The following is a 141,610-nucleotide window of genomic DNA, read 5'->3' on the forward strand; positions in this document are numbered from 1 at the left end:
TTGGAAGGACATTTACGAATTAGTGGATGAAATAGTGGAGAAGTACACAAAGTACGGCTAGTGTTTTCTTCTGCCGGGCAGGGTACATAGCTCTTTAGACTCGGTGGTCACAGAAGTCCCTTTGGTCAGGAGCACAGAGTCCAGGGGGGTGTTCTGAAGCAGAAAGGACAGATCACGCTGGTTCCATCAGGTCTCAGCAGCTTTCTTGGCTCCTGCCTGAGGTCAGGCCACATTGTAGGGACACAGTCTGCCCTTGAGGACTGCACAGATTAATAAACAGGCAAACCAGTAACCAAACACCGAGTTAAACTGTGCCAAGGGCTAAAAGAAAAGTGAAAAGGAATTTCTTGTAACTTTAAGGGAAAAGCAAGTATTCTTATCTTTTTAAAGTCAAGTATGACTTTCTAGGGGATGTGGAATTTTGAACTAGATCCTAAAGAATGGGGAAAACAGGGTAGAAGAACGATCAAGGAGATTTCTTGTGGAGTCAGTGATCTATTTGACTGGAGCATAGCGTTAACTCAGGGAAGCCTGAGAGATGAGTCTAGACAGGGTAGTGTGGAGCCAAAACCATTGAGGCTCATAATGTCAGGCCAAGGGGCTTAGAATTCCGCTGTGAGTAATTGGGAGCTATAGATGATTCCTGAGCAAGTGTCTAATATGATACATGAGGTCCTCCAGGTAGAAAAGTCTGATAATAGTGGTTAAAATGATTTGTAACAAGAGCCAAGAGCAGTAGAGAGCACAGCTAGGGACCTATGGTAGCAATTAAGAGAAAAAATAATGAGGGTCAATGGAGCAGAAGACAGTAGAGGGAGAGAACAGGGAGGGATGTGTGAAAGGCTGAAAAGAGGTACAATAATTTCTTTGAGATGGGCAGGACATGGGGAGGTGGGCAAGGAGAGAAAAGGGGTGAGTCTCAAAGAATTTTACAGTAGAAAAGAGGCCAGTTGGGAGGCTCATGCAGAAGTGCATGAGTATCTACCTTCTTGTGCATGCCTCTGTGTGTGTGTGTGTGTGTGAGAGAGAGAGAGAGAGAGAGAGAGATTTTGGGGGGTTGGGAGTATAGGGAGGGAGCAGGAAGGCCCCACACCTCCACAGGCCTCAGAATCCTTTACTAAGTTATAGGAACTTCCAGGGTTCAGGAAACGGGTCCCCAAAGCAAAACACTTGGAATGGGAGCAGGGAAATTGACATGCACCCCTTTCCTGGTTGCTTGTTGACTTCGTCTTCATACTTCTCCAGCCCTAACCTGCGGATGTCCTTCATCACCTACTCCACACTGGGTCACACCCTCATGAAGCTCACCTCAGACAGGTAGGTACTGCTTTAATCCCCCAAGGCAGGCCTGGTGGGAGTGGTCACAGGGAAAAACAGGGAACTGAGGGGTTCCCTGAGACCTCATGCGGACCCACTGGGAGCAGGCTGGGCCGTCCCGGGCTCCCCTCAGTGTCCACTCTGACCCCCAACCCCGGCTCCATGGCTCCCACTGACCCCTGACTGCACTGGCCCTGGCAGACCCCGTGCTGCTAGACCATCTCTGCGCCCTCTAAGCCCTGCCCTCCGCCTGTCCTGTGTCCTCTCAGCACTCTTCCCTTTTCTGAGAACTGGCTCACTGCAAGGACTCCTGGGATCTGGTAGAGCAGATGTGTGGGCCCTTTGTGAACACTGGCGTGTGTTGGGCACCTGCTCTGTGTGTCACTCTCTGCTCTGGGCCAGTGGGGGAAGAGGGGAGGCACAGTCAGAACCAGGAGGCAGGGACGAGCAGTGCTGAAGTGCTGGAGCTTCAGTGGAGGGGAGCTTGGTCCCTTGGTGGGTCTGAGACAAGGGAGCCCATGAGTGTGGGCTGGGGTGCAGGAGGGAAGCATGACACACCAGATCCTAGATGGACCATTAGGTGGGCCCAGCAATGTGCCCAAAGCCCTGGAGGTGGGAAGATATGGAGCTCCTGAGTAGCCGGGAGGTTAAGATGCCCATGACGCAAATGATCGGAACCCAGGGAGTGTGTTGGTGCCAGTGAGTGGACACAGCACTCCCCATGCCTGGCTCCCAGGAGAAGCAGGGGCTGTGCTTCTTGTTAGGTGAGCTAGGGGAAGGCGTGGTTTTGGGTGTCCCTGTCTTCTGCATTTCAGAGAGAGAGACCTGAGTGGGGTTGAGGTGGAAGACAGCAGGTCAGTGGGGGGCTGTCAGGCAGGTGGCAGAAAGAGAGGCGGGGGCTGGGTGGGGGCCTCGGGGGGAGGAGCTGCCCGTGGGGGAGAGGAGGACCACTGCCTCCTCCAAGGCAGGGGTTCAGAGCCTGAATCAAGGGAGCTGTGGGGAGGCTCTTGAGGGTCTCTGGGGCCCTCTCTGGAAACTGGAGGTGACGATGTCTTCCTCAAGGGAAGGTGTCAGAAGTGGGAGTGGGCTCAGGGGAGTGAAAAATGGGGTGGAATCTTAAGAAGTGAAGGTCCTGATGAGGGCATAAGCAGCCTAGTGCACAGAGCTGGGAGTAGGGATGGGGGAGGCAGCCCAAGAAAAAGGCCCGCTCAGGCAGGAGTGAAGCCTGGCCAAGCTCAGTCCCGGGCCGAAGGCTGGGGAGAGATGAGAGCTCCAGCATATTGAGGGTGCTGTCAACAAAACAGAAATCTTCCCAAAAGTGTCAGGAAGAGGGGAGGGTGTTTGTGCTGGGGTGGGCAGGGCCTGGTTTGGCCTCCACTGGCCCGGGGTCACAGCCTCCTCAGCTCCTGGGCTGGGTCAGGCAGGGCAGGACCTGGGGCTCTCAGATCGCACCTCAGGGCAGAATCCCTTCTGCGCAAAGTGAGAGCCAGCCTTCAGGGACCACGTTCTCCTTAGAGTTGCTGTGACTGCTCAGCCCATCACCCTGGATTAGCCTGAACCTATGCCCCAGCCCTGGTGTGTCCCAGTCCCATCCCCTGCTATCTGCTTTAACAGAGGCCGACTGCCCATCCCCATGGCATCCTGGGGTCACTGCTCTTCCTCCCACATGGATGGGCCTCAGGCCTCTTTTCCAGCTTGTGGTCTCTTTCTTCAGGAGCACATGAAGCCCAGGAGCCCTAGACTCTAACGGAGCAGCTTGACGGCTTCCTTTAGCACCAATCCAAAGGAGGAAGTGGCTTGGAGGGTCCAAGTCCACCTCAGGAGTCTGTGGCAGGGGAAGAGGGGACAGGGCAGGGGTATCAGCAGAGTGACCTTTCCAAACTCAGCCTTGCCTGTTGGAAGGTGACGTGCCCTCACCAGGGACCCCTTAGGTGCCAGCAGTACCGCCAGTCACATTGGGGGTGCTGGATTCACAGGTGCACATCCATGGGTGCTCCCCCCTCACCAGGGAAGGTCAAGGCAGGGCCCTTGCTGAGTCCCCTGAGGTCTGCCTGCCTGAGACAGGGATGAGCACATTGAAAGCCAGGCCCCACCCATGGGACCAGCAAAGCAGCATCCTCCACACCCACTGAATGAGAGACAGAGAAGCGTTGACCAAGGCCTGTCACTGTCAAAGACACAGGCAGAGAGGCCACCACAGGGCCACTTGTGTCCTCTCTGGTCCAGGCAGGTCTCCACAGGGCAGAATGGCACCAGGACAAGTGGTCTGTTTTGTAACAGTCAACCCTCATTCCTCCTCAACCCCCTTTACTGATTTTTTTTTCAGGAATGAAATTCGTGATGGTCTTAGCAGACTTCAGAATATAGTACCTAGTGGAGCCACACACATGCAGGAAGGATTTAAAAAGGTACAGATCCTAGAGCTCTGAGACTTTATTCTGCTTTATCAAGTTCTTAGAGTATTATTGGGTCATCTCACTGCCCTCCCCCAATTTCCTTCATTTTGTTGCAGGCAAATGAGCAGATTGAAGGAGTTTACTCCAAAAGTAAGCTGCCTGCTAACGTCACTGTGCTCAGGTGGGACAGAGCCAGGCGCGGGACTCAGCGAGGGCTGGTGCAGACCCCCTCGGCCAATTCCTAGCACTGACCCTCGGAGCGAGTCCCTTGCCCTCTCTGTGCTGCAGGTTCCTCCTCTGCGCAGTGAGGATGAAAACCACCCCCAGGGGTGCTTCCGAGAACCACATGGCATCATGCATTACGTTCCTGGTTCTTACTAGATAGCAAGTGCTTGACCTATGGTTGGGCTGCATGAAAAAGAAAAGAGAACTTCCAGGGATGGCGAGCAGACGGGGTTCAGTTTAGGGAACAGAGACCTTGGCGTCCCCCTGGCTGCCCACACTTTGTCCACCACAGTTCTGGCTCTGCCTCCTTTCCCTTGAGCCTCTTCCCTCTGGTTGACTCTCATCCTGTGACTGTGCCTCCGACTGTGGAAATGGCTGTACTTGGCCCAGACCACCTGCATCTAGACTGTAGGGTTGCAGCCCTTGTCAGGAAAGATGCATGGGCTGCTGGGGAAAGGCGGGGAGCTGGGCGGGGGCTGCTGCCCAAGCACCTTGACAGTCATTCTGGCTGCTCCTCCCAGTGCTCACCTGAGAGGCTTGTCCTCGTCCAGTGAAGTAGCTGCAGTTGCCTTTCAGGGCAAAGGCTGTGCCACCTGCCCATAGTGAGGGTCCACTAGGAAGGGCTCTGATCCAGTCTCAGGCTCCTCGTCTGTCAAGTGGGTCCTGGGCTGCGGCCTTCCCAGGAGCTCTGGGTGGTGGGTACTCCAGTCAAGGTGGCCTCTCCCCAGGAGGAGGAGGTGTGGGAGCAGTGCTGTGGGCCCGGCAGCCTGAGGCAGGTCACTCCAGGTGCCTTGCTGACCAGGCCACTCCCTGCTTCTTCTGCAGACAGCACTGCTTCCAGCCTGGTTATCACTCTGACCACTGGACCACTGCTACCAACGACATTACGGGAAACTAAGAGTGAAGTGAGTCCTGTCCATCATTACCAGCTTTGTGCTCCATGTATTGGGGTATTTTTACTCAAACCTTTTTTTTCCCTCTTAGGCTGACAAAGCTCGGGATATGGGGGCCAAAGTTTACTGCCTGGGTGTAAAAGATTATAAGAAAGACCAGGTAATTCAGAACAGCTAACCAGGTGTTCAGCTAACCAGGTGCCACTCTTGAGCCCAACTGGGGAAAGCTTTCAAAGGCAGCTGTCCCAGGGACCCCCAGAGGATGGCCCTCTACCCACCCCAACTGTTTGGAGAACAGATTGCCACGGCCAATGAATAGCAAGTGTTGTGTAAACCTACACACCAGAGGTGTGGAAGGCAGAGCTTTCCAGTCCCTAAGGGTGGGCTGCTGGCAGACACCAGGATGTGGCCCTTGGAGTCCAACACGGCAGAAGGCAAGAGCCTATCTCCTGGGACGGGATCTGCTGTGTCCTCAAGCCCTGGCTGGGTGCCTACCATCTCCTCTTCCCTTGTAGCTGCATGATATTGTAGAAAGAAAAGACCAAATGTATGGGATAGACGAATTCAAGTCCCTGGAAAAGCTTGTTACCTCGGTGAGTGTGGGCTAAGCATGAGACGGGAGATGGGGTGTCTTCTCCCTATGCCTCTGCCATCAGTCGCCCTGACCCTGCCACCCCACTGTCTGTTCCAGCTGGTGGAAAATTCCTGTATGGAAGTGATGGCTGGGGACACTTACTTTGTCTGTTTAGGAGGTAAGAGCCAGAGTCACATATCTATACAGAAGTGTATGTCTGTGTGTGTGCGGGGGGGGGGGTGACACATTTGGGTGGTGTGTGGGTGTTGTGACTGTGGGGTGTGTGAACATGGTGTGTTTCTGTATGTGGTGTGATAGTGTGTGTGGTGTATGCATGGTTTGAGTGCAGTGAGTGTGTATGGTATGTGTGTGTGGTGTCTATGAGTGTGATGTCTGTGTGTGATGTGTGTGTGTATGAGGTGATTGTATGGAAATCTGTCCAACGTATGAGTGTGCAGATATATAAGTCAGTGTGTGATTGTATGACGTGTGTATGTTGGGAGTTGTGTGTGGATATGCATGTGTAATTACTTTTATGATCCAGCTTTATTGACATGTAATTGAAATATAGCTCTGGATAAATTTAAGGTATACCACATAATGGTATAGACTTGAATACATATATTGCAAAAAGGTGACCAAAATGAATTTAGTTTATAAAACTAAAACCAAAAGTTCTTTTAAAAATTAAATATATACTTTAAAACCCTCAACAATACTTAGCAAATGAAATCCAACAACACATAAAAAATATAATACATCAAAACTAATTAGGAATCAGGCCAGAAATGCAAGTCTGATTCTGTATATGAAATATACATTTATGTATATATGTAATTTACCACATCAGGAAGATGGAGAAGGAAAACATGATTATCTCAATGGATGAAAAAAAAAGTTGGACACAGTTCAGGTCTGACAAACACATCCAACAAGTACTCACAACCAACACTACATCCACTGGTTCAACGGGATCGGCCTCTCCCTGATATCTGGAACCTGACAAGGATGCCCTCTCTCCCCCGGAAGGGTCCCTGCATCAGTGTGGGGAGGATCCTGTGCAGTTGCTTTTCTGGTAGAAGCCCTCTCTCTCAGTGAGCTCTGTGCGTACCGGCTCCTGAGTCCATATCACTGGGATTTGTGGAGCTGAGGTGGGTGGATAAGCACACGCTCCCACTGGTAACAGCACACAGCTGGATGCAGCTGGACGCAGACCCAGGAAGCTGGGCCTGGCCGTGGTGCTCTGAACTGCAAGGTTACAGTGCAGTAGGCCATGGGGTCACACAGAGCAGTGTTTATGTTCGAGCTCTGCTGCCCACGGGCACGAAACCAGCGCAAAATGCTGAGTATCTGCGAGCTCCACTTTTGTCGCCAAGAAGTAGAAACAGCAACACCCACTATCAGGTCTGCAGTGAGACGTAGATGCAGTGGAGCTCACAGTGACTGGCACAGGATCTAGGAGCCGGCGGCCCTCACCAACAGGAGCTGGCACTAACACTTCCATCACTGACCCCTGGTGCTGCCCCCACCCCCGGGCTGAGCCCAAGGTGGGGAGGGAAGTGGTTAAAGAACATCCAGGATGAAAGCATCTCCCGCTGAGCCCGCTGTGGGTGGCAGCTGTGTGACTCCTCCTGAATCCCACACTGTGACCTGCAGTGCGAGGTGTGGACATCAGCCACAGACCCCATACACGTGCAGGGTCCTTTCCTGCTTCTCTGGTATCATGTCTGAGCCGTGCAGCACCCTGACAGCTTCAATTCTCTGATTATGTCCCTGGGGCATACACAGGCCTGTCAAACCATAGAGGAAGATGCCCGTTATCATTCATGCCCTGTGGTGGCCCAGCTGAGGTGACAGGTGCCCACTGCACACCCTCTGCAAGCGTGGCCCAGCACTGCTGCTCTGACCTTTACAGCTGCTGTCATCTTGTCAAAAGCTGCCACACAGCATGACTGTCACTTGGAGCGAAAGCTCAAGGCAGGAACCTGGACCCCAAATAAAGTAGAAGAAGCTGTTCATCAGGCTGTCGTTCTGAATAAGTCAGTGGGCTGGGTGTGAGGAAGCCGGGAGTGGGGAGGCCCTCTTCAGTCTCTCGGCCTCCCTCCAGGACTAGGCAGAGGCCTCTGCTGGCCTCCCTGCCTCCAGGCCTGTGCTCCAGCCCATCCTCTTCACAGGGCCTGAGGGGCAGAGAAGGCCACTTCCCTACCCCAGCCTGACCATGGAGGCTGAGGCCCCCGAGCCAGACAACCAGACCCTCCAAGGTCCAGCCTCTGCTCTAAGCCCACCTGCTGCAGAGGCTGGGGGCTGGCGGGACTGGGCTCCCTGCAAAACCTTCCTCAGCTTCACAGGGTCCAGCCCACCCAGCCTTTGAGACTTCACTCTCAGAGCGCCTCAACCCCGAAGTCTTTCCTGGTCAGCTTGCCCCATGGCTTCCCACAGCCTTGGCTCTGTTCCTGTCATTAGTCACTTGTCACCCAGTAGGAACCATGACTTCTGCCTCACTGTGTCCATGGCTTTATTTTTTAATTTTTATCATTCACCTCATATTTTTCTTCCTACCTTTTATTATGGAAATTTTCAAAACTACAGCAAAGTGGAAACAATTGTACAATGGACACCCCTCTCTCCATTACCTGGATTTACAATTTATATCTGACAACATTTCTCTTATCATTTATTACAGGGCTACCTCACCTCCAAACCCTTCATTGTGCATATCTTTACCTGGTAACAATTTTTGTTGAGTTCTCTTTTTGAAATGCAGCAAACAAGTGTATCATTTGCCGAGTTCTGACAAATGCACACACCTGTGTAATCCCCAACCCTATGAAGACTCAGATACTACATCTGCCCCCAGAAAGTCCCCTCAGCTCCCAGGCAATCCCTGCCCCACCCCCTGGAGGCTTCTAGGGGGCCACCTGCTTCATGCTTTCACCTTCACAGGGAGGTGGCCTATGGGCTGTCCTGGCCCCTGGGGCAAAAGGACCCCAGACCTCCTGAGACCAGGGCTGCCCCACAGCAGTCAGGCTTCTGAAGGACTCAGGTAGACCAAGGCCCCAGGAATCTCCACTGTTGGGGGACAAAGAGGAGTCTGCAAGGGCACTGATGGCCCAAAGGGAGAAGGATGCTGACCGGGAGGATGCTAACCCCGGGGGCAGCTGTGCCTTTGAAAGCAGCATGGATCCCTGTCCATCTCTGGTGCCTTCCGTCATTCCGTCGTCAGTCACCACTAAGTCACCAGGATGTGCAGGGCCCCGTGCTGGGCACAGAGGGGCAGAAATGAAGCAGCCACTACCCTTGCCCACAGGAGCTCACCATCTGGTGTCTGGTCTGGTATTGGTTCCTGGGGAGCATTGAGGGTAAATGTCACCTTCAGAGGGTGTGGCAGGTGTCCTTATAACGAAAAGGACAGAGACTGGCCCTGGGTGGGAGGGAAGGGGAGGGGAGGAGGGGGGTGGGGAGTGTTCTCTTGTCTTCATATGATGTCAGGGCTGCTGCTGAAAACTCCCAGGTGGGACCTCTACCAGGGACCAGGGGCCTTAGTCTGCCTGTCTCCCTGTTGACCCTACATTGAGGTATCGATTACCCTTTGAAAACTGAGGAAACTGAGGCCCAGAGAGGTGGAACCTGTTGCCCACAGACCCCCAGGTTTCAGGGACCTGGTCCCCCTTCCCGGGCTCTGATGTATGTTGGGCTCCACTTCCTTGGTCTTCATCCCTGTGTCATGTCAAGGAGAGGGTCTTGGCAGGGTTGGCCTTTAGGGACTGGGGAGCTGAGGAGGGTGGAGGGACTCTTACCGGTCATTGAGCTTTGAGGGAGGCACAGCCCAGGTGAGCACAGGTACCAAGGGTCAGGTGAGGAGGCTGGGGCTGACCCGGGGTGGGGCCCAACTCAGGGCCCATAAGAAGTAGTTAGAGCAGGGGTGCCGTGTCCCGAGGCAGGGGGACCTGGGCCTGAGATCTGGTGGGAAACAGGGTCACTGCCCGGGCTGACGTCTACACTGGCTGCAGTGTGGCCTGGGGAAGCTGGATCTGCCAGAGTCGGGTGAATACAGCGCTGTCACCTGCTAATGCCCACACCCTTGCCAGCCTCCATCACATGGCACAGCCTCACGCCCAGCTTCTCCTACAAGGGTGGCTTCCAGGAACCAAGGGGACAGGATAGAGTCTGTTGATATTTGGAGAAGAGCCATCTTTGTAAACCAAAAGGAGTTGGTGTGTTTTTCACATGGAGGCCACTCTCTTACTGTGCCGGGTGCTGCTCATTTGTCCTTGATTCTCCAACAAACATTTGCTAAGTGGTCAGTACTTGACAGGTGCCGGGGCAACAGTTATCATATGTCTGCACCCAGGAGCTGCCAGACAAGGACTCAGACAATAATTTTCTCTCTAGCAGCCATGCCCCGTGCAGGGATATACCGCAGTGATTATCCCTTGCTGTGGGTGCCAAGAAGACAGGATAAGACTGCGGGAGGTGAGAAGTGCCCTTAGGAAGGGAGACAGAATGCCCTCCAAGCTGGGGGGTGGGAGGAAGCCTGCAGGCCTCCTGCAGCAGAGGCCCAGACTTCAAAGTCCTGGCTGGGTGGAGATGAGTTTATGGGTGCTAGACTTCGACCATGTGGGTCCCAGCACCAGGGTCTCCCCCTTGGAATGGGCCCAGGATTCTTGATGTTGGTGGCTGGCTCACAGCCGGCCAATCACTAGTTCTCACAGAGGCTGTCATCACCTTCAGCAGTGGCCTGGATTTCACTGGCCAGTGACTGGATGAGTGAAAACAAACCAAATTACAAACAACCTCATGCAGGTCAGTAACAAATATTTCTGAGCCAAGATCTTACCAGCATTAAACTGCCCGAAAGTGCCTATGGCTCCTGTGTGCTCAGTGAGGGACGGAGAGAGCTCACTGCATTGTCCTTGAGGTCCCTGAGATGGGGTGACAAGGGCCACATGAAGGAGGGGGCCTGAGGACACTTCCCTCCCCCAGGTGACTGAGACCACAGCTGGCAGGGGGCTGAGAGATGACAGGGACAAAGAGGGCCGCAGGTGGCAGGTGTGAGGAAGAAAGACCCCACCATCTCTGGGTTCAGCTTTGCCCTCCTCCCCTTAGTCCTGCCTCTGTCGCTGTGGGATCCATTAGTACTCCTGGGAGCTTCAAGTGGCAGTCGGAGGGCCGGCCCCGCATCTCCCCTGACAGTCAGTGTGAGGGCACGGAGAAGCCAGAGCTCACCTTCCAGAGAGGGAGGAAGCACCTGCCAGGGGCTCGTTCCTGCCGCAGGCCCGGCCCCACCTTCCGCCCACACCACGTCCACGTTTTCACCTGTTCTTTGGTTTCCTCATCTCTCTCTTTCCCCCCCCGTTTCAGGACCCTTCACCCTGAGCAAGGACTGGGTCTCTTCCCTGCCTTCTCCCTCTGAGCCCCGCAAAGTCAGGCCCTCTTCCCTCTTCTTCAAGCCCCTGCCCAGTCCCCGTGCCCCCCTCACCTTTATCCTTGAGGACCTCTCCTTGGCTACTGCATACCTCCTCCAAACTTTCACACTTCTTTCAAAAGTAGCCCCGACTTCTCCTCCTACACCAAAAGTACTGATTTGTTCCAGAATCCATAACAATCTGTGACCCACAGTGACGAACTCCCAACAAACACAGAAGGCTTTTAAGCCCCCTGCCCCAGGTGATGGCTGCAGTGCTGTCTCAGCCAGTGTGTGGGGACACAGCCCTGGGGAGCCATGGGAGACAGAGGGGACACCACCCATCTGGAGGCAGCGTCTGTGCCTGTAGCTTCCTCACAACCACATCTGCTTTTCAGGGAAAACTGGATACTTTTTATGACTTTGTCCAGCACTGCAGCCAGGTGCCATTGATGTGGTGTCCGCCCAGGGACATGGTAAGCAGGGCACAGGGATGCTCCCCGTGGGCTGGGGTCTTGCTTTTGCCCTTGACAGTTGCCCCCGGGACTGTGGGTCAGAGAGCCCTCTCCGGGCATCTGCCGAGAGGAACGCCCAAGGCATGGAGACCTGGAGCTCATGAGCCTCCAGACGATTCTCAACATGGCGCCCGTGCGTTTCCCCTGCGTCCTCGTCTCAAGGATGTCAGGACCTTTCTTCTCCAGAGCAATGCCCAGCAATTCCAATCTTAAGCGAAAAGGGCTGGAGAGGCCTATTGGATTCCCGTCCATCGTCCCTCCCCACTGCCCACCCGACCCTGTGTGACTGCTGGCTGCACCCCATCCATGAGATCCTCCCAGGCTGGTCACTCAGCTGCAGGAGTGGTGGAGGACATGGTGACACCCCCTCCCCAATGTTGTCTGGTCAACACTGACTGGTTTTACCAGGTAGTAAAGATGCCCTCCTTGTGTCAGTGCCTGTGACAATGTGGAGAAGCCCAATTTCTCCACTTGTCATCCTTGTTATTTAATAATAACAATGATAGATAATTTTACTGTGTCCTTTCTGTGGGTCAGTTGCTAGACTAAGAACTTTACATGTTTTCACTGTTTTAATCCTCCCAGTAACTGTATTTTTAGGTGCTCTTATTATCCCATCTTTACCAAGGGGCGTCTGACCCACAGAAATGCTGAGTGACTTGTCCCAGGTCACAAAGGCCAGGAGGGACAGAGGTGGACTTGAATTCTGAGCCTGGCTCCACCCTTCTCACTGCTCTGTCCCCCTTTCGGTTCAGCACTCATGGTCTCATGATGGTTACCCCGAAACCACCAGAGTTGGCCCTACTCAGGCCCCAAGCCCATAGAGAATGGTGCTCCTGATTTCCCTTATAATCATCTGCCTGGGCATCATATTCCTGGGTGTCCCCATGCTCAGACATTTTGTACAGACTGGGCCAGGGACCTAGAGGACGTTGTGGTCTCAGGGTCTGTACTGAGGGCTGCACTGACCACATTCACTGAATCAGGAAAACACTGGCTCTTGGTAGCTGGGCAGGTGGGCGTTTGGAAACTCTAGACAGGCCTGAAAGCCTCTGGACACTGCTGGTGACATACCTGAGGCATGCTCACACCCGGCAGAGACATTGTCTGGTGACAGTGGTGTCAGGGCTCCTTTGGCAGCTGGGCTCCAAGTTCTGGGTCTGAATCGAGCTCTGAGTCCCAGCCTTGATTGCACAGAAGCCCTATTTTCCACCTGATTCTCCTGGAGCCTCTCCCAGAACCAGCTCCTTTATAGTCATAAGAGCCCCACCCCAGCCTTATGCCCTGAACAGTGGACACACCCACCCAGAGATGCTCACTCAGGATCAGGAGGGACAGAGCAAGACAGAGGGCTGAAGCGGAGGGAGGCAAGAGACAAGAGGGTGGACAAAGGGAAGATGCCAGGTATGGCCTTCCTGCCCAGCGAGGTAAGGGCAGGGGCGCTGAGCACCTCTCTGAAATGGTCCCATTCCCAGGGCCACTCTTCAAAGCTCAGGTTGGGGAAGTGGCAGAGTGATGGATTAGGGGGCCTTATAGCTGCCCAGGGCTCTGCCAGGCCCCTGCAATGCCAGCTCTCGAGTCCGTCCAGCAGTCTGTGGCTCACAGTGACCTGTGTGCTCGCTGGAGGCAAAACTGAGGCCTGACACGTCAAGGGAGTTGACAGGACCACCCAGAGAGTAAGTGGCAGCAGCCAGAGCTGCCTGAAATCAACCCTGCTCATCCTGAGAGGGGCTGGGAGCCCGTAACTGTGCCTGGTGGATGTGACCCCCTCCCACTCCTCTGCCCCCATCCCATTTGACCTTGTCCCGCCCAACCTTAGTCCTGGAGACCCTAGTGTTGTAGGATTTCTGTGGATACCCCAGTATTCCAGTAGGTGCAGGAGTGAGTCCTGATTCCTTTCTTGAAGCCCTCAGTGCTCTGGTCCCAGGCTTAAAGTTAATCTTGGTCTAAGTGACGAGGTGTCAGCTGGGACCTACAGTCTCTGCAGAACAGAGTCGGCCCCCAACCCCAGCCCTGAATGTGCAGCAGGAGACACCCAGACAGGCTATGGGGACACAGCACCCAGGAGTGTCCTTATGACAGTCCACGCACTATGGCAGTCGGTCTTGTTTACTGTTACCTTCTGTGAAATGACAGTGTCTCTCTGCTCCACCACCTTCTAATCCCCAGAGGAATTTTTCTAATATTGGCCCTTCCAGAACACACTCCTTCCTGAGGTTCCAGGAGAGAACGCTTTTCCTGTCTTTTCAGCTTCTAGAGCTATATTCCCTGTGTTCCTTGGCTCCTGGCCCTTCTCCATCTACAAGGCAGCAGGGCAGCACCTAAATCTGCTCTGCTTGCACAGTCACATTGCCTTGTTTTTTGGGCAAATCTCCCTCTGCTTCCCTGTTACAGGACCCTTTGATCAAGTGTAGGAGCCCCCCCCCAGGTAACCTAGAATAGTCTCCCCATCTCAAGATCCTTAATCACACCTGCAAAGGCCCTTTTGCAATATGACCTACAACATCCACAGGTGCCAAGGATTAGGACTGGGATATATTCGGGGCCATTATTCAAGCGACCACAGCAAACCACTGAACTAGAAGCTTCCTTGAGAGCAGGGACTGTTCTATTGGGCACCTTGCATACTATGCTTCATGTAAAGAACAGAGGGACACAAAGGCACGAAGGTGTGAGTGTACATGGTGTGGGGATGCACAGATCAGGCTAAGAAGCGTCCACACTCAGGGGCCATGGCTCAAACTGTGCTCCTAAGTTCTGACTGCCTTGGTTGCCAATGAGATTTTGGGGGGTAAAGGTAGACCCTGTGGTCCTTGAGGACCTGCCCACTGGAAGTGAACTGGGAGTCTGGGAAAGACCAAGGTGTTCTCCCTCTTCTCCCTTATGCTGCCTCAGAGCATGGAGACCCTTTCTTATTCACTGTCTGCATCTCTTGGAGCTGAGTGCTCAGAGTTGTTGCCAGCTTCCCGAGTGCTTAGAGCACCCTGTCTGGCAATCTGGGCTCTTCAGCTGGGAGTCCTCAGCTGAGCAGGAGCTGGGGACAAGGAGGAAATGACAGAAAAGCCAGGGGCAGTTTTTGCTACAGATGGATTACACTGTCCCAAAGGATCTGCATCAATCTTTACTCAAACCTAGGGGCCCATGTGCCTCCATAGCCCATCACCCATCTGAGGGTGCCCCCACCTGCCCTTGCCCTGTGGGCCCAGAGCCCAGCCTGAGGGTTGTGGTGGGGACTCATCCCTTCGGCACACACTCAGCAAGAGAGCCTGGGCAATGCTGTGGCTACAGTGGCAATCAGCCCTTGTCCTTGCTCCACAGGCTCCCAGTCCAGAAGGAAGCAGACAAGTTCAACACCAGAGCAAAGGCAGGCCAGAGTCAGAACAACAGGGTTCCCTGGGGAAGGGAGGGCAGATGTCCAATGCCTGAACTGAGTCTAGAAATAGGAGCACAGGCTGGAGGCCAGCACCCAGGGAGAGGAAGGGCATCAACAAGGGCTCACCCTGGGGATCCTAACAGGTCCTGAGCCTGCTCCCCTTGAGCCAAGGAAACCACAGCCTTCTGCTCCCAATTCTGGTGGCTTCTCAGTGACCTCTCTCTTCTCTTCCTTACAGGGGAGGTGTGTCAACTTTGCCTTAATGTATCCCCACTATGCACAAATGCTCTGCAGACCAAAGATGTGCCTTTGACCCAGCCAGGAGTGCCTCCCCCTCGATAGCTGTTGCTCGCATTGTCAGCATCCCCCACCCATATGCTCTCAGCCACCCTCCAGGCTGCTGCCGCTGATCCTCCCCCTGCCTGGAGTGCTGCAGAAGTGCTTTGTCACTCCCACCCCCATAGCCCAACATCTAAAGCACCAAAAACCCAACATTGTTAAGAGTACTTTGTGTACTGAATTGGACATATATATTGTGTTTTGGTTTACAGTCAAAAGGAGTTAGAATTTATTGCTGATCAGCAAGATAGTTTACTTGGTGAGTACTGCTCCACTGTATGAGAAGTATCTATACTGGTCTTGCCAAGACAAAGCACCCTGGTGTCCTCTGGATATAGACATGATGAGTCCCATTCCCCATAGTTGGCTCTTCATCTGTTACCAAGGGCTGGGATGCATGCGGTTTTAGTCAAATTCTGCTCTTTGAAAATAGCCCAAAATATCTTTGAAATATGAATACAATCCTGCCTCCACCACTCACTGGCTGCAAATTAATCTCTTTGCCAAGTTACTTAATCTCCTTGCGCTTCAAATTCTTCATTGAAAAGGTGGGGATAATCATGTCTCCTCTACAGGGTGCCATGAGGGAGACAGTAACTGCTGCAATGTATTCAGCAAAGGGCCAGGTCCCTGGTAAAGACTCAGGTGCTCAACAGTTAATGTCTTCCCTTTGTGCCCTGAGAGAGGAGAGGATGATGACTCAGAGATATAAGAAGTGTCTTGTGAAGTCAGGGGAGTCAGAGAGGAGAAGATGATGACTCAGAGATATAAGAAGTGTCTTGTGAAGTCAGGGGAGTCAGAGAGGAGTACATGACTGGTTTTTTCAGCTCCAGACACCAAGATGTGGGGTTGACACACATAATCATTCTCTGAGGAGGCTGCTGACCACACATGGGTTCACATTCCAGGCCCATCACCCATACAGCCTCCCAGATATGCCATTGGAAAAGGTCTTGGCACCTACTAACTCCTGCAGAAATGTCAGTTCCCTTCCCATACCCTTAATATTTCTCATAATATAAAGGAAACCCATGGTTCCCACATTCCCAATTGTTCAAATCTACTCCTCTGCTGATAGAGCCAGACCTCACAATCTTTCAGGTCCGTTTCCCTCTAGACTTTGAATACCCAATCAAGTTTTCCTTTGACACTAATGTGCTTGAGGACTATCCATAGGCAAGACTCCATTGTGAAAATCCCAGAACATAAGGTGAGGCTGAAGCATCAATCTGAATCACAGAGTTTGAGCAGGTAAGAGGAGATTGTTAACTCAAATATGCACATACCAACAGAACAAATCAGGGATCATGGAGATCAGGTAAACATGACATGACACAAGGAAATGAATAACGCTCTCATAACTGACCCTAAAGAAATAGGGATCTATGAACTGTCTGATAATCCCACAGCTACCATCATACTCAATAGTGAAAAGCTGAAAGAATTTCCTCTAAGATCAGGAACAAGACAAGAATGTCCACTCTAACCACTTTTATTCAACATATTATTGGAAATCCTAGCCACAGCAATCAGACAAGAAAAAGAAATAAAAGGAATCCAAATTGGAAAGGAAGAAGTAAAACTGTCACTGTTTGCAGATGACATGATGCTATATATAGAAATCCTAAAGGTGCCACCAAACACTACTAGAGTGCATCACTAATGAATTCAGTAAAATTTGTACACAAAATTAATATACAGTAATCTGTTGCATTTCTACACACTAACAACAGGCTACAAGAGAAATTAAGGAAATAATCCCATTTACAATTGCATCAAAAAGAAAAAAATACCTAGAAATAAACCTGCCTAAGGAGGTAAAAGACCTGTACTCAGAAAACTGTAAGACACTGATGAAAGAAACTGAAGACAACACAAATAGATGGAAAGATACACCATGTTCATGGATTAGAAAAATTAATACTGTGAAAATTACCATATTGCCCAAAGAAATCTACAGATTCAGTGCAATCCTTACCAAATACCAATGGCTTTTTTCAAAGAACTAAAACAAGTAATTTTAAAAATTTATATGGAAACATAAAAGACCCCAACTAGCCAAAACAACCTTGAGAAAGAAGAATAGAGCTGAAGCAATCATGTTCTCTGACTTCAGACTATACTACAAAGCTATAATAATCAAAACAGTATGGTATTTGCACAAAAACAGACAAATAGCTCAATGGAACAGAATAAAGACTTCAGAAATAAACCCATCCACTTACAGTCAATAAATCTACAACAAAGGATGCAAGGATATACAATGGAGAAAAGACAGTCTATTCAATAAGTGGTGCTGGGAAAACTGGACAGCTACATGTAAAAGAATGAAATGAGAACATTTTCTCACACCAAGTACAAACATAAACTCAAAATGGATTAAAGACCTAAGTGTAAGACCAGAAACCATAAAACTCATAGAAGAGAGCATAGGCAGAACACTCTTTGACGTAAATCACAGCAATTTTGGGTGGTCTGTCTACTGAGGCAAAGGAAACAAAAGCAAAAATAAATAAATGAGACCTCGTTAAACGTCAAAGCTTTTCCACAGCAAAGGAAACCATCGACAAAATGAAAACACAACTTATTGAATGGGAGAAGATATTTGTGAATGATATGACTGTTAAACGGTTAATATTCAACATACATAAACAGCTCAAACAGCTCAACAATAAAAAAAGAACCCAATTAAAAACTGGGCAGAAGACCTGAACAGACATTTCTCCACAGAAAATATACAGACACGTGTAAAGATGCTCAACATTGCTAATCATCAGAGAAGTGCAAATCAAACCACAGTGAGATATCATCTCACACTATCAGAATGGTTATCATCAAAAAGACCACAAATAACAAATGTTGACCAGGATGTGGAGAAAAGGGAACCTTTGTACACTGTTAGTGGGAATGTAAATTGGTGCAGCCACTGTGGAAAACAGTGTGGAGGCTCCTCCAAAACTAAAAATAGAACTACCATATGATCCAGCAATTCCACTCCTGGGTATGTATCTGAAGAAGATGAAAACACTAACTAGAAAAGACACATGCACCCCAATATTCATAGCAGCATTATTTACAATAGCCAAGATATGGAAGCAACCTAAGTGTCCATCAACAGACGAAATGATGAAGAAGATGTGAGACACACACACACACACACACACACACACACACACACACAATGGAATACTATTCAGCCCTAAAAAAGAATGAAATTTTGCAATTTGCCACAACATGGATCGACCTGGAGAGTACCACGCTCAGTAAAATAAGTCAGAGAAAAACAAATACTGTATGTTATCACTTATATGTGGAATCTAGAAAATGAAACAAACTAGTGAATATAACAAAAAAGAAACAGATTCACAGATATAGAGAACAAACTAGTGGTTACCAGCAAGGAGGTGGAAGTGGGGAGGGGCAAGATGAGGGTAGGGAATTAAGAGGTACAAACTACTATGTATGAAATAAATAAGCTACAAGGAAATATTCTGCAGCACAGGCAATATAACAAATATTTTATAATAATATAAATGGAGTATAATCTCTAAAAATTTTGTACACCTAAAACTAATATAATATTGTAAATAAAGTATATCTCACTAAAATTTTTTTGAATAAAAAAGTTGTGGTATATATATACATATATATATATGTATATATATACACAATGGAATTTTATTTGGCCATAAAAAGGAAGGAAATCCTGCCATTGTGACAACATGGATAGAACTTGATAGCATTTTACTAAGTGAAATAAGTCAGAGAAAGATAAATACCGTGTGATCTCACTTATATGTGGAAACTTAAAAAAAAATAAAACCTCATAGAAAAAGAGATCATATTTGTGGTTACCAGAGGTTGGGAGTTGGGGGAGGAGGAATTGAATGAAGCTGTTCAAAAGGTGCAAACTTTCAGTTATAAGATAAAATAGTACTTGGGATGTAATTTATAACATGATAACTACAGTTAACACTGCTATATGGTATATTTGAAATTTGTTAAGACAATAGATCTTAAGAATTCTCTTCATAGGAAAAAACATTTTTTCTTTTTCTTTTCCTTTTTTTGTATCTAGATGAGATGATATAAGTTAACTAACCTTACTGTGGTAACCATTTCACAGTATATGTAAGTCAAATTATTATGCTGCATACATTAAACTTACACAATGTTATGTTAATTATATCTCAATCAAATGGGGAAAAAAAGAACCTCAGCTAATAAATACAGAAGAAATAATAGAATTAGAAGTCACCATTTTACCTGCTGTATAGCACAGGGAACTCTACTCAATACTCTGTAATGGCCTATATGGGAAAAGAATCCAAAAAAAAAAAGAGTGGATATATGTATATGTATAGCTCATTCACTTTGCTGTACACCTGAAACTAACACAACATTGTGAATCAACTACACTCCAATAAAAAAATTTTTTTAAAAGTCACCATTTTGCAACACTTAATGAAATAATATAGACATTTATCATTAATAGATGCTTAAGCCATTAGTTGGAATGTTGCTGGGGGATTTAACCATGAGTCAAAACATTGCTGGAGAAATTTAATGGTGAGAACAGACTGACAAACTTGATCCCATTTACCAATCTTATCATCAGTAAAAATACAACTATCAAGTATCATGTGTCTCCTGATGTAATACAAGAAGAATAAAATCAACAACAACAACAAAACAATTAACCTTGAATCTCACCAAGTTTCTAGCTCTAACCAGCTTATAGGAAATTTATGATACAATAAAAAGTTATATGAGACTATAAGGAAACAACCAAATTTAAAATATGGGAAATTATACAAAAATGACTCTGTTTTTTAACATAAATGGGATGAAATAAAAGGTCAAACTAAAAAAAAATTGTTTAATGTAATATCACAGAGAAACTATATATCTCTTTATGACTGTGCTTCCTACTTAAAAAGATTCTTAACTAATTTTCAACCTCTTGGAGGCAATATCCTCCTTGTTGTGAATCCATAAAATAAGAAAAGACACAAGTAGGGCTTCCCTGGTGGCACAGTGGTTGGGAATCTGCCTGCTAATGCAGGGGACATGGGTTCGAGCCCTGGTCTGGGAAAATCCCACATGCTTCGGAGCAACTAGGCCCGTGAGCCACAACTACTGAGCCTGTGCGTCTGGAGCCTGTGCTCCGCAACAAGAGAGCCTGCGATAGTGAGAGGCCTGCGCACCGCAATGAAGAGTGGCCCCCGCTTGCCACAACTAGGGAGAGCCCTCGCACATAAACGAAGACCCAACACAGCCAAAAATAAATAATTAAAAAAAAAAAAAAAGAAAGAAAAGACACAAGTAATAATAGGAATTAAAAAGAAGATAGAGCAGAAATATAAAAATCAAACATATTCTGAACAACTTTATACCAATATAGGGGAAAAGTTCAAATTCCTAGAAAAATATATCTGAAATGACTGATAAAAGAAATGGAAGCACTAAACAGTCCAATGTGGTAGCCTGCTCAGGCTGCCTTAATAAAGTACCACAGGCTGGGTGGCTTAAAAACAGAAATTTATTTTCTCACCGTCTGGAGGCAGGAAGTCCAAGACCAAAGTGCCAACAGGGTTGGTTTCTGATGTGGTTTCTCTTCCTGGATTTCAAATGACCACCTTCTCGCTGTGTCCTCACATGGCCTTTCCTCTGTGCCTGTGTAGGAAGAGAGTTCTGGTGTCTCTTTCTCTTCTTATGAGGATATCTGTCTTCTGGGATTAGGACTCCACTTTATAACCTCATTTAACCTCAGTCACCTCCCTAAAGGCCCTAATCTCCAAATACAGTCACATTAGAGGTTAGGGTTCAAAATCTAAATTGGTGGGTAAACAATTCAGTCCATAACATTCAGTAAATATTGAGTAAATTTTATCAGTAGTTTAAAAAGTTCCCACAAGGAAAACACCAGGCATAGATTATATCATATCAAATATTCAAGGAGGAGATTATTGTGATCATGTTCAAAGTCTCTCCAAAAGAAGGTGAAAACATTCCCAAGCACATTTTATGAGGCTAGTATACCTAATATCAAAACCAGATAAGAATAGCACAAAAACAGGAATTAAAGGGCAGCCTCTCTCATGATCATAGGTTAAAAAATTCTAAACTAATGGTAAACGCAATCCAGCAGTGTTTTAAAAAATTATCATGATCAATTTGGGTTTAGTTATAAAATATTAAAATTAGTTTTACATGCACCAATGTAATTAGTCACACTAACAGATTATTGGTGAAATGCACATATTCATCAAAAGAATATACAGAAAGAGAATTTAGATAAAATTCAACACTCCTTCACGATTTGTATCAAACCTAGAATAACAAGGAAACTCCCTAATGTGATAAAAGATATCCAACAGAAGCCTTCAATAAATACCATTCTTAAACGTGATGTGTTAGAATTATTCTCTTTAAAATCAAGAATGCCTCCATCACAACTTCGAGTCAACATTTCATTGGAGAACTAGTCAGCGTAATGTTTTGGGGTTTTGTTCATTTTTTATAGAAATGCAAACAATTCTACAGATAAATTTTTATAATAACAGAGTTTAGCAAGTTGGGTGAGTATATCAATAAATACGTAAATTTCTTCAGGATAGCAATCGTTTAAAAACTCTGTATTAAAAATGCCATTCCAATAGCATCAAAAATACAGAGTATATAGGGAAGGCACTTGACAAAAGAAGTCAAGATATTCATAGGGAAATTTATAGGAAAGGCATTGAAAACAACTCAGATAAATAAAGACATTGCCGTGTTCACTGATAGGAGGAGTCCAGATCACAGATTCAAATCCCTCCAAATATTTACAGTTATTGTAGTCGAATATTAGAAGGTTTGGCGGGGGGTAGGAGTGAAAACAGTGTGCTACTTCTAAAATTTACATGAAAGAGCGAATGGATTTGTTACCCAAACGCAAGTCCGTGTGCCCCACGCACTGTGAGGCCAAATACCGGAACGTCAGAGTTTGGAGTAGAGAAAGGTTTATTTCAGGGCCACGCAAGAAGACAATGGCTCATGCCTTAAAAACACCAAACTCCCCGAAAGCTTTCAGCAAAACCCTTTTATAGAAAAGGTGAGGGAGGGGCGTGGTTAGTTGTTGCAGACATCTTGGTGTCAGATCCTTCGTTCTTGAGGTCAGGTCACAGTCAGGTCAAGATATTATTAACATTCGTTAATAACAAATGTTATTCTCTGTTCTGACAAGAAAGGGAAGGGGAGGCATTTAATTGTCTCCACGCCTCCTTCCGACTTTCAACGCTTAACCAATCCCATAAGCAAAGCGGCATCATTACCCCTCACTTTACTTGTTCAAGGTCCCAAGGCTGGACTTTTCGTCCTCCGAGGTCCAGGCGCCGAGCTAAGCGACGGGGTCCCTGAGCAGGCCGGTCACCCTGCCCGGGAGCGTTCGTCCCGCACCCAGTCTGGGTCCTCCCTCCAGTGCCCAGGTCCAGCTGAAGAGGCAGAGCTCAGCTGGCGGCGCCCTCAGGGCCAGGTCTCCACACCCTGGAGCCAGGCGCCCAGGACCAGCCCTCAGGCTCCTCAAGCCGCCTAAATGGGGGCCGGGTCCCACGGACTGTGACCCATGGAGACCGCCGCCGCCATTAGGTCCCGGAGGTGGGTTTTGGGGAGAGGTTCGGCTACTGCTTCAAGGCCTGGGCCCGGTCCGTGGACGGCCATGGCCAGGGCTCCACAGCCCTCAGCCTGTCCCCGGACCCCCAGCTCACCTGGCAGCCTGAGGCCGGACAGCCTGGAGGACCCCGGAGAGAACGCCGCAATCCACCCCTCACCGCACTCTCTGCCGCGGGGGCCGCTGGGAGGATGACTAAGGGTCACGCCCTAACGGTCTCGAGCTAATGGTCGCAAGTTAACAGCTGTGAGCCCACCACGCCCCCTCCCCCCACACCCATTAAGTTTTTGCATATTTTTCCATGGAGCAGAGACAAGCCATCATCACTCAGCCCTGAATTTCTGGTCCACAGACCCTGTGAGCATAACAAAATAGTTTTTGTTTTGTCACTCAGCTTGTGATGGCTTTTACAAAAAGTAGATAACTGGCATGCCCTTCATTCACAAGGGACTTTGACATCCTTGCAGGACCTTCTTCCCCTTCTAGATCCTTCCATCCACTGGGTCACACGATGACCACTACAACACTCTACACTTCCAGTTCCTGGACCTCCTCCCCCACAGCGATGTCCTCGTCTAAGCCACCTCAGCTGCCCTCTTTCAGCTGACAAAAAGGCAGGATTTCTCCAGGATTTTAATGGCCACCTGAGAGGGTTTGGGATGAGGAACAAACGGAGGCCTCATCTTACTGCCCCTCCAAAGAGCCCCTGACTCCCCCCTGGGATTGTCAACAGGCAGGACACTGAGCAGAGCTGCAGGTCACAAAGTCACCATGCCAACCTTCCTGTCCATCATAAGGGACATCACAGGGGATTCTGCCCCTTGGGGCGGGGGGAGGGCCATCCCCCAAGGCCAGCCATATTTGCGTCTTCCGCCCTCAGGGCAGGTACCGGGGGAGGCTCACAGCTTTGGGGAAAGGGCTAGAGGGGCCGAGGACCCTGGAACGCGCAGACACGGCGGAGGCCGGCGCCTGAGGTGGCCTGAGTGGCCGGCGTCCAGTGGCGCCGCAGGGGCAGCCAAAAAAAAATGGGAAGCCGCGGGTCTGGCGTGCCGGGGCCCACGCTCTTCCTGCTGCTGGTGCTGCCGCCGCCGCTGCTGAGCGCGGGGAGCTTCCAGCACGACGGTCCAGGCTGGAAGGACCTCCACCACCTCAGTCTGGACTGGGGGAACCTCTACCGCCACCTCAGCCAGGACGCGGGAAACTTCCACCACCTCCGCGGCCCCAGCACCTGGACCCGGAAGAGCCGGGCAGAAGACAAGAATTCCTGCCAGAGCTCTTTTGACCTCTACTTCATCTTGGATATGTGAGTGGCCCTCCTGCCCTTGATGGCGCCATTGGTAGTAGTAGTGCTGTCTCTGATGTCAGTGTGGGCAAGACTTGGCTTAAACAGATGCCAGCTTCTGTGAGGGGAGAGGGTGGAGTAGTCTTGGTCAGACCTCTGTGGCCTCCCTCCTTGTCCTGAGGCAGAGGGAGTGACCCGGGCATTTGTTTCCTGGGACTTTTTCTTTTGGAAAGGAAAAAAGGCCACCATAGGTTTCTGGATGGCTCTCAGCTTGACTAGGACCTGTGGCCTGCATGCCCCTTAAACAGCTGGAGGGGCAGGTGATTGCTAGGAGCTATCTTCTCAGTACTTGGGAGAAGCTCACTTTGGGTTTGGGGTTGTGTTTTTCGTTTTGTTTTTAACCAAATGACCTCTATTTTTACTGGGCCCCAGAGAGATTGCCGTGTCATCTGTTAGGCATTCTCCTAGTGTCACTGCTTAGAAAGTCCTTTGTGTTGCTGGTTCTAAATGTTTCGCTTCTTTCTTTGACAATTTAGAGATCCACATTACAGTTTGTGTGCACTTTCTGAACACTTTGGTCTTTCTGCATGTGGCCTTGGGAAGCCTGGGCTGTGCATTAGGTACCTTCTGGCCCTCAAGGAAGGAAAGGGATGGACAGGTCTTCAGACTGGAGAGATTGCCTTGGTTCCATTTTCAACTCCTCTGTGGGACTGAGGATAAATTTTACTTATTCAGTAATAACAGTGATATGACTCCCAATATCACTGAAGCACTTTATGGTCCCCAAAGCCCTTTACTGCACATCTGCCATCCTCAAAACAATACTGGGATATAAAGCAGGGAAAGTATTTGCATATGCAATCTCCTGGAAAGGGGAGCAGGCTCCCAGAGTTTGGGTGAAGTAGCCCAGAGGCTGGTGGGGGTGACAGAACCCAGGCTTCCTGTGTTTCCCTAATTCCCGCATCCCAGGTTGTACTTCCTCTGATTCCTCTTATTCTCCGTGGAGACTGATGATTGGGGGGGATGTGTGCCCCAGCCCACTAGCTTCTAAGCAGAGGCAGTAGAGGTGGGAGCACCGTGCTTGCTAGAAGAGAAATTCCCTCCTAACGGTCCAGTGGCAGGAATTCTGAGATGCCCTGGGCACATCTTGTCTGGTTGCCCAGGGTGGTAGTGATTCCCCTCTTGGGCATTGGGGTTGGGGATGGATGGACATTGTAGGGGGTTGACAGCCTCTTTGGATCAGTCTTTCCAGAGAGTGGCAGTGAGTCCAAAGGGTCCTCTCAGCTGCCATCCTGTTACAGTGCCACTGCCCACACCCCTGCTGTCTGTAGTCAAGCCCAGTATGGGCACAGCACAGCCCCAGGATGGATGGGGAAGGGCTCTGGGCACAGGTGGGCCACTTATTATGTTCCAGGGATGTGCTGAACACTAAGAACAACCAAGAGCTTGAGGAAGTACGTTCTATATCCCTACTTTAAGGTGATGAAACTGAGGCTGGGAGTACTGAATGATTTGCTCAATGTCAGTCAAAGTTAGTTTGCTGCAAAACATTAAATAGTGGAAGGATGCTCCCCTTTCCTCTCCTCCAAGAAGGGTGTGAGGTAGGGGGACTAGAAAGGCACCAGAGAAATGGCTTCCTGAGCCAGGTCGTCCCCACTTCCCACCCCTCTCACCCACCCCTCTCCCCCACCTCTTGCCTCCTTTGGCTTCTTAAGTGCTGGGAGGCAGCACTGATCCCTCTGACCATAGCTGGTGTAGCTGTAGTTCAACGTGAAGGGTGTGGGTCTTCCCATGAAGGCTGGGAGGGCAGGAGAGAAAGGGGAGCAACTCAAGCTCAGTCCTAGTCAGGCTCCAGGACTGAAGCTGCTCCACAGACCCCGCCCCTTACTGTCAGTAACGACACTTGCCTTTCAGGCTGGCCAGGTCTGAATCCTGCTGGATTCTGCAAATGAGAAGGGGAGCTGGGGATGTCCAAAAGAAGGCCCTGCACACCCATTTCTCAGCACCAGGCCATCAGGGAGGAGCAGGCCTACAGCCCGGCCACAGTGGGCCAGGCCAGGCTTGTCTGAAAGCACAGCTCGCTCCTCAGCCCCAGGGAAGGAACACCACTCCCTGGGAACTATGCTCTTTGAGTCTAGTTGAAGAAAACCAGCTTGACAAGATTTTCCCAGAATGTGAGGACAGCCTTCCTCCTGATGTCCCCTGCTACTCTTGCAGAGAGGGGACTAATGACCACTGAGGAGGCAGCCCCAGCTTTGCAGTCAGGCAGACTCCACTCATCAGTCATGCGGCCTAGGGCAAGTCGCCTCACCTCTCTCTGCCTCAGTGTCCCCATCTGTACAATGGGGCCTTCATACCCACCTCACCAGGTTGTGACGGGGATGAAGGGGAGTTTATATGGTTTGCCCAGCATGTGTCAGATGCAGTCGTGGAGGATGAGCATAAAATAAAATGCCAGGGAAGGCAGAGTCACACACCCTGGGAACTCCCCGGCACTGCAGGGGCCCCTGATCCAGCCCTGACTCCGTGGCTCACTCTCTCCACATGTGCCCTTTGTGGGGAGGTGGGGTGTGGGTCAGACACCTCTGCTGGTGGCACTCCCAAGGTTCTCTGGATCTTTCATCCATTAATGAACAGTCTTATTCATTCTCTCATTCCCTTGTTCATCCACTCACTGAAATAATTACTGGAAAACTGCTATACTCCAGTCACTGTTTTGGGCAGTGGGGATAAGGCAGCAAACAAAACTTGAAAAAGTCCTCATCCTCTTAGAGCTTTCATATTAGGATACAAGAAATAAATAAATCAAAGAGGAAATATTGTGTTAGATGGGGATAAACACCAGGGGGAAAATCAGGACAGGAGGATGGGAAGTGCTGAGGGAGGGGCTGTCCTAGAGATGTGCTCAGGAAAGGCTATGCTGACAGACTGGAAGGTGAGGAGGTGGGAGAGGGTAGGTGTCCTTTGAGCAGAGGAGGTGTGTGATTGCACTGTTTCTAAAAGGGTCACAGTTAAAGGGCACAAGGGCAGAGCCTGGCAGGAGACCACTGAGGGGCCTCATGCAGGGATCCAGGGAGGAGATGATGGTGGTGTGGACCAGTAGGTCCAGGTGGTGATGATGGAGCTCTTTTGAAGGTAGAGGCCACAGGATTCCAGACAGAATGGATGGAGGGAGACCAGGTGTGTCCCTAGACTCAGGGTAAGGGTAGAGTAGGAAATCAGCCTCATCACTGCGTCTTCTTAACAACTATGTGTAAATGCTATTACCACTATTTTACAGATGAGGAAAGGAAGCTGCTCAGGGCCTGGGAATAACCACCAAAATCCTCAGATAGGAAAACATGGAGCTGGAATTAAAACTCTAAAGTATCTGATTCCAAAGCCATTCCAAAGACTCCAAGACTGGATGGGTCCCTGAGAATCCCTCCGGTGGTTAGAAGCAAAACCAATGTCTCACCTGCAGGAAGGTCTTGAGTGGTTCACTCCCAGCTCCTTCATTAGATTCCTTATTCATTGTTTCCTTCGTTAGGCTGAACTGGATGAAAATGACAGACCGTCCCATGTGCCCACAGTACTGGCCAGTGGCCTATGAAGGCCAGGGAGCTGCAGGCTAAGGGAGTGGCCTGTGCAAAGGCCTGAGGAATGAGGCCCTCAGGTGATCCCAGAGGATCCAGGTGTGTAGAAGTTGGGCGTGGGGGAGAAGGAGAAAGGAGGGGCACAGGCCAATGATGTGGCCCTGGGCCCATGTAGGAGGTGTGTTCTTCACATTTTATCAGAGGAGAAATGGATCAGATCTGCATTTTCAGAAGAACCCTTTGGCTGCCTTGGGGAGGATGGGTAGGAAAAGGAAAGACTGGAGGCAGCAGCTGGAGTAAAAAGGAGAAGGGTCCAAGGAGGTCCCAGGCAGCTGGAGAAAGGCAGGTAGGAGCCCAGGGTGGGTGTGCCCAATGAGAGGAGAATGAGGAGACAGAACCCAGAGGAGCACCCACATGTGGGGCAGAGTGGAAGAAGAGGGGCTGGCCAAAGAGGAGAGAAGCAGAGCGCCAGGGACAGAACGATGCAGGATGTTCATTAGGAAGTGCCTTGGCATCAACACCTGTGCAAGGGGACTGACAGAAGGAGGATTAAGTGGAGCTTCAGTGCAGGCCTGACAGGCTCGGCTGACCTGCGAGGAGCTTTGGAGCTGAAAGGCACCCTCAAGGTTGTCCCAAGTTGGGCCAAATGATTAGTCCGTCAGTCACTGCAGGTGGCTACCTGAGGAAGGGAGTGACCTTGGGCAAGGAAACTCTGCACATGAGGGGTTCCTAGAGCTGATGATATCTGATGATATTGCTCAGAGCAATATCCAGACTCAGCATATCTGTGTCCTTCACAGCTCCTCCCACAGCTTGGATGAATGGAAGAATAGGGCTATGCAGGCCAGACCATTGACCTGTGTTCTCCTGTTTGTGGGTCATCTCATGTCGTGTTTTCTCCTTCTTAGGACCCCTCACAGTCCCTCGTGGAGCTAGACATGGCTTATGTGCTTTGGTCAGCAGAGGACATTGAAACCTGTACCTATTAAACAATAACTCCCATTTATCTCTCCCCAACCTGTGGTAACCTCTATCCTATTTTCTGTATCTGTGAATTTGCCTATTCTAGGTACCTCATACAAGTAGAATCATACACTAGTTGGCCTTTTGTGTCTGACTTATTTCACTTAACAAAATGTTTTCAAGGTCCATCCATGTTGTAGCATGTATCAAATTTTCATTCTTTTTATGGCTGAATAATATTCCATTTAATGTATATACCATTTCCTTTATCCTTTTATCTGTTGATAAGCACTTGGATTGTTTCCTCATTGGAGCTATTGTGAATAGTGCTGCTGCAAACACTGGTGTACATGTAACTATTCGAGTCCCTGCTTTCACTCCTTTTGGGCATATGCCTAGGAGTGGAACTGCTGGATCATTCTGTGCTTTTAATTCTGTGTTTAACTATGTTAACTATGCCATACTATTTTCCACAGTGGCTGCACTATTTTACAGTCACACAAGCAGTGTACAAGAGTTTCAGTTTCTCCACATTCTGACACTTATTATTTTCCAAGTTTTGTTTTGTTTTATTTTATTTTGTTTTGTTTTTGATAATAACCATCATGAAGTGGTATCTCATTGTGGTTTTGGTTTACATTTCCCTAATGACTAGTGATGTTGAGCATCTTTTTATGTGCTTAATGGCCATTTGTATATCTTCTTTGTAGAAATGTCTATTTAAGTCCTTTGCCCATTTTTGAATTGGGTTGTTTGGTTTTGGTTGTTCAGTTGTAGGAGTTCTTATGTATTCTGGATATCAATTTCTTATCAGATATATGATTTGCAATTGTTCTTTCATTCTGTAGGTTATCTTTTCATTTTTTTAAATATTTATTTATTTATTTATCTGCATCGGGTCTTAGTTGCAGCACGCGGGCTCTTCGTTGCGGTGCACAGGCTTCTCTAGTTGTGGCACACAGGCTTCTCTCTAGTTGTGGCTCGTGGGCTCCAGAGTGCACAGGCTCAGTAGTTGCGGCATTTGGGCTCTCTAGTTGTGGCACGCGGACTCTAGAGTGCACGGGCTCAGTAGTTGCGGCTCACGGTCTTTGTTGCCCCATGGCATGTGGGATCTTAGTTCCCCAACCAGGGATCAAACCTGTGTCCCCTGCTTTGGAAGGCGGATTCTTAACCATTGGACCACCAGGGAAGTCTCTATCTTTTCATTTTTTTTCATGGTATCCTTTGTACAAAAGTTTTTACTTTTGATGAAGTTTGGTTTATCTCTTTTTTCTTTATTGTCTGTGCTTTTGGTGTCATATCTGAAAACCATTACAAAATCCAATGTCATAAAGCTTTTCCCCTATGTTTTCTTATAAGTTTATTAGTTTTAGCTTTTACATTTAGGTCTTTGATCCATTTTGAGTTAATTTTTCTATATACTATGTAGGTGTAAGATAAGAATCTAACTGCATTCTTTTGCATGTAGACATCCAATTTTCCTAGAATCATTTGTTGAAAATACTGTCATGTCCCACATTGGATAGTCTTGGTGGTACCCTTGTCAAAAACCAATTGAATACATATATGAGGGTTTATTTCTGGGCTCTCTATTTTATTCCATTGTTCTATATGGCTGTCCTTATGCCAGTACCACACTGTTTTGGTCATTGTAGCTTTGTATTAAATTTTGAAACCAGAAAATATGAATCTGCCAACTTTGTTCTTATTCAAGATTTGCTTATAGCTATTTGAATCCCCTGAGATTCCATATGAATTTTAGGGTGGATCGTTCAATTTCTACAAAAAAAATTGCTGTTGAGATTTTGATAGAGATTGCATTGAATCTGTAGATAGCCTTAGCTAGTATTGCCAATTTAACAATATTAAGTCTGCTAATCCATAAATATGTAATGTTTGCTGATGAAAATTCAATTAACAATCAGGCAAAGAAGAAAAATTAGAGAATTTTATTTGAGCCAAACTGAGGATTATAACCTTGGAGACAGATTCTCAGAAGCTCTGAGAACTGTTCCACTTGCCAGGAGCTAGAGATGCAGTTTTATATATTTTTGAGACAAAGAATTATGTGTCACACTGACAGGTTAACATGATACATAAAGTTCATCAGAGATGTTTTGGCCAGATATGCATATACAGAGTGAGCCTTTAGGTCAATTTGATCCAATGTCAAGATGACAAAAAATATTGATCTTAAAAATTACAGTGCTGGCATCAGAAGAAAGGGACCATTATCCTCAAAGGTTGATTATATCCTCCTGCCTTGAGGAGGTCTGGTTAATGCATAATGCAGAAGCACAATGAATATTTGGGAGAGGTCCATCACAAATGGGGGCATGTCATGCATGTTTCAATTCTGACTTAGTCTGATTGTCTTGCCATAGAAAACTTTATGATCTTCCTTATCATGTTTTTCCAATGATTTACATATTTTAAAATTTCTTACAGCAATGTATTCTAGTTTTCAATGTACTGGTCTTTTGCCTCATTGGTTAAATTAATTCTTAAGTATTTTATTCTGTTTGATGATATTGTAAATGGAATTGTTTTCTTAATTTCCTTCTTGGAATGTTCATTATTAGTATATAGAAATATAACTGATTTTTATACATTGATTTTGTATCCTATAACTTTGCTGAATTTCCTTATTAACTCAAACATTTTTTGTGAAATCTTTGGAGTTTTTTACATGTAAGATTATATTATCCAAGAACAGAGATGTTACATCTTTTTTTCTTTTTTTTCAATTTGGATGCCTTTCTTTCTCTTTCTTGACTAGTTGCTCTGGCTATAACTTCCAGTGCTATGTTGAACAGAAGTGATGAAAGCCGGCATCCTTGTACTACTCTTGATCTTTGGGGAAAAGCTTTTAGTCTTTCACCATTGATATGTTAGCTGTAGATTTTTCATATATTAGCCTTTATCATGTTTTTCATAGAATTTTTCTCTATTCCCAATTTGAGTGTTTTTATGAAGAAGGGATTTTAGATTTTATCAAGTGATTCTACATCAGTTGAAATGATCACATAGTTTGGTTTCTCTGATATATTAATTTTATTAATTACATTGTTTGATTTTTATATGTTGAACCATCTTTGTATTGTGGAAATAAATCCTACCTTTTCAGATGCTGCTAGATTTTTTTGTTGAGGATTTTTGAATTTATATCCATATGAAATATTAGTCTGTACTCTTCTTGAAGTGTTTGTCTGGCTTTGGTATCAGGGTAATGCAGGCCTCATAAAATAAGTTTGACAGTGTTCCCTCCACTTCAATGTTTTGGAAGATTTGGAGAAGGATTAGTGTTAATTCCTCTTTAAATGATTAGTAGAATTAATCTGTGAAACCATCTGGTCCTGGACTTTTCTCTGTTGGGAGATTATTGATTACTGATTCAATCTCTTTACTAGTTATAGGTCTATTCAGCTTTTGTTTCTTCATGATTCAGTTTGGGCAGGTAAGTGTATTTCTTGGAATTTGCTAATTTCATCTAGGTTATCTATTTTGCTGGCTTACAAATTCCAGTGTTCTCTTATAATCCTTTTTATTTGTATAAAATCAGTAGTAGTGTCCCACTTCATTTTCTGATTTCATTAATTTGAGTCATCCCTCTTTTATTTAAATCAATGGATATAAAGATTTGTCAATTTTGTTTATCTTTTCAACATACCAATTTTTTATTTCACTGGTATTTCTCTATTTTTCTATTCTATACTTTATTTATCTCTGTTATAATCTTTATTATTTCTTCCCTTCTGCTAGTTTGGGTTAGTTTTCATTTCTTTTTCCAGTTCCATAAGCTGTAAAGTTAGTGTACAGATTTGAGATTTTTCTTCCTTTTTAATGTATTTGTTTACAGCTACAAATTTCCCTCTCAATTCTACTTTCACTGTATGTTTTGGTATGTTGTGTTTTCATTTTCATTTGTCTCCTGGTATTTTCTAATTTCTTTTGTGATTTCCTCTTTGACCAATTTGCTGATTAAAAGGGTATTGTTTAATTTCCACATATTTGTGAATTTCCAGATTATTTTCTGCTATTGACTTATAGCTTTATTTCATTGGGGTTGGAAATGATTTTAAGCTTTGGGGTGATTTCCATCATTTAAAAATTTTAAAGAAATGCTTTGTGGTCTAACATGTACTCTATCCTGGAGAACATTTCACATGCACTTGAGAAAAATGTGTATTCTACTGTTTGGGAGAAGAGTGTTCTGTACATATCTGTTAGGTACAGTTGGCTTATAATGATGTTCACATCCTCTATTCCCTTATTTCTCTATTTTCTTATATTCTGTCTGATTGTTCTATTACTGAAAGTGGGATTTTGAAGTTTCTAACTATTATTGTAGAACTGTCTATTTCTCCCTTAAGTCTGTCAATGTTTGCTTCCTAAATTTTGCTTCTCTGATATTTGGTTCTTATCTGTTTATAATTGTTTTGTCTTCTCAGTGAAATGACCCTCCTGTAATTATATAATGTCTTTCTTTGTCTTTTGTAACAGTTTTATATGTAAAGTCTAGTTTGTTAATTATAGTCATCCCAGCTCTCTTTAGGTTTCTCTTTACTTGGAATATCTCTTTTCATCCTTTCATTTTCAACCTCCTGGTGTCTTAACATTGAAAGTGAGTCTCTTGTAGACATCATGTGGTTGCATCTTTTTTGATCCATTCTATCAATCTGTACCTTTTGATTGGAGAGTTTAATCCATGTACATTTAAAGTAATTACTGATAGGGAAGGACTTACATCGGACACTTTGCTATTTGTTTTCTGCTTCTAGCTTTTTTCTCCCTAATTTTCTCCACTTCTACCTTCCTTTGTGTTTAGTTGATTTTTTTTTTTTTTTGTAGTGACAGGTTTTGGTTCCCTTTTCACTTCCTTTGTGTGAAGATATTTTCAATATCTATTATAGATATTTTCTTTACAGTTACCTGGGCATTAATGGTTACAAGTTAATATTCTCATATATAATATATATATTATATATATATGTAATTTTCCTGATTTTCTTTTTCTTTCTTTTTAAAAATCATTATTTGTATTCAAATATATTTGACATTTATCAAATAAATTTAGATAGCACCTCTATCACATCACATAATTATTATTTCTTTTTTTGTGGTTGGAATAATTAAGATCTAGTCTCTTAGAAAATTTGATGATTAAAATAAAATATTGCTGTCTATGTTCACTAAACTGTGCATTAGATATCCAAGATTTATTTGTCAACTAGTTGCAAGTTTGTACCCTTAAACAACACCTCTTATTCCCCCAAGCCCCTGGTAACCACTGTTTTACTCTGTTTTGACGAGTTGGGTTTTTTAGATTCACGTATAAGTGATATCATAGAGTATTTGTCTTTCTCTGTCTGACTTATCTTACTTAGTGAAAGGTCCATCAGTGTTGCCACAAATGGCAGGATGGCCTTCTTTCTTATGGCTGAATTATATTCCATTGTATATACATACAACATCTTCTTTATCTACTCATCTGTTGATGAGCGCTTAGGTTGTGTCTATATCTTGGCTATTGTGAATAATGCTGCAATAAACATGGAAGTGCATATATCTCTTCAATATCCTGTTTTCATTCCCTTTAGATATATACCCAGAAGTGGGATTGCTGGGTCATGTGGAAGTTCTATATTTAATTTTCTCAGGAACCTCCATACTGTTTTCCATAGTGGCTAAAGCAATTTACATTCCCATCAACAGTGTAAAAGTTTCCTTTTTCTGTATGTCCTCACCAGTGCTTGTTATCTCTTGTCTTCTTAATTATAGCCATTCTAACAGGTGTGAGATGTATCTCATTGTGTTTTTTTTTTCACATCTTTATTGGAGTGCAAATGCTTTACAATGTTGTGTTAGTTTCTACTGTACAACAAAGTGAATCAGCTATATGTATACATATATCCCCATATCCCCTCCCTCTTGAGCTTCCCTCCCACCCTCCCTACCCCATCCCTCTAGGTCATCACAAAGCACCAAGCTGATCTCCCTGTGCTATGCAGAAGCTTCCCATTAGCCATCCATTTTACATTTAGTAGTGTATATACGTCAGTGCTACTCTCACACTTCATCCCCGGTTCCCCTTCCCACCCCCATGCCCTCAAGTCCGTTCTCTACGTCTGCGTCTTTATTCCTGTCCTGCCACTAGGTTCATCAGTACCACTTTTTTAAATCTCGTATATATGCGTTAGCATACAGTATTTGTTTTTCTCTTTCTCACTTACTTCACTCTGTATGACAGATTCTAGGTCCATCTGCCTCACTACAAATAACTCAATTTCGTTCCTTTTTATGGCTGAGTAATATTCCATTGTATATATGTGCCATATCTTTTTATCCATTCATCTGTTGATGGACATTTAGGGTGCTTCTGTGTCCTGGCTATTGTAAATAGTGCTGCAATGAACATTGTGGTACATGTATCTTTTTGAATTATGGTTTTCTCAGGGTATGTGCCCAGTAGTGGGATTGCTGGGTCATATGGTAGTTCTATTTTTAGTTTTTTAAGGAACCTCCATACTGTATCAATTTACATTCCCACCAACAGTGCAGGAGGGTTCCCTTTTCTCCATACCTTCTCCAGCACTTATTGTAGATTTTTTGATGATGGCCATTCTGAGCAGTGTGAGGTGATACTTCATTGTGGTTTTGATTTGCATTTCCCTATTGATTAGTGATGTTGAGCATCTTTTCATATATCTGTTGGCCATCTGTATGTCTTCTTTGGAGAAATGTTTATTTAGGTCTTCCGCCCATTTTTGGATTGGGTTGTTTGTTTTTGTGATATTGAGCTGCAATGGCAAATGAGATTGTTTCCTTAATTTCTCTTTCTGATCTTTTGTTGTTAGTGTACAGGAATGCAAGAGATTTCTGTGCATTAATTTTGTATCCTGCAACCTTACCAAATTCATTGATTAGTTCTAGTAGTTTTGTGGTGGCATCTTTAGGATTTTCTATGTATAGTATCATGTCGTCTGCAGTGACAGTTTTACTTCTTCTTTTCCAGTTTGTATTCCTTTTATTTCTTTTTCTTCTCTGATTGCCGTGGCTAGGACTTCCAGTACTATGTTGAATAATAGTGGCGAGAGTGGACATCCTTGTCTTGTTCCTGATCTTAGAGGAAATGGTTTCAGTTTTTTACCATTGAGAGTGATGTTTGCTGTGGGTTTGTTGTATACAGCTTTTATTATGTTGAAGTAGGCTCCCTCTATGCCCACTTTTTGGAGAGTTTTTATCATAAATGGGTGTTGAATTTTGTCAGATGCTTTTTCTGCATCTATTGAGAAGATCATATGGTTTTTATTCCTTAATTTGTTAATATGGTGTATCACATTGATTGTTTTGCGTATATTGAAGAATCCTTGCATCCCAGGGATAATCTTGATCATGGTTTATGATCCTTTAAGTGTGTTGCTGGATTCTGTTTGCTAGTATTTTGTTGAGGATTTTTGCATCTATGTTCATCAGTGATATTGGTCTATAATTTTCTTTTTTTGTGATATCTTTGTCTGGTTTTGGTATCAGGGTGATGGTGGCCTCGTAGAATGAGTTTGGGAGTGTTCCTCCCTCTGAATTTTTTGGAAGAGTTTGAGGATAGGTGTTAACTCTTCTCTAAATCTTTGATAGAATTTGCCTGTGAAGCCATCTGGTCCTGGACTTTTGTTTGTTGGAAGATTTTTAATTACAGTTTCAACTTCATTACTTGTGATTGGTCTGTATTTTCTAATTCTTCCTGGTTCAGTCTTGGAAGGTTGTACTTTTCCAAGAATTTGTCCATTTCTTAGGTTGTCCATTTTATTGGCATATATTTATTTATAGTAGTCTCTTATGACCTTTTGTATTTCTGCGGTGTCAGTTGTAATCTCTCCTTTTTCATTTCTAATTTTGATTTGAGTCCTCTCCCTTTTTTTCTTGATGAGTCTGGCTACTGGTTTATCAATTTTGTTTATCTTCTCAGAGAACCAGCCTTTAGTTTTATTGATCTTTGCTATTGTTTTCTTTGTTTCTATTTCATTTATTTCTGCCCTGATCTTTATGATTTCTTTCCTTCTGCTAACTTTGGGTTTTCTTTGTTCTTCTTTTTCTAGTTGCTTTAGATGTAAGGTTAGATTGTTTATTTGAGATTTTTCTTGTTTCTTGAGGTGAGCTTGAATTGCTGTGAACTTCCCTCCTAGAACTGCTTTTACTTCGTCCCATAGGTTTGGATTGTCGTGTTTTCATTGTCATTTGTTTCTAGGTATTTTTTTGATTTTCTCTTTGATTTCTTCAGTGATCTCTTGATTATTTAGCAGTGCACTGTTTAGTCTCCAAGTATTTGTGTTTTTTACTGTTTTTTTTTCCTGTAATTGATTTCTAATCTCATAGTGTTGTGGTCAGAAAAGATGCTTGATACAATTTCAATTTTCTTAAATTTTCCAAGGCTTGATTTGTTACCCAGGATGTGATCTATTCTGGAGAACGTTCTGTGTCCACTTGAGAAGAAAGTGTATTCTTCTGCTTTCAGGTGGAATGTCCTAAAAATATCAATTAAGTCTATCTGGTCTATTGTGTCATTTAAAGCTTGTGTTTCCTTATTTACTTTCTGTCTGGATAATCTGTCTATTAGTGTAAGTGGGGAGTTAAAGTCCCCCACTATTAATGTGTTACTGTCGATTTCTCCTTTTATGGCTGTTAGCATTTGCCTTATGTATTGAGGTGCTCCTATGTTGGGTGCATAAATACTTATAATTGTTATGTTTTCTTCTTGGATTGATCCCTTGATCATTATGTAGTGTCCTTCCTTATCTCTTGTAACTGTCTTTATTTTCAAGTCTATTTTATCTGATATGAGGATTGCTACTCCAGCTTTCTTTTGATTTCCATTTGCATGGAATATCTTTTTCCATCCCCTCACTTTCAGTCTGAATGTGTCCCTAGGTCTGAAGTGGGTCTCTTGTAGACAGCATATAGATGGGTCTTGTTATTGTATCCATTCAGCGAGCCTGTGTCTTTTGGTTGGAGCATTTAATCCATTTACATTCAAGGTGATTATTGATATGTATGTTCCTATTACCATTTTCTTAATTGATTTGGGTTTGTTTTTGTGTGTCTTTTTCTTCTCTTGTGTTTCCCACTTAGAGAACTTCCCTTAGCATTTGTTGTAAAGCTGGTTTGGTGGTGCTGAATTCTTGTAGCTTTTGCTTGTCTGTAAAGCTTTTGATTTCTCCATCTAATCTGAATGAGATCCTTGCCGGGTAGAGTAATCTTGGTTGTAGGTTTTTCCCTTTCATCATTTTAAATATGTCCTGCCACTCCCTTCTGGCTTGCAGAGTTTCTGCTGAAAGATCAGCTGTTAACCTTATGGGGATTCCCTTGTATGTTATTTTTTGCTTTTCCCTTGCTGCTTTTAACATTTTTTCTTTGCATTTAATTTTTGATAGCTTGATTATATGTGTCTTGGCATGTTTCCCCTTGGATTTATCCTGTCTGGGACTCTCTGCACTTCCTGGACTTGATTGACTATTTCCTTTCCCATGTTAGGCAAATTTTTGACTATAATCTCTTCAAATATTTTCTCAGACCCTTTCTATTTCTCTTCTTTTTCTGGGACCCCCATAATTCGAATGCTGGTACAGTTAATGTTGTCCCAGAGGTCTCTGAGACTGTCCTCAATTCTTTTCATTCTTTTTTCTTTATTCTGCTCCCTGGCAGTTTTTTCCACCATTTTATCTTCCAGCTCTCTTATCCGTTCTTCTGCCTCAGTTATTGTGCTATTGATTCCTTCTAGAGTATTTTTAATTTCAGTTATTGTGTTGTTCATCACTGTTTGTTTGCTCTTTAGTTCTTCTAGATCCTTGTTAAATGTTTCTTGTATTTTCTCCACTCTGTTTCTGAGATTTGAGATCATATTTCTATCATTACTTTGAATTCTTTTTCAGGTAGGTTGCCTATTTCATCTTCATTTATTTGGTCTTACAGGTTTTTACCTTGCTCCTTCATCTGTAACATATTTTTTTTATCATTTCATTTTTTTTTGATGGGTGGGGCTGTGGACAGGAGTCTTACTGGTTGTTTGGCTTGAGGCGTCCAGCACTGGAGTTTGCAGACAGCTGGATAGAGCCTGGTCTTGATGTGGAGATGAGGACCTCCAGAAGGCCTCACTCTGTTCAATATTCCCTGGGGTCTAGGTTCTCTGCTAGTCCAGTGGTTTGAACTCAGAGCTCTCACCACAGGAGCTTGGGCCCTACCTCTGGCCTGGGAACGAAGATCCCACAAGCTGCGTGGTGAGGGAAAAAAGAAAAGAAAAGAAAAGAAAAATAGGAGCAGTACAATAACAAAGAAGAAAAAACAAAAGAAAATTAGAAAGATAAAAGTATGTTAGGAAAAATAAAAATATAATTGAAACAACTGCAACAAGGTAAAACAAAACCACAACAGAAAAAAGAAAAAAAAAGGGGGGAGGGGGGGAACAACAAGCCAAAAGGAGCAAAACAATAATGAAGTATAAAGAATAAAATAAAATTAGAAAAATAAAAGATTTATTAGGAAAAATAAAAATATAAATGCATCAACAACAATGAATCAACAACAAGGTAGAACAGAACCCCAATCTAAAAACGGAAAAAAGGGATTGAGATTGACATATATACACTAATATGTATAAAATGGATAACTAATAAGAACCTGCTGTATAAATAAATAAATAAAATTCTAAAAATTCAAAAAAATAAATAAATAAAAGCCGTAAAAAGGAAAAACAAAAAAAAAAGCCTTGGCTATGGCGGGGGAGGAGTTTGGGTGGAGTTTAGGCAGAGGTGGAACTTAGGCAGGGGCAGGGTTTAGGGTGGGACGGGACGTAGGCGGGAGGGGGTGGGTGATGTTTGAGTGTGGGGTGGGTCCTAGGCTCAGGACCCACACAGCCGCAGCCGGAAGAGGCCTTGGGGGCGGGCCCTAGGTGGGGCGACGTTCAAGTGTGGGGCGGGGCCTCTGCTTAGGACCTGCCCGGTAGCAGAGAGACAGTTCGTCCAAAGGGGGGTCTCTGGAGTGTGAAGTTCTGGGGTTTGGAGGTAAGGCCCTGGGTGAGGGTGTGTGGGTGGGGTTTAGGCCCAGCGGGGTTGGAGGCGGTCTCAGAGGGGGTCTCCAAATACAGATGTAGGACCCTGGGTGTGGGTGTAGGGGCGGAGCTTGGGCTCTGCGCGGTAGGAGGGAGGCTCCGAGGGCAGAGGATTAGGCCCTGGAGCCCAACAGGTTCCCTGGTGCCTAAGTGGACAGGGAAAGCGCTGGCCCCGTTCCCTTCCGTTCCTCCGTGCCCCACACCCCCGATTTCTGTATGTTGATTTTATATCCTGCAGCTTTACAGAATTCATTGTTTAGTTCCAACAGGTCTTTGGTTGAGTCTTTGGGATTCTCTATATACAAAATCAAATCATCTGCAAATAATGACAAGCTTACTTCTTCATTTCCAGTTTGAATGCCTTTTGTTTCTTTGTTACGCCAATTAGCTCTAGCTAGGACTTCCAGTACTATGTTGAATAAGAGTGGTAAGAATGGGAATCCTTGTCTTGTACCTGATCTTAGAAGCAGAGCTTTCAACTTTCCACGATTGAGTGTAATGTTAACTGTGGGTTTGTTGTATATGGCCTTAATTATGTTGCGGTATGTTCCTTCTATACCCAGTCTGTTTGAAGTTTTTAGCATGAAGTGTTGTTGTAATTTGTCAGATGCTTTTTATGCATCTATTGAGATGATCATCTGATTGTTATCTTTCATTCTATTAATGTAGTGTATCCCACTTTTTAATTTGCATGTGTTGAACCATGCTCGCATTCCAAGGATAAATCTCATTAGGACATGGTGTATAATTATTTGGATGTGTTCTCTTTTTTTGAGTTGAGTACATAGTTCTATTTTTTAATTGAAGTATAGTTGACTTACAATATTATATTAGTTTCAGGTGTTACCATTAGTTTAAAAAGTTGTCTTGCACTTTAGCATGGAAGCTTCTGATAGAAAGTTTATATTGTGGGAGTTGTCAGAGTCTAGTGTTTGCTACCCAGCAATTGTTGGACATAGCCGTGTCACACACATCTGCCCAGTGCAATGGGTAGAGCATGGGTTTTGAGGCGAGATCTGGATTCAGATCCATGTTAGCTATGGAAATTGTGGAAAATTCCATGACTTGTGAGAGCCTCAACTTTCGTATGAAAATGAAAATAATGAAAATGAAAATAATGCTGATATCATGGGGTTGTTCTGGAATTGGAAATCATGTATGTAAAGTGCCTGGTACATACATCTCAATGAATGATAATCCTGATAATGTTAAAAGAATCTATTCTTAGTTTCATCACTATTTCTTGAGAGATTTAGATGCAGCCTAGAGGACGCAGAATGAATGATAGGACCAACTAAGAGACTTTTGTGGGAATGGTGTGCCAAAGAGCCCTGACCCCTACCCACCCCCACACCTTTTCAAGGGGCAGGAGAGGAGCAGACAGCTAGGAATGGTTTATTCCCAAGGGGAATTGAGGGACCAAAAGAGTCATATCAGAATCACTGGAGGCTTTTCCAACCAATGCATCCTACATCATTTCCTGTGGAACAGCTCCACCAAGCCTGCCCAACCATCCTAGTTTGCCACCAGAAGTCCCTCACCCCTAAAAGTTCTTGAGTCCCAAGCACACAGGTCTGGTTGGTCACCCTTCCCACATTCACACGGATGAAGTCATCACCACGGTGACCCACTGAGGTCTCTGAGGGAGTGTGGCAGCCTTCAGCTACATTGGTGGGGGGTGGGGGGAGTTGCTAAAGGGTCTGCTGGAAGCTGGGGAGACAGAAATTCTGCCCACACAATGGATGCACCTCATCTGTCTGACTCAGGTCTTCTGCATTTTCAGGTCAGGCAGTGTGAACAACAACTGGATGGACATTTACACCTTTGTGGAGGATTTGGTCAAGAAGTTTGACAAGTACGGCTTCTCCAAGTTGCAGGGTGTTTACCCCTGCCAGGCAGAGTACACAGCTGTTTAGACTCAGTGGCCATGGGAGCCCCTCAGGTCAGGAGCACAGAGCCCAGGGGGGTGTTCTGAAGCATAAGAGATCACGCTGGTTCCATCAGGTCTCAGCAGCTTTCTTAGCTCCTACCTGGAAGTCAGGCCATATTGTAGGGGACACAGTCTGCCCTTGAGGACCTCATAGATGAGGAAACAGGCAAACCAGTAACACAATAACTAAACACCAGGTTAAATGGTGCCAAGGGCCAAAAGAAAAGGGAGAAGGACTTATAAGGCAAATTAAAAGGAAAAAGCAAGAACTCTTAGGAAAAAAGTCAAGGATGGTTTCTCAGAGGATGTGGAATTTTGAACTAGGTCTTGAAGAATGGGGAAAGACAGGGTAACAGGAACCATCAAGGAGACTTCTTGTGCAGTGAGTGGTCTGTTCAGCTGGAGAGTAGGGTTAACTCAGGAGAAGGCTAGGAGATGAGGCTGGACAGGACAGATTTGGACCAAGGTCATCAGGGCTTATAATGCCAGGCCAAGGGACTTGTATTTCCTGCTGTGAACAATAGGGAGCTATAGATGATTCTTGGTCAGGGGTCTGACATGATCAAGGTTGTGTCCCAGGAAGGAAAGTCTGATATTGTGGGTAAAATGTTTTGTAACAAGAACGAGGAGCAGTACGGAGCTTATCCATGAACCTATTGTAGCAATTTACCTAAAAGATAATGAGGGTCAATGGACCAAAAGGCAGTGGCCAGGGAGAGGAAAGGGAGGGATGTATATGAATAGCTGCCAAGAAAGAGAATGATTTTTCTAGATGAGAGGAGATAAGACAGGGAGGGCTATAAAGGAGGGAAGAGGAATGAAGGTACAAAGAATTTTATAGAAGAGGAGAAGCCAGTTGGGAGGCCCTCATGCCAGAGGCATAGGTGTCTGTCTCCTGGTGTGTGCGTGTGCACCTGTGTGCGTGTGTGCATGTGTGTGTGTGTGTGTTTGAGAGAAAGACACTTTGGGTGGGGGGGTGTTGGGAGCATAGGGTTGGAGCAGGATGCCATCCTGGCACTTTCTTCCAAGAAGGCACCACATCTCCACAGGCCTCCTTCACCAAGATTCCTAAAATCCTTCACTAAAGATATAGGAGCTTCCAGGGTTTGGGAAATGGACCCCAAAGCAGAAGAGTTGGGGTGAGGAACAGAGAAATTGAGATGCACCTTCTTTCTGGCTGCTCATTGGTTTCATTTTGAGCCTGTGTCATGTATACCTTCTCATGAGCACGTGCTTCCTCCCCAGCCCTAACCTGCGGATGTCCTTCATCACTTACTCCACACTGGGTCACACCCTCATGAAGCTCACCTCAGACAGGTAAGTGCTGCTTTAATCCCCCAAGGCAGGCCTGGTGGATGGGGTCCATTGAGAGCCCAGGGAGCTGACAGTTCCCACTGAGAGCAGGCTGGGCCGTCCCGGGCTCCCCTCATTGTCCACTCTGACCCCCAACCCCGGCTCCGTGGCTCCCACTGACCCCTGACTGCGCTGGCCCTGGCAGACCCCGTGCTGCTAGACCATCTCCGCCCCCTCTAAGCCCTGCCCTCCGCCTGTCCTGTGTCCTCTCAGCACTCTTCCCTTTTCTGAGAACTGGCTCACTGCAAGGACTCCTGGGATCTGGTGGAGCAGATGTGTGGGCCCTTTGTGAACACTGGCGTGTGTTGGGCACCTGCTCTGTGTGTCACTCTCTGCTCTGGGCCAGTGGGGGAAGAGGGGAGGCACAGTCAGAACCAGGAGGCAGGGACGAGCAGTGCTGAAGTGCTGGAGCTTCAGTGGAGGGGAGCTTGGTCCCTTGGTGGGTCTGAGACAAGGGAGCCCATGAGTGTGGGCTGGGGTGCAGGAGGGAAGCATGACACGCCAGCATCCTAGGTGGGCCATTAGGAGGGCCCAGCGATGTGCCCAAAGCCCTGGAGGTGGGAAGATATGGAGCTCCTGAGTAGCCGAGAGGTTAAGATGCCCATGACGCAAATGATTGGAACCCAGGGAGTGTGTTGGTGCCAGTGCGTGGACACAGCAGTCCCCATGCCTGGCTTCCAGGAGAAGCATAGGCTGTGCTTCTTGTTAGGTGAGCTAGGGGAAGGCATGGTTCTGGGTGTCCCTGTCTTCTGCATTTCAGAGAGAGAGACCTGAGTGAGGTTGAGGTGGAAGACAGCAAGTCAGTGGGGGGCTCTCAGGCAGGTGGTAGAAAGAGAGGCGGGGGCTGGGTGGGGGCCTCGGGGGGAGGAGCTGCCCGTGGGGGAGAGGAGGACCACTGCCTCCTCCAAGGCAGGGGTTCAGAGCCTGAACCAAGGGAGCTGTGGGGAGGTTCTTGAGGGTCTCTGGGGCCCTCTCTGGAAATTGGAGGTGACGATGTCTTCCTCAAGAGAAGGTGTCAGAAGTGGGAGTGGGCTCAGGGGAGTGAAAAATGGGGTGGAATCTTAAGAAGTGAAGGTCCTGATGAGGGCATAAGCAGCCTAGTGCACAGAGCTGGGAGTAGGGATGGGGGAGGCAGCCCAAGAAAAAGGCCCACTCAGGCAGGAGTGAAGCCTGACCAAGCTCAGTCCCGGGCCGAAGGCTGGGGAGAGATGAGAGCTCCAGCATATTGAGGGTGCTGTCAACAAAACAGAAATCTTCCCAAAAGTGTCAGGAAGAGGGGAGGGTGTTTGTGCTGGGGTGGGCAGGGCCTGGTTTGGCCTCCACTGGCCCGGGGTCACAGCCTCCTCAGCTCCTGGGCTGGGTCAGGCAGGGCAGGACCTGGGGCTCTCAGATCGCACCTCAGGGCAGAATCCCTCCTGCGCAAAGCGAGAGCCAGCCTTCAGGGACCACGTTCTCCTTAGACTTGCTGTGACTGCTCAGCCCATCACACTGGATTAGCCTGAACCTAAGCCCCAGCCCTGGTGTGTCCCAGTCCCATCCCCTGCTATCTGCTTTAACAGAGGCCGACTGCCCATCCCCATGGCAGCCTAGGGTCACTGCTCTTCCTCCCACATGGACAGGCCTCAGGCCTCTTTTCCAGCTTATGGTCTATTTTGTCAGGAGCACATGAAGCCCAGGAGCCCTAGACTCTAACAGAGCAGCTTGACGGCTTCCTTTAGTACCGATCCAGAAGGGGAAGTGGCTTGGAGGGACCAAGTCCATCTCAGGAGTCTGTGGCAGGGGAGGAGGGGACAGGGCAGGGGTATCAACAGAGTGACTTTTCCAAACTCAGCCTTGCCTCTTGGAAGGTGATGTGGCCTCACCAGGGACACCGTAGGTGCCAGCAGTACCACCAGTCACATTGGGGGTGCTGGATTCACAGGTGCACATCCATGGGTGCTCCCCCCTCACCACAGACGGTCAAGGCAGGGCCCTTGCTGAGTCCCCTGAGGTCTGCCTGCCTGAGACAGGGATGAGCACATTGAAAGCCAGGCCCCACCCATGGGACCAGCAAAGCAGCATCCTCCACACCCACTGAATGGGAGACAGAGAAGCGTTGACCAAGGCCTGTCAGTGTCAAAGACACAGGCAGAGAGGTCACCACAGGGCCACTTGTGTCCTCTCTGGTCCAGGCAGGTCTCCACAGGGCAGAATGGCACCAGGACAAGTGGTCTGTTTTGTAACAGTCAACCCTCATTCCTCCTCAACCCCCTTTACTGATTTTTTTTCAGGAATGAAATTCGTGATGGTCTTAGCAGACTTCAGAATATAGTACCTAGTGGAGCCACACACATGCAGGAAGGATTTAAAAAGGTACAGATCCTAGAGCTCTGAGACTTTATTCTGCTTTATCAAGTTCTTAGAGTATTATTGGGTCATCTCACTGCCCTCCCCCAACTTTCCTTCATTTTTTTGCAGGCAAATGAACAGATTCAACAAGCTAACTCAGGAGGTAAGCTGCCTGCTGACGTCACTGTGCTCAGGTGGGACAGAGCCAGGCGCGGGACTCAGCGAGGGCTGGTGCAGACCCCCTCGGCCAATTCCTAGCACTGACCCTCGGAGCGAGTCCCTTGCCCTCTCTGTGCTGCAGGTTCCTCCTCTGCGCAGTGAGGATGAAAACCACCCCCAGGGGTGCTTCCGAGAACCACATGGCATCATGCATTACGTTCCTGGTTCTTACTAGATAGCAAGTGCTTGACCTATGGTTGGGCTGCATGAAAAAGAAAAGAGAACTTCCAGGGATGGCGAGCAGACGGGGTTCAGTTTAGGGAACAGAGACCTTGGTGTCCCCCTGGCTGCCCACACTTTGTCCACCACAGTTCTGGCTCTGCCTCCTTTCCCTTGAGCCTCTTCCCTCTGGTTGACTCTCATCCTGTGACTGTGCCTCCGACTGTGGAAATGGCTGTACTTGGCCCAGACCACCTGCATCTAGACTGTAGGGTTGCAGCCCTTGTCAGGAAAGATGCATGGGCTGCTGGGGAAAGGCGGGGAGCTGGGCGGGGGCTGCTGCCCAAGCACCTTGACAGTCATTCTGGCTGCTCCTCCCAGTGCTCACCTGAGAGGCTTGTCCTCGTCCAGTGAAGTAGCTGCAGTTGCCTTTCAGGGCAAAGGCTGTGCCACCTGCCCATAGTGAGGGTCCACTAGGAAGGGCTCTGATCCGGTCTCAGGCTCCTCGTCTGTCAAGTGGGTCCTGGGCTGAGGCCCCTTCTCCCTCCAGGAGCTCTGGGTGGTGGGTGCTCTGGTCAAGGTGGCCTCTCCCCAGGAGGAGGAGGTGTGGGAGCAGTGCTGTGGGCCCGGCAGCCTGAGGCAGGTCACTCCAGGTGCCTTGCTGACCAGGCCACTCCCTGCTTCTGCAGAAAACAAGGTTCCCTCTGTGATTATCTCCTTGACCGATGGAACCCTGGAGGAAGCACCGTTTGAAATGACTAAGGAAGAAGTGAGTCCAGACCATCGTTACCAGCTTTGTGCTCCACCTGTTTTGTGAATTGTACTCAACGCTTTTTTCCTCTTAGGCTGACAAGGCTCGGAAAATGGGAGCAACAGTATACTGTGTGGGTGTAAAAGACTTTGAGGAAGACCAGGTAATTCAGAACAGGTAACCAGGTGCCACTTTTGAGCCCAGGTGGGGAAATTTTTCAAAGGCACCTGTCCCAGGGTCTCCGAGAGGATGGCCCTCTACCCACCCCAAGTGTCTGGACAACAGGTAGCCACTGCAGATGAATAGCAAGTGTTGTGTAAACCTGCACAGCAGAGGTACGGGTGGAGGAGCTTTCCACTCCCTAAGGGTGGGCTGCTAGCAGATGCCAGCACGTGACCTTGGAATCCAGCATGGCAGGAGGCAAGAGCCTGTCTTCTGGGATGGGACCTGCTGCATCCTCAACCCCTGACTGTGTGCCAACCATCTCCTCTCTGCTGTAGTTATTGGAAATTGCAGACAGCCCCCGTCACGTCTTTGGAGTGGACCAAGGATTCAAGGCTCTTAAATACATCGTTGAGCCAGTGAGTGAGGGCTGGACGTGAGAAGTGGGAAGGGGAAGCTTCTCGCCAAGCCCCCGCATTCAAGCCCCTGCCCCTCATCTCCCTATTCTAGCTCGGAACTAAGTCCTGTATTGAAATTACAGCTGTGGAGCCTTCCAGTGTCTGTACAGGAGGTAAGAGCTGGAGTGCTGTTTTAAACACAGGGGTGTGTGTTTGTGTGAGTGGTGAATGTGCCCAGTGTGCGTTGCAGGTGTGCTGTGAGCACATGGTTTCACTATGTGTGGTTGTGCGTGTAGTGTGTATGGTGTGTGTGAGTGTGGTGTCTGAGTGTGTGGGGTGATTGTATAGAAATTGTGGGCATATGACTACATTGGGCATATAAGGGAATGTTTATGTGAGGTGTGCATGCCGAGTGTTGGTTGTGTGTGTGTGTGTATTTGTATAATTACTTCTTTCTTCCAGTTTTACTGAGATGTAATTGACATACAGCTCTGTATACGTTTGATGTATGCCACAAAATGACTTGACACAAAAATATTGCAAAATGATAAGTTTAGTGTACATATTTTTTAAACTCAAAGCCAAAAGTTTAATTAAGAAATAAGAAAAACTTTATTTTAAAAACCCTCAACAAAACACTAGCGAATAGAATCCAACAACATAAAAAAAGGACAATACATCAAGAATAATTAGGGCTCACCTCTGAAATGCAAGCCTGGTTCAGTATATGAAATATCAATGTGATTTTCCTCATCAGCAAAATGGAGAAGAAAAATATGATTATTTCAGTGGATGAAGAAAAGAATTGGACATAGTTCACGGTCAGCGTCATACTAGCAACACAGACTGACAAAGGCATCCAACAAATACTCACAGCTATCACTACACCCAGTGGTTCAACGGGGTCGACCTCTCCCTGAGATCTGGAACTTGACAAGGATGCCCTCTCTCCCCTGGGAGGGTCCCTGCATCAGTGTGGGGAGGATCCTGTGCAGTTGCTTGTCTGATAGAAGCCCTCTCTCTCAGTGAGCTCTGTGTGTGCCGGCTCGTACGTCCACATCACTGGGATTTGTGGAGTTGAGGTGGGTGGATAAGCACACGCTCCCACTGGTAACAGCACACAGCTGGATGCAGCTGGACGCAGACCCAGGAAGCTGGTCCTGGCCGCGGTGCTCTGAACTGCAAGGCTACAGCACAGTAGGCCATGGGGTCAGACACAACAGTATTCATATCTGAGCTCTGCTGCCCCCAGACATGAAACCAGGGCTTCTCTGGTGTCACGTACCAGCCGTGCAGTAGCCTGACAGCTTCAATTCTCTGATTATGTCCCTGGGACATACACAGGCCTGTCAAACCATAGAGGTAGATGCCCGTTGTCATTCATGCCCTGTGGTGGCCCAGCTGAGGTGACAGGTGCCCACTGCACACCCTCTGCAAGCGTGGCCCAGCAGTGCTGCTCTGACCTTTACAGCTGCTGTCATCTTGTCAAAAGCTGCCACACAGCATGACTGTCACTTGGAGCGAAAGCTCAAGGCAGGAACCTGGACCCCAAATAAAGCAGAAGCTGTTCATCAGGCTGTTGTTCTGAATAAGTCAGTGGGCCGGGTGTGAGGAAGCCGGGAGTGGGGAGGCCCTCTTCAGTCTCTCGGCCTCCCTCCAGGACTAGGCAGAGGCCTCTGCTGGCCTCCCTGCCTCCAGGCCTGTGCTCCAGGCCATTCTCTGCACAGGACCCAAGGGGCAGAGAAGGCCACTTCCCTACCCCAGCCTGACCATGGAGGCTGAGGCCCCTGAGCCAGACAACCAGACCCTCCAAGGTCCAGCCTCTGCTCTAAGCCCACCTGCTGCAGAGGCTGGGGGCTGGCGGGACTGGGCTCCCTGCAAAACCTTCCTCAGCTTTACAGGGTCCAGCCCACCATCCTTTTAGGCCTTATTCTCAGGGCACCTCAATCCCAAAGCCTTTCCTAGTCAACTGGTCCCTCTGGCTTCTCACAGCCCTTGCTCTGTTCCTGTCATTAGTCACTTGTCACCCAGTATGAACCATGACTTCTGCTTGGCTGTGTCCACAGCTTTGTTTTTTTATTTTTATCATTCAATTCATTGTTTTTATTCCAGCTTTTTATTACGGAAGATTTCAAACCTAGCAAAGTGGAAATGATTGTACAATGGATACCCCTCTCTCCACTACCTGGATCTGCAATTAATACCTGACCGTATTTCCTTTATCATTTATTTATCTAACTCCTCTCTCTTTCTTGACTCTCTGTTTTCATCAATTCATCTTATTTCTTTTTTTGGCTGCATTGGTTCTCCATTGCTGCGGGCTTTCTCTAGTTGTGGCGAGCAGGGGCCACTCCTTGTTGCGGTGCGCGGGCTTCTCATTGCCATGGCTTCTCTCGTTGCGGAGCATGGGCTTTAGGCTCACAAGCTCAGTAGTTGTGGCATGCGGGCTCAGTAGTTGTGGCTTGCGGGCTCTAGAGCTCAGGCTCCGTAGTTGTGGTGCACGGGCTTAGTTGCTCCACAGCATGTGGGATCTTCCCGGACTAGGACTCGAACCCTTGTCTCCTGCATTGGCAGGCGGATTCCTAACCACTGCACCACCAGGGAAGTCCCCATCTTATATCTTGATGCATTTCAAAATAACTTACAGTCATCAGGTTACCGCACCACATTTCTTTACCTGGGAAACAATTTTTGTTAAGATTTCTCTTTTTGAAATGCAGCAAACAAATGTATCATTTGATGGCTTCTGACAAATGCACACACCTGTGTAACCCCCAACCCTATGAAGACTCAGACACTACATTTGCCCCCAGAAAGTCCCCTCAGCTCCCTTCCCAGGCAATCCCTGCCCCACCCCCTGGAGGCAGCTACTCCCTGATTTCTTCCTCCCCAGGCTAGTTTGCTGCTTTAGAACCTCTCCTCAGGGACTCACAGGGGGTGAGCGCGGGGCCTGGCCTGGGGCACTCGGCACCGTGGTTTGGGGATTCATCCCTCCTGTGTGTTGCTGGCTTGGCCCGGGGCTTGGACCCCAGAGGCAGGCTGGAGGCGGCACCTGGTCACTCCTTTTCCTGTATGTGACTGGGCCAGAGTGAGTGTGTGCAAGAAGCCCAGCAGGTGGGTCCCAGCAGTGGTGGCCATAGGAGGACACAGTGCAGAGCAGGGCTTCCCTCTGAGGCCCTGCATCCAGCTCTGCGTCTCGGCCAGAGACCCTCTGGGGGGGTGGGGGGGGCAGGTTGTGCGGGGCAGGAGGACCTGCGGGATGAAGGCAGGACACACTGCGCAGACGGGGACACTCCTGCAACCAGCCTGGGTCCAGGCTGTCCCCCCACCGTGATAAGGTCCCCCTTGTCCCATCCTACTCTCTCCAGAGATAACAACCACAAAGAGTTCAGCTTTTATATGTAAAGACCTACCTAAGTGTACTTTACAAGGATATTTTTACATTAATGGGATCGTACAGTACATAGTACTTTCCAGCCATCTACACAGTATTCCATTGCATGGATAGAACAATTTATTTCATGGGTCTCCCTTGATCAATATTCAAATTGTTTCTAATAAGTCGATACTAGAAGTCATACTGTAGGACCATCCTGATGCTTACCACTGCGAGCTTGGGAAAGGAATTCCCTGGGGTCAAGACCAGACGTAGACCTGCTGCCTTAAGGGAACACCCAGGTCACAGTTGGTCAGTGTCCAGTTTCTCTCAAAGTGACTGTCCCAAGCAGCATGTGGTGCTCCCAGACACGCCCGCCCCAGGGCAGGTCATGTCCACCTGTGCGCCCGTGTCAGTCTCAGGCAGGCTAGATGCCCTTTTCATGCTCAGCTCCACCAGCCTGCTCAGGGAGACGCCTGCCTTCCCAGCTCCACTCTCTGGAGCCCCCGGCTGGCCTGGTGTACAACTTTTCTTCCAGAGAGAAAGCTCTCTGTTCCAGAAAGGATCCATCTCCCTTCCCGGGACTGTTCATCCTGCTGCCTCAGAGCTGGTGGGCAGTGGACTGTACGTGGGACATGCAGCCCTGCAAGGCGATTTTAGACCTTCCTGTGACTTCATTTTCTTCCTGTGGTTGATACTGTTGGAGGAATTGGGGTGCAGGGGGAGGGGTTTGGGAAGCAAAAGGAGCAGCTTTCTGGACAAAGCAAAAGTCCTTTACCTGGAAGTCTCTTTTGCTGAAATATTGAAACCATCACCCTGCCTTCAACTTTGGAGACTTGCCGGAGTTCAGAAGCCCCCCTTTGGGAGTGGCAGTGCCTGGGGCACAGGGGGCTCTGCTGCAAAGGTGAAGCAGCATGCAAGCGGGGCTGAGGGCAGCAGGAGACACAAGGAGGAAGGAGGGTGTCCGGGCGGAGGGCAGCGTGCGCTACTCCTGAGGATGTGGCACGGGCTGTGCGCTGGGCTATCAGACGGCCCTGCCCTCAGCTGCCGCCCTCCCTCCTGTCAGCCATGTGGAAGAGGAGGCTGCGTCCAATCTTCACCATGAGGCCAGGACCGCCAGGTCCTCTATGGGGGCTTTCTGCTTCCAAAAGCCTATCAAAACATGTTAGCAGGCCAGCTTCAGCCTACAGCCCAAGAATCTAATTGCCTCAGAACAGAGAATTTGCAAACTTAGCCTTGATCTGATGGGAACTGCATGAAGAATTGCAGGAGGAATCAGGACTGCCAGGTCTAAGGTTGTGCTGGCATTCTGAGGCATGTCCCTCAGAGTTAACTGACCTCAAGTAATTAATTGACCTTAACCAGGAGACAGAGTTGGAGGCTAATGACCTCGGGCTAGCAGCAGGAAGACTTGCATTTATCCTAGCCAGTTCCTCAGAAGTCAGGCCCACTAGCTGCCTTTTCTGGATCCCCTAGTATTTGTTTCAGTTGCCAGGAAGCAGCAGTGGGGACCCAGCAGCCTGCAGAGGGGCTATGGCCCAGAACTGCATCTTAGCAAATCAGTGTCTCCCACCCTGACAGAAGGAGGTGCTTGGTGAATCCCTGTGGGGTTGTGTGAGGCACATGAAGGGGCAGGAAGAGGGAGGGGGAGAGCACTCATTGCAGACTTCAGAACCACAGCTGAGACAGGATTTCACCTTCCATGGGGGATTCTCCGGGGCAGGGTCCTCGCTTCCTCCTTGCCTCACCCGGGTCCTGGCCTTGCGCCTGGGGTCTCCAGCCTGCCATAGGCAGAGAGAAACACAGGGAGGAGGAGCAGACCCCCTAGTGTCACAAAGCCCTACAGGCACCCAGGCTTGTGTGCTCACCTCAGAGAAGAGTCAGGACTGTCTTCAGCCTGCGTTATCTGGGTTCCTGTCATTTGTGTAAGGGAGGGCCTGGTGGAGAGCACTGCCTGTGCCTTTTAGGGAAGACCTTGGCTTCAGAGTCAGAAACCTATGGCTGGGTTTGCCCCCGTGGAGGGTATGAGACTGGGTGCCTTTAATGAGTTGGATGGGTCAGGGGCAGTAGTGAGAAGCCCCCGGGTGCTCAAGGCCCAGCCATCTCAGTTGTACCCTTTGTGATACCAGGTGAGGCCCAGTGTGCACACAGATATTGGTTCAGACACATATGCTTCCTCATCAGAGTCCCTGGTAATTCAGTTATGGAGTGGCCTGTCATAACTGCAAGATCAGAGGGAAGACAGCACTCAGCCCCTCCTAACACAGACCTTTGGGTGTTGCCCTTGCAGATGAAAATGAATTGATGATTTCTGGAAAAGGATTTAATAATGCAAAGAAGAAGGATGAAGTTATTTGTAGATTTAAGTTCAGCGACAAGCAGTTCTTTGGTAAGTAACCCCCTTGATGCCGCGAAGTGACACACTTCCCACACCGCACTGCGTTCCCTGAGCCAGCTAGGCCGTCGAAGCCCTTGCTCACCACTCACTGTGGACACTGTAGGATAGAGGCAGCATGGACAATGGAAGGAGGGACCTGGCTGGGAAGCCTGGCCACCGCTCCCTTCATCTCAGGCCAGGAAGTGATCAATCCCTAGCACATCAAGAGCATCTTGGGTCAGGGCGTACACCTTTCAAGGCTGGGTTGGGTATGCTGGGTCTGTCCTCACTGCTACACTCCCCCCACACTTTCCTCGGCCCTCACTTCCCTTGAGAGACAAGGACTTGAATCTCACGAGTCTGCTGGTGGGAAGTGGAGGCGGCCCCAGGGCCCTGAGTCTGGGCCAGGTGCACTGAGCTCTCCCAGGACCGTGTGGTCACCTGGGATTGAGAGAGGATGCCAACTGCCAGGCCTGGGCCCCGGAATCCTGGCTCTGGCCCACATTACATGTGTGATCTTGACCTAATGAGTGTTCTGTTCTCAGCCTCTATTATCTGTACTGTGAAATGGGGCCAGTATGGTAGGTGCACTAACTAAGCCCTATCACATATGTAAAGCTACTGTTTGGAAATACTCAGGCACCAGGTGTCCCTCCAGGAAGGGTGAGAGGCCTGAGGAAGCACACAGTTGGGGAAGCAGATGTGTCCTCAGTGCTGAGGTGGGCCTGATCTCCCCCACAGAGTGCCTGGGGACAGTTGAACTTCCTCTTCCTCCTCAACCCTCCCCTGATGCATTGATTTAATATGATTATATTATGTTCAATGACACTCCTCATTCCAGGGCCATCTGGTAAACCCAGAGCGAGTCCTCTGCCCCATCACACTTCTGGGCCATCTCTCCTTCTTCCACGGGTGCATAGAATGCGCAGAGCTCTGCCATTGCCACACTCTCACACCACATAGTGTGCAGATGGCCTCAGGGAGCTAGATTTCCCTTGGTCTGTAATTTCTCAGGAGTGATTAGGACTCAGTAACATATTTATGTGGAGAGCTAATGTTTATTGAGCACCTACTACATCTGCTAATGTGCTAAGTGTCTTACATGCACTATCCCAGTTAATTCTCAAAAGAAACCAATTGTTATTCCTTTGTGTAGACCTGAAACCAGAGTCAGGGTCAATTCAAGAGCTTGCCCAAGGTCACAAGCTGGTTCAGGAAGAACTGGAAAGTAGACATAGGTGATGTGATTGCCCAGTCTGGGCCTTTGACCTCACTGAGATGAGTTCTTGAGGAAGGTGGGACTCAACCTATCCTCCAGGAAATGTGTTCAGATGTTCCCCTGTGGTCCATGGCTATATTGCTTTCCCACTCTAGATGTCACCAGTGTTTCTCTCTGAGGTGGACCAGCACCAGGATCTCACACGGGAGAGCCCATCCCACAGTCCTGGGCTCCTCTGCTGACCGCCTCACTGCACGTAGTCAAGGCTGACCAGAAGTGACCGTACAGGGCTGTTTATCGCCAGGGGCCCTGATGCACTGATTGGGATTGATTTGGTTCTTTTTAATTACATTTTCCTCTGATTAAAACATATGGCAAAACAGTTTAGAAAATATAGAGAAGCATAAAGAAGAAATATTTTAATCAAGGTTTCTATACGTTTTGTCTGTCGCTAGTATGTAAAGTTTTTATATTTTAAGACAAAGTTTTTTAAATGTGGCAAGTGAAGTATTTAGTTAATCCGTTAATATTGGAAACTGCTTTCCAGTCAACCATGCTTTTCTGGGCCCTTAGTATGTGGGGTGCCTGCCGTCACCTCCCTCTCCCTGTTCTGGATTGTGAACAGCCTATGGAAAGTAAGTTGCTCCCCTCTGGAATTTTTTTCACACTAATCTCAACCATCCTATCCTTCAGATGCAGATCCTTTCCCCTAACTATACTCGGCGATTAGTTTTCATTTTCAGTCCCAACAAAGGACTAACACCGTCCAAAGTTCACAGCTAATCTGACAGTTGAGTTAGGTCCAAAAACCTTTCCACATGGAAATGAACCATTCTGTAGCGAATAGCCCTGACCTGCGGCAAAAAACAATAAAAATTATTAGAGATTGTTGATTATAACAATGCTACACAGTAGAAAGCAGGAAGTACAAAAAAGTAAAGAATAAAACATTACCCCTGATTCCAAAGCCACAGATAAGTGCCTGTAACACCTCAAATACAGCTGGTAAACCCCAGTTTTCCTGAATGATAGAAGAAAAACTGAAGTGGAATTGAGGAAAGTATTGAGCGTCACGCAGAGCCTTCTTCATGAGACGTATTAGTTCCCCAAAAAATGCCCCTAAGTTAAAAGGAGACTATAAAAACACTAACAGATTAGGAATGTAAGAGGAAAATCTTTAGTTTGATTATGATCTGTGTGCTTTTGAAGTTTAAGTGTCCAGGTAGTGACACCTAGACTCCAGTCTTGTAAAAATTAGAGAATATTTCTAAACAGACGACAAGCCTATTTTTGAATAAATTTCAAAGAAGAACATTTAAAACTATCTCCACTTTTAGGGAGATGCTCCAGAACATGTCCCTAGAGGCGTGGCCCTGAGCATGGCCCCTCCTGTAGAACTTCATCCCTAACCTTGGATCACAACCCTGTGGGTGCAAGTCTAGGAGAGAACCTGCTTTCATCCTACACAGCAAAAATGTGCAGGCCAGCATCTGTCCACACAGGGCAGCAGGTGCAGAGCTGTGGTTCCAGACCCCGGGAAGTGGTGACCTAGCTCCTAGGGCCTTGGGAAGCCTGTGTCATGAAAAAGGCCAGTGAAAGGACTCTCCTCCCAAATCACCGATGTCAGAACCGCTGCAGCCCTCTGGGACCATTGATTCTAACTTTCAGAGGGGTAGTCTGGGACCTGGGGAAGTTTGAGCAGGGTGGGGAGAAAGCTGGTAGGAAAGCCAGCAGTCAAAGCAGCTGGGCCTTCCCATCTTTTTTTACAAGAATGTAAAGAGTTAGGGCTCAGGAGAGGAGAAGGTTCCACAGCTACTAGTTACAGACTGTCTGAGCCTCCGGCGTGCCACCTCCCAGCTCCCACAAAGTTACAGAACAAGCACGAACACAGAAGCCCTGTTCCCCTCAGGCTTCCCTGTGTCCATAAATGGCACCACCACCCACCCAGGCGCTCTGCTCACTCACCTGCACGTCGTCCTTGACTCCTCTTTGCTCTCATCCCACATCCAGTCCACCTGCAGGCCCTGCTACCTCTGTGTCCAAACTTACCCGAACCTGGCCAGCCACGCCACAGGCTCACTGAACTTAGAATAAAGCCCAAACCCCTTCCCAGGGCCCACGAGGCCCCGCCCCCTCTCTTCATTCACCTCTTTCCCACAACAAGCTCAGCTAGTTATGCCTCAGGCCTCGGAACAGGTGCCCACAGCCCGGACCCTCTTCCGTAGACCTTTCCCTGCCTTTCCCCTCATCTGGTTTCAGCTCCAGGAACACTGCCTCAGAGAGACCTTATCTTTAATGGGAATTTTCAATAACATACAAAAGTAGCAAAAATCGTATAATGCCCTTGAAGCAGCCTTCCCCTACTTTCAGTAATTACCAATCCTGGCCAACCTGGTTTTGCTGATACTCTCACCATTGATTATTGTGAATCAAATCCCAGACATCCCATCATGTCCTGTATAAATATTTCACTTTCTCTTAAAGAGAAATTGAGTCTCTAAAAGGACAGGTCACCTGCTCCTAAGAAGCTGTCCCTTCCCCTCCCTTCTCTATACTGTCCCTTGCTTATTGATGTCACTGCACTTTTCACTCCGACGCTTATTTTGTTCATTGTTTGTTACTTTATTGTCTGTCTCCCTCTCCAGTCCTGCAAATGTCAGGTCCTTGAGAGCAGGGCCTCTGCCTGCCTTGTTCCCACTAAACACCAGAGCCCTGACAGTGCCTGGTGCACAGTAGGTGTCAGAAGAAGGCAGAGAAGAGAAGCTGCTTCTGCCAAAGTGGTAGCTCTGCTTCCAAGCGCAGGCAGAAGGGGAGGGGCGGATGGGTGGACAAGTCCACTGACATTCTTCTCATGTGATTGTCTTTCAGATATAAAAGCCAAGTCTGTGAAAGATACCAGTATAACATGCCCAGGAGTAAAGATAGAGAAGCCAGATCAGTAAGTGCCCAGCCCAGGGACCAAGTGGGCAGTTTTTGCTACCATGAGGTGTAAAAAATTTAGGAAGCCACCTCTACTGGGGCAGCACATGTCTGTCTCCAGGAGGACTGAGGGCATCCTTCACACCTGCCCTGGTTGGTGGTCCCCAGAGGTGCTCAGCGATCTGTGGCCCAGGCTCTGCTGAGGAGCATAGGATGCAGGAGATGATGTGCCCCAGGGATGGTACCTTTGCTCCAGGCAGCCTTTTGGAGCTAAATTCACATACTCTGTACATACAGAGGAGTCGGGATGGTGACATCATACCGCCATCCCTGGTCACTTCACTCATAGCCACGAGGACATCTGACCCCATGCAGGGATCCTCACTGCTTGGTCAGCCTTCACTGCAGAAGCTGACCTCGTAGTACTTTGGGATGAGCTCCCCTTACCCCTGCCGTCTGCTCTCTGGTAGCCCTGAATGCCTGATGTTCAAAGTCATTACAGTGAGGAGATATTATAAGCTACAATTTGAGCCAAGTGTTAGAACTATGTCTGTCTGGCCTGGTAGTCACTGTCTGCCCCTTCTATGCTTTAGGGAGGTCTTTGTTGAAGTTAGCCTGAACAATGGTGTCAGCGTCATCAACAACAATGTTAGCATCACCAGCAAGAACTGTGCAAGTACCAGGGTAAGGCTCTAGCATCTAAGGCTGTCCTGACACCCTGCACCCTGGGGAGGCAAGCGAAGGGAACAACGCCCCAGGCAGGCCCAGCAGGTAGCCTGTGCAGACAGGCCCCTGAGCAGCATCTCACAGGTAGCTCGGAGCCCTTAGCCCTACCTCCAGGATCTGAACCCCCATGAGGCTTGGGTAGTGCCTTGAGAGTGCTACTAAAAAGAGCACCTGGGGGACACCTTACTGTCCTGGCCTTGCAAACCTTTGCTCTCTCTGTGAACCAAGTGTCACTGAAGGCACATGGAAGAGACCAATTAGAGCCCTAAGCAGAGTCCAGAAACAGTGCTGAGGCTCTGCCCACCCTGGATCCACCTTGCCAGCTCCCCTGGCCCCAGTCTTGTGGTGGGGAGCTCAAGGCTCCATCCTGGATTCTAGCCGGGGTGAGCGGGAGAGGCTGGGGCACTGTGTACTAGGGGACAGGGTCCAGGGCCTCTGGGACACCTGGGCCCTCCAAGTCGGGGTCCCCGGCACAGGGGTCAGGAGGGTGGGAGCAGCTGTGACCGTGCTTAGTCAGCTTGGCCCGAGGTTGCAGAGTGGGGAAGTAGCGGGGAGAGGCTATGGGGAGGTGAGCAGGGTGTCCTGCCTCTGCTCTTGCACCCACACCTCTCTGGGGCCCCAGAGCCCCTCCCTCACCCGTCTGTGTGTCGTAGCATTTTGTGATCCTCACAAAACCCCTGTACTCTCAGCCAAGGCAGGCAGTGAGGGCTGGGTTGTCACTGCACGGAGGACTGGGCTTCCTTGACAGGGCTCTAGGGAGAGTCTCGGAACAGGGCCAGCGGTGGGGTCTGTGGCCCAGGGCTCCACAGTGGCTCTCTGGGTACCAGCCCCGACCTCCTAGAATCTGTCTCCTCAGGTGGGGCAACCAAGTAGAAGGGGGCCTGGGAGGACAGGGTGGGCTGGTATGGGATCCATGTAGCAGGCGCCTGGTCCATGCCGGGACTCTGCTGTGTGTTTTTTCTGTAGGAAGGGGGACCAGATGACAAGAGTGCCCCACCAGCTGCCCCACCAGCTGCCCCACCAACTGCCCAGCAGCCTCCCGAGGAGCCTCCCTCATCACCACCCCCACAGTTCATCCCCTATGTCAACCCTCTCTACTTCTCTGCCCTCATCCCAGCCCTGCTCCTGTTCCTCCTGGTGCTCTGGTGCATCTGGTGGCTGTGCCGCAGGAAGGTGAGTGACCCCTGCCCGCACAGCCTGCGTCCAGCCCTCGCCAACCCCCAAGGGACCACGCCCATGCCTGCCCCATGATCCTGCCTGTGGGTGGGTTCCCATCAGCTCCAGGGCCAACACACAAGCAAACAAGGCACAGACTCTGTCCTCCCATCCCGGGCATAGACACAGCCTGGGCTTCTAGGGGGCCACCTGCTTCGTGCTTTCACCTTCACAGGGAGGCGGCCTATGGGCTGTCCTGGCCCCTGGGGCAAAAAGACCCCAGACCTCCTGAGACCAGGGCCGCCCCACAGCAGTCAGGCTTCTGAAGGACTCAGGTAGACCAAGGCCCCAGGAATCTCCACTGTTGGGGGACAAAGAGGGGTCTGCAAGGGCACTGATGGCCCAAAGGGAGAAGGATGCTGGCCGGGAGGATGCTAACCCCGGGGGCAGCTGCGCCTTTGAAAGCAGCATGGATCCCTGTCCATCTCCGGTGCCTTCCGTCATTCCGTCGTCAGTCACCACTAAGTCACCAGGATGTGCAGGGCCCCGTGCTGGGCACAGAGGGGCAGAAATGAAGCAGCCACCACCCTTGCCCACAGGAGCTCACCATCTGGTGTGTGGTCTGGTATTGGTAGCTGGGGAGCATTGAGGGTAAATGTCACCTTCAGAGGGTGTGGCAGGTGTCCTTATAATGAAAAGGACAGAGACTGGCCCCGCGTGGGTGGGAAGGCAGAGGCGCTGGCTGGCTGGGTTTGCAAGGACACAGGCCAGAGGTAGGTGAAGAAGAGGAAGAAGCAGAGCTGAGAAAGGACAAGCAAAGCAGCATAGAAGCCAGCAGGTCAGATTTCTGCAAAGGGCGAGAAGTGAGGAGAGAAAGCAGGGTGGGGGAGAGGGAGGTGGCCTGTCATCCCTGAGGGCTGGGAGGCAGGGAGGGCTGCAGGGGGAGGGAGGGAAGGGGAGAGGAGGAGGGGTGTGGGGAGTGTTCTCTTGTCTTCATATGATGTCAGGGCTGCTGCTGAAAACTCTACCAGGGACCAGGGGCCTTAGTCTGCCTGTCTCCCCCTTGACCCTCCACGGAGGTACCGATTCCCCTTTGATGACCGAGGAGCCTGAGGCTCAGGGAGGTGGAGCCTGTTGGTTGCAGACCCACAGACAGTGGGCACCTAGGTTGACACCCCAAAAGGCCATGTTCTGTCCCCCTACTGCTGCTGAGCATGGTCCCCTCCTGTCTGCATGGCTGAGCCGGAGCCCTCCCCATGCCTTCTAACCTGTGATTATCACCATGCCCCACAGTGATCGTCCCTTGCTGTGGGTACCAAGTAAGAAGGAAAAGACGGATGGAGGTGAAAAAAGCCGTTAGGGAGGAGCTGTGATCCCCAGGCTAGGGTGTGAGATTTGAGGGAAGCCAATTCATGCTGCAAAGACCTGGTCCCAGAAGGCATCGCTTCAGTAGAGATGAGTTTTATGGGCACTAAACTTTGACCACTTCAGTTTTGACCATTTCCTTTCTAGACTACAAAGGAGCCGCCACCAGTGCAGAAACCAGAAAGGGTAAGTGGTATGTTTGGTCCTGATGTTGTCAGCATGCCTGATGTACACACTCACCTGCACAGAGAGGCCCCCTGCTGTGTATGGGGATATGACTTCCCCCACCCCTCCAGCTCCCACCTATCTGGGCAGAGAGAGCTGGCAGAAAGAAGAGAGTGACAGAGGGCAGGAAGGGATGCAGATGAAGAAGTGGGCTCAGAAAATGTCACCCAGACAATATCATTCCTGAACTCCTAGCACGGCCTGATCCAGGACCTTTATCACAGCTATGATCCCTCCTGGTATAAATGGGCTTTTTGTCAATTCCCAAAGGACTGTTTGTAGGATGGTCCTTCCCAGGACTCAGGTGAGTTTTTGAGAAAGGATCCTCAGGTTTTAGGGACCTGGTCTCCCTCCCCAGCCTCTGATGTATGTTGGGCTCCATTTCCTTGGTCTTTATCCTTGTCTCAGGTCAGGGTGAGGGTCTTGGCAGGGTTGGCCTTTAGGGACTGGGGAGCTGAGGAGGGTGGAGGAACTCTTACCGGGCATTGAGCTTTGAGGGAGGCACAGCCCGGGTGAGCACAGGGACCAAGGGTCAGGTGAGGAGGCTGGGGCTGACCCAGGGTGGGGCCCAAACCAGGGCCCATAAGAAGTAGTTAGAGCAGGGGTGCCGTGTCCCGAGGCAGGGGGACCTGGGCCTGAGATCTGGTGGGAAACAGGGTCACTGCCTGGGCTGACGTCTACACTGGCTGCAGTGTGGCCCGGGAAGGCTGGATCTGCCAGAGTCGGGTGAATACAGCCCTGTCATCTACTAATGCCCGCACCCCTGCCAGCCTCCATCACATGGCACAGCCTCACGCCCAGCTTCTCCTGCAAGGGTGGCCGCCAGGAACCAAGGGGACAGGATAGAGTTTGTTGATATTTGGAGAAGAGCCATCTTTATAAACCAAAAGGAGTTGGTGTGTTTTTCGCAGGGAGGCCACTCTCTTACTGTGCTGGGTGCTGCTCATTTGTCCTTGATTCTCCGACAAACATTTGCTGAGTGGCCAGTACTTGACAGGTGCCCAGGCAACAGATGTCATTTGTCTGCACCGAGGAGCTGCCAGACAAGGACGCAAACGGTGTTTTCTCTTCCTAGGAGCCAGAGGAGACATGTCAAATGTCATGCCCCACAGTGATTGTCCCTTGTGGGTGCCAAGGAGGCAGGATGAAACGAATGGAGGTGAGAAAGGCCCTTGGGAAGGAGTGATGACGCCAAGGCTGGGGAGCAGGAGGTGAGGGTAGCTGGTTCATGCACAGGTCTGGACCCATAAGGCATGGAAATGAGCTATGGGTACTGGACTACGGTCACTTGGTGCCAGAGAAAAGCCAAAGCCCTCCCGACCCAGTGGCCCAGGGGAGGCCAAAAAGTATGAGGGCTCATGTTCCCATCACCACCAGGGTTTCCCCCTTGGCATGGGCCCAAGTTTCTGGATGTTGGTGGGTGGCCCCAAAGGGTGGCTGCAGTGCTGTCTCATGGAATTTGTGGGGACAGAGCCCTGACAGGCCATCTCAAGTCAGAGGGGACACTACCCCTCTAGAGGCAGCATCTATGCCTGTAGCTTCCTCACAACCACATCTGCTTTTCAGGGAAAACTGGATACCTTGTGTGACTTTGTCCAGCGCTGCAACCAGATGTCATTGATGTGGTGTCCGCCCAGGGACATGGTAAGCAGGGCACAGGGATGCTCCGCATGGCTGGGGTCTTGCTTTTGCCCTTGACAGTTGCCCCCGGGACTGTGGGTCAGAGAGCCCTGTCCCGGCATCTGCTGAGAAGAACGCCCAAGACGTGGAGACCTAGAACTCATGAGCCTCCAGACGATTCTCAACATGGCGCCCGTGCATTTCCCCTGCATCCTTGTCTCAAGGGTGTCAAGACGTTTCTTCTCCAGAGCAATGCCCAGCAATTCCAATCTTAAATGAAAAGGGCTGGAGAGGCCTATTGGCCTCCCGTCCATCATCCCTCCCCACTGTCCACCCAACCCTGTGGGACTGCTGGCTGCACCCCATCCATGAGACCCTCCTGGGCTGGTCACTCAGGTGCAGGAGTGGTGGAGGACATGGTGACACCCCCTCCCCAATGTTGTCTGGCCAGCAATGACTGGTTTTACCAGGCAGTAAAGATGCCCTCCTTGTGTCAGTGCCTGTGACAGTGGGGAGAAGCTAAATTGTTCTAGTTGTCATCCTTGTTGTTTAACAATAATGACCAATGTTATTGAGTCCTTTCTGTGGGCCAGTTGCTAACCTAAGAACTTTACATGTTTTCAGTGCTTTAATCCTCCCAGTAACTGTACAGGTAGATACAACTATTATCCCAGCTTTACCAAGGGGGTACTGACCCGCAGAGAGGCTAAGTGACTTGTCCCAGGTCACAACGGCTGGGAGGGGCAGAGCTGGACTTGAATTCTGAGTCTGGGCCCACCTTTCTTAACTGCTCTGCCCTGCTTTTGGGTCAGCACTCATGGTCTCATGATGGTTACCCCCAAACTACCAGACGCTGCCCTACTCAGGCCCCTGCGGCCCAAGGAGAGCAGTGGTTTGCCTGAAAATCATCTGCCTGGCCATTCCAAACTCAGACCCGTTGCATAGACCGGGCCAGCGGCCTAGAGGATGCTGTGGTCCCAGGGTCTATAGTGAGGGCTGCGCTCACCACCTTCACTGAATCAGGAAAACACTGGCTCTTGGTGGCTGGGCAGGTGGGCGTTTGGAAACTCTAGACAGGCCTGAAAGCCTCTGGACACTGCTGGTTACATACCTGAGGCATGCTCACACCCGGCAGAGACACTGTCTGGTGACAGTGGTGTCAGAGCTCCTTTGGCAGCTGGGCTCCCAGTTCTGGGTCTGAATCGAGCTCTGAGTCCCAGCCTTGATTGCACAGAAGCTCCATTTTCCACCTGATTCTCCTGGAGCCTCTCCCAGAACCAGCTCCTTTATAGTCATAAGAGCCCCACCCCAGCCTTATGCCCTGAACAGTGGAGACACCCACCCAGAGATGCTCACTCAGGATCAGGAGGGACAGAGCAAGACAGAGGGCCGAAGCGGAGGGAGGCAAGAGACAAGAGGGTGGACAAAGGGAAGATGCCAGGTATGGCCTTCCTGCCCAGCGAGGTAAGGGCAGGGGCGCTGAGCACCTCTCTGAAATGGTCCCATTCCCAGGGCCACTCTTCGAAGCTCAGGTTGGGGAAGTGGCAGAGTGATGGATTAGGGGGCCTTATAGCTGCCCAGGGCTCTGCCAGGCCCCTGCAATGCCAGCTCTTGAGTCCGCCCAGCAGTCTGTGGCTCACAGTGACCTGTGTGCTCGCTGGAGGCAAAACTGAGGCCTGACACGTCAAGGGAGTTGCCAGGACCACCCAGAGAGTAAGTGGCAGCAGCCAGAGCTACCTGAAATCAACCCTGCTTATCCTGAGAGGGGCTGGGAGCCTGTAACTGTGCCTGGTAGATGTGACCCCTCCCACTCCTCTGCCCCCATCCCATTTGACCTTGTCCCTCCCAACCTTAGTCCTGGAGACCCTAGTGTTGTAGGATTTCTGTGGATACCCCAGTATTCCAGTAGGTGCAGGAGTGAGTCCTGATTCCTTTCTTGAAGCCCTCAGTGCTCTGGTCCCAGGCTTAAAGTTAATCATGAACCAAGACATGGTGTCAGCTGAGACCTGCAGTCTCTGCAGACCAGAGTCGGCCCCCAACCCCAGCCCTGAATGTGCAGACATAAGCCTTTCGTCTGCTCACTGCAGACCACCCCGTGTTCTGCTCAGACAGAACCTTGCCCAGACCCTCTTCACCAGGCTGTGCTGGAAAACAGAAGCCGCAGGAGAGGGGGTTCCCAGCAGCACAGGCGCACAACCTCTCCTCCTTCCAGTTCCCGATCCACAGGGAGGTTGTTTCCAAACTCCTCAGCCTGGACTGGAATTGCAGTCAGGCTTGCGGATGTGAACGTGTTCAGAATGTGAACAGCGGAGTCTGGGGGTGAACTTGTAGGAGCTACTGCCTTCTAAAACCTCAGTCAGCTGCTCGTTTCAATGAATCCAGATGTTTCTGCACTTCAGCACAATACAATGCAGAAAACTCTCAAAGACTCAGTTTACCAAAAATCTCAGTGTTTTTGTAGCAGAAGCAGTCATTCTTGTTTACTGTAACCTTCTGTGAAACAACTGTGTCTCTCTGCCCCATCGCCTTCTCATCCCCAGAGGAAGTTTTCTAATAATGGTCCCTTCCAGACCATCTCTCCCTACACACATATACAAAATGACACAGCAAGCCTCAGTTTAGTTTCTTAGTCTTGAGCCAAACCCTGCCCCCCATCCAAGGTCCTGATTCTCTTCCTTCCCTGCCTTTTCCAGGGCAGCCCCTTCAGTTCATGGAAATCAGTTCTCCTAGATCCTTCAGGAAAATCCGGTAAAAATGGGAAACCTTCCACTTCTCACTGAATGTGATGCTGACAGTGATACAACTGTCTCCAAGAGAGTGTGACCTGGGTGCCACCACCATGCAAGGCCCTTTACACAAGGATCTCATTCATTCTCCCAACAGCGGCCGTTTATACAGAGTAGGGATCGCCAGACACTGAGTACTTTACACAGGCTCACTCTTTTCATCCTCCCAACACTCTGCGGGGGAGGAAGCTGACCCCTGCGCAGTTAAGTCACCTGCCCAGCCACACAGCCATGAAGCAGTAAGGCCAGTACCAACAGCCCAGGGCCCAGACCTCACCCCGTGCTTGGCTGCCTCTCTGTCCTGCCAGGTGATCACTGCTCTGCATTTTGAAGCTGAAGAAACCGAGGTTCTGATGTTTCACGATGGGCTCAATGTGACAGGGTTCTGGAGGGGTACAGCAGGGCTGTGAACAGAGCCCAGGGAGGCTCACTTCCAAGTCCAGCCTGCGGCTCCTGTAACCTGCTATCACGGTGACAGGGAAACAACTGGAAAGTAATTCCTTCCTCTGTGCAGTGTGTTAGATGTACAAACAATTATGAATGATAATTTCTTATTTTCACACTGTGTTGCTTGCAGACCTCCTCTAAATATGAACACATAAATATTTACTGGAAACAATTGTCCTGGGTAACGATCAGAGCTGCAGAGAGGCCATATGATGCATTCATGGCCAAGGAGCTCCTGAGTTCCTATCTTTTGACCCCACCCACAGAGGGAGCACCAAGGTGTGTGTGATAAAGCTGGGGCAGGACTTCAGCCCTCCAGGAAGTCCCAAGTTGACAGATGTCCTTCAAAACAGTGACCTTTGTGAAAGTCCCAGATCATAACTTTGGGACAGTGATGGCAGGCTGCTCCTCCATCCTCGACAACCCTCACCCCCTACTCTTCACACACACACAGACTCTCTCACACACATTCACACATACAAACACGCTCACACGTACACGTGCACACACACTTCCCTCTGTAATAAGCAGGAAATCCAGAAATGGAACCAAAGCTCCAAAGCACTGGAGATTAAGGTTCAATCAACCATTTGCCAATCTCTTAAACATCCCTTCACTGTGGAGTCGCTGAGTTGATGTAAGAAGTAATTGGTCACTGGCTTAGATCTCTTCATTAATAGAAAACCAGAGGGGAGGGAGACCCCCCTCAGCCCCTAGTCACCTCCCTCACCCCCTTATGATCACACAACAGACTCAGGGGCTCTGCCACTACCCAGGGTCCACCACCACCTGGAGCCACTCACTCCTCTCCCTCAGCCCATGTACACGTCCCCCCTGCAGCTCCCAGTGACGGGCTGCGGCTGAGGGAGAGGAGCCAGGCCTCAGCACAGGTGCCCTGCAGTCGTGCTTTGAGGAAATCAAAGGGATCCCACAGCAGATGGTAGACACTAGGTCTAGAACGGTCTGTTCACATTCTGGAGTAAATAAGCAGAAATAAAGGAGCTTAGAAATAAAAATAGAAGATCCCAGTCTATTCACAGTAGCAATAAAAGAACTTACCCATGCGCAGGTGTGACAATGTGTGCTGACCTGTAATAAAAAGAAACCACAAAACTTCACTCTTTGCTATAAAGGAAGACTTGAAAATACAAAAACCTAGACCACAATGTCAGCTTTTCCCAAAAGAATTCATGGGCTTAATGCTGCTTTAGTGAAAATTGTAATGAATATTTTTAGGGAATTTGATCAAAATGATTCTAAAATTCACCTGAGTAAATGAACTGTTAAGAGTAGTTAAGGAATTTGGGGTGCAGTCCTAGGGCAGGAAGGGTGAAGGTCCTGCCAGTGAGGGAAACCCTGCTGGTGGGCTTGAGAGAAGAGGGAACCAGCTCCAGTGCCCTGGGGGCTGTGTGGCCCAGGCGCTCCCAGACTGGCTTGCGGGAGGGCAGAGGCGGCCTCAGAGGATGGGTAGTCTGGATATGGGAAACGGAGAGGCGGGGAGGACAACCCTGGAGCAGAGGAGCACGGAGGGTGCAGCTGAGAAGCACGGAGGGTGCAGCTGAGACACAGGGACACTTTGGGTGCATGCGGGCAATGTTGGCAGTGGGCCAGGAGCCGGCGGTTGGGTGGCCTGGTGGGCCAGGCTGGGCACTGGGGCTGGATTCCCAGACAGTGAGGAAGCATAGCTGAAGGTGTGAGTTGAGGAAGAGGAAGCCAGAGGAAGTTGATTCCGTGAGGCCTGGATTGGGGGTGGGGAGGGGAGGAGGGGAAGGGCCAGGTGACCAGGGGAGAGGAGACACTTGAGTTGGCCTAGGAAGGGAGCTGAGGGCCTGGACAGGCAGTGGGTATAGAGCACGGATGGGCAGCCGGAGACACTCGTGGCTCAGGACAGGGTTCGGGCAGAGTGGGCCCCGAGGCTGGGCCTGGGGACCTAGAGGCTGAAGAGGCCTGCAGAGTAGGAGGCAGGGGAGGTGAGCTTGGACGACACAGGACCCGCAGGAAGGTGGCAGGAGAGGGCAAGCCTGGGCTGTGCATCTGGAAGGGAGAATGGCCAGCTGGGGGTGGAGATCAGAAAAGGGGAATTGCTGATAAATGATCAAAGAAGTTGCTGTCTGCAGAGAGTTCAGGACCCTCTTCATAGTGGTTATCGTGGGTGGTTGGAAAAGAAGAATGTATTTCCTCGTGAATATTTTCCTGTGTTGCTTAGGTTCTCTATAATGGGCAGGTACTACTTTTATAATCAGGAAAAGTAAAAATGTTTATCTGTAAAAGAGAAAATATTAACTTATTGAAGCCTAAGGTGATTTTACATAGAAAGTTGCTAGAAAGTGACATTTACCAAACTATCTCAGGCTTGTCATGCCGGGGAAAGTCAGAGTGAGAAATCCCTTCCCATCTCTGGGTCTGGTTCTGCTCTGCGCCAAGGGGTGCAGGTCCCAAAGCAGGGTGTATTTCCTGAAAGTTTCATCGGATCAGACATCCCTGTGGGTATGGAAGAGGACAAGGTCAGGCTCAAGGTGTCGAAGATTTGTTAAGAACATTCTTTCAAATTCAAGGGGGGTTAGGCGTTCTCTTTTCCTAATGTGGCTACATTACCAGGGAAAATCACAATCATTCTAAAGGGTTACTAAGGATTTTAAAACCTAGGGTGATGAAAATGACAGCCTCAGGAGGAGCAGGCAGCATTCAGTGGCCTTTGTCACTCACAGGCACTCAAGGTAATACTTCATGCGTGAATGGCAGGCTCACGGAAGCCTGAAGTCTGCACACCACATGGAGCACCTATAGGGACCAACAGGCCCAGACAGACCCAGCAGGGGGATCAGGGAACTCTGGGCAGCAGGAGAAGGTGGGCTTGAGACAGAGAAGGAGCTCGGCAGGCCCCAGAGGCCAGGGAAACCGCAACCTTCTGCTCCCAATTCCAGTGGCTTCTAGTGACCTTCTCTCTCTTCTGTCCCCTGCAGGGGAAGTGCCTCAACTTTGCCCTAATGAAGCCCCACTGTGGGCAATTGCACTGCAGCCCTAAGGTCTGCCTTCAACCCAGCCGGGAGTGCTTCTCCATCAACAGCTGCTGCTCACGGTGCCAATGCCCCCCCGCCCGTGTGCTCCAGGCTTCCCTCCAGGATGCAGCCGCTCGTCTCTCCCCCTGCCCGGCCACGCTGCGGAGCCACTTTGTCACTCCAGCCCCCGTAGCCCAACCTCTAAAGCACCAAGAACCCAAGATTGTTAAGAGCCCTTTGTTTGCTGAATTAGACATATATACTGAGACTTGGTTTACAGTCAAAAGGCGTTGGAATTTGTTGCTGATCAGAGTTTGTTACCTGGTGAGATGTATCTATACTGCTCCTGCCAGGACAAAGCACCCCGGCATCCTGTGGATGTAGACATGATGAGCCCCACTCCCCAAAGCCTGGTCTTCATCTGTCACCAAGGGCTGGGACGCATGGGGTTTTAGTCAAATTCTGTTCTTTGAACAAAGCCCAAAACGTCTTTGAAACATGAATACTATCCTGTGTCTCCTTCCCTAATCTGACGCAGAGAGAAGTACTTGAATTTCTCACCTCCTTCACTCCGTGCTCCTGGTTTCCATTTTTTGGCTACCTCCATTGCGAACGTGTCTCAGAAAGAGACGAGGCCCTCTACAGTTCACCAGCTGGAAGTGCATCTTCCAGAAATGCATCTTCTCTTTCCAGGTAAACCAACCGGTGCCTAGGCCCAGGGGAGTTTCAGAGGAGTCTCTCCATTTCCATAAAGTTCCACTTCCCCTATTTGCCATCTGCCACCATAGAAGAAACCGTGCTCCCGACAGAGATGTTTTAGCATGCCGTGTCCTCCCCACCACCCAGGGGGTCTGTATGATACTCCAGTGCCGGGCATACGGCCCACAGGAGCACTCAAGGTGGGGTCCCCCGGGGTTGGGGGCCTGGGGCAATAACCAGTTGTCCCTAATCCGTATTGATAGTAAGTTGAACTACTCTCCCCCCCTCACTCCCATCTCCTTGAATGTTATATTTATGCCTTTCAGTTGCATTTCTGTAAGACAACTAGAGGTAAAAATATGTCAGGTTTGGGTTTTTCATCTGTACTGATTGAAGTGGATGGATAGTGATGACCATAACTTTCCCTATGTTCAAAAAAGGAAAATGTACTCACGATACCAAGGAAAATGTGTGAAACTTTTGTTTTTTTAGGCAGAAAGGGGGTTTAAATAATGTGAAATCCTATAGAGAGATTTTATCTCTTCCTTAGAAGTGGAATATTTTAGATTGTTTGTAACTGGTGAAAGCATTGTCCAGGCCTGAGAGGGTCAGGGACACTTTTCTGAAACTGGTTCTGTGCTCCTACATTATATCTATGTGTCTGTGGATACCTGTAAAATAGTACATGCCCATCTCTGAGACTCTGTGACCCTAAATGGAGAAGTGTATCTGTGATTTCATAACGAGCCTAAGGTGACCCTGGCTGAAATCCGCATGTCTGTTTATTAATGGATGTTGAGAGCCTTCTCATTTTTAGCCCATCACTCCTTCCTGACCCCTGAACTGAGGAGGGAGGCAGTCATCACTTTCATCAGGTCAGGGGAGATCTGGGAGGGACACAAACCCGCAGCTCGGCACCCACACCCACCGACCCCGGCCTCCCTTTCTGCGGTGGACCGTAACAGGAGACAGCAGGAAAAGGGAGTTTCCTCGGCAGTCTCCCCCTGGGCCCCTCTGTCCCCCTGCCTTCCTTCGTTCTAGCTCATCCAATCCCTCTGGTTTGGCATTAACCAGGGGCTCCTCACCCTAGTAAAGAGGAAAGGGGGCACAGCCCTCAGCTGATACCTGACTTGTAGGGCGGCCTTTTGTCCCAGATCTCCCTTCTGTCTGAGTCCTGGCATGGAGCAGGATAGCTTTACGTAACAGGTCTCACATCTGAGCTGCCCCAAGCTGAGACCTGTACACAGAGGAATATACTGGGCAGTGCTTCTTCCTTATTTTAGACTACGGCAACAAAAACGCACATTTTCTGAGTGCCTCTTGGTGTTATGTAAAGCAGCCCCTGTAGACTTAGATGGACCTCCAAGCCTGGGCCAAAGGCTTAAGCCTCTGGAAGCCGGGAACCTCCCCGAGACCCCCGCAGGGTCAGCCACAGGCCTCCTCCACAAGCACACAAGTAGAAGCCATGCACACGTGCCCCCGCGAGGGAACTTGGGTACCTGGCAAAGCTGTGGCCTTAACAGCAGTCCTCCCACCCTCTTGTCTGTGCGTCAGGACCCCGAGTGTGCCCAGGATGCAGAGGAGGTCGGGGTGGCAGAAGGGAACTCCGTTTCTCAAGCACTGCCCGGGGCTCCCAGTGGCGCTGTGCTGGGCAGTCTGCACACATGTCCGCTCTGTGTCATGCTCTCATTCTGCTTTCCTTTCCACGTTCCGAGCAGGGAGCCGGGCCCTTGGTGTTGCCTGGCTGCTCGCAGTGGGAAACGAGTGCCCGAAGTCAGCCTCTTTTCCATCTTGTGTCAAGACTGAAGCTCCTGAGGGGCAATGCTTTGTGCCTCTGAGTGAGGGAGTAGAGTGGAGAGGGCAGGAGGCAGAGGTCTGGGGTCAGACGGGGGCTGCCCGTCACCAGACTCCGGAGAGGTGGCTGGGTGGTGAGCAGGACTGGGGACCCAGCCTCGCCAGAGCCACCAGGACTGCAGGGCCCCTGCAGGCCGGGCCCTGGGTGACTCAGGGGCAGCCACGGCCCTGGAGAAGGAGGAGCTCTCGGAGCATACAGAAACTATGCTCGTAAATATGAACGAGCCCATTTTTAAACCACGAATCTTTCAGGTGAACCACACGATTTGCACACATTTCCTAGACCATGTCAAAATGTGGCCCAGTTGACTCATGTTCTCCATCTACCGGGGATTTTCATGGAAAAGTTTAAGAAATCCTGCCCTTTGAAGTCTCCACACAGGAGAGCCCAGCCTGACCTGCTTCCAAGCTGTGCAGAGGCAGGGTCCACAGCCGATGCCAGAAGGACAGGGCTGGAGTGGCTGTGGGTCCCGACCCACGCGTGAGTGGACAGGCAGCCAGGCCCCGGTGGGACCAGATGTTGCCAACTCCATGGGGTCCATGCTTGGCCTTCTCCTGCAGGACCTCCTGCGCTCTGGACCATGTCGTCACTGGCCTCTGTCCCTCCCCCTCTCTGTGCGTCTGCCCCTTCTCGCCCATCTCTGCCGTCCTGTGCACAGTTCCTGGTTGCTGGTCCTCCGCTCAGGTTGCCTGGCTGCTCCCCAGCGCCCCATCACTGGGGGAAAGATGTCCATGCCTGGTCCAGCCACCAGGGTCATGTACAAACACGGCTGCTGTCAGGCCCAGCACGGGGCCCGGGGGCAGTTTTGAGAGCCTGACAGTAGGCTGAGCAGGCACCTCCAATGTATTTTCAGCATATTAAGGAGCCTGACCCATCTGTCTCTCCATGAGTTGCCCTTGTCACCCTACATCCTTCATTCCTACTCATTTCTCCCACCTACTTTGTCCTCCTGACGCCCTAGGTAGCTGGGCCATGTAGGCAAGCAAGAACCCCTCGTGTCTGCTCTTCCCTGCCCCCAACCCCTGCCCCTTCTATGAAGGTCCCACACCTGCCTGCTGCCTCCAGTCTACAGACTGGGCTTGTGATGGCTGGGAGAACAGGGCTTGACTTGGCAGTGGAGGTGGAGAGGGGAGACCCTTAGGTACAGGAAACAGGGAGTGGTGCAGTGTGGGTTCAGTTAACAGCAAAGCCACTGTATTCATTTGCTTGGGCTGTACCCAAGCTAAGTACCACAGACTGAGTGGCTTAAACAACAGAAATCTATTACAATTCTAGAGGCTAGAAGTCTGAGATCAAGGAGTCTGCAGGGTTGATTTCTTCTGAGTCTTCTCTCCTTGGCCTGTAGACGGTTGTCTTCTCCCTGTCTTCACATGGTCTTTCCTCTGCCTGTGTCTTAATCTCCTCTTCTTATAAGGACACTAGTCATGTTGGATTAGGCCCACCCATATGACCTCACTTAATTACCTCTGTAAAGACCATATCTCCAGTCACATTCTGAGGTCCTGGGGGTTAGGGCTTCAACAGGTGAATTTGGGGAGGACACAACTCGGCCCATAATAGCCATTTATCAGGAGCACCTCTTTTCAAGTAGTGGGTTCTGGGGAAGAGGGGGGTCCTGGGAAAAGACTCCTACAAGCTTTGGAGACAAAAAGGCCACAGGTCCTGCTCAACTCCATTGTGATGGACAAGTTGGATGACCCCAGGCAGGTCACCCGCACCTCCGTAGTGCCCCTAGCTGTGTGAAGACAGAACATGACTGTGTACATAGGTCCCTGCACTCACATACACAGTGGTGGCCCCTCAGAGACAGCTCCTGCACCATGAGTTCCTGGCAGTTTGAGGCAATGCTGGGTCAGGACCCACTTGCTGCAAGATCGGGAAGGGCCTTGGCCGCTCATCCTCACCTTTGACATGTGAAGAGCTGAGGAAGCATGTGTTGCAGCCCCACGCTCATGATCCTTGTGGAGATTCTGGGGCTGCAGGGGACCTCAGGATGCCCAGCACTGCAGCTCATGAGCTCAAAGATGACAAGGGGTTTTCAACCCAAAGATACGATTCCTTGTAACTGGAAATCCAGAATTTTCATTCCTTATTTCTCTGCTACCCATGGGTGGTAGGCATCCCAAGGAAGCAAACTCTGGCTCAGAGAGCAGATGGCCAGCCACAGGAGGTGCTCATCATGCAGGCAGAAGGACATAAAGGGGAAGGAGGCCAGGGGCGGGGGCCCTGCCCTGGGTGGGGCAGGGCTGGGGACTGTCTCAGAGATGGGCTGGGCCTAAATCAGCAGCAGTCTAACCCTGGGGGCCCAGGGGGCAGAAGGCACAGGGGGCTAATGGGCATTGCCTACAGTCCCACCCTCACCCCCCAGGGGCCTTCCTGTCCTGTAGCTTCAGGCATTGGGTGCCCAGGTGGCTTGTTGAGGACAGGATGGCAGGAAGCTGGTATGATGTGGTAAACTGTTCCACTGTTCAGAGCTTACCTTCGTCTACTAGCCCAGTTTAAAAATCAGTTTTAAAACGTCAGTGTTAGCAGAGTCATGGAACAAGCATGATGGATACTTTTGTTTCACTTCTTAGTTGATTTCATGCCCATTATGTGGCCCCTTCTATCACATTGTCAATGGTGAGAGCTATTTTTCCCCTTTCTGGAGACTGGAGATATTGCTTGAAAACCTAGAGAGATGGCAGAGTACTAGGGGGGGTTGGGGGGACCCTGCCCTAAGCCCTCAGCATGGCCTTGTCCCAGTCACAGGCTTCCCACCAAATGTGCAGCTTCCTGTGATGAACAGTAGACTCACGGCTGGGGCAGCCGGGTCTGTGCCAGCGGGCCAGCCCCAGCCCCTCTGCCAGAGCCCAGCGTGCCCAAGTGTAAGGACCCCGCATGCTGTCAGGGACCCGGCGCTCTGCTCTGCCATCCTCCACCCTTCTCCCCATGGACATCCTCTACTCCTCATTCACTGCAGACTCGGGCACCTGGCTGACACTGCCCCACAGCCCAAAGCCCACTGTTATCCCCGGGAACTTCAACACCCACAGGATGACGCAGGACCTCTTGATCCTTGACCTCTTGGCCTCCAACTCCCTGCACTGCGAGACATCTCTGTCCCTCACACCCGCATCCTGCCGCCATTTCCATCTCTCCCCTGTCTGTCTGCAACCCCATGTCCCCTCCTCCTCACTTGCCTGGTCTCCCGCTCCCCAGCTGGTTCCACACAGCTGCAGGCTTCCAGAATCTGGGCCAGATCATGCCATTCTCCTTTGTGCGCCGTCCATACTGCCTCAGTGTGCTCAGGCGAAGCAGAAACCCTGTCCATGGCCTGCAAGGCTCCTGTGTAGTCCCCGTTACTTTCCCTGGTGACTCTGCAGCCGTTCTCATCCTGAACAGGCCACACCCTCCCACGTGTCCCTCCCTCGTTCTAATGGGTAGTTAGCCCCGGGCACACACACCCGACCTGGACATGAGCACCGCACCATGGGCATCCCTTACCTCCATTTTGCCTGTCTGCTACCCCACCTGCAGCCCTGCTCCTGGGCTAACTGCAACCATTCATCAGGGCACAGAGAAACATAGCTTCCTCAGAGCAGCCTCCCGACACGGGGATCCAGATGAGACCCAATCCCCTGCCCTGCTGTCTGTTCCGACAGCATCCTCTGCCTTCCTCTCTGCCACTCACCTGCAGCTTACAGGGCTTTGTGGACAGTCTTTGCTCCCCCGGGCCAGGGTTGCAGGCTCAGCACGGCTCGCTCTCAGCTGAGCGCTGGGAACACAGCAGCGCCCATTGCTCTTTGTGCCATGAGTGAAATGTGAGGCTGGAGATCCTGAGACCCCCTCCCCAGTCAGAAGAGCCTAACGTTCCTCACGAGAACTCTATCTTGGCCTGGCTAGGTACTGAGCACCTCCCAGGCCAGCTTCTGCCAGCCTCGTCGTTGTGTGTGGTCCTTACAGTCCCCGTCTGAGCGGTGGGAAGGGCAGACCACAAAGATTTCACCCATGAGGACCCACACAGAGTGCTCAGACAGTCACCCCAGGGTGCAGCTAGCCAGACCCAGCCCTGCCTGACGCCAGGCCAGGGCTCACTCAGCAGGGCTGAGCAAGCCCCATGGTTTCGGGCACCTTCTTCCTGCCTGACTCTGTGACATCACATGGCCATCCCAGCCAGGTAAGGTGGGGGAAGAGGATCACTCTGCTGGGCAGAGGCTCACGGCCGGGGCCGGCGGGCTGCCCACGCCCAGCCAGGAGTGAGGAAAGGCCATTCAGGAGGAGGAAGTAGGCACAAGGGCAGGCTATGGGCACAAGTGGGTGGGTAAGAGGTTCCAGAATGGACGTGGGGATGACGCAGGACGTCAGAGACCCATAGTGACATGGTGTCAGTGGGTGATTCTGGGATGGGGATGTTGAGCCAAGGGCACCCCAAAAGAGCAGGTGCAGACCTTGCAGCTCTCGTCTCTGGGGTAGGAGGTACCCAGGTGAGCCCAAAGGGCAGCCTAGCCTCAGAACCACCAACAAAAAGGGGGAAGAACGGAAGCCCAGGGAGGAGTCCTAGAGGACAGTTTGGTTGCAGAAAAGAGATGAAAAAGAATGGCCAGGAGTGCTGGGCATCCTGGAAGCTAAGCCCAGAGTTTCAAAAAGAAGGTGAGGTCCTGCCTGCAGGAGCTGGTCAGGGTGGGGCCTGAGAAGAGGGCACAATTGCTGGAGGGAGCAGGTCACAGAAGGCAGGTCTTCTCCTGCGACCTCACTGGGTCGCTGTGCACTGTGGACCCTCAGAGGGCAGGACCCTGTCTGACATTCTCTCTGCACCGAGCTCTGTGGCCTGTCTTGGTCTCAGAGTCCAGAGTTTCTCTCTGGGCTTGGCCCAGGGCCACCACACTGCGGTGACCTAGCTAGGGTCATCTTCATAACTGACTTTGGACAGACCCCCTGGAGGATACCCACTCCCCAGACCCTGATCCTCATGGCATGACGTAGGCATGGCCCCCGTGAGCAGCTGAGGTCCTGAGAAAGACTCACCAGTGAGGACGCCTTGGTTCTGGCCCCAAGGGCTCCCAAGGAGGGTGGGGAGTTTGGGGCCCCAAGCAGGCCCTTTCTCAGTCCGTGTGACCTGAAGCAAGCTGCAGTCTTCCTCTTATGGTGGCATCCCACAGCTCTGCGTGATGACCCGTCCCCATTCCCACGGCAGCCCTGGGCAGCGGCTGCTCGCCCCGCCTCGGCTGCCTCCCCTCCCTTCTGCACGCTGGCCCCGCTCCCTCCCCACCCGCCCAGCCCTCACTTCCAGAAGGAACAGCCTGAGGACTGTGTAGAGAAAGAAGCACTGGAACCAGGGTCAGGTATCAGGAGGGGACAGTTCTTACCTGCTACCCTTATGAAATAAAATTCATATTTTATGACAAGACAAGAAAAATTTAAACAAACAATTTTCTCTGCCCTTTGGCCTCCGCTCTCCTGCACTGTGCATTGTGTGTCTGCGTTAGGCATCAACCAGACCTCCCGTGGGCAGAAACACTTGCTCGATCATAAAGAGCAACATTCTCCTAGCACCAGCCGGACAGTCCCTTAAAAGATAACATTCCTTCTTGATCTTGTAAGGGGCCACATGGCGCTTAGATCTGGATTGTGTAAACTATTAATGACACGTCATTTAATGTACAGCCCTCTGTCTCAAAAAACTTATATAGCCTTGACTTCTAACAGGCGGAACAGTTCTCAGAGCCTTCTGAGATGCTCTTCCCTGGTTATAATCCTCAAATTTGGCTCGAATAAAATTTTCCATTTCTTTCTTAGATCAACCGATTAATTTTTCATCAACACCCTGAGAGGTTTCACTGAATGCAAGTCACACCAGGGTGGGGCTGTTTTTCTCTGGGGCTCTAGGAGCAATGGGGGTTCTGGAAGCCCTGAGGAAGTAACCCCAGGATGGAGGGGTTACCGGGTAGTCGCTGAGACAAGGTCTTTACCCTGAAGGGCGGGTTAAGGGGTGGCATGGGGAGAGTGGGGCTAAGGAATGTTCTAGGCAGGGGCCCCAAGGAGGGCAAACTCCAGAAAGGAAAAAATTAACCTCTTTCCAAGAGGTTCCTCTCTCCCTTGGCAGCCAACTTGTCCTGCAGGGCCCACGGCAGAGCAGGCAGGGCCAAGAGGCCTGCTGGATCGTGTGTCTTCTTCCCACAAGAAGTGTGATTTATGCAAATTATCTAAACTTTAGAGTTTCCATTTAATCTTTGTGGCAAAGATTAAATAGGATAGAGTGCACAGAGTGATTAAAGAGGGATCTAGGCATAGAGATGCCCCAACAAGCGGAGGCTGCTATTATTTTATGTCCTTTGCAGAGCTCCCCATTGCATTGTTCACTGGGGAGAAGCCGTGCAATAAATAGACTCCTTTTTTTTTTTTTTTAAAGAACACTTTTTTTTTTTTTTTTTTTTAATTTATTTATTTATTTATGGCTGTGTTGGGTCTTCGTTTCTGTGCGAGGGCTTTCTCCAGTTGCAGCAAGCGGGGGCCACTCTTCATCGCGGTGCGCGGGCCTCTCACTGTCGCGGCCTCTCTTGTTGCGGAGCACAGGCTCCAGACACGCAGGCTCAGTAATTGTGGCTCACGGGCTTAGTTGCTCCGCGGCATGTGGGATCTTCCCAGACCAGGGCTCGAACCCGTGTCCCCTGCATTGGCAGGCAGATTCTCAACCACTGCGCCACCAGGGAAGCCCTAGACTCCTTTTTATAGATCAGGTCTAGCAAAGACCGAATGAAGGCCCGTGTTTGCTAAGTGGGGCTTTCACAGGTTGGAGCTCAGCATTCCCAGTCTGTGTAACAGCACAGCTCAAACATTTGGCAGCGAGTGGTGTGTTTCCACAGGGCACTTGGGCTGGTGCCAGGGTGGGGCCTGAGAGCCACAGGAGGGACCCAGAGCCCGGGGGCAGGGCGGGGGGTGTGCAGGCGTGGTACTGGGTGGGGCCTGGGGCCTGCATGCTGGTGCCACCACACCCAACCCCAAGCCGCCTGCTCTTCTGAGTGCAGCAGGGCCGAGTGTGCAGAGTCTCGGAGCGGAGGGAGGGCTGACCGGTGCATCTTCATCTCCCTGACGAAAGGCAAAGGCGCGGCGAGGTAAACGAGATGGCCTGGTGGAAAGCCTGGGTAAGTGCAGAGCAAGCAGAGGTGGAGGGTTCCCTCATGGTGTTGGTCTAGAGAGAGGTCAGCTCCGGCAACACTCTGTTTCCTGCCGGGCCAGGCACTGGACTGGGCTGCCCCCTGGGGAGGAAGACAAGGAGATACTGCCCCAGTCCCAGAGGCATTCATGGTGGCCAGGATGGGAACAGGGGAGATGGGCAGATAAAGAAACCTTGAAATGCACCTGGGGAAGCTGAGGAGCTGTGGGAGCCCAAAGGGAGGGGTCAGGCTGCTGGAAACAAGGGGGAGTCATGGTTGAGTCATATGTCCGTGTGTGTGTGTGTGTGTGTGTGTGTGTGTGGTGTATGCACATGCGTGTGTTTAGGGAGAATCAGGCAGATGTGTCCTTAAAGAGGGAGCAGTATGTGCAAAGGTTCAGAAGACTGGGAAGCTTGGCTTTAAAGAGAAGTAAGCTCGGGGGTCCTGGATGGGAGGGTAGAGGGTCGGGGGAAATGTACCTAAAGAAGCAGGCAGGGCCGGGTCCTACAGAGCTGTGCATGGCAGGCTAAGGAGCTTGGGCTCCACCTTGAGAGCAATGCGGAGCCATTGAAGGACCCTGAGCTAGAGAATAACCTGATTGAATAGGCTGATGTTAGAGGACTCATCAATGTCTTCTCCTCAGGGGATGGGAGGGCGACCTGGGCCACAGGGCCCTTCCACATTTGAAATCCATGAGTGAAATTTACAGAGTGACAGAGGGCTGAGTTAGGGGGGACAGCACATCCTGCCCCCAAGTCTCCCATGTCCAAGTGAATGAACAGATTCTCAGGAGTGTTTCATCTGGGTTTGAGTCCGATGCTGTCTCATGCTAAGGAGTTGAAAACACAAAAGGGGGACAAAGATGAGGAGCAGGTGGTGTCCCCTGGGCAGGCACGATGTTGTGTGCTCTGCACACCTTCCTTCATTTCATCCCCAGGCAGCCCTGGGATATCAGGGCTGCTATTTCCACTTCACAGATGAGGTAACCAAGGCTCAGCCATATCTAGTAACTTGCACAGTCCCACAGCTAGCAGGTGGGGGTCTAGTGTGAACTGCGGTCTCTCTCTGTCCCTGCCCCCAGGCTCTCTGTGAGTCTTAGTGGGTGACCCGGGCTTATCCTAATTCAGGAAATCTCTTTGTCACAAACGTCACAACCCAGGGGCCCTCAGATTCAGACATGCTGGGCCTGGACAGGTGGGACAGCGAGGAGACCAGGGGCAAGGTGTGGCAGCCATCTGGCCCCAGCGAAACAGCCAGGACAGGGCACGGGCCAGGGCGGCCTCCAGCTTCGTCCTGGCTGGTGGGGAGCAAGGCTTTGAGGAGGCAGACGTGGCAGGGAGAGTCCAGTGCTGGGCACTTTCCAAGGTCAGCTGCTGCCCAGGGTGGCCTGACTTTGGGCCTTGCTCCCAGTGGGGCGGAGCAAAGGCCCATCCTTGGGGCCCACCCAGCCAGGCAGGCAGAAGCCTCCTTGCAGGGAGGCTGGATGACAACCTGGAAGGATAACAATGACATTCCTAGAGCACCAACTGTGCTCTGGACCTTCCTCTGTCAATATCTCACTTGAGCCTCTGTACACCTCTGCAGTACAATATAGATGCCAATATCCTTATCCACAGATGAAGAAACAGAGCCACAAGGAGACTAAGACGGTGCCCAAGGTTGCCACACTACAAAGTGTTGGAGTCTGGATTAGACTCTGAGCAACCTGACGCCAGAGCTCAAACTCTATGGGGTTCGGCCACCCACAAGCCAAGGGCAGCCAAGGGGCGTGAAAGATCAGCTTGAGGGGGGCTCGTCTGTGCCTCTCTTGTGGAGATGAAGTTCTGCCTCCCAAGTTCTCCGGGGCAGCCCTGTGATGGGGAAAGGCAAAGGCGTGGCAGCTCCCTGAGACCTTCACAGACACATAACAGTCACAAGCCAGGCTGAGTCACCTTTTCAGTGAAAATGTTCCTGTCTGGACTAGCCTGCTCTGTGCAAGACCCAGCAAGGGCCTAGGCAGACCCCTCCTCCAACATGGGGTGGGGAGTGGGTAGATAGAAAATCTGGAGTTCCACCACCCTATGCTGACATCCAGGGGTCTGATTCCCAGAAATTTGTCTTTTTTCCCCCTAACACCTTAGCGTGGGAGGTAAGGCTGGGGCTCCTCAATGCAATGAAATCACAACCCCCAGGGAGTTAGTTACAAACATTGCCACCAGAGCCCAACCTCAGACCCGCTGAATAGGCCACTCCGTGGTGACTGGCACACACGGCCTGGTCAGTCACTGCTGCACAGCCCCCTGAGTGCCAGCCTGGGGCAAGGGATGGGGGAGAGCCCCTCCTGGGTGACCTCCAGAGCTTAGCACTGAGATCTGAGATGACCCCACGCTCACAAATGACCTGCATTCCTGTGGGCAAGCTTTCCTTCAGTGAAGGGTACCGGGAAAACTCAATGTCTGGGAAAGGTTGAGTCATTGAGAGCAGGGGGGTGGCAGACAGAGCTTAGCTTCTGAGTCAGGCTGTGGGTTAAATCCAGCACCACCATTTACTAGGTGCATAACCTTGCCAGGCACTCCAAGCCCAGCCTGTAAAATGGGGCATTCATAGCTACCTAGTATGACTGGCAGAGACAGCAAGGAGAAGAGCATTGCATCTAAAGCACCTAAAGCCTCTAACACACAAGGCCTGGCACATAGGAGGTGCTCAAATCACTAACAGTAGTGACAGCTGCTCATGACTCCACAAAAAAGGGATGCAATAGATGCACGCATGCAGCTGGGCAACATCTGGGACCACACAGGCTCTCTGGATGAAATTTGCACAGGGAATTACTTCTCGTAATTTCTTCTGTGAAACATGGTGCTAAGAAATAAAGTAGGAAAATCTGTCACCAGATATTTGAAATTCAAGCAAAGGATATGGAAAGACTTTTTACTTTTTACTCAGAAGAAATATCCTTACAGATATACCATGGATGGGAAGCTGCTCTGTATTTTCAGGATCTGACCAGGGCCAGGAAGGAAGGAAGAAAGGGAGGAAAAAAGGATGGATGTGGTGATTGGATGGATGGATGGATGGATGGATGGATGGATGGATGGATGGATGGATGAGTGGATGGATGGATGGATGGATGGATGGATGGATGAGTGGATTGGTAGGTGGGTAGGTGGAAGAGTAGATGAGTGGACGAGGGGTGGATAGAAGGAGTAGGGAGGCAGCATGTTCAGCTCCACTGAGCCTTTCCTTACTTGATCGTTGTCCTTGTAGCTTTGAGCAGGGTTGTCCCTTCCTGCTGCCTGCCCTCAGATGGCACTGCCTGGGAGAGATGCAGCCTGATTCAGAGCCCACGCCCCAGGACGGGGCAGGGATGGGAGAGGTTTTGTGGCTCTGGCTGGCGCCAGCCTGTTAAAACAAGGGGCCATTCTGCACAGGAGACAAGGCAGTCCCACGGAGCCCCAAGGGGAACCAGCAATCCCTCACGGTCAGGCCACTGTCTCTGGGGGTACCCTTCCCTACACAGCTAACGCCTCTGAGTGAACAGCCCCTGGGTCATCTGGCCTCACAGATCTCCTAGGAGATTCCATTGTTGTGCCCTGTCACCGCAGTAAAACCATCACTGGACTCTGAAGGATTCTCCCTCTTTAGCGACCCCCCAAACCCCTGCTGATCTTTTTTCAGGCCAGGCCTCCTACCCCAACTCTATCTCTCCAAATTTTTTGGTTGTTTTTATTTTCTTCCTTAAAGTCCATTGATCGTCACAAAAACCCAGGAAGTGCAAGTAAGGAGAAAAATGGCCAACTGAGGATCTAAGGACCCAGAGCTACAGAGGAGACATGGCACGGGGCTGGCTGCTGGGTGTGTAGGAGGGGTGGAGGTGTGGTCCCCACAGGGCAGCTGGCCGTGGGAGACTCAGGAGACAGATGAGGCTCCCAGCACCGAAGGCTGGAGTCCAGTCTCTAGAGCCCTTCTTGCTGCCCCACAGTCAGCACGGAGGCTCTGGCAGTGGCCACAGTGCCAGCCACCTTTGAGGTCTTTCCCTACACCGTCTGAGCCTGCAAGTCCCAACTCCCCAGGGCTGGCACCGGGGCTGAGAGCTGGGATTCCATCTCTTAGGGTGGCCGGGTGGTGCCGACCCACTCCTCCTCAGGAGGCCCCTCCTTCCAGCCTGAGGGCCGAGCTGGCAGGCCAGGCCTCCCCTTGGCCAAGGGGCTAATAGGCACGTGGGTCTTCTGCAGCCCTGACCTGAGAGGACCATATGGCAACCTAGTGCAAAGTGGACAAGGGTGCCCCTTCCTCAGCACGACCTGCTGGAAACTAGCATGTCCAGAAGCTGCGGCCTCCCCTGGGCCTCCCCTCACCCTGGATGGATGGGCAGGGCCAGGACGGATGGAGGCTCAGCCGCTGGTCTGCAGGGGTCAAGCTGGTGCTCACCCTGCTGGGCTGGCTGCAAGGGGCGCTGCCTTCCCCACATTCCCGCTTTGAGCAGGCGTGGCTTCTCTTGCAGATTGAACAGAAGGGTGTCTCGGTGAAAAGCAGTCCCCACTTCAACCCAGACCCCGACGCAGAGACCCTCTACAAAGCTATGAAGGGGATCGGTGAGTGGCCTTGACCCGGGAACCCCGTGACTCTCTGGGGCTCTGCCCACGCTGCTCAAGACCCCTCAGCTCACAACCCTGGGAGTGAGCATCTCCCCATAATCCTCTGGCACCCAGAGAATCACACAGGGCCTACCTTCCCCAGCACAGGTCTACACAGACTCCCAAGACTGGAGTGGGGGAGGGCAGATGGGAGTAATGGGGATGGGGAGGGGGAGGCCATCTGCTGTGTGTTCCTGGGAGTCCTTGTGCAAGAGACCTCCCCCCATTCAGTCTGCGCTTTCTCCCTCATAAAATGGCCCCAAGAACTCTGGACCCTGCGTGTCACTGTGAATTTCGGATGGGACTATGTTGGGAGCTGTGCAGGGCTGACCTGCAGCTTTTCCCCCACCCCACTTAGGCTGGCCACAGGGCCGGCTCTGTCCTGTCTCCAGCGCCTCCTTTCCTGTGAGCAGGAAAGGGCTGGCTGGAGGCCCGCTGGGATTTGGATAACCCGGCCCAGACAGCCCTCATGCTGTCACCCAGGCAGGATTTACCCTCTAACTGGCTCTGACTGGTGAATTGGGGCATTAACAAAAACTGCCATTCCCAGACAAGCTGAGAAATCATGCTCTGTCTTCTGCTTCCTGTGAAATCTTTATTATTATCTCCACTTCCCAAAGAAAAATGTGGAGGCTTGGGGAGGTGAGGCTTCTACTCACCCAGCTGCTGGGCCAGGACTCAGATCCAGTTTTCTGGACCCTCTGTCCCCATCCTCCCCCATGGCCACCAGCACAAGGGAGGTCAGGGCAGGAGGTCTCACTGCCTGAGCTCCAGAGTTTCCAGCTGATGTCCAGAGCAGATCAGATAACCAGAGGGGCCTCAGATTCTTTCTCTGTGAGGCTGGGCCTGGCTGCACCGCAACATTGTGTGGATGGGGGGGTGGACAGATGGATTTTCTGTCTTGTCTACACCATGAAAATCATCAGGTTTGGGAGTTTCCAGGTGGTGCATCCCCACTGCTTGGCCACCAAGCAGCTGCCTTCCCTCCTCCCCAGCCCTCATCAGTCCCCCAGGGGCAATGAGGGTGCTCATACTGTGCCCCCTGCAGGGACCAACGAGCAGGCCATCATCGATGTGCTCACGCAGAGAAGCAACGCACAGAGGCAGCAGATCGCCAAGTCCTTCAAGGCTCAGTTTGGCAAGGTAAAGGGGGGCACTTGTGCTCTGGGGGCTGTAGGGACCACTGCTGCCAGAGACAGCCTTGCAGGCAGGGCCTTGCTGGATGAGGTCCAGCTGGTCTAGAGCCCAGCCCACTGGCAATATGGGGCATTTGGGACATACACTAAAAACATGATGCATTGTTTCTCTGAAAATCAGATTTAACTCTGAAAACTTACTGATGGCTCCCCACAGCCCTGGCTTGGTCCAGCCTTCTGATGTCTGGCCCCAACCTCCTTTCCCACCTTCTCTCTCACTTGCTCCTTTACAATTGCTCCACGGCCCCATCCCTGAGCTGTTTCCCTGCCTCTATGCTTTGCTTGTCCTATTCCCCAAGCCTGGAAGGCCCTTCTCTTTCCCACATGCCAGAGATGCAGGCCGGGCTCTGCTCTGTGCTGTGCCGCAGGGCTGTCTCCTCGTGTTGGAGCTGCTGTTCCCCTGCCCCTTCCCTCCTGCCACAGGCGAAATCCAAGGGCAGGGAGCACGCCGCCTGGACCTTTTGTCCCTCCTCCCGCCGCCCCCAGGACAGAGCCAGGTATCGGCATCCTAACTAAACAGGAATAAATGCACACAGAGCTGTGGTGGCCGGAAGCCTCCATTAGCACACATTGGTAATGTGGACACTTAACCCAGGAAGATGAATGATGAAGCCCAAACACTCCATGGGAGAAACCAATGTGCTCTCCTAAAAAATAATTTCCCTCTCTTAACCTTCACAACTATGCATTATTCTCTGCATTCGACTTCAGAGGAAATTGATGTTCTGAGAGGTGGAGGATCCAGGATCCCAGAGCCTGTAAGCAACAAGGCTGGGATTTAAATCCAGGTCTGACAAGGCCCTTGGTCCTTCGCTGTGCTGTGAGGGGAGATCAGCTGGGTGTGGCCTTGTGGTTTCTTGCAAATACAAGTGCCCTTAGAAGGAGACACACGTGAGATAGATTCCTTAATTCATTTCACTCATTCATTGAGTGTCTATGGGCTAAGCGACAGGGACTTGATGAGCTTAATGACAGACTTGTATTTCGGGCTCATGGTGTGCCCGGCACTGCGCTGAGAGCGATTTCGACATCTCTCCGCCAATCCCCTAAGCAACGGTATGAAGCAGGAATACCAAGGTCTCTATTTCACAGAAGAGGGTAATGATGCTTAGAGAGGTTGAGTTGCTGGCCCAAGAAGCCCCAGCCAGCACCAGCACGTGGCAGAGCCCACGTGAGAATCCAGCCAGAGCCCCTGGGCCCAGCCAGCACCCGCTGCCTGCCCTCCAGTGGACACAGCACACAGAGCACCACCCTTCCCTGCTCCTGCCGTAGGATCTCACTGAGACGCTGAAGTCGGAGCTGAGCAGCAATTTCGAGAGGCTCATCATAGCCCTCATGTACCCTCCATACGGATACGAAGCCAAGGAGCTGTACGACGCCATGAAGGTAACCAAGCAAGTGGGGTGAGGGAGGTGCAGAAATACTTACAAGGACTGGGTGGGGGAACGATGCCCGGGACTGCTTTCCCCAGAGAGCCTGGCACAGGGAACTCTGAGCTCCCCTTGAGCCACTGTTTGGAACGAGCCCAGCGAGCTTGCAGCCTGCTGCTCGTGAAATCATACAACATGTTTTGGGACTTGGCAGAGCGTAGGTTCTTCTATCTCAGCATGGAAAGAATTCAGTGAGAGGCAAAGTGATAGATAAGAAGTGATTTATTAGAGTAGGACGCTTGTGGGGCTTACAAGTAGGAGGGCAAGAGGGTGCCACCCCAAGAACTTAGTGGGCTACAGTTTTTTTTGTTTGTTTTTTGTTTTTTTGTTTTTATTTATTTTTGGCTGAGTTGGGTCTTCGTTGCTGCACATGGGCTTTCTCTAGTTGAGGCGAGCGGGGACTACTCTTCCTTGCGGTGCGCGGGCTTCTCATTACGGTGGCTTCTCTTGCTGCAGAGCACAGGCTCCAGGCACGTGGGCTTCATTAGTTGTGGCACGCAGGCTCAGTAGTTGTGGCTCACGGGCTTAGTTGCTCCGCGGCATGTGGGATCTTCCCAGACCAGGGCTCGAACCCACGTCCCCTGCACTGGCAGGCAGACTCTTAACCACTGTGCCACCATGGAAGCCCTACTGTTTTATAATCAAAGGAAAAGTGGGGAGGGGGAGAAGACCACCTTCTTCCTCGTTCTTGAGTAGACTTCACGCTTCTATCATCAGTTTCCTCTTCCATGTCAGGCAGGGGAGTTTTCTTGTCCCTTGTTTCTTGTTTCATGGTCAAACCAGGAATGTCGTGGCGCAATGGAAATGAGCAAAAAGGCTGTGACATATACTAAAATATGGTCAATCATCTCAGGTTTCAGTATAATATCACCTTTCCCTTATATTTTTGTTTTTAGTGTGCCCAGAGGAGCATGTCCTAGGAATCATTAACTTACCGAGCTCACTGGGCAGGATGTGGGTCTCATTCCACCATTGTTTTACTGTTTGGGGGCCATGCTTCTGTTGCACGGTTTTGTTGCTAAGCAAGCCTGCTTGGTTTTGTGGTTAAGCAAACCTGGTTTCTTGAGTGATCATTAACTTACAGGGGTCTCCCATACTTTTTTTCTCTACTGACAATGCCCTAGTGGGATTAACTATTTACTCACCTTCTTTGTCCCTTTACTCTGTCCCTATCACTCAGACTGCCACCAAACACAGACTGGCCTCCGCCATCACCTGGCCTTGATGGAGCCAAAATTCGTCCTTCTCAGGACATTGCTAGACCAGGTGTGCAGAAATTAGGAACCAGCCTCTGCTGTCTCGTGCCTGGTCCCCCAATTTCCCGTTACTTCCCACTGCTCCTTTTGCATTCGAAGATGATTAAGAAGGAGTCAGGACCAAGTAATAATAATCATCTCCATTGAAAGGGCACTTATAACTAATAAGAACCTGCTGTATAAAAATTTTTAATTTAATTTAATTTAATTTTAAAAAAAAAGAAAGGGCACTTACTCCAAAAAAGAAAAAAATTGAAAAGGGACTTCCTTGGTGGTCCAGTGGTTAAGACTCCATGCTCCCAATTCAAGGGGCACGGGTTCGATCCCTGGTTGGGGAACTAAGATCCCGCATGCTGCACGGTGCAGCCAGAAAAAAAAAAAATTGAAAGGGCATTACTGTGTGGACATGCCAGGCATTTTACATCTATTATCTCCACTCCACCTTCGGGGTGGGGGTGGCTTATTATCCCTGTGTCCTGATGAGGACCCTTAGGCTCAGGGAGGTGGAGTGACCTGTTTGGGACCACCCAGCTATAGAGGGCTGAGCTGAGACACAGCTTTCCCATCACATCACTTGCCCACAAGTATCCACCACTGGAGACAAATGCACATGATCTCCCCCAGTAACATCCTCCAGCGGAGGCCCCCCAGCAGAGCAGTGACTGGTTCTTCCTAGGACTCTTCCTTTTGCCTCTTGACAAAAGAGGGTGCGGACAGAGCTCTCCAGCAGGCAGAGGTTTTTATCCACAGGGCTTAGGAACCAGAGAGGGCGTCATCATCGAAATCCTGGCTTCTCGGACCAAGAACCAGCTGCAGGAGATAATGAAGGCGTATGAGGAGGGTAAGGGGCCTGCTAAGAGGGAGGATGCGGGCCCTGAGTTAAAGGCTAGCTTGGGAATGACCATGAGCTTTGGCAGCCTAGCAGCAAATAAGAGACAAGCCGTGTACTGGGCCACATTGGAAAGGATTCTTTCTGGGCTTTTCCACACACAGATGCTGAGCACCTTCTGTGTGCCAAATCCCGTGCCTGACAGTGAGATTGGATGTGAGTCGGGATCCATCTCTGAGCTCCCTAAGCACATGGGCTGCTGCGGGGGAGGGCACGCACCCATTAAGTTCTCTGCCCCTTGACAGTGTGGCAGCACTGCAGCCCGCCGGCTGTCAGCAGTGGGCGGGGCTGACACCTTCCTGGCCAGGCACAGGCTGACCCTGGGGACCATGCAGGGCCCTGTTGCAGTGGCGGGTGTGGAGCCCTAGCCAGCTCTCATGGGCTGCAAGGCAAAGCCCATCCTCCACAATGTCTGCCTGATGGGGAGTCCGCCAGAAGTTCCAGGCTTTGCCGAACCACGTGATGAAGTAAGGCTCAATCAGCAGCCCCTGGCTCTCTGGCCTGGCCCATCTTTGTGCTTTGAGCTTGGCTGGCAACCCATGTTGCTTCCTAGTTCTGAACAACCACCAGCGGGGAGCCTCTGCCACTCAGACACCTGGACAGAGCAAACTCTCCCTGTGCCAAGGACTCATGTCTCCTGGAAGGCTTTAGTCAGGAAAAGGGTGAGAAACGGGGCGAGGAGGAGGAAAGCAGGTCTGAGCCTCATGGTCCTGATCCCCTGCAGACTATGGGTCCAGCCTGGAGGAAGACATCCAAGCAGACACCAGCGGCTACCTGGAGAGGATCCTGGTGTGCCTCCTGCAGGTATCACAGCGCAGGCTCCTGGGAGCCCTTTGTCTGGGGGATCCCCACAGATCCCCCCTCAGAGAGTGGCTCTTGGGCAAAGCTACTGGGGTGGGATGGGGGGCAAGGGTGTGGTACAGCCACTGGGGCCTGGGCTCACTGGGTACATCCCAGTGGGCTCGGAGCGTCCTCACGGCAGAGCCCCTGCACCTCTCCAGAAAGTAGGAGGAGAGGGCCCGTCACTGAGCAGGTCCCTCCCACCAGGCCCCATGCCAGGCACGTTGCTTACTTTTGCTCACTGAGTCCCGCAGCTCCTTACGGGGCATTCCTTATGACTCTCCCTTTACGGGTGAGAGGCCAAGGCCTGGAGAGGATAACTGCCTGCCTTCCTACCTGGCTGTCCCCTCTGTCCCGGCTGCTCTGCTCAGCCAGCCTGCCTTACAGAGCCACCTCTTCTGTTCCTAGGGCAGCAGAGATGACTTGTGTGGCTTCGTGGACCCAGGACTGGCCCTGCAAGATGCACAGGTAAGGCTACCCCTCAGCAGCCTCTGCCCTGCAGGCCACCCGGTCCCACCCTCTGCCATCTAGACTCTGGGGTGCTGAAGCCTAAAAGCCTCACCCAGCCCCTCTGCCCGCGGGGGTTTTCTCTGATGCTAGGCTGGGACCGGGCTCAGCTCTCTGCAGGCCTTTACCCTCTGGTGTCTGCAGAGAGAAGTGAGGGTGGAGGGGAGGAAGGAGACTGATTTGGGTGGGGTTCACTGAAGCTCTGCCCGGGCAGGAGCAGCCTACAAACCCGGGGCCTCTGGGCCTCCGAGGCCCAGATGTGTGCATTCAGCTCGCTATAGATCTGCCTGCTGGCAGAGCGCTTGAAGGTGCCCAGAGGCAGAGCAAAGCCCCAGAGGGGAGGCGGGACAGTTCCTAGAGCAGCCCGGTATTGAGAAGAGAATTTAACCACAGGGATAGCAGGCTCCCAGTCAAAAAGATGATCAAGCAGAGGAGAATGCCGACCTGGCAGGGTGGATGGGGGGCTGTTCTTCACCCCCCTTGCTCGCCTTCACTGGTTGTCGTGGGTGTCCCAATGCCAGGATCTATACACAGCAGGTGAGAAGATTTGTGGGACTGATGAGATGAAATTCATCACCATCCTGTGCACGCGCAGTGCCACACACCTGATGAGAGGTACCGGGGAGGTAGGGAGGGCCTGGGGGACAGGGAGGCACCCTGGCTCTAGGTCCTCTCCCTTTACGCTGAATACCCAGTGTGTGGCCTTGTCAAATCATGGACTTGGGGAAAGAGCCAGGGAGCCCTGGACCCTTTCCCCAGCAACCAAGTGGAGGTCAGGGATGGTGCACTGATGTGCAGTCTCCTATCTGAGATGCTGGGGGGCATCACGCTGAGATGCGCGTGTCCCCTAAGAGAAGGCCTCTCTCCACAGTGTTTGAGGAATATGAGAAAATCGCCAGCAAGAGCATTGAGGACAGCATCAAGAGTGAGACCCACGGCTCACTGGAGGAGGCCATGCTCACAGTGGGTAAGAGACGGAGCTCCTTGCTCGGGCTCACGTGTGTCCGCTGGCCCTGGGGCTCGGAAGTGGGGCAGCACCAAAGGGCGAAGGGCCCAGGGTGCAATAGCAAGTGCTGGGTCCCTGTGTTCACCTTCAAAGCCAACCTCCACACCAGTCCCCACTCTCAGCATGTACCCTTCACCCAGGACACTGGAGCTACTAGGGGAGACCCTCGTGTCCTCAATGTGCTGTGTCCTGCCAGAGATTGTTCTCTGTGCTGCCACAGAGTGCCCAGCACCGTGTAAGTGTGTCATGATGTATGTGTGTGTGCATGAGTGTGTGCGCGTGAGTGTGTGTGTGTGTGTGCTTGCGTGTGTGTGCCTGCGCGTGAGTGTGTGTGCATGCGTGCAAGTGCGTGTGCACGCGCGAGTGTGTGCGCGTGTGAGTGTGTGCGTGTGAGAGTGTGTGTGCGCGTGAGTGTGTGCGTGTGCGCACGTGTAAGTGTGAGTGTGTGCGTGTGCGCACGCGAGAGTGTGTGCGGGTGAGTGTGTGTGTGAGAGTTGTGCATGTGAGTGTGTGCGTGTGTGTGTATGCACACATTTGCAGGATTGTGCTGGACCCAGGGCCTGTGCTCACCCACAGCAGCCACACAAGGAACATTCTGGTTCTGACTGTGAAGCCCTGAAGAAATCACCTAGCTGGGCTTTAGCCAGGGGTTTGGTCCCTACCTCAGTTGCTGATTGAAGAAATGATGATGTGTAGTTGGAATCCAAACTGAGTGATCAGTGGTCTGACACTAGGGGAACACTGAGAACCTTCCACCAAGCATGAGGTCAGATTCATGTAGGAGGACAGGTTCCAGAGCACATCCTGGGGTCCAGAGTCAAAGTGACAGGGAGAGGAGTCATTGCAGAGTGAAGAACTGAGGCCCAGGGCAGAGGGACTTCCCTCCTCCCTCCCATGAGGGAAGGAGGTCACCTCCACACCAGGCTGTGCCCATTGGGTGCCGAGCAGCCAGGGGAGCTGCACAGTGTGTCCTGGTCCCCAGGGGTAAACTGGGGCATCTGACACTCCCAGCTGCCTTTGACTGCTGTGATAAATCCAATCTATGTTGGAGCATCTAAGCATGCCTCCTGCTCCAGTCTCAGCTTCCAAAGGCAGCCCCTGGATCCAATTTAAACAACTCCTGAATAAAATCTACAGGCAGGGAAAAGCAAGGCTATGCCGGGCCCTGGTGTGCTGGGCACTTCCCGTTTGTTTATCCTTGAAGACTCACATCACTCACTTCACACGTGAGGATGGTGCAAGGCAGGGAGATCAAGTCACTAGGCACCTGGTGCCATCAAGCAGGGTTCAAACTCATGCCTACCTCCCTCAAAGCCCTCGCTCTTTCTGCCACCTTGGATTAAAACACCAACCTCCCCACCCAGACACCAAGTCTCTGAAACAGCATCCATGAAAGTGAGGATAGGGCCAGATGCCCTGGGTGCCTTCTTGCTCTGGGTCCAAAACCCATCTGTCACAGGGGAATTCAATCTGCAGGGGCCCTCTGAGAAGTGACATGTAAAGCAGGCACTCAGAGGCCAGTGGTCACCACAACGGTGGCTCCTCCATGGAACTGTGTGGCTGGATTCTTGGTGAAGCTGTGTCTGGAATGTAAGAGCCCAGGGACTCCCTTGGTGGAGCTGTGCTCTGATGTGCCAGACCAGCCCTGTGGGTCCCAGTGCATTTCACACCTCGCCCTTTTGTCTGCCTACTCTCGGCCTTTGCACCTGTGCCCAGTGCCCTGGGCTTCCTTCCCTGCCCCACCCCTCCTGACACAAAGCCTCTCATTTTAGGACTAGGCAGAGCACAGATAAATAGGCCAAGACTTGCACAACGCTAACCCTTAAGACCCAAAGCAAGACATAAATAAATAAACATGTATACAATGTCGCCTACAACCTCTGGTTGCTAACAGAACTTTCCTGTTTGCCAGTGAAATGCACCCGGAACCTCCACAGCTACTTTGCAGAGCGCCTTTACTATGCTATGAAGGTAACTGTTCTGTCTTCTGTGCGCCTGACCCTCAGTCCTGCACGGCACAACTGCAAAGCCAAGGAGCTCAGAGCCACCACCCAAGTCTTCGACACTTGGGTCTCCTCTTATCCCAGCCTCTTGTGGACCAGAATGGCTTTAGTTCTCAGAGCGCAAACCAAGCTAGGGAAGGGAAGCCACAGCTCCTGAAGGCTGAATTTGAGTAGATGCATTCAACAGGTGTTCATGGTACTGAACTTTCACCACAATCCTGTGAAACTTATGTAGTAATCTGCCCTCCCAGAGGGGGTGAAACCAAGGCTTGTGGTCAAGGTCACACAGCTAGTAGGTGGCAAAGTGTTGATCTGAGTCCAAGCCAGTGCAATTGTCTTTTTTATTCATGATTTTATTTATGCATCATTGGCCACGTGGCCTCCTTGACAAAGCACAGGTCAGGATTGCCAGGAGGTCAAGGCATCCTTTGAACGGGCATGTTTAAGAGGGAGGTTGCCACACACAGCAGTTCAACAACCCTGCATGTGCCAGGGTGCCCGTCTGGGTTTGCCTGTTGTCTAAAAGGCGGCACCGGCCACTCAGATGTTCAAGACACTCATATCAGGGGAGGCTCTGGTATCTGGAACCACACTGGAAGATAGATAGTGAAAATAATTCCTGGAGATTAAAGTCAGCCCACCTTCTCTGATTGATGGTTGCTAACATCACCTGAAGCAAGAACCCCAAGCTCTCTGGCTACATCTGGCCAGGAAATGAGAGAGGACATGGGATTCCCTTGGTCATGTGGCTCCCTCTGACATGAGAGTGATCAAGGATGAAAGCGAGCAGGAGGGTCCTGCATGTGAATTGGCCAGTTAAGCTGATTTCATGATGTTGCTGCTCTAGGAAGAGGCCTTATTCCTGGAGCAGTGAACATTTTGTTTCTAGAATCTGATGTAGCAAACACACACTGCAATCTGGGGCATTTGGCGTCTAATAAGAGACAAACATGAGCAGTGAGTGAGAAGAGATCAAGGGATCCCTTAGCGCATCCCTCTCAGTGCTTCACTGCTAAAGCGGAGGCTCATTCCTGTACCTCCATCCCGTACGAAAGCCCCCTGAACCCAACATAGATTTGTCCATTATCACAGAGATGGACCAGGAAGGCAAGAAGTGATGGTTGACTGCTGTGTCTTATCCAGGGAGCAGGAACTCACGATGGGACCCTGATAAGAAACATCGTTTCGAGGAGTGAGATTGACTTAAATTTCATCAAGTGTCAGTTCAAGGAGATGTACGGCAAGACCCTCAGCAGCATGATCATGGTGAGCCTTGAGTTCCCATTTCTAACACCAGTTTTAAACAGAGACCTTACTGGGAAACCTGAATGCTGTGACCAATGTCATAAGTCACACGTGTCCGTCCCTCCTCAGTGGGTATCACACTCTTGCATTCATTGCTGTGTGCTATGTACAGGGATCAGCAAGGAGGTCGGTGTAGCTAGTGGAGGCCCCTGTATGTTTCACCGAGAAAGTTAGCTTTGCATTTGAGTTATGGTTGCCCCTTTTTAAATGACACACCGAATTCTTGCAGAAGGAACCATGTCTGAAGAGTCAGTGAGAGTAAATAGTTTAGTAGGAGTCGAGGCGTAGCATTCAAATACAGATATAGGTAGTCCTGACAGCAAAAATTTAAGGACGTAAATCATATGAGCTCCAGTGGGCTGCCTAACCTGATTCCAATTAGTGAACGTTCTAGAGCTGAGAAAACACAGTGATTATCACACTGCTATAACTTCAAGAGAAATAGCTCTTCTAGCCATTAATACCAAATGAGGCCTTGACAGCTTCATTAACAGAAGTCAAGTCATGAGAAATATATCCCTAAGTTTTCACTGGCTATTAAGTCAAGCCTCTAGTTATTCTACAAGCGCCTGTTGTTCACTACACTTTCCAAGACACACATAGCTTACAATATGTTAAAAAGACATTTCTGCTTTAAGATGTTTCAGAATGGGGCAGTAGGTGGTGGGGGATTGGGGGTGGCAATAGAAACAGCCTGAAATGGAAAACAAAGAAAGACAGGTGACAGTGAGGGGCCTGTGGCATAGGAACCTGTAGAGGAATGTGCCAGGTCTCCCCCAGAGAAGCACAACTCCTAGTAATAAAAGCAGCTGCTCCTGATGGAGGTGACTCCAAGTCAAGCCCATGTCACAAACCACCCCCCTTCTAATTCTCATGTCCCTCCTGTCCTCAGGAAGACACAAGCAGTGACTACAAGAATGCCCTGCTGAACCTGGTGGGCAGTGACCCCTGAAGGCTCAGAAGGACAAGAGCAAAGGCCAAGAAGGTGGAGCCACTGGGTCCTGCTTGCTCAACCTTGGCCATGGATGGGCATGGGGGTGGGGGGAGCCACAGCACAGCTTTCAGTCCTCTATCTCCCAGCTTCCAGTGCTTTCCAGCCACTTTCTCTGACCCAGAAGTAAGGATCAGCCTGGGGCTCCTACTTCCACTGTCTTCCCAAGTCATTTTCAGGTGTGAGCACATTGCCAACCTTAGCATATATCTGATCTGACAAATACCTCAGCATGAAGGGGTCTACAGGGGCTCATGATGATTTCTTTCTCCCTACACAGGAGCTTCCCAAGCCTGACTGGTCACAGAGTCCCCTAGGCTCTCGGCCCACTCCCATCTACTAATCTGAGATCTGCAGAGAATAGACCAGACAATATGGAATTTTAATAAGTGTCTCAGCTGATATGCTTCTCTTTCAGGCAACCAGAGAAGGCCATGAGAGCCTGTTTGTTTCTGATCACATGCTTGTGGGCAGCTGAGAAAGGAACACATATATCCAGGCCAAGTGGGCTATCACCAACATTCATTCACCAGCTTCATTTTAAAATACTAGGCTGTAAGTAGAAGAAAAATTCTCTCATCATCCTACCAACAGAGAAAGCTGAAAATTAATGGCCTGACACAAGGACACTGTGTTCTAAGAGGCTTGGGCTTCTCTAGTCCTTGATCAAATTAGCTGCTCCTTCCCCCCATGACGCAAGCCTGGAGAATCTCTAATCCTGGCTAAATGGCAATGGGAACTGGTTACAGGAGAAGCTGAGATACCTGTGTTGTGCTTTTCAGAACAATAAAGATTTGTACGCTGGAACGTAAGTGTCTTTGGATTTTTAGAGGTGACCACAGTAGGACCACTTTGATTAGCCAAATTCTACCCCATAGAGCCTACTCTCCAGACTATGCCATCTAGGGCCACAAAGCTTATCCTTTCCCATTAACAACATTTCTGATCTCTGAAGACAGCCCACATATTCTGCCAAGACTTCTTCTGTCAAAGCTAAGTGTCCCCAGTCCCTTCAACTGTCCCTCTTAAAGCCCGGTTTGGGGTCAACTCCTCCAAACATTTTCTAGTTTGCAAACTAGAAACTTTTATAGAGTGCAGCCCTGAGAATCATTTGTTTGTTTTCAGGGCTAGACGATATGTTTATACATGTCCATGTCAGGTCCAGGTGTCACGCCACATTGGTGGGACTTCAATTCATTTACAAGCATCTCATCACAGCGCCTGCCAGGGGTCTGTAGGGCAGGACCAGGCTTTCCCCATGCAGGTCATCACATAACAATGATGCTTTATTAAAGGGCAGATTAATATGCAGCTTTGGGGAGGAAATACCGGGGAGCAAAGAGTGAGGCAGATCAGTGGGGCTTTGAGCTCACACAGAGGAGAGGTAGATTCTGGCTCTGCGCTGCACTGGCTCTTGTGACTCTGACCTAATCACTTCATATGTGTGTGTGTGTGTGTGTGTGTGTGTGTGTGTGTGTGTGTCTGAGCCTCAGATTCCTTACCTTTAACTGCAGGGGTGGAAACCCTGCTGCAGTTGCTGTTTTCAAACCACCTCAAAGGTAGTGGTAGAAAACCATCATTTTATGATGCTCCTGGGTTCTGTAGGTCAGGAATTCAGACCTGTTGCCCAGTGCGGATAACTTGTCTCTGCTCCAGCAAGTCTGGAGACTCTGTCGGGAAGACCCAAATGTCAAGAGAACTCTAGGGCAGATGCTGGAATCATCTGGAGGCTTCTTTACTCACATGCTGGGTGCTGGTGAGATGGCTGGAAGGCTGGGCTCAGCTGGGACTGTTCCCTAGCACTCCTACATGTGACCTCACCAGGATTGGGCCCCAGGGTAGTGGAAGCCCTTATGTGGCGGCTCAGGGCTGCATTTCCTTCTGTGACAAAACCTCACGCAGATCACTTCCGTCATGCCCTATTGGTCAAAGTCATCACAATCCAGCCCAGCTTCAAGGGAAGGAAACACAGTCCCCATCTGTCAATGGGACAAATGTCAAAGAATTTGGTGGCCATTCTCTTCAACTCTGAACAAGTAATTTAAAATATTGAACAACTCATGCAGCACAACTGCCCCATGTGCTTGGCTGCTGTCTGTAGGGCCGGAGCAGGGTCTAAGGGACCCCTGCAGGGCCAGGCCTCAATCCTTACTGCTGGGTTTCGGGGCGTTCTGTCAGGCCTCGGGCGAGGCTCTCGGGTGGTAATGATTCTTTTTTCTTTTTTTGTTCAAGTCCCCCCCTGGACTTTCTTCCAGTGTTGAGTCACTGAGTCAATTTCAGCCAAAGCCCTTTAGAAAGGACTTAGAGGATCCCTCCACCCTGCAATCCTTTAGAATGCTGGTTCTCGGGGCAAAGGATTCCCTTGCGGCCCACCCCAAAACTGGCTTGACATGTCCAAGCAGGAACCTCAAGAAAGCTACAGCCAAGGAGACGACCTAGGAGACGTAGTTGTGTCCAACTCTGTGCCCAGCAAGGAAATCTGTTTAGCAGAACCGTGCAGTTCATTGTCACTCCCGATGGAGCTCCCCCCATGCCCACAGGGTGGAAGCAGCAGGTCTCCTCAGATTGGAGAGATGCTCTCTCCTCCCGGGGTCACAGCTAGAGCAGCTTGGGGGGTCATGTGGCCTCCCTGTGAGATGGCTCCTGTCTAGCTGAGGGCATTCTCCAGAGAAGGGGCCAGCTAGGTGTTACTAGCTGACTCTTGTGGCCACTGGGGAAAGGGGCACCGACTGGCAAAGGAACCTGGCCAGGACACTGATAGTGTCCTCTACCTCCAAATCATTTTTGCTGGAATAAGCTTTGGGGTACTTCTGATGAAACAGACCCTTTCCTAAGGTACAATACTTTTGCAGTTGGAGGTCTGGTCAGTTTGATTTCAGCAAAGAAGGAAAATGAGAGGATATGTGTGCCCTGCTCGTGGTTCTATAACGAAAAATGTTGTTTTGTTTTCTAACTCTCTGTGATACATTATATATTCATGGACTTCCTCGATATCCTCAGATCCAAGGTTTCTCACTCTCTGAAACTGGATTCATTTTCTTCCATTGCAATGCCTGATGGGGAAGGGCAGAAGCTGCTCTAGTCAACTGAGTTCAGAGTTTGTCCTACCACGTGATTGAGACATCGTTTTCATTGGGTACTGGATTCTGTGAGCTATCAAATGACCTTTCATAAATTCATTTTCTGCTTATACTATCCAGAGAGAATGTTCTTGTTAACAACCAAGAAGTCTCTCTATTGCATAGAATCACTGCCTTTATGACATCCGAGGATAATTATCTGTTTATGTGTCTCCTTCCAAAAAGCTGTGAGCGAGCCCCTTGAGGGCAGTAACTTGGTTTTGTTCATTTGCGAACATGCAGTGGCTGGTACATAGACGGCATTCTGTGAATATTTTTGAACAAACAACAACAAACAAGAGCATGGACTTTGGGAGGACAGAAGACCCAATAGCCATCGAGCCTGAGCCAGTCCTTCATCGTCTCTGATTCTGAGAAGACACTCTGGGCCTTTTGAACTCCCCCGGGGAGGGATGCCTGCTCAGCCAACCCAATGAAAACAGTCCTGAAAAGGATCTAACGGGGAAGGCAGCTTCTTGCAACTCTTTTGGCAGCTACTTGGCACCAGGCCCTGTTTCAGATTCTGACACTGCAGTGACAAACAAGCCCAGCAGAATCAATCCCTGATTGAGCCCCTTTGACCACCATCCCATGGGGCACTCGGGCAGTAGCGAGAACCGAGCACACGCCCACCAGTGTTGGCTTCTTGCCACCAGGGGGCAGGGCCAGCATGCTGGGCCCGGACTCTTTCTACTTTCTCCTTGAGCAGGGGGTCATTTTGCTGAGGGTTGACTACTTGGACAAAATCAGGATACTTTGGTAAGAAACAAAAGGAGGAATAGATCTGTGGTCAACACCTTACGTTGTCTGTTACTACGGCCAAGCATTCTAACTGCAACCAGGTTGGAGCTGGCCAGGTACGTCTTCGTAAAGAAGGCGATGCTTGAGCAGGGTCTCAAAGGATGACTCAGTGCTTATCAGTTAGACAGGACAGGGAAGAACATTCCAGGCAGAGGGAGGAATGCAAACATCCAAGAAGTCTGGTCTCTATCAGACTACAGGAATGGTGGGAAAGTCAAAAGATAAAAATGTCAGCGGCCAAGTCAGGGAGGTATCAGGCTGAGAAGCTCAAACTATTTCCTGGGCAACCGGAGCCTTTCAGGGCTCAGGCAAGGGGCATCTGGGATGGATCTTAGTAAGATTTCCAGCAACGCTACAAAGGTGAGCGTGCCTGCGTGAGTCTGGAGGAGGGGAGCCCAGAGCTGAAGCTATTGCAGCTACCGACAGCAACTCCCACCACCCTTCCTGCCTAGTGCTTTGTGGTCCTGGAGGTAATTCCCAAGGAGGAAGCTGAGCTTGGACACTCTCTGTCCTGATCCTGGGAAGTGAAATCTTTCTATGTAGTTGTGATGTAGCCCCAGGCCACTGCGTCTCTGCCCCCCGTAGTGAGGAGCGGATGCTGATTTCCATAGCTCTCACCATCAGCCCATAAATTCTGAAATAGCTCTGTGAGCCCTGAGCCTGAGTGTGAGGTTCTGGGGACTTCCATGGCCCCGAGTAGGTGTCCAGGTTCCCTCATGGGATTGGGCTGAAGTGGACCTGTCTGATACCCCGGTGGCCTGGGATACCTTTGTTCCCCTGCCAGCCTGCTCCTGGCTCTGGGCCTGGCCCTGGGGCTGTGCTGTGATGGAATTCTGGGGCTACCAGCTTGGAGATTAGGGCTTACACCACCTCTGTGATGTGCTCTGGAGCTAGACTCCCATCAGCGTCTCCGAGACCCAAAACCTGGGGGTGCCTGACACTCAGATTTGACTGGACACGCTCGCCTCACTCTGTCTGGGCCAGTCAGCTCCGACCCAGGACCACAGCTTTACAGCCAAGCCTTCCTCTCCAGAATTCAGTATTTCTCTTACTCCCAGAATGCCTTGCTGCCAGAGTGACCAGATTAGCCATGGGTGAGCCATGACTGCCCTATCCCACTGCCCCTGTGTCTGCTGTTTGCAGCTCCTCACAGATAAGTTTCCCCTCCCTCACCTCCATCCCACCCTGTCATAAATTGATCCTAATTGAAACAGAAGTCAGTCATCTAAGCTCTGCCCCTGGCCTGGTGGGACATAGGCCATCACTGCCTAACCTAGGGTGAACTGACTCACCAGAAACGCCAGACTCTGCCGTGTCCCTGGGTCTCCCTGTGCCAGTCTGACTGGGGCCCATTGCCCCATGTTGCCCTTCGTTTCAGCCCCTCCTCCCCTTCCTAGGCTGCCTTTATTCCTCTGTTCCCATTCCTAGATCTGTGTTCTGAAGGAACACACCAGCGGGGGCAGACATTTCCACACCTTAGGTGAAGTCACTGCTCTGCCCTCCTCCCCAGCTCCCTGTGTGACCGTATGTGAATTGTAAAGCCTCCTCTGCCCCCCAGAGAGCAAATACCACCCTTGCACAAGCAGGCAGAGCCCAGCCTTGCATGGATGCAGCAGGGAGCCCCAAGCTGGCCTAGACTCCAATTAGCAGAAAGGGGTGGACACCCACTGCCCAGGCAGAGAGAGCTGAGGCGCCGTGGAGGGGGATCCCTGGCCCTCGTCAGCACTGGGTACAGGGAGTTCCACGTTTTCTTATATATCAGCTTTCTGGAGTGTCCTCACTGTGGAGCAGTAAGCTTCTCCAATTAGATTTCAAAAACACTTGGTTATGAAGATCCTAGGAGCAGGACAGGAATAAAGATGCAGACGTAGAGAATGGACTTGAGGACACAGGGAGGGCGAAGGGTAAGCTGGGACGAAGTGAGAGAGTGGCATGGACATATATACACTACCAAATGTAAAATAGATAGCTAGTGGGAAGCAGCCGAATAGCACAAGATCAGCTCAGTGCTTTGTGACCACCTAGAGGGGAGGGATAGGGAGGGTGGGAGGGAGATGCAAGAGGGAGGGGATATGGGGATATATGTATACGTATAGCTGATTCACTTTGTATATGTATAGCTGATTCACAGCAGAAACTAACACACCATTGTAAAGCAATTATAGTCCAATAAAGATGTTAAAAAAAAAAAACACTTACCTGTACTGACCTTCAGTGGGTCACTGTTGCACTCACCTCCTTAGCCCACTTTGTTCCCTGGGGAGGGAAATGCCCAAGGCCACCTGGCTGGACACAATAAAGATAAACCTTGGACTTCAAAGCCACTGATGTTCCTACTGACTCCTACATGTTTTTCTTTAATTAGTTATTTTTTAAATATTTAATGTAGTGTGCATCTGGTAAAAAAAAATTAGAGATAAATCATAGAAATAAACTTAAAAGCTTCTCGAATAGACAGAATATCTTCACCACCTTAGGATAAGAAAATATTTCTTAGACAAGACAGAGAAAGCAGTAACTACAATAGAAAAACATTGATAAATTGAATCTCACCAAAATTTTAAACTTTGCCAGTAAAAAAATGAATAAAGGACTTCCCTGGTGGCGCAGTGGTTAAGAATCCACCTGTCAATGCAGGAGACACGGGTTTGATCCCTAGTCCAGGAAGATCCCACATGCTGCGGAGCAACTAAGCTCGTGCGCCACAACTACTGAGCCTGTGCTCTAGGGCCCACAAGCCACAACTACTGAAGCCCGCGCACCTAGAGCCTGTGCTCCGCAACAAGAGAAGCCACAACTAGAGAAAGCCCGCGCGCAGCAATGAAGACCCAACACAGCCAAAAATAAATAAATAAAATAAATAATTTTTTTAAAAAAATGATCCATCTCCCAGTTAGACTGGGAGAAAGTATTCACAAAGCATACCAAACAAGGTACTTGATGCCAGAATATTTAAGAATTCGTACAACTCTTAGTCAAAGAGTACAAACTTCCAGTTATAAGATGAATAAGCTCTGGAGATCTAATGTACGGCAGAGTGATTGTGGTTTTATTGCTGTATTATATACTTGAAAGCCGATAAGAGAGTAGATCTTAAATGTTCTCAAAACAAAACAAACGGTAATTATGTGACGTGATACAGGTGTTAACTAATGCTATGGTGATAAGCATTTTACAATACGTAATTGTATACTTCCAACTTACACAATGTTATACGTCAATTATATCTTGATAAAGCTGGAGAAAAAGAAAGAATTTCTACAACTCAATAATAAAAAGCCCAATTTAAAAATGGGCAAAAGTCTTGAGAAAACACTTCACAAAGGAATATAGCCAATACGCACATAAAAACTGCATAATCATCAAAAATTTCAAATAGGCTCATCTATTTTGCTAGTGAAAAAGTAAACGATGCAAAGACTTTTGAAAATAGTTGGTTGTTTCTTATAAATTTAAATATATTCCCTATTGTATGATCCAGCAATTCCATTTTTAGGTTTTTATCCAAAAGGAGTGAAAACTCATCTCTAACAAAAAGACTTAGAGACAATGTTCACAGAAGCCTTATTCATAAAAGAAGAAAATGAGAAACAATCCAAACATCTATCCACAGAGGAATAAATAAACAAATTGTGGTGTATCCATACAATGGAACACTAACAGGCAATAAAAAGGAAATGAACTACTGATGCACGTTACAACACAGAAGAATCTCAGAAACATGTTCCTGACTAAAAGAAGCCAGACATAAAGGAATATACGGTGTGTGATTCCATGTATATGAAAACTAATATACTTTTTTTTTAACATCTTTGTTGAAGTATAATTGCTTTACAATGGTGTGTTAGTTTCTGCTGTACAACAAAGTGAATCAGCCATATGCATACATATATCCCCATATCTCCTCCCTCTTGCATCTCCCTCCCTCCCTCCCTATCCCACCCCTCTAGGCGGTCACAAAGCACTGAGCTGATCTCCCTGTGCTATGCGGCTGCTTCCCACTAGCTATCTGTTTTACATTTGGTAGTGTATATATGTCCATGCCACTCTCTCACTTCGTCCCAGCTTACCCTTCCCCCTCCCCGTGTCCTCAAGTTCATTCTCTACAACTGCATCTTTATTCCTGCCCTGCTCCTAGGTTCTTCAGAACCTTTTTTTTTTTTTAGATTCCATATATATGTGTTAGCATAAGGTATTTGTTTTTCTTTTTCTGACTTACTTCCCTCTGTATGACAGACTCTAGGTCCATCCACCTCACTACAAATAACTCAATTTCGTTTCTTTTTATGGCTGAGTAATATTCCATTGTATATATGTGCCACATCTTCTTTATCCATTCATCTGTCGATGGACACTTAGGTTGCTTCCATGTCCTGGCTATTGTAAATAGAGCTGCAATGAACATTGTGGCACATGACTCTTTTTGAATTATGGTTGAAAACTAATATACGATGAAAGAAATCAGACTACTAATTGCCCTGGGATTTGGGGATGCTGTGATGTAGCAGAGATTAACTGGAAGGGGAACAAAGGAACTTTCTGGGATGTTAGCAATGTTCTAAATCTTATAAAGAGTGGATTACAGGAGTGCATGCATTTGCCAAACATAATGAATTGTAAAACTTATGATTTGTGCATTTAATTGTATGTGAATTAGTCATCAATAGAAATATTATAAATAAAGCTGCTGTGAACATTTGAATGCAGTTTGTGTGTGGACTTAAATTTTAATTTCCCTAATAAATTTCCAGGAATGCAGTGGTTGGGTAATATGATAAATGCAAGTCACTGCTCAATGGACATTTAGGATGTTTGGGGTTGTTTGTTATTGAAAATATGCTGCAATAAACATCCTCGTATGACTTCATACAGTACAGTCATAGGATAGACTCCTAAAATATAGTGCATGGATCAAAGGGCATGTGGAACGGTACCTGGGATAAATTTTGCCAAATTGCCCCCAAACTGACATTCTCATCAATAAAGAAGCAAAGTACCAGTTTCCTAACCCTCTCACTAACACAGTAAATTTTCAAAATTTGATCATTGCTAATCTGGTGAGTAAAGTAATAAATTGACATTTCAATTTGTCTTCCTACTACGAGTGGTTTTGAACACATGATGCTTTTTGCATATAAAAAGCCTTTTGTACTTGTTTTCTTATGAATTGTCAGCCCATGTCCTTTCTTCCTTTTAGTGAGCTTAGTGAATTAGCCATGTTTCCCTGGTTAATTCTCTCTCCCACTACCAGAATGGAATACCACAGTTGTTTATCCATTCATCAGTTGATGGACATTTGGATTGTTTCTACTTTCTGGCTATCATGAGTAATACTGTTATGGATATACCGATAAGAGATTTTGTGAGGGCATATATTTTCAAATTCTTGGATATATACCTAGGAGTGGAATTACTTGGTCATATGGTAATTCTTCATTTCACTTTTTTAGGAACTGCCAAACTGTTTTCCAAAATGACTGAACCATTTTATATTCCCACCAGCAATGTATAAGGTTTCCAGTTTCTCCACATCATCATAAACACTTATTATTATCTGTCTCTTTTATTAAAGCCATCCTAGCCAGTGTATAGTGGTATCTTATTGTGGTTTTGATTTGCATTTACCTACTGATTAATGATGTTGAACATTTTTCCATGCGCTTTTTGGCCATGTGTATATCTTCTTTAGATAAATGTTTATTCAAATCCTCTGCCTATGTTTTCATTAGGTTATTTGTCATTTCCTGTTGAGTTGTAAAATTGTTTATATATTCTATATGCAAGTCCCTTATCATATTTATGATTTGCAAATATTGTCTCCTATTCTGTGGATTACCTTTTGACTTTCTTGACAAGGTCCTTTGAAAAGCAAAAGTTTTTAATTTTGATGATATCCAGTCTACTTAGCTTTTGTTTTCTTGCTCTTGCATTAGGTGTCATATGTAAGAATCCTTTGCCAAGTTCAAGGCCATGAAAATTTACTCCTATAATTTCTTCTAATAGCTCTTACATTTAGAATTTTGATCCATTTTGAGTTAATTTTTGTATATAGTGTGAGGTAATGGTCCAACTTCATTCTTTTGCATGTGGATATCCAGTTGTCCCAGCATTATTTATTGAAGACATTTTTTCCCCATTGAATTGTCTTGGCAAAAATCAATTAACCATACATGTGAGGGTTTTGTTTCTGGATCCTCATTCTATTCCATTTCCAGTACCACACTGTCTTGATTATTATAGCTTTGTAGTAAGTTTTGAAATTAGCAAAAGCAAGTGTGCAACCTTGTTTTTCTGTTTCAAGATTATATTGGCTATTCTGGGTCCCTTGCATTCCCATATGAATTTTAGCATTAGCTTGCAAATTTCTAAGAAAAAGGCAGGTGAGATTTTTATTGGGATTGCACTGAATCTGTAGACCAGCTGGGAAGTATTGCCGTCTTAACAATATTAACCCATCCAAATCCATGAACATAGGCAGTCTTTCTATTTATTTATGTCTTCTTTAATTTCTTTTAATGGTGTTTTACGGTTTTCAGTATACTAGTCTTGCACTTACAACTCTGCCTCCGTCTTTACTTCCTGCTTTCTCTGTGCCTCAAGGTCAGTTGGAGGTTAAGCCCTATGCAGGTCTTGGGCATGCGTACAACACAGCACATTCATGCGGCCTTCTAGAATTCCGGGAATATGCCACAGCTTTTCCAAGCCCCTATGAATGCCTCATTCCCCAGTTTTTCCTTTTAAGCCTTTTGATCAGTTTCTTGTTATCCCCAGCTGGTATTGCCACCCCAGGCCGCTGATTGTTTTTGACAAATGTCCTCAGATTAAGGCTGTTTGCACAGAGTAAGCTCTGAGCCATGTCAAATAAAAGTAATCGCTAAGAAGGGAGCTTTTCCAGGGAGCTGTCAGATCAAATAGTGACAATTCTTTAGGGATGGGGTTTTTTGGAAAGTTCCAAACCATTCTGTCCTCTTCAGGGGCTGCCAGGCTGCTGGTTTCCACGGCTACCAGGGTTGTGAGGCCTTTGGTTTTCAAGTCTACAATGGAGCTTGAGAGGCGGATGGGAATAAGGCAAGTTAAAACACCATAAAATTTGCTATTCTTATTATGATTCAGCCATTTCACTTCAATAAATGACACTCAGATTGTTGAAAACCTTTGGTTTTTTCCAAGAGCTCTGAAGAAGTTGATTTCAACAATTTTTGCCAGCATCTTCATTGCTTTAATGGAGGAGCATATTTTCAGAGGTCTTATTTTGCCATTCTGGAAGTCCTCTTGGTTTGAATTTTTATGTGATTTTTCATTTGTTTGTTTTGGGGATTTTTTTAACTTGGCTTTTAAAGGGATGGTTTTTCACTGGATACCCTTAGAATTTTTTTTCTTTAAAGTCAAACATTCATTTATTAGGATCTGTCTCAGTGTTGACCACTCTGTATCAACTCTCCTTTCAGTCAGTACATTCAAGTCTTCCTTTATTTCAGGAAAGTTGTTTTGAATGTTGACCCTAATTTTTTTTCTAACCCCTAGTTCAGATTTCCCTAACCAAAGGGGCAGAATGTCCTCCTCTGTGCTGAATGGCCTCTGTCTTCTTCTACTGAAGGCTGCCGTGCACCACTTGCAATTCAGAACAGGGCCTCTCTGTGGAATCTTCTCTGTACCCAAGGCAAAGTTTAGAGACCTGCCTGTGTTTCTACACCAATGATAATTATAAGGTAAGCATCTAATGCTTCAAAATCTGATGTCATTTAGTGACCACAGCTACCCTGTGAGATAGGTATTATCTTCTTTTTACAGATACTGTGGCTCAGAGCATTGAGATGACTAGCCCACTGCCACCCAGCAGTTAAGTGTCAGAAGCAGGCTTTGTCCAAGCCCATGTGCTTGGCTAGTATGGCACGCTGATGCTTACATCTGCCTCAACAAAGGCATCGTCTGTTGACTGGGAGTACTTGCCGCTCTTCAGCCCTGTTATCCTGAGAAGAACTTGAGGGCTGGATCTATTTATCTTATTTAAAAACCCCTTTCAGAATTTAGAGTGGTTCAGTGGGAAGATAGCAAATCATGTGACGCATGTGCCACCTCTCACCCTCCAGCAGGCAGAAAGGGCTTTGCTAATTGAACGTGGCATTCTTCCCCTCTGTGCCCAATTAGGACTCAGAATCCTTCTAGACCCAACTTTTAGAGCAGCCACCACCAATCTATTGGAGCGGACAGGCAAGTTGGAAGATATTTGCTGTTCCTTATCTAAATAGTTCATAAAATGAGGAGGCTGAGCCCTTGGGACAAATGTAGTCCTTCAGACATTTCTGGGGGGGTGGAGGTGGGGGGTGGGCAGGACCTTAATAGTCCTAGAATTGAGAAGTGAGTATGAATCTCAGAAAAATTCATGAACTTTTGATCTTATGGCCTGATGCAAAGCCATGTAGCCCTTATCTAATGGCACATTTGCATTATCTAATGGCACATTTGCATTATCTAATGGCACATTGCACATTTTTGTATAAATGAAGCTGATTAAAACTCTTTGGGGTCTGCTTTCTGTATTGCTAAAATCCTAACATCTGATTTTCTAGCAGTCTCTGCTTCAACATTTGTTGCCAAGAAGCAATCCACGCAGCTTCACGCAAACGGCTCTCAGGCTGGGTGAGCTTTTGAAAATACCCAGGACCTCCAAGACTAGAACGGATAGAGGTAATGAAATGCCTCCACTCACTGAAAGCCCGGAATTGTCCTGTGTGCCCCAGTCCCAGAGACCAAAAAAAGCCTGTCCCCTCAAGATTTGACTCCAATACCTGTGGCTGCTGTGAGCGTCAGGAGAGCAGCCTGATGAGCAGCCAGTGGGAGGTTCAGAAGTTTGCCCTGCAGACCACAGGGAGCCTTCAGCCAAGGAAGATGGATGGTCAGGGGCTATGGAAGGCAGAGTGAGGGATGAGAAATGACGCAGCCCTTAGCCCTAATTGGATTCTGGGTTTCCGTGGGGTGCACTATCACTGTTTATAAATGTGGCCCAGTGGCAGAATTGAGTTATCAACCAAGCAGATTCCTGAGTCACAGATCATCCTGTCCTCCAGAACGTGATTAAAGACTGAGCACTGCCCAGGAAGATCTCCACAGCTGTGGGCCTGGAGGATAGTTTTTTTCTGTTAAAGCACAAGAAAACAGAGGCCAGCAAATATTATCTTAGGCCTGGCTATGTTCCTTGCTGGCTTCAAAAGCTTGAGAAGTCCAGGGGGTGTGTGTGTGTGTGTGTGTGTGTGTGTGTGTGTGTGCACGTGTGCATGCAGGAGCATATAATCAGCATGAATAGGTGAAAGTTGACTCCCCGTACACCTCCCCCACCCTGAGTATATAAAGAGTGTCCTCTGAGGATGAGAAAGTAGGAAGACATCCCCACACCTCAGCATTCATGCAGTCAATTAGCAAACTTTGGTAGAGTGCCAACAATGTGCAAGGCCCAGAACTCAGACATCATAATGGCTAATTTCATATTATGGCTAATTTCATATTATGCCATTAGTAGGCTGTGTCCATGCCTCCTATAGCTCACTCCCACCTTCCACAAAATCACACCATTAGTGATGCATTCCTTTGGGTCCTTGTAAGTTTCCTAGAAGGGAATATAACCACACAAGGGGAAAGAGCACAGAGGGACCTCTTGGGAGACTACTCCAGGTCAGCTGTGTGACCTTAGGCAAATCACCCACCCTCTCTGGACCTGTTTCTCCTTCATAAAATAAGGGTGGTGTTCTCCAAGTTCTCCTTTAAAATCTGACTTCTCAGTCATTATTTTGTGAAGCGCAGGTCTTAACTCCTGAGCCCACCAGAGGAGAGCCAGGAAAAGCCTGGAGACTTGGGAGTGGGACAGGATGCAGGACTGAGTTATTCCTCTGAAGGCTGAGCACAGAAGGCTCAGGCTTCGGCCTGCATGGGGCCCCTTAACCTTCTCCACTAGGGCCACACACCCGCAGTGCCATAGTTTCTGCCCCAGCTCAGACCCTGGTCCCAACAGGTCGACATGATGAGCAAGACAAAGTGGAGAGGGACAGCCCGCTAGCCCTGCCATTACCAGGAAGTGACCTTGGGGTAAGTAACTTTACTTCTCTGAGCCTCAGCTTCCTCCCCCTCACTCCTGTGCAGGGACCACTCCTCATTTCCCTTCCTAAAGTCTAACCCACCCCATCACCATTATTTTCTCTCTGTCCCTTGGTTTTTCTCTTCAGGGAAATTACTACATTTTGTAGCCATTGTCTGTTTATTAGGGGGAAGGGTGTCTGTCTCCCCGTCTGGAATGTGAGCCTCATAAGAGAGGAATTTGCCTCATTCATGTTTAATCTCCGATGCCCACAACATTGTTCAATGTGTATTTCCAACACTAGCAATAATAAAACGGCAATAACAATAGTAACCCCATATTTGGACCTCACTTTCAGGAGAGAAATAACCCCTGGCTTGGACTCACCTGCTAGGAAGGGCCCCCAGGCCATGACCGCCCCATAACCTTGCCCTCCTGTGCCAGCCTGGCCTCTCCCCTGGGCCGAGTGCTGGCAGGCTGGGCGTGTTCCCGGCCAGGGTGCAGCTCTCTTGGGCACGGCCCTCCCAAACCCCGACTGGGTCAGCCCAGTACCAAGCAGGCAGGAGCTCCCATGCCTCCCCTGCTGCCCTGCTGGGTCTCAGGAAGTGCTCACTGATGATGCCCACGCTTGTCAGTCCCCACAGTGAGATGCTGGGCAGGTCCCAGATGGCCTCGCTTTTCCATTCAGCCGAGGAACATTTCAGGCTCATTCACCCCCACCAGCATGGAGACCACACGTCAGGCCAACCTGGAGGCATAAGGCTTTAGCAATTTAGGAGTTGCAACAGGGCAGATAAAGAGCTCAGGAATGTCTTCAATCTATGAAAAGGTGTGTGATCCTCATTCTTTATAACTCAAGCACATGATCTCCCCTTCCCTTTGCCAATAAAACACAGTTCCAGCCGCAAGTTTCCCCCATTCCTTCCGCACAGTGGGTTTCCTCACAGCCTCCAAGTCAGGGTGAGGAGAGTGCCCAGAAATGTCCCATTTTAAGCCAACCCAATCGCCTATATTTGAGAAAAGGAGTTAAATAAGGGGCAGCAACCAACAAACCAGAGCCTCGTGGCTGTTCTGGTTCTAAAGGTTCTAAAGGTAAAAAGACCTTAGGGCATTTGAGGATCAGGATGGGCAAGTAACGCGACCAAAGTCACACAGCCAGAAGGCAACAAAGCCAGGATTTCACCCCGCTGATACCCCAGATGCTGTAGCCTGCTGTGCCCTGCTCACTGGCCACTCACTGTGGGTTTGTGGCTCAGTCCTGCTGTTGGTGTGCTCAGCAAACCGATCCTTGTGGCATGATGCCCTGCCTCCTGCGTGGTGGGCAACTGGCTGACCCTCTCCCAGCGAGCCCGGTCCCCACCATCCTCCCGAGAACACTGGCAGGGCTGTTTCATCTGTTGCAAGCCCAGAATGCAGGTCCTCTGAGTTTTTCCAGGGCCTGTAAAAATGTTTGCGACATGAGAAACCATTAGGAGCTCCAAACTTCTCAAATGCTACGAAAAACATCTTTTGACAAAATATGTAGGTATTTTAATCCCAGGCCTACAATATGTAACATTATGTCAACTAGGGAACTTGTTGTTTTATAGTAGTTATATATAACTTATGTCGTTATATATAAACTGCATGTAATGAGGGTGGATGTGGTGGTTTTACTGTTTGAAATGGGGAGGGTGAGTCCCCAAGGGATAGAGTGTAGTGGGCAGTGACTTTCTTTTTTTTTTTTTAATTAATTAATTTATTTATTTATTTTTGGCTGTGTTGGGTCTTCGTTGCTGCGCGCGGGCTTTCTCTAGTTGTGTGGAGCGGGGGCTACTCTTCGTTGCGGTGCGTGGGCTTCTCATTTCAGTGGCTTCTCTTGTTGCAGAGCACGGGCTCTAGGCGCACAGGCTTCAGTAGTTGTGGCTCATGGGCTCTAGAGTGCAGGCTCAGTAGTTGTGGCGCACGGGCTTGGTTGCTCCGCAGCATGTGGGATCTCTCTGAACCAGGGATCAAACCCATGTCCCCTGCACTGGCAGGCAGATTCTTAACCACTGCGCCACCAGGGAAGTCCGGCAGTGACTTTCTTAAAATGGCCCCAACCCCCTCCCTTACTCGGCTCAGCCATCAGGAAGCAGTCCCCTCCAAGGGCCACACACCTCCTTTCCTGGGACATTCCCTGGCACCAAAGGCGGTTTAGTCACACTGTTTCAGGAACCACCAGTAAAAGAGGCCTGTGGTCACCCCACAGGGATGTGCTGCATCTTCCCAGCACTCAGCTTTTGACCATGGTGCAGGTGTAAAGATAGTGAGCCATGAATAGGGCATCTCTCTGTGCCAGGCACAGAACCAGACTCCTCACACACTCCCTCTCACTCATCTTCCCAGCAACAATGTGAGCTGCCAAGACAACACTGGAGCTTGGTGTGATCACGCACTTACCCAGGCCACGCGATGGGTGACTGAGCAATGCCAATTCATGGGGCATCGGATCTGCCCAGAACCAAAGTCCAGGATCCTCCCACTGCATGCCTCTTAAAGGGCCCTTCGAGCTTTCCATTCTTTTATTCCTTCACCTCCTATTCTTCTGAAGATAGCCTGAAATTTAATCTTGTAAATTTAAAATGAATAAAGCCCATAGAGCAGAAGCAAAGAGAAGGGAGGGCCATTAAAGAATGAAGGAGTCCAACACATTTCTGCAGTGCCAAATGTATATGAGGATTCCAGAGGAGGTGGGAGAGGTTCTCTTCACACACTTAGCAGGCATGAGGCTTAGAGGCTGCAAACAGGTAACGTTTCAACACTTCATTCAGAATGGTAAAATATTGATACTAGTAGACTTTGATAAGACATATATGTATTGTAATGTCCAGAGAAACCACTATACAAAGAGATACACTCTTAAACCTAATAAACAAATCAATATAGAATCCTAAAAAGTGTTCAAGTAACCCATAAGAAGGCAAGAAAAGAGAAACATAAGAACCACAGAAAATAAACATAAAACAAATAATAAAATGGCAGATTTAATCCCTAACATCTCAATAATTGCTTTAAATTAAATGGTCTAAATGCACCAAGCATGACAGAAATTAGCAAAATGGATGTTGAATGAAAAAAATAAAAGACCCAACTATATGCTATTTACAAAAATCTCACTTCAAATTCAATGACAAAGGTAGATTGAACATAAAATGATGGGAAAAAACAATACAAACATGAATTTTAAAATTAGGGGGTACTTCCTTGGTGGTCTAGTGATTAAGAATCCATCTTGCATTGCAGGGGACACTGGTTCGATCCCTGGTCAGGGAACTAAGATCCCACATTCCACAGGGCAACTAAGCCCATGCACTGCAACTGCTGAGCACACTCACCACAACTAGAGAGAAGCCCCTACAACACAACTAAGACCCAATGCAGCCAATAAGTAAATAAATAAATAAATTTTTTTTTAAAAAAAAAGAAGGAAAAAAATAAAAATTAGGTGTGTATATATATCAATATCTGATAAAGGGAACTTCAGAACAAGGAAAATTACTAGAAACAAAGAGGGACGTTATAAAATGATAAAAGGATCAATTCAGGAGGAAGACATAACAATACTATATGTGTACACACCGAACAACAGAGCCTCAAAATAGGTGAAGAAAAAACTGATGGGGCTGAAAGGAGAAGCATGGAAATCCAAAATTATAGTTGGTAACTTCAAACATCTTCAAATTTGTAGCATCTGGACAGAAGTGTGGGTAACCTGGAGATGCAGTACTTGTGACTGGCAACTGAACTGAGGTCAGCCTGAGGGACGGAACCCTTAAAACTGTGGGGTCTGTGCTTACTTTGGGTAGTTAGTGTCAGAATTGAATTGAAACGTAGGGCACCGAGTTGTGTCACAGAATCAGAGATTTGATGTTGATCTTGGAGAACTGGAGAATTGATTGGTGTTGGAAAAGATACCACATATTGGGTGTCGGAAGCAGTGTCAGAAAGAACATCACAGTGGCAAAGGGAAATTCAGGTAGAAAAAGAGCATCCTGGATTATCCAGTGGAATCCCAGCAATCTTTAAACGGGGAAGATGGAGGCAGCAGAGGAGGTCAGAGTGACGTCATGTGAGAAGGACTAGACCCACCATTGCTAGTGATGGAGACGGATGGAGAGGTACCAAGCCAAGGAAGGCAGGCAGTCATAAGAAGCTGGAAAGGGCAAGAAAACAGATTCTCCACTAGAGCCTCCAGAAGGAGGAACACAGCCCTGTGAACACTTTAGCCCAGTGAGACCCGTTTCAGACTTCTGACCTCCAGAACTGTAGAATTTGTGAAATTTTAAGCCACAAAATTTGTGGTAATTTGTTACAGCAGTGGTAGGCAAATAATACAGGAAATATAGTTGCTAATACTCATCTTATATGCGATGGGGTGTTCAGTATGCGTGATTAGCCCTGTTTTAGTCAGAAAGCTAATACACTGGGTTAGAGCTAATGATGAAATGTTTAGGCTCATGTAGCCGTGAAGGTCAAGAGGCAAACTAGGCTTCAGGTGAGATGGATCCAGCAGTCTTTCCCATCATCAGAACTCAGTCTCTCTCTCTCTCTTGTTAGCTCCCCCTCTCACAACTGTTGGCCTCTGGGTTGTGTTTCTCAGTCAGGATCTCTCCACATCGTGGCCCAGAAGGACCCTACAAGAGTAAATGTTCCATTTACCTGCTAGAGGTAGTCCCAGAGAAAAAGAAAGAAGTCTTAGTAGTGAAAGGCCTGGGGAAGATGCTTAATGGCCTGGGTTAGGGAACATGCCCAGTAGTGAGGCAGTTGCCATGGCTAAAGAGATGGAGTGCACTGACTGGCCGGCCAGAAGCACGCTCCAGCCTAGCCCCAGGAGAGAAAGGAAGATACCCTCCCAAAAGAAAGAGGGGTGGGGAGTATGGGAACAGACCAAAACTGGCTGCCATGGCCCATTACCCTGACTGAGGTTGATGAAATGCGGGATCAAGGTATAATTACACAGTGTAGTTATAAAAGTAAATAACAGTGGAACTAAAAGAAATTATGGGAAACCATTAAACTTGGGAAAATGAAGGGAGGAAGGAGAGGCATATCTATGAAGCAATTTCTTTTTTCCACTGTAGGGGTCAATAAATTTTCTACAGATAATGGATCAAGAAATAAGACTACACATGCATGCTATTTAGAGTTATGGAGGTATCCACCAGAAGGACTAAAAATGGAAATGTTTAAAAGAAGTCTGCTTCTGGAGAGTGAGACCAGGACTGGGGAGAAGTGAGGTTGGCAACTGTTTTCTTTCATCATAAACTCTTCTCTCCTACTTGATTTGTTCCTATTTGTACGCATTACGTCGATGACAAGATATACTGTGGTAGTGAAAGATCATTAAATATTGATATTTGGATGAACGGCCTAAGCTAGTATTGTGACTCCATTTGGGATGAAATTTTAGGGTCAAATACAATGAAGATGATTTGAAATCATCTTTATTAGCATTTAAGTTACGCTTTTTGAGAAGCAAACTACCTTGTTTCTTATCTGCTAGGCTGAACCTCTAGGAGTTTGACCTGCTATGTCACAAGTTTCAATAAAAGATAGATGTCCCAAGGCTTTAAAGACAAACCGGGCTTCCCTGGTGGCACAGTGGTTAAGAATCCGCCTGCTAATGCAGGGGACACAGGTTCGAGCCCTGGTCCGGGAAGATCCCACATGCCACGGAGCAACTAAGCCCGCGAGCCACAACTACTGAAGCCCGCACACCTAGAGCCCATGCTCCGCAACAAGAGAAGCCACCGCAATGAGAAGCCTGCGCACCGCAACGAAGAGTAGCCCCCGCTCACGGCAACTAGAGAAAGCCCGTATACAGCAACGAAGATCTGATGCAGCCAAAAAAAGAAAGCAATTACAAATAGATGAAGGAATGAATGGATGGACCTCTTGTCAACCCCCTTTCTACAGGAGACAGCAAGGTACCTTAGTTCTCACAAGAAGACCTGCCCCTCCCCCATTTATCTGTTTTGCAGACATAGGGCTCATCTGTCTCTGGCGTCTGTCCGGAACACTGGCCACACCACGCTCATCTCTCTGCTCCGGCCAGCTCTGGCCCTGGGAGATGAATGGAAGCCACCTGAGAGCAGCTGGCCAGGATCCCATTCACCTTTGCTTTCCTGGGGCCTGACTTGGTCCTCTGACTCTTGGCCTAGATCCCCATCTCCAGTTGCCCAGAATCCAGGCCTGGCTTCTTCATACCCGAATTTTCTATTGACTTAGACGTCACAGCCCCTAGGTGTCCAAGTTTGGGAAGGTCCCTGAGGTCATCGGCATCCCTTTTTTATCAGTCCCGGGCTTTCCAGACCGTCTTAACCACCTGAAGTGACAGGGACCCCATCCCTCCCTAGTGGCTGCTCCTTCTCCAGGAAAGTAAATAATCATTGCCCAGCTTCCCTATGAGCCAAGGGGCAGCACTAGGACCAAGATGTGGGAGCCACTGAGGCAGACTGAAGAGGTCAGGTTCCCAGGGCAAATGGGCCAGAGAATGACAGTGGGAGGGGGACAGGGTGCGTGGGTGTGCAGCACAGAATCTAAGGCTATCGAAATCGTTCTTGGAGTCCAACTCCCTCAATTGGCAAATGGGGAAATCAAGGCTGGGAGAGGTTGGAGATTTACCCTGGTCACATAGAGAGTTTGTGGCCAGGCTGAGCCCAGACCTCGGGTCACCATGTCCCTTGCTGCCTGTCACATGACAAAGTCCATGACTCCAACACTCCCTTCTATGTAGCCTTTTGAAGTGTTTGTGCACTAAAAATAATTGAAAACCATTTTAATCGGGTATGTTGCTTTAAATCCCTTCCCCAACAGGAAATATGCAGACTCGCTGGCTGGCGGGAGGCTTGGCAGATGGCCTTGAACTTCCTTGACCTTCCCACGCCCAGGCTGAGGTGTTCCGTCCAGCGCTATGGCCCGAGCCCAAGCTGAATGGCTGAGGCTGGAATTCAATGATAACAGCCCCTTCCAGGTATCACTCTCTAGCCAGCAGCTGGATTAATATTCAGAGCAGATTGGAGGAGAAATCTAATTGAATTCAAAACATAATAAATTGAAGCCAACTCATTCGATTTATGGCAGTGTCTTCTGGCATCTTGTAATTTTGCGTCACATTCATTTGGAGCCAATCAAATTAGGGTGCTCATTAGCCGCCGAGGTGTGCATTGAGGCTGGAGCCATGCTCCCTGCTCTGGTGGTAATGAGGTCTGTGCAGCAGCATAATTCAGGAGGCAGCTAGCTGGGTGGAGGAGGCTGTGAGGGCACAGAGATCACTGCCTCCTTAACAGGAAAATTGACATGGGGAGGAGTGAGCCTGGACTCCAGTCCTGCTGCTTGCTTACAGGGTGGCCTCGGCCTTCACCTTCTGCAGCCTTGGTCTTCTCATTGGGATAGGAGCAGTGCCCACCTCTAAGGCTGAGTGAGTATGAAATGAGATCATGCGGTAATAAGCATCTCCTCCTCCAGTTCCTCAGGGTCCATTTCTGCTCTCTGCTCCACCACACCCCACAGCCCCATTGATGGTGCTCCTCGGTACCCAGTTCTTGCCCACAGGCCTCTGGCTTAGCCAACCACCTGGGGGCCACCCTACCTCTCCAGGGGAGCCCTGTCAAAGATTCTGTGGCCATCAAAAGACACACTACTCAAAGCAAACTTATGGGCTTGCCGCCCTCAAAGCCCACAACCAGGACTTTGAGGTGTGGCTGGGTCCAGGAGTTCAAATAAGGTCCTCGACACTCCCTAGTCACCTCTAGACTCTGCAGGCCTCCACTTGGCTTCGGCTTCAGACACATTCTCTCCGTGAGACAGCAGGAGGTTGTACAGAAGCCCCTGCTCACACAGCCCACACAGTACACATAGACAGACAGAGTACTCCTTCCCCAACATCCATCCTCAGTTCCTGAAAAGTGGGCTCTGGTTGGCCCTGCTGTGTCACATGCCGACCCTGAGCTAATAAGCACGTCTAATGTTATGAGACGCTCTAATTGTCCAGCATGTGTCATCTGACCACCTGTGGTTGAGAAGGGGCGTTCCTCTATTATTACCCCCACAGAATCACAGAATGTTGGTTTCTTAAAGCAGGACATCATAGAGGTAAAACTGTACCAGAAGTCCCTGCAATGCCATGTAAGGGACCACAAAACCAGCATCTAGGTGACAAAGAGAAATGTGCCTCTGGAATTTCCTAGGTCCCCTTTTTCAGCCCCTACCCCCAGGTGCCCAGATTTCACTCCACTCCTCTCGTTTCTCCCCATCCTCCCAGACCTCCCAGGCCATCTACCCTCTCGGCCTCCCTTGTCTCCTTCTGCAGAAGACCAAACCTAGAACCTCTCTCTGCTTTCCCTCTGAAACCTGTATCCCCTGCTCTGCCTCCAGATGGACTTATCTCCCAGCCCTCCCCCACTCTCACCCCTCCCTTGAGTTCTGAGAGGAGAAGCAAACATCAGGAGGGCTGGATCCATCCCCGACTTCTAGGGAAAGACAAGGGAACACATCTGGCACAGGTCAGGAACCACATGGATTCTCTGACACCTGGTGTGCCTATTATAGGAGCACGGGAAGCTTTAGATGGGTGGCACACAAGGGATCAGAGTTCTTTTCCCCCCTGCCTCTCAGTGATATGGAGAGACAGTGATTGAGACGCCACCTCTGTAAGAGGAATCCTCAGGTTTGGAAGGCCACATGGGCCAGACTCTGGCCTAGCACAAGGAAGCATGGTAGGGTGGAGTGAGAGGGAGGGTGCTTCTGCCCTATGCTATGGAAGAAAAGAGCAGTCCTTTCATGTAAGGTAAACTCCAGGGTCTTCAGTCTAGGTGACCATATGCCCTACTTTGCTGGGGAGAGTCCTGGTATTATATCTTTTGTCCTGGTATAATTATTAGTAAAATCCTAGAGTGGGTTGAATTATGCAACCCCCCTCCAAAAAAAAAAGTGCTCACATCCTAACCCCTGTAGCCTGCAAATGTGAACTTATTTGGAAAAAGAGTTTTTGTTTTGTCTTTTATTGAAGTATAGTTGATTTACAATGTTTCAGGTATAGAGCAAAGTGATTCAGTTTTACATATATATATATTCTTTTTCAGATTCTTTTCCATTATATGTTATTACAAGATACTGAATATAGTTCCCTGTGCTATACAGTAGGTCCTTGTTGTTTATTTTATATATAGTAGTGTGTATCTGTTAATCCCAAATTCCCAATTTATTACCCACCCCCTTCGGCTTTCTCCTTTGGTAATCATAAGTTTGTTTGGAAAAAAGTGTCTTTGGAGATGTAATTAAGGATCTCAAGATGAGATCATCCTGGATTATCCACTGGGCCCTAAATCCAATGATAAGTGCCCTTATAAGAGACAGAAGAGAAGACACACAGATGAGAAGACCATGGGAAGACAGCAGCAGAGATTGGAGTCATGCGGCCACAAGCCAAGAATGCCTGCAGCCACCAGAAGCTAGAGAAGTAAAGGAAGGAGCCTCCCCAAGAGCCTTCTGAGAAAACACAGTTCTGCCAATACTTTGTTTCCAGACGTCTGGTCTCCAGAACTATGAGAGAATAAATATCTATTGTTTCAAGCCACCAAGTTTGTGGTAATTTGTTATATAAGCCCTGTAAAATGGATACAAATCCCCTTTCACTTTCAAAAGTATCCAAGTTTCATAATATATTCTCCCCCCTCCCCCCCCCCAACCCACACACACACCCCAGAGAGGAGTCTGAGGGAAGAAAGAAAAAGCAGGCCTCCTAGGCTTGTGCCTATCTTAGGCTCAGGACCAGAAGTTCAAGGGGGGCCCTGGAGGCTAGCAGGTCACCAGCACATGATATGGGCAGGAATAATAGAATATGTGTCTGAGTCACACTTCCTGATTTCAAAACTCACTACAAAGCTACAGTAACCCAAACAGTGTGGTACTAGCATAAAGAAAGACAATAGAATTGAGAATCCACAAATACGCTTATATATCTATGATGAACTAATTTTTGATAAGGCTGCCAAGTCCATTCAAAAGGGAAAGAACAATCTCTTCAACAAATGGTGCTGGGAAACTGGATAGTCACATGCAAAAAGACTAAAGTTGGAATCTACCTCATACCATATACAAAAATCAACTGTAAGATTGATGTTATTACTTCCTTAAATATTTGATTGAATTCACCAGTGAAGTCATTCAGACCTGGGAGCTTCTTTGTGAGAAGTTTTTAATTTTAATGTCATTAACAGTAATAGAGCTATTCAGTTGTCTATTTTTTCTTGAATGGGCTTCGGTAATTTTTTTGAGAAATTTGTGTAATACACCAGGCTGCATCCCACGGCCCATTGTGTGATTCAAGGTGGAATTCACATTCTCAAGAACAGACAGCAAGGCTGGGGGATCTGCCTTCTAACTCAGGCAGCTCGACTTGCTAGAAAATGATGGAGAGAAATCCACTGCCAAAACCCCACTCTTAGCCCCACGCCCCTCTACCATGACATCCTGGGAGCTTCGTGGTGGCAGGGCCAAAGGCCTCAGTGCCCAGGCTCACAACCGACACGGGAGGGCTGGGGCAGACCATCCCTGCCCCTCCCTCTCTTCCCACTCTCCACCTTCTGCTAAGAGTCTGGCAGGGCCTGGGAGAGGAGAGTCCCCTTCTCTCCTTTCTGACAAAGTCCTGGGGTTTCTCCTCTGTGGCTTTTGATTGCGCAACCTCCGCACAGGTGCTCGGTATTAGGAAGCACTTTGCCCCACTGTGCATGCCTTGGCCTCATAGGACAGCATCCTGGTGGTCATCACGTGTGTAAGGAAATCACACTTGGAACCCAGGGCTCGAGTCCCAGCTGGCTCTGCTCCTCCCGAGGAGGAGTGCTCAGATACAACGTTGAGAGGAAGCAGGGTGATGTGAGGGGCTCCACACACAGATGAGAGGGCTTCAGGCGTCCTCTCAGCTGGCCTGCAAATGCCCTGGGACTTCAGGCAAGTCTCTCCATCCTTCTGGGTCTCAGTTTCCTCATCCGTAATTTGAGAGCCTTGACGTAGTCAGATCCCAACCCTAACACTGTGAGCTCAAACAATCTATGATCTGAAGTCCAAAGCCAATGAAAACTTGGAACACTTGAATGACACCAAGCAAACCCACAGAGGAGTTTATCTGGGCACTGGGGGCGCCCTGAGAATTCACACAACATCTCTTTGTACCAGAGCATGCAAAATGGCTGGATGTTCAGGCAGGAAGGACCTCAGAATACATGTCATAGGTGAGGAACCTGCGGCCCAGGAAGGGGCAGTCACCTGCCCAGGGTCTCCAGGCCACTCAGCTTCCCACTCTGGGCTCTCTTTGCTGCACCCCTTTGCTTCCTGCATCCTCAGTTCTTAGCACTGTCCTAGTGACAGACAGCCAACAGAGCCAGCCTCCTACAAACGTCACATCATCACTCTGGAGATAACAAGCTGTTCAGACAGACTCCAACATTCCCAGCCGAGACACAGGAAAGCCCATAGCAATGGTAGGACTTATTTGCTCTGGAAGACAGTACTTGGAGGTCTTCTGTCAAAATGCATGGATTTCTGATCTCTGAACCAAGCCTGGGTGTTTGGAGATAAGATGGGATTTGAGCGGGAGCCCTGGTGACTAGATCAGCAAGTGTCCTGTGGGAGGGAAGTAGCCTTGCCACTAAATGTCACCAGTCAGAACGTCCATCCCCTCAGGACCCAGGTGTCTGCTCCAACCCTTTGCACCTCTCACGCGATGTTGGAGGAGAAGGTCAGTCAGCACAGCCTTGCTGGAAAGTGGTTTTGCAAGATGTATCAGAAGCTTAGGAATGTGCACATTCTGTTTCCCCTTCATTTTGCTTTTAGGTAGCTCTTCTACAGGAATTCTTAGAACCAGGTTTCCTTGACAGGAGAGCAGAACCCAGGGGACCCCTAAGGACCTCCGTGGACAGTCTTTTCCACCTAGGCATGAAGAGATTTTTAAAATAGCTTTTTCTGATTATAAATGCAATGTCTGCTTATTACAGAAAACTTGGGAAATGTGAAAAATATAAAAAGAACAAGAAAAATCACTATAATCCCATAATCAGTGGTGTATTTCCTTCCAGGGATATTGGTTTATTGTTTTTCCACGACTGGGTAAGTGCACTTACAAATAGTGGAGCATATACTCTATGGTTCAACATCCTGATTTCACAGTATTTAGCAGATCATGGGCAATCCCAATACTATTAAAATAGCAGCCCAGGAGCCTGTCATAGCATGTTATTTAGCTTTCTCTGATTGTAGGACATTTGCTTGTTCCCTATATTTCACTACATGATACAGCACAGAGAAAGGCCTTTTTGTACATAATCTTACCATCAAATACAGGTCTCCCTTATAAGCACTGAGCTCCTCCAGGCTGCCTCATGCACATTTGTAGCCCCGCCTTCCATGGCTCCAGAGCCTGGCATGTGCCTAGGTGGCTGATGATGTTGACTGAATGACCCTCATTCATTGACAACACATGCATAACCCATCCCCTCTCACTGTTAAGTGAGAGTGCACAGATCTGACACACACTCACTAAAGAACATGTTAGCTTCCAGGAAGCTAAGGACAGTGACCACAGAAATGCTCAGAGCACAGCAGGGAGACTGAGGAAAGCAGGGGTGTCCAGGCACGGGGCTGTCGTCAGAGGAGGGTGCAGCAGCCGGCACGTCATCTGGACCTGTGTCTGTTAAATATTTCTAAAAACCAAATGTTTCTGAGCCAAATGTCGCTGATCCCTGTCTGCATAAGGCAGTTTGCCTATTTGCACAGGAACACAGCATTTGTTCATTGGTTTCTGTGTTAATATATACAAACGTAGTTTCCTGTGTCAATAGTTCTGCCTGGGGAAGAGAGGAGGAAGTATGACTAGGTGATAAAGTACTGAGCCCAAGATAGAAAGCTTGCCTCCATCAGGCCCAGGGAATTTACAGAGGACAGTACTCTGCCTTGGTCTCTCTCTTAATTTATATTATACTGCCCTGCTTTCTCAAATGCAAAAAATAGACAGGCTACATTCCCTTAGACCCCAGAGTTTAAATGTTCCATGTGGAGAGTCACTCTGCACGCACTGTTGCTAGAGATGCTGTAGCCTCTATTGGCTGCACTGCAGAGAGAAGAGGTTGCCGACCCAGCTCTTCCTGGTCTCCTCCCTGAAGCCCAGCTCCCCTCTAAGCTTTCAAGTTGATTTGTCTTTTCTTCTCGGTGGACACCAGCATACTGTCCTTTCATGGGGCACTTACTCAAGGCCAGGTGCTGTGCTGGCGGCTCAGAAGATGAAGGCCCAATTCATTTGCTTGAGGGGCTACAGACGTGAGGAAAGAGAGAGACACCCTTTCTTTTTTCCAGTTCTAACACTCCCTAAGTGCCCAAGAGAGACATTACAAAGTGCTCTGGGCATGCAGACAATGAGACAAGGGAGCCAGGGAAAGTTTTCAAAGAAGGTAAACTTGGAAAGTGCACAGGAATTCAATAGGCATCAATCTGGGCAAAGTATGGCATGTTTGAGGAACAGAAAATAAGGAGTCTGGTGACTGCAACAGGATGGGGGAGGCAGATGGGGTTAGAACAGAGGATGGGAGGGCCAGCTAGTGGTGGACCATGAATGGCCCAAGGGCCATGTAAAAGCACTGGGACTGTATCTTGTAGATGGTAGGAACTGCCAAATAGGAGGGTCAAGGTCAAATCTATGACTGGAGTAGAGAAGGGACCACAAGACAGAAAGACTGGAAGCAGAGATACGAATGAGGAAATTCTTGCAACAGTCCAAAGGCACAGGGATGAATCAGATGCTGTGAATTAGGCAAACAAGTGGTTGCTGATAGGAGTAACTGTGATGGAAAATCCAGTGGGAATCCAAGAGAAGGGTTCCCATTTTGCTTTGGACTTGCACTTCAGGTGTGTGTGGAACACTCAGGAGACAATGTCCAGTGGCAAGTAGATAAAGTCTAGAGGAGATGTCCATTTGGGAACTGTCAACTTGCAAGTGGCAGCTGAAGCCACAGGAACAGAATGCAATTGCTCATGGGAAGTGTGTTGGGTGGGACACAAGCACCAAAGCGGAACCAGGAAAAGCCTGGCATGTGAGGGAGAGAGGAGCTGAGAAGGAGGAGCCAGTGTTAAGAGAACGAGGCTGGAGTTCATGTCACGGAAGCCAACAGAAGAGGGGAATTCAGGGACACAATGTCAAAACGAAATGCTACAAAGTTCAGGTGGGGTGTGGACCCAAGCCATATGGTGATGAGTGCGCCACCCCATTGCTGTGACTTTATGGACAGCAATTTCAGCAGCAGTGGGTATCAAAACACCCACAACTGAGAAGCAAAGAGAAGGTGAGAAAGTGGTGGCCATGAGTGTAGAATATTCTCAGAAGAGCTTGGCTTTGAAAGGGAAAAAGATCCAAAAAGGGGGTTGGCAAAGTCACGGGAAGGGTTTTTCCTACGTGGGGCTTCACCAAGTTTGTAGGTTGTGATGCCACAGCCTGTAGAGGTAGAGACTACGAGGATGACTTTGACAATGCCAAGCTGGGAGACTAGAGAATTGTGATGTCATTAATTGCGGGATAAACTTTCCCAAAAGGAGTCACCCTCACAGGCTTTGGATTTGTCACCCTCCACAGGCTCAGATATTTTGACACTCCCTAGTGCTGAGCTGCAGGCCAGTTCAGGCGAGGCGGGAGGGAGGAGAAGGCTCAGGGCCCTGTGGAGAAGCTACCTGGCAAGGCTCAAACGTTGACATCCTGAGTCAGCGGAGTGTCGGGAACTCAGCGCTGGACACAGGCCCGAGTTCTGGAGCCACATGGCAAGCTGGCAACACTGTGACGTGGGCCTCTGACCCCGATCGTCCCACATTTTTTCTCAGCATTTTGGACATTTATGGCGCGTTATCTAGCACCACGTGCCTTGTCGGTGCACAGTTATAATTCAGATGGATGAGGCTATTGTCTGCCTTTTAATAGCCAATTGCACAGCTCTGACACAGCTAAGGCTTACAAAATGACTAAATTAACCAGCCCAGCCATAGAATCAAGCTCTGACCTGAGTAGGCCAGGCCAGAAAAATCAGCACAGCCCTCATGAAAATGAGGGTATGAATTTCACAAGTCAGGCAACTCCCGCCATGTAGTGGGAATTCTACTCACCCGTCCTGATACTGGCTCTGCCAGTGAGGGCCTCTGCTTCATACTCTTTTTTTTTAAATTGAAGTATAGTTGATGTACAATGTTGTGTTAGTCTCAGGTATATAGCAAAGTAAGATTTTCTCTCTCTATATATAAAATATTTATATATTTTATATGTATATTTATATATATATTCTTTTTCAGATTCTTTTCCATTATAGGTTATTACAAGATACTGAATATAGTTCCCTGTGCTATACAGTAGGTCTTTGTCATTTATCTATTTTATATATATTAGTGTGTATCTGTTAATCCAAAACTCCTAATTTATCTCTCCCCCACTTCCCCTTTGGTAAACGTAAGTTTGTTTTCTATGCCTGTGAGTCTATTTCTGTTTTGTAAATAAGTTCATTTGTACTATTTTTTGGATTACACATAGAAGCGATGTCATATGATATTTGTCTGGCTTACTTCACTTAGTATGATAGGTCCATCCATGTTGCTGCAAATGGCATTATTTCATTCTTTTTATGGCTGAGTAGTATTCCATTGTATATATATATATACCACATCTTCTTTACCCGTTCATCTGTCAACGGACACTTCAGTTGTTTCCATGTCTTGGCTATTGTAAACAGTGCTGCTGTGAACATTAAGGTGCATGTATCTTTTTGAATGAGAGTTTTCATCTTTTCCAGATATATGCCCAGGAGTGGGATTGCTGGATCATATGGTAACTCTATTTTTAGTTTTTTAAGGAGCCTCCATACTCTTCTCCCCAGTGGCTGCGCCTCTGCTTCCTTCTGTGGAAAGGTGGGAGGGCTACAGAATTACTCTATTTCCTACAAAGATAAAGAAATCACGGACTCTCCTAAAAGAGCACAGAATCCTGAATATATTCTAGTCCAACCTCCACCCCCCATTTGACTAATACGGAAATGAGACTCAGAGTTAACAACTTTCCAGACCTTTCTCAGTGAGCGGGTGACACGGAATCCACTGAACAGTGAGAAGACGGCTACCATGAGATGACAAGGTTTCTATGAGGTCCAGTCACCCCTTCTGGACAACAAACCATACCCTGTGGGGCTCGGAACTAGACACACAGCCCTCATAATTTCTAGGCTGGGGGGCAAACCTGGGTAACGCGCTGTGGGAAAGAGACTTGGACAGCGGAGGGGGGCTAAGGAGGAGGTGGGTGGGCACAGCAGTACATGCCCCGTCATCAAGGTGCCCTGCACACCCCCCTCATCCTCCAAGTCCCCGCATTCGTCAGGACTCTGTGCTTGTAAATGAGAGCAGCCTCCCTCTGGCAAGCTGAACCAAAAGGCTGTGGAAATGGCCTTAGGGCCGCAAACTCCTTGAGCAAACAAGGGAAAAGTACCTGGAGGCCCACACGCTGCCTGCTGGAGCAGGGTTCAGTGGGGGAAACCCTCAGAGGTAAGCTCCGGAACAGCGCATGGACCCGTTCCCGGGCCGTGCATGGGATCTAGCTGGGCTAGTGTCAGACTCCAGCAGAGGGACCCCAGGCCTTGGGCTTTTATGATTAGAGAAGCAGCAGCCCCTCTCCTGATTGGAGCAGGACTCGGGGTTTGATCACAGTGTGGTTTGGCAGAACTCTGGTCATCTGCCCGGCTCTTCCAGCTCAGCATTCAGAGTTGGGGAGCCGCAGCCCCACTCTGGCATGGCCAGGGTTTGGGGTTCCAGCCTATGACATGGCAGTGATCTACCAAGATTGGTCATCTTCAGGATTCAGCTGGAGCCAGCTTCCTTGGAGCTCTGCAGGAGACCAGCCTCTCTGTGAGGCCAGCCTGCAGAGAAGAGCTAAACCAGGAATCAGCTGAATGCATTAGTTCTCACTACCCTAACCCCTTCTTCTCACTGCAGTCAAAGGCAGCTTTCTTAACCTCAAACTTAACCGTGGAACCCTCTGCTAAGACCTGTTAGTGTCTTCCCTCACCGGCATGATATAGTCAAACTGCTTAGCCTGGGAGGCGAGGTCTCCTCCACTGGATCTCACCTCTCCATCCAGGCTTACCCTCAGCAGCCCCATCCCCAAATACACTGGATCTGCTACCTCCCACCATTGCTCACAGCAAAGTGAGCCTTTTCCCATCCTGCCAGCCCCGTGAACTTGCAGACACGTTACCCCAAATGCCCTCACGGAGAATGTCTGGCTCCTTCTCCACACCCTGACTCTACAATTACCCTTGTCATTGCACTGCATAGTTGTTTTCATACCTGCCTGTCTGGAGGTGGCTCAGGCATGCCATCTGCAGAGAAGGTGCCAATGAATAAGGATGAAGGGCATCAGCTGCATATACCCTTCCCCAGAGCTCAGGCTCCAAGCCCTTCTGCCCTACCCATAGCCGTAGATCTCAGATCTCACAGATACTGAAACACCCACTCTCTTATATAAATCATGTTATCTTTAACTGTTTTAAAGCTACACACTGGACAAAATGTGGTGCTGGCCATTTCCTCTGAATAGTTGAATATACCAATGAGAACCTCAGTATTCCCTCTGCCAGGATGTGACTGAGGCCCCACTGTCAACTGACAGCACACCCTGACAGTGCCCAGGGGTCTGGGGAAAAGGCTGGTGCTCACACCTGCCCAGGTACGGCACAGGTCTCCCATGAGCTCCAGGTACGTGGGTCTGTAAAAGTAAAGGTAGGAAAAGGAGGTCTCTCTCTTTAAGAAATCCTTTGTAGATCCACCCCCACACCTTAAAGTTACTAAACCCAGAAGGGGCTGCAAATGACATTTACAAGGTGGCAACAGGCTGCTGGCCATCACAAAGCGCACTATCTTTAAGGGAGATATGGCTATCTCAGTGAGTGGAAGTTCTTTGTTCTGAATGCATGACCCATTTTCAGTATGGTTTCCTTGGCAGTCGACTGAATGACTAATCGAATGCCCATTAACAGCTTTATGAATGAAAGGAAACGTATTTTAAGAGAGCTTTGTGCTGGTACCCAATTGCACCGACAAACTCTTTCCAAAGTCTGACAAGAGTCAGTTTCAAATAAAGGGTGACATTTAAACAACTAGAAACCTCAAGGGCCATGATTACACAGCCCCCTTCACAAGCACCCTCCTGCTCTATGGTTCACTGGCAAGTTCACCCTGCAGATGCCTTCCCAGCTGCCCGAGGTAGGAAGGGCCTGGCTGCTGTCGGTTAAGAAGGCACCTGAATACGCTCTGCAAATCCTTTCCCAGGGTCTTCTCAGGACCCAGAAGCCCCAATCTTATCTGTCTGTATATCTGCAGCCGTTGTGAGATGTATCAGAGCCTTGAAGAGGTACTCTGGGGAGAAGCCCCACCACCAGACCAGGCCAGGCCAAGGGCCTTGTCACTAAAGATGCCGGTCCAAGTGAGCATGACCCGCTTTAAGACAGAGATGACAGCTGTGCTCCCTCCTCCACCACCAGACCATCTCTCAACAGGGTGTAAGAATCACAGATTTCTTCTCTGAAGAACTTCCAGGTCTTTTCAGGATTTTCTCAGGCATCATTGTATCCCTACAAAGCAGTAAGTCACAGCAACAACTCCCAACTTCTAGCCAAGAAGCTTGACCTTGAAACAGTCCTTGATTCTCAAAAGAACTGAGGCCACAGATCACAGATGAAGGGCAACTTACCTGGTGTCACCTCTGGGAAAATAGCTCCTGTGCCTGGCTTACTCTACCCTGTCCACCAGGGCATCCTGCTGAGCACTACCCCACCCCGTATCCCAGGACCCCACCTTGTTTGCTGACCTCAGTGTCCTATCAGCAGATTCAGCTCTGGGAAACTGGAATTCCTTTGGCCCACATCCAGCTCCAGATCAGCTCACACCCCAGTCTAGCCACAACGCAGCCCCACCCCTCAGCATGACTTGGTCAGGCCTTGGCCAAAGCTCTCTAGAGCTCCAAACTCAAGCATCTGGCCGTCCATCTGCACACCCAAGAGGGCCCCAAACACAGCATGTCCAAAGATAAACCAAAAAAATAAAAACCCTCTCCATCTCACTAAATGGACCAGATATATACCTACTTTTCCAAGTCTGGAACCTGGGAATCTTCTTTCTCTCTCCCACACCCAAGTCATCCTGTCCATTTGACACCCAAGTATCTTTCTAATCCATTTATCCTCTCCAAGTCCACTTCTGGTTTGGTTGCTTGCCTGGCATTACTTTCTTTGGGGACTACCTCTATGCCCTGGTATGATAACCTTGCATATCCATGTGATTCAAGTGGGGCTGACCCCACCATCTTGATCTAGGAGTGGTCAAGGGATCCAGGCCTGGATACAGAAAGTGTTCCAGCCACTTGGCTACAGTCATCAGTTAAGGGCTGAACTATCAGAATCCTCCCCGGAGTTCTTACTGGGCATGGCGAGAAAGCTATGCTCTTTCTCCTTGGGCTCACAAGGACCAAGGTAAGACAGGAGCTGTGGGGCCTCTTACTATCACATGTAGAGTGTAAAGCCATGAAGAGACGAGCAGGATCAAGGGATTAGAGAGAGTGGTAGAGACCAAAGGGCTAGGAAAGGAGAGCTCTGATGTCACTGTTTTAACCCCTGAATCCAGCCTACAGTCAAAGAACTTCCTTTGGACAGCCCCATGACATGAGTCTATAAATTCCCTATTTCATCATAACAAGTTTGAATTGTGGTCTATCTCCAACTACTGAACACCTGCTGACCCAATAGCTCACATGGACGGGTCTCCCTCCCTTCAATCTCACCTCCTGTATTAGTCGGCTAGGGCTCCCATAACAAAGTATTACAAACTGGATGGCTTAAGCAACGGAGATGTATTGTCTCACAGTTCTGGAGGCTGGAAGTCCAAAATCAAAGGGCCAGCAGGGTTGGCTCCTTTTGAGGGTTGTGAGGGAGAATCTGTCCATGCCTTTCTAGTAACTTCTGGTGGTTTGCCAGCAATCTTTGGCCTTCCTTGGCTTGTAGAAGCATCACCCAGATCTCTGCCTTCATCCTCACATGGCATTCTTCCTGTGTGTGAGTGTCTCTGTGTCCAAATTTCCTCTTTTTGTAAAGACACAGTCATATTGGATTAGGGACCCTCCGTACTCCACTATGAGCTCATCTTAACTAAGAACATCTTCAATGCCCCTACTTCCAAATAAAGTCACATTCTGAGGTACAGGGGTTAGGACTTCTACTTATGAATGGGGGGGGACACAATTCAATCCATAACACCTCCCATCCCAACTTAGCTCTGCCTGCATCAGAGGCCTCTTTTGCCCTACTTGAGATCCTCTGGTTTTCACCTGCTTCTTGGTCCAGTGGCCGCTGCATCATCCAGCCCTGCAAGGCTCCAACCAACTTCCCACAGGTGTGACCTGATGCCGCCCCACCTCGTACCCTCACAACACTTCTCTTCACCTCTTCCTGGAGCTGTTCTGTTCATGAGAAGGTGTGTTCAGTGTCTATGAGTGCACAACTCCATGGGGGGAACCTTTGACAAAAGGAAAAAAGGAGCCAATGAATAAATTCTTACTTCTTTCTCCTTCCAGACAGACTGTCCTGAGATAGTTATACCAAAAATCAAGTGATCATCTGCCTCTTAGAAACAATCAGCTCATAAAATACCTTGGAATTGGCTCTCTCTTTTTCCCTGTTTCATTCCCCAGGTCCCTCAATCTGTTTCCTGGGATTGGATTCTCTAATAAAGAAAAAGCCCTTAAGCCTCTGCCTCAGCTTCTGCTTTTAGGGGAACCCAGGCCAATTCAGCCACAGTGCTCTCTCTCAATATAACCTGACCACGCCATTCCCCTGCTGAAAGCCCTGCAATACTTCTCCATTGTTCTAAAGTTCAAACTCTCTAGCTAAAAGCTGGAAGGCAGCTTAGAGGCCATCTGGTCAGCCTTCTTTCATGCTGCAACAGTCCAAGTCATGGGCTTTGGGATCCATCAGATTGGGTTTTAAACCTGGCTCTTTCTGAAAATTTGGATAAAGTTTTCCACCTCTCTAAGCTTCAGCTTCTTCATCTACCCAATCCCAGGGTTGAGGAGAGGCAATGTATATAGTGTCTAGCAGAGTGTTTGGGACACTAAATACATAGCAGTCAGCATTATTACAGGTGAGGAATCGGAAAGCAATATGCAAAGGGAGCCGCTCAAGGTCACACAGTTGGCTCACAATAGCTATCAAATCTGGGACCAAAATCCTACAAAGCCAGACTGGACTCCACAAACAAGAGGCTGAAGTTATCAATGCTCACTGATCAAATATAAAAGTGTTTAAAGGTATTACTCTACAGATATTTCTTCTGCACCTCCCATATGCCGACACTCTTTTGAGAGCTAGATAGTGAACGAAACATACAAGGTCCCTGCCTTCATGGGGTTTATATTCTAATGAGGAAATGAGACACTCCACAGTGAAGCAGTGAATGTGTGTAAGCATGTCATAGGGTGCTAGGTCCTATGGCATAAAGTAGGAATGCAGAGTGAGGGGGCTTATATTTTTATAACATGGTTGAGGAAGCAATCTTCTGATAAAAGCTCACTTAAGGTAAAGGGAGCAAAGGAGTGAAACCATTGATATCAGGGGTAGCATTCCAAGCAGCCCGAGTGGGAGCACAGAGGGCTGAGGTAGGAGCAATCTTAGAGTGTTCAAGAGACAGCAGAGAGGCCAGCACTGGTGCAGGGGGTGGGCGAGGGTAAGGTGGTAAGAAGTGACATCGGAGACAGGCAGATGTCTTGGGCAGGCCACGGACTGTGAATTCTACTCTGAGTGGCAGAAAGCTAATGAAGGGTTTTAAACAGAGGTGTGGAGGGACCTGACTTAGGCTTCAAAGGATCGCTCTGACTGAGTGAGACCAGAGAGAAGGCCAGTGCAATAACGTTGGTGGATGTGATGTTGGCTTAGACCACGTGGCAGAGACGGGGGAGGTGAGAAATGGTCATTCTCAATACATTTTGAAGGCAGAACTTTCAGAACTTATTGATGGATTGGATGTGGGGTGTAAACAGAAGGTTGGTCCCAAGACTGGGATGCAACGAAATGAAATGAGGAAGTTGCCATTTACTGAAAGGGGGAGATTAAGGAAGAGGTGAGGAAGCAAATCAGGAGCCTGCTTTGAACACGCTGATTGGATGTCCAGTAAACACAAAGTAATGGCTGGATAAACAAATCTGGAGAGCAGGGGGAAGTCCAGACTAGAGATCTCCATTTGGGAGCATTGGACATTGAAACATTTGGTGGTATTGAAAGCCAGGAGCCTGGATGAGCCCACCTAGGGAATGAGAGCAGATGGGCTCCATGGCTTCCTGGGGACAGGCCAATGTTCCAAGGTCAGGGAGATGAGAGCCCAGGAAAGGAGCCTGAGAAGGAGTGCCCGGTGAGTCAGGAGAGAACGACAAGTATGGCATCCTGAAGTAGTCACATGCAGAAGGAGTTTCAAAGAGAAAAAACTGACCAACTGCCGCATGATGCTCATTGCCACATAAGACAAGACTGAGAATTGGCCATGGGATTTGGCAACACGGAGGTCACCAGTGATCTTGGCAAGAGCTACTTGGATGGACAAAAGAGCATGGGAGGAGGAGAAGCAGGGACTTCGAGATTCCACAAGCCTCTGGAGGAGTTTCGTGTGAAGGGGAGCCCAGAAAACTGGTGATGTTGGAGTGATGCTCGTGAGTGAATGAGAGGAAAACAAGATCGAGTGAACATGGGGGTCTTTTCATTAATGGTAATTTTTCAACAGTGTCCAGGGTACAGGGAAGCAGGCACTATTCAGGGAGTGGAAATCATTCCAGCCTCTTGGGAAATCAGTTTAGCAATACACATCAAGAGCCTTGAAAGATGTCCATGCCCTTTGACCCACTAATTCCACTTCTGGAAATCTCTCCTCAAGAAATAATTCCAAATACAGAAGAAAGTTCTCTGCATAGACATTTGTCACAGAATTATTTATAATAGGTCTAGGAACATCTAAATATGCCACAATAGATAATGATTAAGGATGCAGGATGGACCCACTGACTGGATTATAAACTCCCTGAGAACAGGGATGGTGTCTATTTTATTTATCACTTACCCCCAGCACCTACCATGTAACTGATATTTGTTGAGTGAATGAATAAAAATTCTTATAAAGTTAAGCAAAAAAAGATAAAATAATCCTTAAATTTACATGTAAATCTGCATACGCTCACAGTATGATCTCAACCATGTTTTAAACAAACAAACAAACAAAACAACACCCTAACACTGTATATATAAAAACTAAAGAAATAACTCCCTAAAATGTAAACAGTAATCATCTTTGGGTGGTGAAATATGATTTCCTTTTTCATTTTATTTTTATTTTGCATATTTTTTAAAATGAATATGATTACTTTTATGATGGAAAAAATAAGTCAAGGTCATTTCTTTAAAAAGGGAGGGCTTGGGAGTTCTTTGGCGGTCCAGTGGTTAGGACTCAGGGCTTTCACTACCATGGGCCGGGTTCAACCCCTGGTCAGGGAACTAAGATCCCACAAGCCACGTGGCGCAGCCAAAAAATAAGAAATAAAAATAATAAGGAAGGGCTAAAGTTAGGCAGGATTTACATTCTCATCGACAGGACTCAATAAGGTTTTGCACCCTCTGAGTGTCCCCAGGCAGTCTTTGTCGGCGTGAGTCTCCAATTCCAGCCATGGTGCTCCTATGAAGATGGGTTCCTCCCACTACTATCAGGGGCAGGTCTATTTTCTGGGTGAGAGAAGGCCCCTCCAAGAGCTAAAGAGAGATGCTGTTCAGAGGTACCAGCTTTCACTGGAGCATTTTCTAGATTCTTAACCAGCTGGCAAAAATAATATCCAGCGAGATGGAAAACTGTTGATGATACAGTTTTAAGTGAAACAGAGCAGAATACAGAGGAGCATGTCTGCCAAGAATATTACCATGCAAACTGTTCATTTCACAAATATTTATTGAAGGAAGGAAAAGGCCACAAGAAATATGTCCACATGCAGCCAGATATGCAATCAAAACTGAATCTACCTTTTCAGCAATACCATTTTACAGCCATATCTCTAGAACTAGGATTCCTATGGCTCTACTGTAGATCCCACGGTGGGTGTCTAAAGGTGCTCACCGACTGGCTCCAGGCTCCAGAGCAATCTGTTTCCTAGAGGAGAGCTTCTCGAATATTTGCACCATTTACTCGGAGATCTTGATAAAATGCAGATTCTGATTCAATAGGTCTGGGGTGGGAAGAGAGATTCTACATGCCAAACAAGCTCCAAGTGATGCTAAGGCTGCTGGTCTTCTGAGTACACTTTGAGATTCAAGTGCCAAAGGTGCTGGATAAATGGGAAACCCCAAGGGTCATTAGGAACCAGGAGCAGGAGACAGCCATCCAGGCAAGTTGTGCCAACCCAGCAAGGTGAGGGGAGCACAGAAGATACTCAGCGAGGCTTCCATCCGCTACCCGAGTTCCCAATGCCAAGCACCTTCACCAGATGCTCAGCCTGGTCCCCCAGTCCTCAAGCATGCTAGCACCCTAAAGCATCCTTGTCCCCAAGCACCTTGGCACCACTGAGATGAGTGATGACACACAAACTCAAGGCAATCGTATGGGATCTGGAGGGGCCTGAGGCCCCCAGTTCCTTGCGGAGCTTGAGCAATGACTTTTCTGGAATGGGTCCCAGGGTCTGGGCTTTGCTGGCAGGTGGTTACCTGGAGCAGCCAGCAGCAGGTGGCACCAGAGGACAAGCACAGGCTGCAACCAAGAGAATGGCTCAACAATCTGTCCAAAAAACCAGGATAAAGGTGAGCAAAGGAACGGAATGAGAGATGTGACCAAAAGTTGGGGCAAAACAAACAGTTCCAGGAAGGGAGCTGGTGACTCAAAGAGCCGTTGTCTTTGGTGTCAGCTGTACGGGTTCCTGGTCAGAGGCCAGGCCAGAGAGATGATCAAATGTGGCTGTTCAAGCTCCTGCTACCTGGCCCTTTGCCAGATGCCCTGTGTGGAGCCAACCCTAGGAGCCTCACAGTGAGGCCCCTCGAAGGGTCTGGGGACTTGAATACCCTGCCCCGGGAGGCCACGGTGGGTCCAGCCACTAGCCACTCTGCAGGTCTGAGCAGGTACAACCAGGCCTGGACATCCCATCCAAGGTGGCCCACAAGCAATCTTGACATTTCCCTTTCTGCAAGGACAAGCTGTCTGGTCCACACACAGATGAAGCCTTGGATCCAGAAGCCTGAACCTTGACCTCCATGGGTGAGATATTCACACTCATCGTAGCCCTTTCTCCATTTCCCAGGCTGGCTGGAGGAAGGGGGACACTCTGCTCCTTCCAGCCCGTGCCCCAGACTTTAAGAACTCCCTCCCTGGCCCAGCCATTACTGAAAGCCGCTGGGAGGCCCAAAGTCCTGGGGAGGCTTCGGAAGAATGGTGACACATCACCTGGGGCAAGTCAGCTCAGGGGCAGCGTGGAACGAAGGAGGCTGGACTCATGGCCTTAAGTACTGAAAGTCTCTGCAGTGGGTGGACTGGGGAGGGTCGCAGAGTCCTTGGCCAGCTGCCTTGTCAAGAGAGGTCCTGGGAGGCAAGGAAGGGCAGGCGAGAGAGTGTGGCTGCAGCAGCCTGAGCCCTTCCTACACTGGACTGTGGCGCAGGGTGCTGCCCTCAGCTGAGCACTCAGCAGGGGCACCTGCTACCTTTCTTGTCACCATGGTAAATCTTTCTGGAGCTCTCTCCCTGTGCCAGGGACTGTCCCAGGCATAGGGGACCCAAGCTCTTTGACAATACAGATGTCACCCTCAAGGGGCCCACAGTCTTATCAAGGAGAGATACTTGCAGTCTTATTTCCATTCAAGGTGGCAGATGCAAAGAAAGAGAAAAAGGGTGGAGTAGGATGTGAACCCTGGAATTCCTGCTGCTCGGGGCTGATTTTCCTACTGCAGAGGAGTGCGAGCAGGCTGCCAGGGTCCCTTCTCTGCAGCTGGATGTGCTAACGATATACAGTAATCCCACTGTCTTGCCTCCATAGAACTCTTTACCACTTACAAAGCCCATCCACAAACATCGTCTCCCACAGAGGTTAGGGGTTTACCAAGGTCCAGAACTCTGACTCCACGTGTTCTTCCCCTCACCCCACCATGGCCTTGCAGCCTCACCGGTGGAAGTGAAATCCCTGGGCTCCCGTGCTGGGTATCTGTTGCTGAGCTACCAGAATGAACTACAGACCATCAATCAGACCATCTCCGGCTCTGGCATCTGCTCAGGATACACGACATACTGTGTGTGACCTGCAGAATCCAGACTCAGAATTCTCCCAGGAACAATAGCTGAACCATCAGAATGCTCGGCTTCACAAGGCAAATGGATGCAAAAACAGGCTCTTGCTACCCTATCTGGGCCCCACAAAGCCAGTGCCACCCCCAGCTTGCAACGTGCCCACTTAGCTAAGTGAGGGAGGCTGGTAATGAACATGGCAGAGAGAAGCCCTAAACCTGGCTAGATGGGGTTGGACCTGCCACTGAGCCTCAGAGACCCTTTGGAGACTTCCGTGTGCACTGTGGACAGAGGCAGATGCTCGGACTCCTCCACAGGGACGCTCTGCTGGCAAGTCAGCACCAAGGCCTTGACCTCCTTCTTGAAGTTGGTGTTGAGAAAGCCATAGATGAAAGGGTTGACACAGGTAGAGGCCATGGCAAGCAGGTGGCACACCAAGAAGATGAGGTTGCCATGACAGATGGGGATGGCCTCATGGTACCAGTCCTCCAGGCTGTTGAACACATGCAGGGGCAGCCAAAGCACAGCAAAGGCAGCCACCATTACCACAAGGATCACATTGATCCGCTTCATCTGCCAAGCCCGAAAGCTGCAGGTGCCCTTGCGGAATACCCGTCCCCGCTTCCGCAGACGCTGGTAGATGCGAACGTAGCAGACCAAGATGAAGGCCAGTGGGATGCAGTACTGGAAGAGCAGCAGAAAGGTGGTGTAGATGATGCGGTGATGGTCCAGTGGCCAGGACTCAGTACAGACCACCTTATCCACCAGAAACTCCAGAGCCTTGGAGTGGTTCTTATGAAAGACATTCTCTAGGATGCTGTTAGCCAGGAAGGGCAGGGAAAGGAAGCCCGCAATGAGCCAGATGACCACAATCCCCAGGTAGGCCTGGGAGACACTGGGTTTCCAGCCTGTTGGATTGATGATGAGCTGATGCCTCTCCAGAGCAACAAGTACAAGCGAGAGGATGGAGACTGTCACCGACATACACTGGATAAAGGCCGATATCTTGCAAAGGACCTCGCCAAAGATCCAGTAGTCCATGATGGTGTAGATAGCCGTGAGTGGCTGGCAGATGAGGCACATGAGGAAGTCAGAGAAGGCCAGGTTGGCAATAAGCAGGTTGGTCACATTGGCCTTCTCCTTCTGCCTAATGGTCACACATATCAGGCAGAGGTTGCCCAGGACTCCCACAATGGTCTCAATGCTGTAGGAGGTGACAATGAAGACCATTGGGTCTATGGAATCCTGGCAGTAGTCAGAGAAGTTGTATGAAGTGTACAGAGAACTTGACTTGCTCCTGTTTTGACCCTGTGGGGATTCTGGGAACAGCAAGGCCAGGAAGTGAGAGATGTTCATGGTGGATGTGAAAAGATTCCAGGAGATTCAATGATGACATCTGCAAAGCAAAGACAAACGGCACTGAAGGATAGTGCCTCCTGTGTGGAATCCAGGGAAGAGTGGGGACCAGGTAGAGAGGTTCATGGCTGCTTCCTTCCCAAGGCTGAGACCTAGAGGACCTGAAACTCAGAGATGTAAAGCAACTTGCGCATAGTCACACAGCTAATAAGTAATGGGGCCCAGATACAAACCCAGGTCTGTCTGACTTCAGAACCTGTTCCACAAATTCCCTCTGACCTCAGAGTTTGAGGCTATTTTGATGATAAAGAAGTTGGACTGTTGTATGCAGAGTTCAGGGACAGAATTATTTAGGGAACACGGGTAGAAATCCCCTTATCACATTTTATGCAAATAGAGACAGCAACACATTCTGCCATGTGCTCAGGTCCTTCCATGGCACCCCCTTTAGGACAGAACAAAAACCTCGGGGCTTGACACACAGTGTGCCCTCCTGGTCTCAGCCCCTACTTGCCCTGCCAGCCTTGTTTCTCAGGTGACACGTGGGAGAGTTGAAGACAGCCAGGTATGCAAAGACTGGGTCAACAGCACACCAGCTCTCTCCTCCTGACCCCTATGTGTACACACACACCAGGCCAAGGTCAAGGGATGCCCACTGCCTTCCCTATGGGTCCCCTCCATGCTTATGCTCAAGTCACAGCTTGCAGCTCCCAGACACCAGCCTGGGCCATACCTCCATGTCCTGGCCCAGCCTGGCCGTTTTCCTCTGGTGCCTCAACACAAGGGACCCTCTGCCAAGACTTAATCGGAATTTGGACTCCAGAGCCTCCAGGTGGTAATGCCAATGACAGATATTTTGACGTGGAACGCCACCGTATCATCACACACCATTGGGGCTCACCTTCCTCATGACTTCTCTAGTCATCACTAATCCCACAAGCAGTTCTCAACCTTCAGGAGACATCAGAATCATTCTAGGAGCAGACTGAAAGCGCAGATTCCGGAATCCCTCACCAGGAGATGCAGTTAAGTGAGTCCAGGATGGGGCCCAGGAATCTGTATTTTAACAACTGACCCATATGTCTCTGATGCACATGGTCCTTGGACCCCATTTTGATAAGTACTGTTCATAGAGGAATACCCTATTTCAGATATTCTTTAAGGCCTTATAATGGTCGTGTCTATTTGTGAACTGTGAACATTATATATGTTCTTTATGTTCAAGTGCTAAGTTAGAGACAGTTTTTACAGGGTATAGCCAAAATTAACCAGAGGTCAATAAAACCTATTTGTCAGCCGTCAAAAATGTCACTCACTGTACATTTAATTTGGCTTATAAAGATGAGTCACATTTTGCCATGTACAAGATCGTCGTGAATTCGAATGACAGTTTATAATCTGGTTATTTCAGCTACCCAATCCCAGAGGCAAGAGGATTTTTCTGGTACCACAGTCTTCGGGCAAAAAGAGTCATTTGGGGCTTCCCTGGTGGCGCAGTGGTTGAGAGTCTGCCTACCAATGCAGGGGACACGGGTTCGAGCCCTGGTCTGGGAAGATCCCACATGCTGTGGAGCAACTGGGCCCGTGAGCCACAATTACTGAGCCTGCGCGTGTGGAGCCTGTGCTCCGCAACAAGAGAGGCCGCGATAGTGAGAGGCTCGCACACTGCGATGAAGAGTGGCCCCCACTTGCCGCAACTAGAGAAAGCCCTCGCACAGAAACGAAGACCCAACACAACCATAAATAAATAAATAAAATTAAAAAAAAAAAAAAAGAGTCATTTGGAATTGAATGTGACAAAATGAAATATACCAGGGCGAAATATAAGGTCCAGTATTTGAGTGAAAAAACAGCCATAGCTGCATGAAACTGTGGCAGATACACTGTGCTCAGAAGCAGCAAATAAGATGGAAACCCAAGACTCTGGTTGACCAACAGCCAGGGCTGGGTCAACAATGGGAAACAACACCATTGGTTCCAAACTGGCCAAGCTCAGCATGATCAGAGTGCCATTACTAGATGGGGAGGGCTCCAGAAAATCCTCCCTGCTTCGTTCATTCATTCACTCAATAAGCATGTAGCAAGTCCCACGCTAGAAACAAGGTCTGCAAAGATGACTTATACAGCCATGTCCCTCCCAGACCAGAGGAACTAGCCACCAAGAACACAGATGAACCTCAATGCCACACTGCCATCGCCAAAACCAGTATGAATGGAATGCCTGTGAGCTGGGAGATCAAGGAAGGAAGCAGGGAGATGAGAGAAGAGGGGACATGGATCCAGGGCTCAAAGGATGAAGAGGAGTTAACTATCCAAATAGACAAGGTGGAGGAAGGAATTCAAGGTACAGGGAACAGGGTACAAAGGCAAGGAGGCAGGAAAGAAGAAAGCCTCCTCAGAGAACAGTAAGCAGTTCAGAATAACTAGAGCCTAGAGTAGGTGGAAGGGAGTGGCAAAAGATGGGCTGGAGAGGTGGGCCAGACCAGGAATGCTGGGTGAGCTGCTGAAAGGCTGCCAGCAAGCCCAAGTTCATTCCAGAAAGGTCACTTGGATGTAGAGAACAGATTGAGGGAAAGGGCCAAGACAGGAGGAGGGGGAGGGCTGAAGGCAGCACTGGGGATCTGCCTGGCTTGCAGCCGTCTTCTCAGAGAATCCATAAAGAGCTAACACAAGGGATGGTCACCAGTGAGCCAGGAAACCCCACACCAGTCCCTGCTGATTAGACCACACAGATGCCTGAACCCAAATCAGCCCTTCCCAGCAGCTTCTGGGACTGGGGCAGAGGAGGGAAGTGCTGGGGCTGGGAGAGCATCAACATGGGAAGGAGATCTTTGGGGGACCAAGAAAGGAGCAGAACTGCCAGCTGGCCCTTGCATCTTTCTCCAGAGCTGCAGATGCTGGAAGGGAACACCAGGGAGGGGACCACTCCATAAGCCCCTACCCCAGAAAGGCCCTCTGTACACGGGAACTGAGGATTTCCAGAAGCATTCTCCAGGGGCAAGGCAGTAATAATTCAAACCCCTGAGCCCCAGGTCAGCACGAAAGCTGGATTCCTTCTGCAGAAAGTGCACAGGGGCAGTAGGGAGAAGGCAGTGGCAGCACGTATGCAGAGGTGACTCTGGTCTGAGTTTGGTCCCGCAGACACATGGGAGGCCCAAGCAGCCTCAGGGGCTGTACCTGGGCAGGGGTTGGGGAGGGAATGGAAGCAACTGAGCCTGCCATACCCAGAGGAGCAGGAAGGGGAATTTGGAAAGACAGGCAGGGGAGGGAAGGCGGGAGCCCAGTCTTGCAGAGAGCCCAAGGAGTGGGGGTGTCTTGCCTTACCCTGGAGAGCGCACACTTTGCTGGGAGACAGAGGGCAGAAGGGACTTTAGCCTTCACTGAGCTTTGGGCACAAGACATCTCCCTGAGCATTAATGCACACCACAGCCCTGGGAGGAAGGCATTACTAGGCTGAACCATATGAAATTGCCAGTATCCAACCACTTTCAACCTGCAAAGACAGCAAATTCATATGGTTGGATCTAATATCAGCCCCATTTCAAAGAGGAGAACACTGAGGCCCAGTTAGATGAAGGGACCTAGCAAACGTCCCCACAGTCAGTAAGTGACAAAGCTGAACTGGAACCCTGGTCAGTCTGATTCTGAAGCCCCCTGCACCAGGCCCTGCCAGACAGAGAGATTTTGAAAAGGAGGAAAGAGGAGCGGGGCCTGTCTTGAAGCAGGAGGTGAACTAACGTGGGGTAGGCGGAGCAGTAGAGGCAGGGTTGGAGATGGACATCCAAGGTCCCCAACAAAGCGTGACTGGGTGAGCACCTGGGGGTGCCGAGATGTGGCTTGGCCAAGTGAGAAGATGCCCCAGGTGGGGTGGCAGCTGCCCAGTGTCCCCTGGCCTCGGGCCCCAGCATGCTGGCTCAGACCACCCCCTCCTCCCGGGGCAGCTCTGCGGACAGCCCAGCCTCTCCAGCCCCTCATCCTTCCCAAGCAGATGTGGGTTTGGAGTCCCTAATGGAATGACACTCCTAGATAGAGCTGCCTCCTTCCCGACACAGTTCGGAACCCCAGAGGCCCCTCGCCGGGGCAGACACAAGAGCACAGCTCCCAGGGGAGAGAGGTGGGCTTGAAGGGCTATCACAAGCGAGTGTCTGTCCCTTGCAGCCTCCAGCAATGCAACTCTTCACCTGGATCACCTCAAGGTGATCGCATCCACTCCCCAGGGCTGCTGAGCTGGGGCCACTCCGACCACTTCAGACCCTTCTGGGTGATTTGGAGTTCCCCCGAGGGCCCTCACACCAAGACTGTCCCTCACTTCCCACTGCATTCCTCAGAGATGCCCAGTGAGGACCAGGAGACCTCAGGTCCTCCAGGCACACCCCAGGGGGTGGCGACTCTGGGAGCGGGAAGGCAGACTATTGTGCAAAGTCAGTGAAATAGTGTCTCCGGGTTTAGTTCCCAAGCAGCTCTCGTGACAAGGTGGGAACACCTGCAACCCGGGGGTGGGGGTGGGGGGAGGGGGGAGGCCTCCACTGCAGCCTGCCTTCCCAGCACTCAGAGGAAAACTAATGGATAATACAAATAATATCAATTCTCCCATGAGGTAAGAATGGAGAGAAGGATGTCTGCTTTGTTTCCTGAAATTTCAGCAAACAGCTTCTGTCTCCTAAAGCCCGCAGCGCCCACATTTTCCACGCACCCCTTACCTCCTCTCCCGGCAGCACACAGGTGAGGACAGGTGAGACTGAAGGAGCCCAAGTCCGCTCGAGGAGCAGGGTTCCCCGCACCGCCCCGGTTGCGCGGCTCTGAGCCCCTGCGAAGCCCACCCGGTGACCCCTCCCCAGGCCCCGGCAGAGGCAGCGCGCGGCTTCCCGGGGACGCCTCGGGCCCGCGTCCCTTCTGCCCCTGGGATCCACGGGGCAAATCGCAGGGCCCGCGCCGGTTTCACCTGCTCCGGCGGCCCGGCGCTCTCTGCGTGCGGAGCGGAGCCGCCCTGCCCGTCTCCCCGCCCGCTCGGCTCCCTCCCGCGCCGCCGCTGCCAGTGCCCGCCCAGTCTGCCGCCTGCGCCGCCCATGAGGACGCTCCCGTCGGCCGCCGGCGACCCAGGCGCCTGCTCCGGAGCTGCGGCCGCGAGCCCTCCCGTCCGCCGTGCGCCAGGAGCTGCAGCCCCGCACGCCGGCCTCTCCCACGCCCACCTCGACCCTACACACCAGCGGGCTGGAACTGCCCTGTTGGTGTTCTCTCTGAGCCCCAGTGTCCTCATCCATGAAATGCGCATAAGAAGACCTGCCTTTCATAAACTCGTTCACAAATATTAATTACAGGCCTCCTATGAACCTGGCTCTCCTGCTAGACACAGACCTGAGCAAAACAGAGTTCCCGTCCTTGTGTTATCCTGGAGTTCCCAGCCCTGGGGGGAGAAGGCCCATCAGGGACAAGAAAAAAGTAAATAAGTTAATAAGTTATTGCAGGGAGTGAGATGCTGTGGGGAAATGGGTCAGCTTTAGATATGTGGGCCAGGCAGAGGGCACAGTAAGGGCAAAGGCCCTGAGACTGGAGGCATTTGCTCACTGGAGATCACGGAAGGGCGGTGTGGCTGGAGAATGTCAGGGCTTTCAGAGGTGCATGTGGGAACAGTCAGGGAGGCCCTGGTAGATCCTGGAAAGGCCTCCAAGATTGTTGCAACAAGAATCAAGTGAGAAAGCACTTCTCCATTGGAGTCCATGTGAAACAGGACTTGCCTGAAACGGGACAGTGTTTATTACAAAGGCTGCTCCAATTTTGAATACACTAACTTATAATTTCCTCCAGAAGGCCACACGGAAAAATCACGTGTGTACTTGGAGGGCCTCCTGAGAGTAGGCTTTGCTTCTGGGGCACTTCCTAAGTATCCGACATGCACAACTCTTGTCTAAAACCTTCCATGGCTCCAAGTTACAGAAGCGGAGTAAAGCAGCGGTTACCAGGGGCCAGGGGGTTGAGGAAATGGGGAGATAATTGGTCAAAGGGTCCAAACTTCCTGTTATAAGATTAACAAGTTCTGGGGATCT

General features: G+C 49.3%; 4 protein-coding genes across 15 annotated transcripts; 3 read left to right on the forward strand and 1 right to left on the reverse strand.

The window, feature by feature from the left end:
• The first annotated feature begins 357 nt into the window (after positions 1 to 357).
• LOC118882278 (anthrax toxin receptor 1-like) lies at positions 358 to 15,795 on the forward strand. Of its 6 annotated transcripts, none has more exons than XM_036827772.1 (11): positions 358 to 853; positions 1,246 to 1,317; positions 3,644 to 3,725; positions 3,830 to 3,863; positions 4,764 to 4,843; positions 4,923 to 4,991; positions 5,347 to 5,424; positions 5,523 to 5,583; positions 8,089 to 8,132; positions 11,208 to 11,285; positions 14,936 to 15,795. In XM_036827772.1, exons 2-11 carry the CDS (start codon positions 1,259 to 1,261, stop codon positions 15,008 to 15,010), a joined length of 660 nt encoding a protein of 219 aa, XP_036683667.1. In that variant the 5' UTR covers positions 358 to 853; positions 1,246 to 1,258; the 3' UTR covers positions 15,011 to 15,795. The 6 variants fall into 6 exon arrangements, 5 of the variants coding, with proteins under 5 accessions (XP_036683667.1, XP_036683666.1, XP_036683665.1 ...); XM_036827771.1 differs by having other exon boundaries at positions 358 to 615; XM_036827770.1 differs by having other exon boundaries at positions 834 to 912.
• Positions 15,796 to 23,712: 7,917 nt separating this feature from the next.
• On the forward strand, positions 23,713 to 68,315 carry LOC118882410 (anthrax toxin receptor-like). The gene is given in 19 exon segments (XM_036828078.1): positions 23,713 to 23,990; positions 41,392 to 41,463; positions 42,784 to 42,855; positions 45,162 to 45,243; positions 45,349 to 45,413; positions 45,521 to 45,536; positions 46,148 to 46,366; positions 46,443 to 46,511; positions 46,849 to 46,929; positions 47,021 to 47,081; positions 52,575 to 52,673; positions 56,749 to 56,818; positions 57,393 to 57,483; positions 58,492 to 58,698; positions 60,193 to 60,231; positions 61,346 to 61,429; positions 61,837 to 61,914; positions 68,087 to 68,224; positions 68,226 to 68,315. Coding segments are annotated over 19 exon segments (1,911 nt in total).
• Positions 68,316 to 77,646: 9,331 nt separating this feature from the next.
• LOC118882472 (annexin A8) lies at positions 77,647 to 94,658 on the forward strand. 5 transcript variants are annotated; one of them, XM_036828196.1, is made up of 13 exons: positions 77,648 to 77,800; positions 82,296 to 82,386; positions 83,477 to 83,571; positions 84,897 to 85,010; positions 87,061 to 87,151; positions 87,924 to 88,003; positions 88,448 to 88,507; positions 89,068 to 89,161; positions 89,418 to 89,513; positions 91,465 to 91,523; positions 92,699 to 92,821; positions 93,753 to 93,845; positions 94,270 to 94,658. In XM_036828196.1, the coding sequence occupies exons 1-12, from the start codon at positions 77,780 to 77,782 to the stop codon at positions 93,810 to 93,812; spliced, it is 984 nt and encodes a 327-aa protein (XP_036684091.1). In that variant the 5' UTR covers positions 77,648 to 77,779; the 3' UTR covers positions 93,813 to 93,845; positions 94,270 to 94,658. The 5 variants fall into 5 exon arrangements, 4 of the variants coding, with proteins under 4 accessions (XP_036684092.1, XP_036684091.1, XP_036684090.1 ...); XM_036828197.1 differs by having other exon boundaries at positions 77,647 to 77,770; positions 93,753 to 94,658; XM_036828195.1 differs by having other exon boundaries at positions 93,753 to 94,658.
• A 37,238-nt stretch (positions 94,659 to 131,896) lies between these two features.
• On the reverse strand, positions 131,897 to 140,959 carry NPY4R2 (neuropeptide Y receptor Y4-2). 3 transcript variants are annotated; one of them, XM_036828192.1, is made up of 2 exons: positions 140,771 to 140,959; positions 131,897 to 135,606 (listed from the first exon to the last, which is right to left on the reverse strand). In XM_036828192.1, exon 2 carries the CDS (start codon positions 135,564 to 135,566, stop codon positions 134,433 to 134,435), a length of 1,134 nt encoding a protein of 377 aa, XP_036684087.1. In that variant the 5' UTR covers positions 135,567 to 135,606; positions 140,771 to 140,959; the 3' UTR covers positions 131,897 to 134,432. The 3 variants fall into 3 exon arrangements, with proteins under 3 accessions (XP_036684087.1, XP_036684086.1, XP_036684088.1); XM_036828191.1 differs by lacking the exon at positions 140,771 to 140,959 and adding an exon at positions 140,509 to 140,753; XM_036828193.1 differs by lacking the exon at positions 140,771 to 140,959 and adding an exon at positions 140,267 to 140,319.
• Between the last annotated feature and the right edge of the window lie 651 nt (positions 140,960 to 141,610).

This window comes from Balaenoptera musculus, chromosome 16, assembly GCF_009873245.2.
Source record: "Balaenoptera musculus isolate JJ_BM4_2016_0621 chromosome 16, mBalMus1.pri.v3, whole genome shotgun sequence".
Classification (NCBI taxonomy): Eukaryota; Metazoa; Chordata; class Mammalia; order Artiodactyla; family Balaenopteridae; genus Balaenoptera; species Balaenoptera musculus.

Bases quoted from the DNA above. Each gene is read 5' to 3' on its own strand.
- LOC118882472 (XM_036828195.1), top strand. From the start codon at position 77,780: ATGGCCTGGTGGAAAGCCTGG. The intron at 89,514-91,464 runs GTAAGAGACGGA...CCTGTTTGCCAG, and splicing joins GGAGGCCATGCTCACAGTGG to TGAAATGCACCCGGAACCTC. The intron at 92,822-93,752 runs GTGAGCCTTGAG...TCCTGTCCTCAG, and splicing joins CCCTCAGCAGCATGATCATG to GAAGACACAAGCAGTGACTA.
- NPY4R2 (XM_036828192.1), bottom strand. From the start codon at position 135,566: ATGAACATCTCTCACTTCCTGGCCTTGCTGTTCCCAGAATCCCCACAG.
- LOC118882278 (XM_036827770.1), top strand. From the start codon at position 884: ATGGGGAGGTGGGCAAGGAGAGAAAAGGG. The intron at 1,318-3,643 runs GTAGGTACTGCT...TTTTTTTTTCAG, and splicing joins ATGAAGCTCACCTCAGACAG to GAATGAAATTCGTGATGGTC. The intron at 4,844-4,922 runs GTGAGTCCTGTC...TTTCCCTCTTAG, and splicing joins TACGGGAAACTAAGAGTGAA to GCTGACAAAGCTCGGGATAT.